General features: G+C 44.0%; 2 protein-coding genes across 2 annotated transcripts; both read left to right on the forward strand.

Annotated features, from left to right (window-relative positions):
• The first annotated feature begins 25,672 nt into the window (after positions 1 to 25,672).
• On the forward strand, positions 25,673 to 27,933 carry LOC139297217 (zinc finger protein RFP-like). The gene is made up of 2 exons (XM_070919785.1): positions 25,673 to 25,750; positions 25,957 to 27,933. The coding sequence occupies exon 2, from the start codon at positions 25,966 to 25,968 to the stop codon at positions 27,589 to 27,591; it is 1,626 nt and encodes a 541-aa protein (XP_070775886.1). The 5' UTR covers positions 25,673 to 25,750; positions 25,957 to 25,965; the 3' UTR covers positions 27,592 to 27,933.
• A 26,836-nt stretch (positions 27,934 to 54,769) lies between these two features.
• On the forward strand, positions 54,770 to 102,322 carry LOC139297224 (protein jagged-2-like). Its single transcript, XM_070919794.1, has 26 exons — positions 54,770 to 54,838; positions 55,842 to 56,165; positions 70,943 to 71,000; positions 77,750 to 78,001; positions 78,854 to 78,914; positions 84,145 to 84,275; positions 85,087 to 85,206; positions 85,337 to 85,450; positions 85,921 to 86,034; positions 87,937 to 88,050; positions 89,078 to 89,124; positions 89,926 to 90,099; positions 90,219 to 90,369; positions 90,500 to 90,664; positions 91,196 to 91,309; positions 91,869 to 91,982; positions 92,432 to 92,545; positions 92,735 to 92,851; positions 93,173 to 93,200; positions 95,498 to 95,583; positions 96,292 to 96,405; positions 96,640 to 96,755; positions 96,859 to 97,122; positions 98,060 to 98,191; positions 101,559 to 101,718; positions 101,811 to 102,322. Exons 1-26 carry the CDS (start codon positions 54,770 to 54,772, stop codon positions 102,320 to 102,322), a joined length of 3,765 nt encoding a protein of 1,254 aa, XP_070775895.1.
• Positions 102,323 to 144,179: the final 41,857 nt, after the last annotated feature.

Raw genomic sequence — 144,179 nt, forward strand, 5'->3', positions numbered from 1 at the left:
TACAGACAAAAGTAGCTGCTCGACACTCAGCACTTTGAAATTCCTCTGTTGTTTTTCGTTTTAATAAACCAGATCTGGAGTCACAGAATTCATCCATTTCAACCAATCTGCACATTGATCTCGATGTAACGAATGTCACAAACAGGTCTGAGTCCGGTTTGATTTCATTCAGAGCTCTCCACAGCGCTTCATTTTCTAGAAGTTTATTATCCAGTCTAGAAAATGTACAATATCCACTCCTTCAAAGCTGTGTCGGAATAAAAAATACTGTTTTATCCTTTGAGAAATACGAGATTTCTGTGCTGGCAACAGTAGGTGTTAGCACGCTAGCAGCATTAACTTCAAAACGAATGACATTTGCATCAGCTTCAGCTGCACTTTATATTTAGTTCTAATTAGCACATGTTAGCATGCTAATAAAAGCAATGCTGTGCATGTACATGTACATTTATATATCTTTATATACAGTCTATGGCCGCACAGAGCTGCCAGCATGGCTGTAGACTCTTGTTTTTAAGGATGAACTAATAAACAAAGTATTAAGCACAATAAACCCTATTAATTAGGCATCTAAACGCTGTGTAAACAAAGTGCCACATCAGAAGAGATAAAACAATCAACACAATCAAGAGAGGACACATTAAAGGAAGAAGTCATAAATCCATGAAACTGTGAGATTAAAAGTGAGCAGGATTAAACACAGTTGATAAAAGTGTGTGAGGAGATTTTACGAGATACGCTGACAGAGTGTGTTGACAGGTTGACTCAGCACATTTAATCTCATCCAACCAGCACCTTTGTTCATTTATATCAAACCAGAGAGCCTCTGATCCCCGAGCTGCCTCTGATGAGAGAGAATAATACAGACATAAAGACTTCCGCTGGGTATTTCCCCACACAGCGAGAAATATTGTTTTTTTTACCCAATTAAGGGAAATTAGATTTGTACTGGGGCTTCTCTACTGGTACATTCAGCTCACATGCACCATGGTTTTACTTCACAACAGAGAGGTTCAGCCAAGAAATCGGACTGCTTTATTAGTTGCAGTTATGATGCGGCTGGTTGCAGAGGCAGGGTGGTCTGGTGGTATCAGAGACTAAGAAAAAAAATGGAGGTCAAGGGTTCAACTACTGTCGCAGTGTTTTTGGGCCAAACACTGAACCTCCAGTTTGCTTCTGTGCTGGTTTAGCAGCAGAACATGAGCCTCCACGTACAGGAAGTAACACATGTAAAACAAGAAGACATTTACTGCTGATGTGCTCTCAAACTTCCAAAGACCAGACTTCCTTTTATTTCAGCCCTGTTAGCGCAGCGTTTGTATTACATCTGCTGTGCCAGTTTGTTGTGTTATCCCGCTATTAATATCAGTTTCTGCACATGTCTTTTGAAATGCAAAACTGTGCATGTCTCATATTGAAAGAGCGCAGTCATAATGACGGTGTGTTTGTGAGAAAACACAAAATATCAGCATCACAAGGTTTTCAGGCGGCAGCGGGCTAATACACAGTAAATTATGAAGAGGGAGGATGTGTTTGCTTGTTGTTTGCTGCATTACAGACGAGGTAATTGAGTGTAAGAGGAAATTGTGTGCGCTGAGCGGTGTGTGTTATCAGAAAGCCATTTAGAGAACAGCTGATGGTGATTTAATTAAGGAGGGAAGGTTATCTGAGGATGTGGTTTGGCATCCAGTCACCACACATTTGACTTTGTCATGCGCAAAAACACATGACAAATTTTATGTTTCTGCCTGTTTATTTATTCTTTCACTTAAGGAACATTCATTGACACTGAGGTCCTCCCGAGGCCACGGTGGGTTGATTGATTGAACTCACTTGCAGCTCTTTTAATCATGATTTGTCTCAGCCGAGTTGTTCAGGTGCCTGACCTCCGCCGTGCTGTACTCATGACCAAAGGGATTTGGGTCATTGAACCTTTTAGCTGTAAACAAAACAGGATTGAATTTTGTAGGCAAAACAAATAAAAGTGTGCAAACACATTATGTTTAGAACAAACTTATTCGGCACAGCTTTACAGGACAATTCCTCCAAAACGTATCGTAACGTATTTTAATGCGCACACCTTCATTTCTGGTAGACTCGTGTCTGACGTCGCTTTCAAGGCGATTACAAAGAAAGAAAAACGTCATATCTACTCATTTGATGCTTGATCAGGATTTGTCTCAACTGATCTTGACGTTTCACAAGTGACTTGTGACTTGACTTGAACCTGTACTAATTGATTTTGACTTGAGAATTAACTTGGACCTGTGTCAAATAACTTATCTTGACTTTTACTTATGACTTGAGTGGGACTGGACTTGGACTATCTACGAAAGACTTGGGAGATCTAGAACTGTCTCAAATATCTTGAATGACTCGTAATTTGACTTGGACTTTGTCTCAAATGACTTGAGACTATACTCGACTTTTTTCAACAGACATAAAACTTGACTTGGACTTGTCACAATTGATTTTGATGAGACTTGACTTGAGACTTGCTATGAAAGACTTCGTATTTGACTTGGACCTGTCTCAAATCACTTGACCTTTGACTTGGAGTTGTCTCAAATCACTTGACCTTGATCCGATCTCTCATGACTTGACTTGAAATTTTCTCAAAAGACTTGAGACTTGACTTGATTGTCTGTGACTGATGACTTGACTTTTAACTTGTCTCGCCTGAGTTTGACTTTTGACTTGGGCTTTTCTCGAATGACTTGATCCTCGACTTGGACTAGTCTCAATTGACTTTGACTTAAGACTTCATATGAACTTTTATATGAAAATGACTTTAGCTTTAATTGTCTTGACTGACTTGTGACTTGACATGGACTTGTCCCGAACACTTGTACTCGTTTTAAATGACTTGTGACTTGGACCTGTCTCGTTTGACCTTGACTGCAGAAGTATTTTGAACTCGTAATTAACTATGTAAATATTATAAACTGTGTGAGCTGACCCAATGATGCCTCAGAGTTAGTGAGCAGGTTGGTGTGTGATGAGGAGCCACAGTGTGACAGTCAGTCCTTGTTTACGTTGTTGTTAAAGGTGTGTGTGAATGAGTGAGTGTGTGTGTGTGTACGTCTACACCTGCGTCAGTGTGTGTGTACGTCTACACCTGCGTCAGTGTGTGTGTGTGTGTGTGTGTGTGTGTTGTCTGACTGAGAGGGCCTCACAGAGCGAGCGAGTCAGTGTCTATTTTCCTCTCTAAGACGTCTTCGCCTTATCTCATGTTGACTCACAGTGTGGCCCGACGCAAGGTGTTTCCACCTGGGTTACACACTCACACACACTCACACACACACACACACTCACACACACACACATACAGTCATCCTCGACACCCTTCAGACATGACACAATCACCTCAGCAGCTGCCTCATATAGAGGGAGGGAGAGGGGAGAATTAGGAAGAGATAAAAGAAGAAAGACGTTTGAGGACACAGTCATCAGAGAGGAGTGAATGGAAAACAGTCTGTCTCTGTCTCTGTGTGTGTGTCCTCGTCCCTGGTTACTCGCATGATAATTACCTGAGCAGCTCTGTGATTACACTCACATCAGAGCAGCGCGCCGCGATGGCAGCAGACGACAAGCGACTGGGAGCTGTAAAAGCTCTAAGTCAGACAGACACACAAACTAAAAGGCTCAGAACAGGACACAGAGGACCGTGTGTCCTCCTCTGCCTCGACAAACATCACGTCAGACAGTGGCAGAGCCCAATGCCTCCGAGAACCGTGAGGGTTATAGGCAAGCAAGATAGCAAGCAAGCTATCTCCCACAGTTACACTCAATACTTTATTGTGACTGATGGCAAACTGTCCCTCAAGCTAACATGATATCCGCCGCCTTCGACTCAACACTGTTAACACAAGGTTTGGAGTTAAAAGCTGCGTTCATTGATTTTTTTTGGCCACTTGGAGGAACAAGCTGCAGACACGCGGTGATCAAGCTGGGTGTCCCGACAAATATCTGTTAAACACTAAAATGTCCCGATTTTCTCCACAACTAAAATAATAATTACAACATAATACATGCGTCCAGCACTTCCACAGACGACACAGTTTATCATGTTCTGTCCCAAAGCACCGCGCGTCTGAATTAAACACTGATTTGTCTGCAAGCGTGTCAATCAATCAATGTGTCGTTGTCAAGGCTGTTGCTAAGCTAACGCTCTCTAACTTGGCCCGTCCTCAAGGCCCCCCCCATCTTTGTGCACCACTGTCCTGGTGTATCTGAGTGATGGCACATTGACAGCTGACAGTGACGGTTACGTTTAGCTTCACTTGGGGGGAATAGGACTGCGTTGCCACACACACACACACACACACACACACACATGTAGAGCGGTTGGAGTTTGCAGTTTAATTGAAGGGGGTGTCCTCAGTGTCCTATTGTGCCGCTGCTCAGTGAAGTTAAACAGAACAATCCACAACAGAGTCAGAGCCCACAGCATCTGTCTCCTGTGTTTATGGTAAACAAAGGTTACAATGAGCACAGCTCATACGCACACACACACACACACACACACACACACACACACACACACACAGAGTCACGCATGCAGAATATCACATACACAGCAGCACATGTAATTAGACTACACACACACACAGGTTGCTCTCCCACCTACAAACAGATGTGCTCAGGATGAGTCACACACATTGAGAGCTAATTCTCTCCTACATTTACCAGAACCGCTGTGTCGTATATTGAAGACACATATTAGATTACGAAGCTGCTGCAGGTGGTGTGTGTGTGTGTGTGTGTGTGTGTGTGTACAATCTGTGCCACAAGTGCAAACCAGTTCAACCTTATCTTCTACACATTTCACTAATAGATATTTTTCTGTGGCGTAATGCCGGAATAACATGTTGTGTGCGAGCTATCAGGCAGAGCGATGAATCATAAAACATTTAGCACAAAGTACGAGTCACTATTGAGTGTTTATTATATAGAGAGAGTAAGGAATGAGTTTCATAATTGCCTCTGGTAAAAAAAAAACCTGCTGTCTTAAACCTTTGTTGGAGGTGTGTTTAGTTTGGCTGCAGCTGTGCACCAACAGGCATCGTGACCTCAGAAGAAAAACACTCGTACGATCGGTGAGGAATCTCCGTCATCACAGGTGCTTCACATCATTAATCACCTGATATTTGAGTTTGAATGAAAGGAAACAGAAACAGACACAAAGTTGACATGCTGTGTCTTGTGTGTGTGTTACTACGTAGTAGAGGAATACATCAAGTACACGGTAAACATTTCTTGTGCGTCTGCCCATCACTGTCGGAGTGACTTTAGCGTCTTTAGAGTCTTTGCTGACGTGAAAATGCCAAACAGATACTGCAGATATCTTTTTCTATGCTAACAAGCATCAAGAGACCACTAGCTTGTTAGCTGCAGGCCTGTGGTGCCCGCTGAGGGGTCCCGTGTATGTGAGAGAAAATGAGATACGATTAACTTTATTGATCTCTGAGGGAAAATTCAGTCATTGCAGCAGCAGACAATAGACAAATGGATTGTACAACTGAGACCAGAAAGGTAATAAGGAGTGAAATATAAAACCTAATAAACCCTGAAAATAATATTCATAATGAGAATGTCTCTGTGATGCTCATATTATGTTTCTCCCCAATGAGCGAAATGGGATTTGTTCTATGATTGCAATCAACAGATTGGCATGCACCTAGTCAGAATATACAGGTTTCACACCCACTGAAAATCACCCGAAAGCCCAAATAAATCAGTAAAACATTTCTTCCCCCACAGACGACTCACTGCTCCTCTCAAGACCAATCACCAAGCGAACTGGGTTTATTCATTCACACATGAATAAGCATTCGTCCACGTAAGATAAAAGAAAAAAGACATCACTCCTCTGTAATCAAGCATAACACATAGCAATATATTCTAATCTGCTGGAGTTAAGTAACAACAACGGAAGCTGAAAGCGGCCATGTTCACTTTCATCAAAGGTTTTCTCAAGATAAGAAATGATGCTTATTTTTTAAGACTTCACTCCGAGTTCACCGTTTATCACATTCTCAAGTCAACGCTTGGCTTCTGGACGCCTGACGCACCCCCATGAATGATGTTATGGGGGTCTGAACATGCTCGGCAGCACCGCTGGGACAGGCGAGTTTCAGAAGTCAATTAACCCAAATATGAATCACATTAAATACTGGCGCCACTCAAATCAGGTTATCGACATTACACCTTATGTTTCTTTCATAAATCTTTATTGACAGTTTGACCCTCTAATGCTGAGCCTGATTCCCTCTGGAATATCTGCAGCACTCTGATTGGCTCAAAGAAACGGGGGCCTATCAGTGACTTGGCAGGCTGTTTCCATTGAGCTCCATTCAGTGTTTCAAATCTCTGCCTACATATGAAGCGTGCACCTCTACAGCTGAGGTCAGAGGTCGGCCAGTCACTCTGCCTTCTCCCGCCTCCTTTTGTCTCCTCCGGGGACCTCTGGTGTTAAAGTGACACATCTGTCGGGGCCCCGGCCGGGCCTCCTCTTTACTGGAGCAGCCGAGCAGAAGGCAGGAGAGGAGGAGGAGGAGGAAGAGGAGGAGGAGGAGGAAGAAAAGAGCTCGTGCCTCCACACAAGACTCCTGACACACACTCCATCTGGCCCGTGCCTCAACAGATGCTCCTGACAGAGACCTCCACACACACACACACACACACACACACACACACACACACACACACACACACACCTCTTGATAGAGGCCTCCTACACACACATATAAGTGGAAACACACAGGTAGACTACACACGTACTGTAAATACACACATCCTAAAACACACACAGGCATTTGCAGGTACACACACGCACACACACGCACACACACGCACACGCACACACACACGCACACACACACACACACACACACACACCCCTGGTGCCCGCATGTTTGTCCTTTTCACACCTCATAAGTCAATCAGTCCCTCCCACTCAGCCAAGAAAAGCAATTAAAGCGATTCACAGTCAGCTCCCCTTCCTCCTCCGCCCCCCCCCCCATCCACACACACCCCGTCACCTCCCTCCCTTCATTTTGTTGCCTCCCCCAGATCCCAGATCGCAGCCATTATTATAAACCAACAAAAGACCGCCATGCAAGGCCAGGGCCTCTTCGCCGTGTCTGCTTGTTGTGGCTACACTCCTTCCCTCCTCATTCCTGCATACTTGAAGTCACACACTCACAGTCGCTGCTGAGATACTGACAATTAGAACAGAATAATACCGATTAATAGGATTAACAGGTTCAGGCAGAAACTTTACAATCTCTTTTAACTCGTCAGATATGAGCAATATTTAACAGCAGTTAACACCAGACATCCAGCCTTTTCAATTATAGTTAAACCATGTAAACAGAAATGCATGAGTACTCCTATGTGCAGGCCCGCAAGCGTGCTGACTGCACATGTGCACGAAAAGCTAAATGGACTCTTGTAGAGAGGTCACCATTTTAATTTATAGTGCCCATATGTGGAACGTATGCATGGTGGTTGTCCATTTCGGAGCACATCAGGGCTTCTACGAATGCATTTTGGAAAGACTGAGAGTGGCTGCAGCTCACCGGTGAGTGCACAAACGACACAAACTGCAGTCGAAACTAACAGCAGCGAGACTACGTCTTTCTAGCGTGTTGCTAGGGTAGTAAAAATGGTGATTGCTCTACTTGCTCTTGAAGAGGCGAATGAGCTTGGGCCCTCTCTGAGATAAAAGGATGTGGGTACATGATGTTGTCCTGGGAGAACAGAGCACTGAGACATTTATCATCTCATCCAGCAGACATTTATCATCTCGTCAAAGACTTTACCCACACGGCAGCCAATTTAAGGCCTATTTCTGCCTGAAATAATGAAGCAGTTCAGCTTGTGAAACTGCAGATGGTGACAGTGATTTAATGTGCAGCACAGCTTACGTTGTGCGACTTGGAGTGCAAACGGGGGCCCCTGAAAAAAATCCAAAATATGGATATTGAGCAGAGGAAATTCACCCACCACATCCAAACCGTTGAAGGTGAAGTCCTGTGTGGTTGACGCCTTAAGAGTTCAGTTTCCTGGGTAGCGTTCAGTTTTGTATTAATGTTGCAGGGATTCATGTCCCGCTGGGGCTGCCCATGCAGAAAATACATGCACTAATAGTCTTGTAAAGAGGCTTAAAGGAGGAACAGCATGTTAGTGAAGAGCTGATGTTATTTAACGTCTGTGTGGGAGAGAAATGTAGGAACAAAGAAAAGTCTGATTTATAGCAAGAGAATATCGCAACTGTGGCCTTTTTCTCCTTCTCGCTGTGGCTCAATTAGCATGCTGCAGCAGGGCGAGAGCGAGGCCGCGACATGCTGAGCATCTAAATGTAGGAAATGGAAGCTTTAGAAGTTTTAATGGAGTGAGTGTGTTTGTGTGTGAGAGGGAGCTTAGTGGGGGGGGGGGGGGGGGGGGGCGATAATGCTGAGTCATATTGTACCGAGTCGTTCTGACCCAGTTCTCACTCACATCCTATTTGCCATCACAATTTATTCATTCGACACAGCGCTGGTCCTTTCTCGGAGATGCAGCTCTTAATAATGCATGTCGACCTAAAGTGGAATTGGGAAAGCGGCGCCCGAAAGGCTGAGAGAGATATTGAAAACACATCCATTTCTGTGTTTTTCTACACTCAACTCGCACTTTTAATAAAATCACAGAACAGTGCGTCAATCTGGGGGGAAATGTTTTATTCTGTAACGAAAAAAAATTGGTTTGAATTGTCACGGATTTGCACTGGAACGACAGCGAGGCCTCACATACAGCCACGCAGCACGAGGTATACTGTCGACAGTAAACTAGAGAAGAGGAACCGACCACGTCGTTACTTAAATCAGAGAGTTTATCCTCTGAACAGCCTATTTCAGACCCAACTTAACAGACTGGACTCAACTCTATTTAGTTTAGTATCTAAAGTGTGTTTAGACGTGTGCCTCATCTGGTTAAAGCGGCCATGACAGTGGTGAACTCATTAACCATTCCTAAGCAGTGCAACCCCTAGTTACTGTTGCTATGTTAGACAGCTTTCACTAAACAATATGACGATATGTTTAGCCAACAGTTATCTTACTACTGCTCCTGGGCAGGCTTTTCACTGTAATTCCGCAAATAAAGAGAACGTCAGAACTCTTTTAGACCCCATCGTGGCGCCGTCATATCTAAAAAGGGGAAGCCAGTGAAGCTGTGAGATAGTGAGGATGCCCTTATTATTTTCAGGGTTTTTTCAGCTTTGAGTTGCAGTTTGGTTAAGTTTAGGCAACAAAACTACCTGGCTAGGTTTAGGAAAAGATCATGGTTTGGATTAAAATAATAATTTAATAAGGTATTTGTCTGGATGAGCATAAACAACAACTTACAACAAATACCTACAATAACAGTTACACAGCTAAAAGCTATTAAAATCATAGAGTTCTACTTAGAACACAAGAACACATATTTTCACAGTTTGGTAACTTTGATCCTTGAACTCTTCATCAGAGGCTGCTCATACTGTTGATGATCCAGGAACCAGATCCTCTTCAGTTTTGTCACTCAGCATAAGACACTCTGGGTAAATGTGTCAGCTAAGTGGCTACGGCGTAAGATGAATGGGGAAGAATTGGGACATTTCGGAGATGACGTTCGCCTCCCACGCCTCCCTTATCTGAACATCACAATGAAGAAAATCAAGCTGACGCATAAAGAGGCAGCTGAAGGAACAAGACAGGCACATCACGTCGCTGCTTTATCCTCGCCGGGTTCACATGCAGGTCTGGAAAGTCTGGAGAGAAATGTGAAACCGTAACTTAAAGGATTTGAAAACTTTTGGCATTTCACAATAGAGTCAACATCACCATCTGCATACTTGATTCTGCAGACTAACCAGGCAACTGATGGAAATGTGTGAACAGTGAAATAGAAAGATGGAAACGGAGGTCGACCTGTGCTGCACAGCAGGCTGGATGTCAGTGGTCGCAGAGGGAGCTCGCAGCTTTCATCTCGCTGAAAGTTTCATGCTTCATTTGTTTTGTTACAATTCACTGAACTGCAGTAAAGTCAAATTCCGACACCAAAAAAGTTGCCTTTCTAAATTTCTGATGTGTCGAGATGCAATAACGCTGAATTTGACTTAAAGAATAACACATTTGTGACCTGGACCCATGCTAGCGTCGAGGCTCTGGGGACGGGCAGCGTCGGTCGGTCAGTCCACCGCTGTGGTCCAGACTGAAATAGCTCAACAACCATTTGATGAATTGCCATTAAACATTCATGTTCCCCCGAGGATGAATCCCGAGTAGCACCATGAGGTGAAATGTGGTCAACACTTTTGTTTTTAAGTGAAATATTTCGACAACTGTTGAATGGATTGTCACGAAATTTGATAGAAATATTCAAGATCTCCAAAGGATAAATCTTAATAACTCTGGTGATCACCAGACGCCTGTAGCGCCACCAGCAGGTTGATATTTGTGGCGTTGAGTCAACTGCATCAACAAATGTGAGATGGATTGTGATTGGTTCAGACATTCCTGTTCTCCTCAGGATGACATGTGATAACTTTGCTGATCCCTGAACTCTTCATCTCGCGCCATCATCAGGTCAAAACTACAACTTCTCCAACATTTTGCTTGATACCTGGAAAACTAGTGACATTCCCATCAGCCTCAGCTGCAGTTTGTGTTTGGTGCTAATTAGCAAACGTTAGCGTTGTCATTGTGAGCATGTTTGCATGCTGACGTATACAGTGTCTACCTGTCTATCTGGAATACCAAAAAACCTAAACTTTTTGACCTGGTGAATATTTCGTAATTAAACTCCTAACATTTTAAATCAGTAGCTGTGCTCAAACCTAAAAACGAAGTACAATATCCTGTAGCTTTGATCCCTGCGCTCGGCTCATTTGTGTCCATCAGCAGCTCTCTTTACCGTCAAAAAGGCCCTGGAGCAACACCCCTCACCTGCCCACTCGGATAACAGCGTCAGCCAAATGCTTAAAATGTAAATGTGGCTCCAAAGTGTTTTTCTACTCCCACCAGTGTATTTTTTATTCATCACCTCCCAGCTGTCTCCTCCAGGCTGGTTGAACGCCTCAGAGGAATTGGCCAAGTACTTCATAGTTTTGGGGCCTTTGGGGACCAAGAGATTTGCTTATTACAGCGGCCTTCGGGAGCTTCGCTCAATAACATATTGTGCAATATTTACTTAGTAATGTAGAAGTCACGCTGACTACCCACACAAGTGCACATTAGACATTTTAAAACTGTGAGGAGGCAGTTTAAAGGAGCAGAAGGATTCAGCTGGGTCAGAAATTCAGTTATTCGTTTATTTTATTTAGAGAGCACTTTTAAATGTCTTAAGGTACCGAGAATATTTTGATGTGAAAGGTGATGATAACGATGGTTTACAACGGAAGAGAAAGTTGCAGAGCTACAAGGACTAACAACAGGTTACAGAAAAAGTAGGAATGATAATAATAGGGTATAAAATAGAAATGAGAAGTATGTAAAAATATAAGATATAAAAATATATACATTTACAATATTAATAATATATAATAATAACAAATATATACAGCAAGAAGTATGTTGCTACGTTTCTCTATATACAACAGCAATATATACTTTTAAAGCAATGTGTGGAAATATAAGAAGATAGAAATAATGAATATGAAGTGTAAGAATTATGTATGGAAATTTGCATCATGTTACGATGATATATAATTGTGTAATAACAATGTATATGTATTGCACTGGTTAATTATCAGTACAATCAAAAACAATCACTATTTTTTCACGTTTATTTTCTGCCCAATTTCTCAGAGAGAAAAAGGGGGAAGAAATTTTAAAAACCAGCTCCTGTTCTGTTGGCCTGCGATCATTCTACAAGATATCAGCCCTAAAATGTCCAAACCAGTAGTGCCAGTTTGGCTTAGTTAGCTGATCTTTAACCTTTTTCTGGGTGGATTGTTTTCTTAATACGGCCAAACTGTACAGACGTCATTTACACCTGCGTTACTGGCATGTTTCATCATCCAGATACGTTTTGCAGGTTCACACCAGGTGTAAATGGGGTCATAGTGACTATCTGGAAATACATAAATACTGTGTAGCCTGATCCCAGCATTGACTCCGAGAGTACATTTAGAGTCGGAGGAAGATCTCTGCAACCAGCTGTACTTGCCTGTATAAATCTGCACAGGTTTGTTGTCAGTGCTGCTTTAAGCTCTGTGTTTTTGTGTTGTGAAGCTCCTTTGCAATCCATGTGCGAGTTGCATCAAAGCAGAACAGAAAGTGGATTTAACCTCTGAGATCAACCAGGGATCACAGCCTTCAGTGGGATTCCCCTGGTCAGAGCAGGTGCTCTTTATGTTTTCTGTTCTTTGCATTTAAAGCCGACTTTTATCTGCTTTGCAGCTTTAATGCCCGATTGAACAGGACCATTCCTGTCTTCATGTTTCTGTGGGGGGGTCGGGGGGGGGCAGACCCTTTGTACCAAACCCTCTGCACAAATACAGTTTGACTGACTGGTTATCAAAAGTAAGCCTTCATGGCAACTGAAGATTCAGACATATTTAGGCATGTTGGGTGGATCTGGGATACTCCTGTGTGTGTGTGTGTGTGTGTGTGTGGGTGGGTGTAAGTGCACTGTTGTGCTTCACACAGTTTGTTGTACATGCCCACACACCCTCCCATGCATGCACGTGTCCACACACACACACACACCAGATGACCTCAGAAAGACAGAGTTCAGGCTGCAGATGTCTGTTTGTGGGGGTGAATATGTGTATGTTTTCTGTGTGGGTGTATTTGTGTATGTGGGTGTGGGTGTGTTACCCCCTGACCCCTGCAAACACACACACTTTCGCCTCCAGTAACCCCAACTAACCTCACACACACTCACACAAAAGGCAACCACCCCACGAGGCTGCGGGGGCTTTGTGTTTCCCTCTGCTTCCTGTTTGGGTCAGTACATCCCAACAGAATTCCTGTCAAAGGTTCAACTCTTTCGTTTTGATTCCAGCGTGATGAGTTCGAGTCTTTTATTTCCAGACCTCATTTGCCAGGTGCTTAATTGAGAATGCCGTCTTTTTTTGTGCCGTTTAATTTTCATTCAGTTCGATTTAGTCAAACTAAAGTCGTCAGAATGAGTTCATCTGTAAATAAAGTGCCAAAATAAAACCCAGCTGAATATACATTTATCATATAATGGCAACAGTTCATCTCTTTGCTGGCTCAGAGTCGGTCAGTTCTCCGGTTGGTTCACTAATTTGCTCCGGACTTAAATATCTCAACAGCTACTGGAGGACTGGCATGTTACAGATGTTCTTCTTCCCCTCAGAATGAATTGTAGTAACTTTGGTGATCCTTTACTTTGGTTTATGACCAAATACCTGCAAAACCTGGTCAAACGTATACCTGCTAAACATCAGCATGTTAGCGTTGTCACTGTAAGCATGCAAAGAGGGTCACATTAGCATTTAGCTGAAAGCATGCTGTCCAGATCCACTGGCATGGCTGTAGAAGCTGTCCACAGATTTAAGAACTCCATCTGGCAACAGAAACGAGGAAACTATTACAACTGTTGAACTATTTAAATGTATTTTCTCAGGTGAACACGCAGAGAGGATCTCTGTTTCTATCTTCACACCCACATCTGCACATCTGCACATCTGCATACAATTTTCTCTCTCTCTCTCACATGTGAAGAGGCGCTCATCTTTCACAGAAGAGTACTCATAAATACTACATCAGAAATACCCGAGTACACGTGTTACCTATAAATATGCAGAGCATCGCTGCGGGGGAATACGCAGGGTCACAGTGCAAGTGATGGTGTGAGATCGCTATGAGTGTGTGTGTGTGTGTGTGTGTTAGTATAGTGATGTACTCTTTTATGAACTGTGAACTTTCAGCTTGTGGGATCGCCACAAGGTAAACAAACTCATTACAAACACAACAACAACAACAACAACACACGGTACTGCAGCTCACAATCATTCACGTTTTATTTTCTTGGAAAGAGTTGCTCATGTTGGTATCAAATAATCTGATGCTTTGTTTTTCAAAATATCCTCAGCGATACATTTCATTAATACTTATTTTTCGATGTGTTTTACATCCCAGATTAACTGTAAACTGGCATTTTATCGTGAAAAGTAACTGAACCACTAATGTATCTAATGAAAGAACCAAAATGACAGAATTGGCCAAAGTCTGTGCAGGTCTACTCGGTTCCCAGGGTCTGAAACCTGACCTGGGACCTACGGCAGGCCCGGGTCCGAATGATTTTCGGTCTAATGGGGTCGGTTAAGGTCCTGTTGTAGTCTGTCAGTCCTAATCAATTGGTGCATCATCATCATTGCAGAAAAAGGTAGTTAATCGGTGGTGTGATGTGCTGATGTTATGGGGTCCGTTTTGGTGAACCACATTCAGGATCGGGTCTAATTATCCTCCCTTCAGTCGCCTGGTTGCATTAATGAGGTTTGGACATTAGAATAATGTTCCCCAGGTCAAGAATAAACCTCTGAGGTTTGAGGTTAGTATATAAATTCAACTCTCACAGCCCAAAACTGAACTGGATACTGACAGGCCTGGAATCGGTCTTCTGAAACCTGGACTCGGTCAAACATGCACCTGCACAGTGTTCATTAGCCTGGCTGCGCGCTGCCTTGCATATTTCTACATACTTTGAACAGCCAGTCTCAACTGCTGTGGGTGATTATGCGGCTTTGTTAGCCGTCGGTCCTCTGGGGGTTAATGACCTAGAATCCGTCATCTTCTAATCCTCGTCGAGATGAAAAGAGACATTGTTTACATACATCTGCCTTCAAAGGGGAAGACGCCCAAATTAGAAGCAGCAAGTCAAACAGTATGCAGATGAGGCAGCTGAAAGGGGTGAATAGACGACTCCCGACTGGAGGCACGCACGCCTTCGCCCCCTGCTCGCCAGTCATGTCCTGTGGGTGAGGATAGAGGGTGGAGGGAGGGAGCAGAGGCAGGTGCTCCCCCCCCCCTGCAGAGCTCCTCCATTGTGGTTCCTCTCAAAAAGGACAGCTGTTGTGTCTCGAACCCCCTCCAGTGTTGGCATGCATGTGTCTGGATCTTTATCAGGGTGTTTCATAAAGTTCACGTTTGGTTTTAACAGGCTGTTAAAGAACTGAGATGTCAGCTGTTTGGTGCTGTTCTGGTATAATTGCTAGTTTTCTCTCTTGTCACGTCCCCTTTTCTGTCTGTTCGCTCCACACTTTCATCTATTTTCACTCATTTAACTGCTCCCTTATTCATTCTCCTGACCTCCATGAATGTTTGGCCTCTCCATTATTATTACATGTAACTTTTTCTGCTCTGCAGGGCTGCACAGGGGCCATACGTAACTCAATGCATGATTTAAACTGCAGCTCTAACTATTGTACTATGCTAAGTGTGGTATTTACCTAATTGTGCATTGTTTTGGTTAGCTGGTACGACATGAACGCGTTAGATAACAGGAAATAATGGAGGGTGTGTATATGTCCAAAGATTTTTGTTTTCCGAGCTGTCAGCAGAGCTGCACTACCACCCGCCAGTACTTGTTTCCAGCCATGGTTAGCTGCTCCTTTTCTGGTTGTTCTAGCAACACTACACTCAAAAATCAAGTGATTTTATGCATGTTGGAAAACATGGTTAGAGATCACATATTGTACGTAGCATTCAAGAGGCTCCTCCGCGACTCCAAACCAAAACGGTTTAAAACTAACCAGTTGACCAACAACGTCAAGGCTGTACGAGGCTGTAAGAGTTGGTGATAGTTCTCTCCCTACATATGCAGCCCTTTCACATTACACAATCATTTGAATATGGAAAAATATTTATTAGTGTAGCTTAAAGAGTCATTGGCCCAATCCGTCTCTTCCTTCCCCAGTCTGCTCCAGCACCCCCAAAACCCTCATTATACCTTTCTGTGTCTACTTTATCCCGTCTCTCCTTCTCTCTTTCCCTTTCTCGTCTCCTTTTTAAAAAGCTTTCGGGGTAACAAGCGTGTCCGGGGTTAAGATGAGCCCCCAGTGGGCCGACAGTCTGCCCTTTTGTCTCCCCCCAGAGCCCAGATGCCTCCGTTCGCCCCTCCGGTTTGTCGGAATGACCACATCGGCATCAGTGGAATGGCACCAGGAATTCTTTTGTGTTCGCCCTGTTTAGCCTCCCCCCTGCTAGCAGCCCCCCCACCCCCCCACCCCGCTAATTTAATCTGCTCAGGGCAGAAAAACACACAGCCTCGGTAAGAACTTCATTGTTTGTCCCAAATCTGAGCAGACAGCTGATGGGGGAATAGTTACATGTCTGTGGGAATCTGTGTGTGTTCTTGAAGTCTTTGCGTGCGACGACACTTTTTGTGATTTGAGCGAAAACTTTTGTATTTTGCATTTTTGTACATGAACAGTTTGGAGTTCGACTGCATGGTTACAAGCCGACCAGAGTATAAAATCACATCCATTCACATGTAACGTACTGGACGGGAGTTCAAATTCTATACTATTTACTGTTAAGGTTTATAAAGAGTGCGTGGTGTGTTCCTGCTGGACAAGTGACCAAATTAAGTCTATTTAAAATGTCAGATTACGTATTAAAAACATGAGTTACAGCTCAGTGGATGTTCTCTCCAGATGCTAACGCCTGCATGCTAACATCCTCACAATGACAATGCTGATGTTAAGCAGCTATAATATTTACCATGTTAGCATGATAACAAAGTGAGGCTGAATGGAATGACATTAGTTTTGCAGGTATTTGGTCATAAATCAGAGAATTGGACATAGAAAGAAGAAGGTTGATGGAGGAAAATCCAGAGAATCACCAAATGTTATTACAGTTCGTCCTGTAGGGAATCATTAATGTGTGTTCCAACATGTCTGGACGGTCCAGCCAAAAGATCACATATCGACCTCATCGTGGCGTAAGATCAGGATTTGTCATTTGAAATTCATTTTGTTCTAATGTAGCTTTTCCAAACTAATATCAGACTAATTAAAGTTACTTAAAAATAAGCTCTTCTAGCTCCTTGACCTCTGATTAAATAGATTTTACAGCCGGACGATAGAACCTGCTGTATGTTCTGTATGTGTTTATGGTTAGAGGCCCAACAATGGGGATTTCGAGGCCTTAGTCTTGGTGCACCAAGGGGGGGATTTATTACATTAAGTTGATTAAGACAGTATTAGATGTCAATTGCCATTACCTTCATGGCTCATTACATCATTATGACTTCATTACATTAACAGCCGTAACAACGCTTTTTACAAGTCAAGTCCCTCTGCGTGAGGGTGTGAGCTAATGTAGTTCACACACAGTTATTACAGTATATTGTGATACAAAAATCCTCTTCATCACTTAACCGCAACATGAAATTCCCTGGCAGAGCGGCGTCATTGTGTTTAGTGTTTAGATGAATTCTGTCATTTTCAGGACTTCAGTACTGGCTTCATCTGTCAAAACACGATCCGCCTTCCAGCCACGCAGCCACACCAGCCGTCATCCACCGCCGTCCCTCGTGATGGTCTCTGACAGCCTCGTGGTTAATGTGTAAGCGAGCTTATAGCGCAACAATAGCTTCAAAAACTGCCTCACGTGCAGCCAGACAACAGCACTCCCCTGCAGACTGAGAAGTGTGTGTATTTTCTTCTTTCTTGATGAATTGATTTTCCCCAGACGTCCGCCTTCGCCACGTGAAGTGATGAATGGGTGATTAATGCGGTGGGGATACGGAGCAAATCAATTTCTGGTGACCCGCCTTGTATCGGTGACCCAGAAGGCAAGGTGTTAGGTGGGGGGGTGAGGGAGAGGGCAGGGACCTACAGGGAGCTGCACCTGCACTGTAGTACGATTTACACTTCTAACATTGATTGAACAGGAGGAGGTGTTGGGTCAGGGTCTACAACATACATAATGAACCATATCAACTATTTTCATTTTCTCTCTCTGGATTGATCCTGAATCCATTACTCATTATCATCCAGTGGTCGCTGCAAAAAAAACAAGCAGCACTGGCCAGTTCTTCAAATGCTGATGATGACCTAGATAGGTTTTACATTGTACTGCCCGCTCCGAGCAGCAAAGGCTGAAGCAGCATGATGTTTTTACATCACTGCCAAACCTCTGAGGGGGGAGGTTGCGGTGTTTGGTTTGCTGCACAACATGTTCTTACTTTGTAACGGAAGACTGAGGTTCCCGTCCGTCATCTAGTCAATGCTGCTTTCTTTTAACCATGAAGGCAATCTTTCTCTAAGCTTCACCAAGCTAAACCTCAGAGGTGGCAGCTCAGAAAAGAAGTCATACGGGTCATTTTTTTGGAACAGTCTGTGCTGCCAAATTACCCGATTTGTTGTTTGAATTTGAGAGCTTATTTATTTATCATTACACAACACAGGCTTGTACGACGAAACGCAAGCTGCAGTCCCTTCATGCTACACACAAAAACAAAACAGAAGTCTGGTGGTACGACAGCGGAGACTTCCGTACCTCCGGCCAGACGGCGGCAGGGTGAGCAGGCTGTGGCTTTGTCTTTTAGGATCCTTTGGGCTCAAGGCAGGAACCTCACCTCGAAGCAGGTGGGAACAATCAGTCAGTGATGACGTCGACTCGCCGACTGGCACGTGTTCTTACGGCCGAGGATGTTATCAGGCCCAGCAGCTTTACTCACGTTTGCTGTGGTTGCTGATACAGTAGCCGGCCCTCTGAAGGTGGAGCAGACTTGATATCAAAGAGATCAAAGCGAGCGTAGAAGGTGTTTAGCTCATCTGGCGACGTGGCCTCCTGCTTCTGTAGCCTGTGATGGTCTGGATCGCTTCCCACATATCTTTGGTGTTGGGGTCTGCCTCCGGGCTCTCCTGATGTCTCGGCTGTGCCTCCTTGATGCCAGCTTTCAGTCTCGCTCTCGCGTTGTCACCTGACTGAAAGGACAAGGCCCTCGCCTCTCGCCGATGCCAGTGTTGAACAAGTCATGTTATTAGCTATTAGATATATTAGCTGGAGAGGATAATTACATGACTTGTCTTGAACCAGTTATTCTAACAGTGAAGTTTTGCTGCTGCAAGAAGAGAATCTCAAGTCCAGTTTCAGTGAAGTTTCAGTTTTAATTTGACTGAGAAAGATTCTGTAACCTTTGAGGCAGTGAAATCATTTCCAAACAGGTGCAGGTGACAACATCAAATATGAACCAAGGACTTCAGTTTGAAAGCTTTCAGACACAAAGACGCAACAGATTTTAGTATTTTACTTGTATAAGTCTGGAAAACAAACATGGCAGACCGAATATTCTCGACAGCTGCAAGCTACATGCTACAAGGTATTTGTGCTCGCATGTGTTTGATTGGCCAAAGCCGCGTATTTGTTTTGTTTGTTTGTCAGAAATTGTACATTTCTAACAAGGAGGCTGTGTTTTTGCAGTCTGGTGTCTATTCTCTGTGTTTCTCTACATTCAGCGTCCCTTTCCTTCCGTTGATCACTGCTTCCTTCCATTGTTGTTGTTGTTGTTGTTGTTAATATGACTTTCCTGTGCAGCCTCATTTCATTTAACTGGTACGTCCAGTTTGAGAAACACAATTTAAACTGGTCTGAAAATGCAGCCGTCCACAAGGCGACACTGAGGCATTTACCTCTTCCTTTCATTAACTACCATCAAGGTGCCCTTGAGCAAGGTGCTTAACCCCCCACTGCTGCAGTGCATCTGCTCTCTGGTCAACAGCACACGACTTTGGCTGGACTGGGCAGATCCCACATGTAGGTGTCTGTGTATAAAAACTCAGAACAGAAATCATTCACAGCTACAGGCTGTAAACGAGCTCATAAACTGTACGAACTGTAAAAAAAACATGCAATAATCAGCTGTTGCTAACAGACGGGGATCCACCAGCCAACCAGGTTGGTCTTTTTTGAATATTAGATTACATATATATATATATTACCTTACCTTCTTTCACACACCTGCATATTTTCACACACACAGATTAATGATACATGAACATAACACAAATACACTTACAATGCACACATTTTGGACACATGCCTAGCCTAGCTTAGCATAATGACTGGAAGCAGGGCCTAAGAACGCCTACTAGCATCCCTAAAGTTCACCAATTAACACAATAGATCTTGTTTGAGCATTTTTGGTTTTAGGGGGAACTTTTGTGCTGCAACTATTCATTTAACGTAGATAAATATACTCATAACCATCAGTCTGTATTCTGTCAGGACCAAAGAAGTTAGTTAAAGCTGATTTTGTTGTTGTTGTTGCTGCTGTTTTTCCAACATATTATCACCTTACAGTTTTACATGTTTGCTCCACTGTGTTCACCGCCTAGTCTATAACTTTTGTCTGTCTACCTTTTGGTGCTGAGCAGCAGGTTTCAGATCAGATCAGACCCTTTCCACAAAGAGCAGCTTCACGCTACGGCTAGAAACAACGCTATATGTTAAAGCGCTCCGTAGAGCTGAGGGGAACTGTAGACAGAGCGACACATGTTTGATTACCTTTTATTTCACATTGCATTCATCAGAAAAAGAAAATCAGCTGTTGCCTGATGGAGCAATTAAACTCTTGATTTGACATAGAGGGAGTTTTGTGTTCCTTTGTTAGCACTGGTCACTGTAGGACTTGGATTCAAACACTTCCTCACTGCGTCCTCTCTTTCCACTCTGCTGCTCCTGTCGACACAAACCAAGAGAAATCTGCGCTGTGGGAGCCGATTAATGGGCTTCAGGTGCTGCTCTCGGTCTCTCTTTGTCTCCCCTTTGCCTCATGACCAGAACTCCGCCCTGCCTGTTCTCCACAAGCGTACAATATGGACACGAGCTGCTTCATCAGAATCACTTTATTTTCCAAGGTCAGTTTAAAACAGTTCACCTCTGAATATTTCTGCAGCTTGAGTCTGCGCTGCCTGAGACAAATGATTGCAGGTTATCTTCTGTGAACCTGCAGTTGAGATTTAAATCACCCGTACGTGCCGCTGTTTGCATTCACCAGCTTTCTTGTACAGGATTTTCTCTAAGGTATAATCATCATCCCATACAACATGACTCTGCCTCTCTTGTTTGACTTCAGAATTATGAAACTTTAAGTTGATCTGGAGTTCAAATAAGTTACCAAAACCAACTGAATTAAAGACAAAAAAAACAAAAAACAATGTGAATATTCTGTTATTTTCCTTTTTTTTTTTACCTCTTTTAAGGCTTTAACAGCTGCCTTAGGATCTAAGTCATGGACCACATGGAGACATTTTATTTAAGAATACAAGTATGTTCTTGGACTAGGACAAAGTTAGCTGGATGACAGTTGGAGCACTTGCTAAAAACCTACATAGGGACATGAACTACAGTGCGAGTCCGCTGAGACTACAGATTCTAGAAACCTGATAAAACATTCAGCAGTTTGAATTAGTTCACTTTCAGATTCTGGGTCAGTTTGGGATGAATTCAACAACTGCATGACTCCGTACTTTGTTCCTGATTCCAGCGTTTAAGGGTTCTTAATTCACTGCATCTCTGACACAGGCTCACAAAGATATTTCAGAAACAAAGTTGATATAGTGATATAGTGTTGTTGAATCATTGAGGAGAGTGCTGTGTGTCAGTGTTGGGGAAGCTTTACAGAGGTAATAATATGTGCTGTACTCTCACTCTGTTGCTCTAATACAAATCAACTTATTTCAAGAATTTTCTAGAAATATATCTTGAAAAAGCAGAACATTCGTTATTCTTTAGAACAGACTTTATGACGTGTTTTAAGTAAAGGAGACGAAACCAGTGAAGGCCGTTAAGGAGAACCATGCCTTTCTCTCTTTCTCCTCTTCCTCCTTCACCTCTACCTCTCTCTCTCGTCTTGGTTTAATATCTCTCTCCAAGCTCCCTCCTCTTCCTCTCTCTCTTCCTCTCTCTCTCTCTCTCCCCCCCACCCGCTGTCCTCCATCATAAATTCAGCAAGATTAATATTTCATCTGCCACTTCACAGCGCTTTCCGGCAGCGTTTGGGAAGAGGAGGAAGCGGGGGGGCACCTCATTAGTCACGTGGTCTGGTGTGCAGAACCAGTCATTGCTCACGTGTTGTATTATGCTAACAGCAGAGAGGACGTTCTGCTCTCTTCTATATTCAGACTAGTCACGGACTGATTGTGGTTTGGTGTTTTCCTTTTCCAATCTGATGAGTTTCCTGCGTAGAAAGCAACAAAGGTCCAAGATGACAAAACGATTCCTCCAGTTAACTTCATTGTGCCAACGCGTGAGGGAACATAGAGGTAATAACAATGCTGAGAAGCACAGATCTGAGCCTTGCTGAACACCCAAGGCCTGGTCCGACCCACATTTATACCCACCAACATTTCAGACCAAAATCAGCGCAGTGGATTCACAAATGGGCCTTTTTGTTTCGTGTGACATGTCACAGGAGGAAACTCACAGCTGTAACTAATAAAACAGGGGCCTGGTTTTGTACGTTTGCCGTATCGAGATAAACAGTTGGTGGCGCTGATTCTCCAGACAGAAGGAAATAAGGTAATTAAAAGAAACTCCGGTCAAATCTCAAATGAGTGAAAAAGATGCGTAAAACATGATGGAAATATGGTCCGTCGGTCCCTACACCAGTCATGACCACAGAAAGGTACAAAACCGTGAACCTCTATCCGACGCCACACGGTAATCCCAACACTGGACAGTGTTACAGTATATATACATTTAGAGAACGGCCACCATTATTCCAGTTTAAATGGAGTAACAGAGAGTGTTCTTGTTTTATGTGTTTCTATTTGTTCTATTTACATCTACTATTCCAAGTAATTACGCAATGCTCTGATGAACAGAACAAGCTAACCCTCTTTGGTCCTGAACAACTAATGGATACTACTACTACACTACTAACTGGATCACCTGACGTTTCCTTTAGCTGATGTTTTTCTCTGCAACCTAAAAGAGCCTAAAAAGCTCCTTAGAGCTGCAGAGTTGTTGACCATTTGATTAAACTAAAAATAAGGATGAGTGGACCTTTAAGGACCACTTGAACCTTCAGCTCAAGTAACAGGCTGCAGGCTGGACTTCCAGTATCTGCGTTTGTTTTGTTATAATGGCAGCGATTACAGAAATGGCCTCGCCTGCTCACATGTGAGGAGCCAGAGAGGAGCGGATTATTCTGAGTAATTGAGTTAACCCGGAACATGAGAGCGAGGTGTTGAGTTGAAGATGGATGATGAGGAGGAGGAGAGTGTGAAAGGCTACGTTAAGGTTTTTTGTATCCCAGAGAGCGAATGAGAGAATCAGTCTCTCCTCTTTGAGACAACAACAACGGAGGAAAGACTCACTTATTTCATCATTATGAAGCCGGGCTGTTTCTGACTGAGTGCCCTCCGATGGGCCGAGAGTCGATTCTACACTGATATTATTTAATGATAATGTCGGCCTGTGATTCAATTTGCAGCCCTGTCCAAATATTAACGCACATCCTGTTTAGTTTCTATGGAAACGCAGATTCCAGGAGGCACAGTAACTGTTATATCACAGTATGTATGTTTTTATTTTGAATGATAGCACAGTGGTCTCATAATTAGCAAGCAGCGATAAACAGCTCACTTCACGGGGGACATTATCTTTTAATGTTTCAGAGGAAGGAAAATAAATAAATAAAAAGAATCTAGTTGTCGTCTTTGTGCCACATTCAGAGGAAATTGGATACATGGAGGTTTTATTAAAATATTATGAATAGACTGTTATATCCTAATTTAGTTTGTTTGCTTTTTGAATTGATGTTTAACCAGTTTTAGTGATTTAAATTGGCAAATAAAGTGAGTTGTTAGTGGACACATTTGCCAATTTAGGGGGTTTTCAAATCCTGCTAAGGGCCCTAAAGAGGCTCGGGTGTGCCCTGCAGTAAAAGCAGAAACAGCAGCAGGAGTAGTAGTTGTAATCGTAGTTGTGTACTTGTGGCAGTAGTACTTGTAGCAGATGTAACAGTATGAAAGCAGATTGTGGCGTCTTGGAGCCTTGGAACCCTGAAGGGACATCATTTCATGATACGGTTTGCCGCTGAAACTTTCAAATTAACAAAAACTGAACTAATATCCACAATCAAAACCTCCCGCTGGTCAAAGCTGAGCCACAAACAGTGCTGGAAGCTTTATTTTTGAACCCGTCTGTCCTCAAATAACTTGATAAACAGTGACAAATTGGCACTGCATGCTGTCAGCAATTCATTATCTATGAACGATGTGGTGTATAATGTGGTCTTTGTGAGGGGACGCAGGGAGGCAGTTGACCTGGACGACCCCACAGTGAAAGAACAGCGATGGTCAGTCAGCGCCACCCAGTGTTGGAACGACACCACTGCAGCCTCTGTCAACATGCTGTGAACTAATGAGTGCTTTTAAACTCTGACTTTAGATCATCTTTTTCCATTAATCTCCACTTAAAATAAGGTTTATTCTCCTTTCTCCAACTCCCTGTCGTCTTCAGCTTTTCTTTCTTTCCTCTCTCCTTACTGTACTTGCTTTCTTTTTCTTCTCTTTATCCCTCGCTCTTCCTCTTTGTTCGTCTTCACCCTTACTCCCTCCTCCTACCTTATCTCTCTCTTTCTTTCCCAACGTGACCTTCCCAGCCTCCTCCTCGTCCTCCTCTTCCTCCTCTCTCAGTGTATATATATATATATATATATATATCAGAAGCACTCAAGCACCTCCTCAGGCTGCAGAAAGACCAATTAATTAAAAACACTAATAACCCTTTCTCTACTGGGAGAGAGAGCATTTTCCTCCTCATACATTATTAATGTGGCTCTGTATCATTTGCAGGTACTGTGTGTGTGTGTGTGTGTGTGTGTGTGTGTGTGTGTGTGTGATTTTCACTCGGTGGTGCTCATTAAGAGCTGACCAGCTGAGAGTGAGTAAGTGGGTGAGACGATTTGGGTGTGTATGGTAGTTCATGTCATTTGCATAGTAAGAGCTGGCCAAAGTGTGTGTGTGTGTGTGTGTGTGTGTGTGGTAGCTCATTTGTAGCTCTTGTTAAGTGGGGGCTGAGTGGACCCCCGGGCCACTCAGATGCAGTGAGTAGGACATTAAGTTAAGAGGTTAATGAAAAGGTTTTCTGATCCTGATCTGTTCCAGTTTTTCTCTTTTGTTTTGATGCGTTGTTTGAAAAAGAAAAATCCCAGTTTTGAGAGCAGGTGATACGAACACTGGTGATCTAACATGATCTAAAAATGTGTCGTGCTCTCAAAACAGTGTTCCTCTGTGTAATAGTTGACAGTTTGCCACCTGGGACACGTGAATAAAGTGCAGCCATCGATAATGTTGTTAATTATACCTGTGCTTTTGTTTTTTTACTATAAGAGGTCAAAATCTCTGCTGTGAAAAAAAACTATTGAACAAAAAGTACAGCATGTCTCAGACTGTTGTTGTCTTTGTGTGAATGTATATTCTGTCAGCTGCTGTAAACTCTCCTTTCAATACAAAGAGGACATAAAAAGAAGTAGAAAGTCTCCAGTAACTACAGGGTGGCCATATATACAACTACGTGTACTTTGCTCCATGTTAAATTCAAACAACAGTCACACACACGTGTGAAACAAGGGGCGGAGCTACAGCGGACTCGTGAAACGAAAGTGAACGTGAGTGAAAGTCAGAGGAGTGCTGCAGCTGAGACACGTCCTGTTGTTTCTCTCTAACCAGCGAGAATTAAACTTCACCGGGTTTTTCTTCACGACACAACAGAGTCTCTGCCGCACACAGGTGAGTACAGCTGGTTACATCTACTGTGTTTAAACAAACAGCATTGTGCTCAGACTGGGTGTGCCGCTTTCACTTTCACTTACGTGCAATGTGGCTATTTAATACAAAATGGCCTCTAGTAATCATACTTTGATATTTTTAAAGAAATGATCAAGACTTATATTGTAATTATAGCTTTGCTTCTTCACTTTCTCTTGTGCTCTCAGTGTGTAGATATGTCTGCTGCCAGCAGTTCGCTCTCTGAGGATCAGTTTCTGTGCTCCATCTGTCTGGATGTGTTCACTGATCCAGTCACCACACCATGTGGACACAACTTCTGCAAAAACTGCGTCAGTGAACACTGGGATATTAGCCTCGCTTGCCAGTGTCCCGTTTGTAAAACAACTTTTGACACAAGACCTGAGCTGCAGGTCAACACGTTTGTCTCTGAGATGGTTGCTCACTTCAGACAGTCAGCTCAACAGGAAGCCAGCGGCTGCAGCTCAGAGCAACAAGTTGCCAAACCAGAAGAAGTTCCCTGTGACGTCTGCACTGGAACCAAACTGAAGGCCCTGAAGTCCTGCCTGGTGTGTCTAGTCTCCTACTGTGAGACTCACCTGGAGCCTCATCTGAGAGCGTCGGGCCTGAAAAGACATCAGCTGATGGAGCCTGTGGAGAACCTGGAAGGCAGGACGTGTACGAAGCACAACAAACTGCTGGAGCTGTTCTGCAAGTCTGACCAAACATTTCTCTGCGTGCTCTGCACTATTTTAGAGCACAAGGCACATGATGTCGTTACTCTGACAGAAGAATATGAAGCAAAAAAGACGGAGCTGGGGAAGACAGAGGTTACACTTCAGCAGATGATCCAGGAGAGACAAGGGAAGATTCAAGAGATCCAACATTCAGTCAATGTCAGCAGGAAAAATGCATACAAAGTGAAAGCAGGTGGTGTTCAAGTCTTCACCAAGCTGAAGGAGGCTATTGAGAGAAAGCAGACCGAAGTCATCGCGATGACTGAAGAGAAGTACAGAGCGACAGAGAAAGAGGCTGAAGGCCTCATCAAAGAGCTGGAACAGGAAATCTCTGAGCTGAAGAAGAGAAGTGCTGAGCTGGAGCAGCTCTCACACTCTGAAGACCACCTCCACCTCCTCCAGAACTTCCCATCCCTGAGCGCTGCTCCACCCACCAAGGACTGGACAGAGGTCAGAGTCTGTCCTCTGGCATACATGGGGAATGTGAGGACAGCTGTTGCTCAGTTGACGGAGATGCTCAACAATGAGATGAAGTTATTAACAAAGACTGAGCTCAGGATGGCCCAGCAGTTTGCAGTGGATGTGACGCTTGATCCCGATACAGCAAATCCCCATCTCATCCTGTCTGAAGACGCGAAACAAGTACATCATAGTCTCATAAAGAAGAACCTCCCAGATAACCCAGAGAGATTTTCAGCTGGTTTATGCGTCTTAGGGAAGCAGATTGATTCCTCAGGAAGATTTTACTTTGAGGTTCAGATTAACAGGGAGTCTGATTGGGTTGTAGGAGTTGCCAGAGAGTCAATCAACAGAAAGGGGTTAATCACTATTAGCTCTACGAACGGTTTCTGGATTGTACGTGCGAGGAAGGAAGCTTACCGTCATATATTTTCTCTCTTTCTGAAGTCCAAGCATAAGAAGGTGGGGGTGTTTGTGGATTATGAGGAGGGTCTGGTCTCTTTTTATGATGTGGATGCTGCAGCTTTTATGTCCTCCTTTATTGGCTGCTCCTTCAATGAGAAACTCCTCCCATTCTTCAGTCTATGTGCTAATCAGGATGGTAAAAACTCCACCCCTCTGATCATCTGTCCTGTTGCCCCCACTTAGTAGAATAACCATTGGATTTTCTAGAATAAGACTCACTTTACAGTGTGTACATGTTTTCTTCAGATTATTCTACAAAATCTAATAAAATATTTTTGCCATCTTTATTATACATTATATAAGTTGCTTCTCACGACTGCAACAGAATAATTTGATAACAAATGATTTATTTGACTGTTTATAATGTAGTTGAATCTATTGTGTATATTGTAGTGGAATACCTCTTTTCAGATGGCAAAACACCACGTTATGTTTTGCATACTTTTTATGTAAGTTGACCTCTATTTTTGTGTAATCTACTACATCTTCTGTGATTTTATGAAAATGGTTAAAATTAAAGTTTAACAGCAGGTGAATGTTTATGCCTCTATGTGTTCTTTTGTCACTTATTTCAAAAAGCCAAAGATAGTGAGATGATTTTTATTTTGTTGGGGACATTTATTTAATGGCAGATGTCTTAGGTTGGAAAAAAACTTATAATTTCAACATTTTAAAGAGTTTCTAGCATACTACTTATGGAGCACACACTTGCATTTTGCCGTTTGACGTCTGTTATACACTCAGGTTCTCATTACCAGTTTGTGTAAACAGTAGAAAATGTTTATGAGTGGGAAAAGTGTGATTATAGCGCCTCGTGGTTGTTCAAACTAATGAGGAAAACTAGTGTTGGTATTGTGTTATACTGAAAGAGATGAGATGATTGAATAATTAAAAAAACTTGGACACACATTTACAGCGTAGATCAGATAGCACCAAGGCAGTCCAAATTTCTACCATTCTGTCATTTTAAAAGTAATATTTCATAATTTTCTTAGTCATTCAACAGGCATTTCTTATATCGCTGTCGTCTCTCTTCTGTGTATAAAAAGTCTCTTCATCACTTTTCCCGAGTTTCCCCAAGTGAGCGAAACAGCGCCCCTCTAGGTTGTAACGGCTGGTAAATGTCCGCCGGTCGGTGCGGTCAAACATGGCGTTGCACCCTGATGTGTACCGAAGAAAACAGAGGTGAAGTTGGCGTCTTTTGATTAAAAAAACATAGCACGTAAATACGGTCCCCGTTAAACTGCTGCGAAACACAGAACGGACAGCCGTCTGAAAAAGAAACCCTGAAATGAAAAGTGAAGCCAGTCGTGCTCCGGCCTCACAGCAAACAATAGAAAAGTTATTTAGTATTTAAATGCAGCAACCAGGAGAGTTAGCTTGTTTCCGGTGCTGCTAATTAAGCTAGCTAAGGTGTTTTCGGTGCGTTAGCTAGCAGGAGAGAGCAGGTCTGTCAGAAACAAACTCACACAACAAGTGCAGAGGGACGTTATAGGACGTGGATGCTTCATCTCCACGAAATAACGTGAGTTAAATATAAAAAATCTTGTGTTTTTTGTGTCTTAGGTCACTGGTTTCGTTCCTGATGGTCCAATGTCTCACCACAGTCATGAGTTTGTCAGAGCATTACTAAACAAACAGTTTATCAAACAGTAACAGTCATTTTCCCCCTCAACATTAGACAAATATAAATTAATTTGTATTAATTGCTAATATGCTGTATTACTGTAAATATCTATAATGAAGTCTAGAATATGTCTTTACAGTGCAGGGAGACAAAATGATGATTGCACACTGCATCATTTACTTTCTGTCTGTCTGTGTTGACCACAAAGTTAGTTTTTATTCCAGACACCACACCTTAAGTTTAACTCATCTAAAATACAATAAGCTGCACTTCTTTAATTATGTTGTGCTAAAAAGCATGTACCATTAAATCACAACTTACACTGTTGTTGCACTAAATATAAGGCAACAGTTTGACAGTATTAAAAATACATTTCTTTTTTCCTTTTAGTCATTAGGAATGATGCTGCAGTGCTGCTCACAGGGGTAACGTTGATAAAATAAAGGAGAAATTGATTAAACTGCACCAGTGGTTCAGTCTAAACCCAGCTGCTGTGTCCTGTAGAAACCACTAGAGGGTATCCTAACTGAGTTTTAAGTTAAACCTGCTTCAGACCTGGTCTAACAGAGGTTTCAGGTCACAGAGTTCAGCATAGGGAGTCTAGTTTTTTTTAACTCCAGAAAAGAGCGTCACTGACTATCTGACAAACTGATAACTGTGTTTGCATCAGTTCAAACAGCTGTGAACTAATGTCCCGACTGTACCTGCGAGGTGGACGTGGTGAGTTTCAGTGAGTGTCAGTAATGTAGGTCTTTGAGGCTTTAAGTTACAGAAAAAATATAACGTAATAGATGTATGTAATGCTTTGGTGGGTTGGTTGCCTGTGTAGAAGGTCTGCTATAGTGTTCCTTCCTTCCTTGTTGTATATTTAAAACATGCATGATACTCTCTACATGTGTCAGCACTTTAAGTGGCCCCTGTATACGAACAGCTTGCCCCAGTCCGGCCCCTGTGATTTAAATGGGGCAGAGTTAGCTCCTGACCTAACCGCTGGCAAAAATGGGCCATGTGCTCCATTTCTTTTAATTCCCCGTTGTGCATATTTCTGTCGGGAAGAGATGTAAACTCATACCTGGGCAATAATTCACAAAGTGACTAATTAGAATAAGATATTTTCCTGATGGAGTGATTACACTTCTTAGGCTGCAGTGCCACTTTTTCCTTTCCTCGCCTCTTCACTTGTCTTATTTCTCTTCAGAGACGGAAAGTGGTCGGTTAATCTTGAATATCCCCCCAAAGACTCTAAACTGTGATTCAAGAGGACGTTGAGGGCCCCTGAAGGAGGCTTGTCTCGTCTCTTCTCCCCTTCTGAGTCAGACTAATCCAATATGACTGCTAATTAGATCATTTGACTGTCTGCCGCCCTGTCTGCGGCCCGCTAATGCATTACCAATACCTGCCTGAACTGTTAGGAAGAAGGAGCGCTTCTGTGACAAGACAGGAAATAGGAGAGATGACGGGGTTCTTTGAAGTGCGTCAGGAGCTGCAGAAGAGGGGGAGGAAGAAGACGTTTCCTGGAATTAGATGTTGCGAGGATCAGAGTCACATGATGGCGGAGAGTTTTGAAGTGAAGCAGAGGGTCTGTAGCAGTTGTACAGCTGTCAGAAAGTGAGCTCTGAAGTGTTCGTGATATCAAGGCCTCGTGCGCATCAGAGGCCGGGAGAAGATTTGACGTTTCATGTCAGGATGAGATTCGTTCTCTTTTTCTTTTCATATTTCACTTTTCTTTAATAATTCAGGAAGCGCTTTTGCAGAGTGTGCATGCTCCCTCTCCTGCAGTGATCTGCTTCAGGTTTCATTGATGTGTGGTTTTAACCTCCTAACACACAGTTTCCCCCCTTTTGTAGCCTTAATATTGGAGAAATCATCTTAGTCCGCTGGTGGTCTGATTGTCTTTTCAGCTTGTCTCAACTGGACATTGAAGCTATGTGATGTTTACGCAGAAACATTCAAATGAAAAACTAGTTTTTATATTGTAGATTTTTGTGCATCATTTTAAACACATTTCCCTCAAATAGACATATTTGGTATCTTAAGAAACTTTGGGATTTCCACTCAAATTTGAAATAAAGTTATGCAGGTTTTGACAATGCTTGGTTGCACAGCTGTTAAAATGTTTACGACGGGTTATTTTTAGTTGTAGCTGTGGAATAAATGTAGTGGAAGTGTAGTCTCTGTGCTGAGGCCGCCAGGAGGTGGCACTGTTGTGTAGGCAAAAGATCTCTGGTCACATGGAGCTGATTAGTGTTTAACTTTATTCAGCCTGTGTGAATGCTTCCATTGCAAACACACACACACACACACACACACACACACACTGCTTGCTTGTTGTCAGGTATCAGGTGTCAAACTATCAACTGCACACACTTGAGGGAGTGTCGCCGCAACACCTGAGAAGCTGAGAAACCCCTTCAGAGCTCAGAGAGGGGAACAGGACCGACGCTGCTGCGCTGACAATAATAAGCTGTACTTGTATAGAGCCTCTTAAAACACAGTCACAATGATAACAATAATAATAATAAAAATAAGAGAAACATTTACTCCAACCTGAATTAGTAACTACATCAGAGAGGAGTTGAATACATTTTTGAGGAGATTATTTTGAAGCAATCTCCTTAGATTTTAGATTTATTTGACATGATTCAGTTTTACATTCATGTGGGCATTAAGAGGTCGCCTGTCAGTCAGTGTTCTGGGATGATTATTGTTTACAAACTGCTGAGGACGCTGCCGGAAATACTTCAGTTTATCAATCATAGCTCCTGTAATAATAAATCAGGCATTTATGTATTTTGTCAACCTCAGTCCTTCCCAGTCTTTCTCTCACATTTCCCCTGAAGTAGCTTTGGAAAAATATAATAGTTTGAAAATTAAAGATAATGTTGTTCAGCCTTACAGTATGGGTTTGAACAAGTTTTGGCTGCACAGCGAGAGTTTGTACCTGATACACCGGTGGGCCAGTGGGTTCAAGAGGTTAGTGAAACTGTGGATTTGTTAAGTGAAATAGTAATTTCCCAGAACCCAAGTTGCTTGTTTTGTCCGACTAATAATCGAAACCCCAAATCTGTTCAGTTTACCATCATAGAGGACCAAGAAAACCAGAAAATATTCACATTTTAGAGGCTGGAACCAGTAAATTTAGGTGTTTTTGCTTAAATAGATGCCAAATAATTTCCTGTCGATGGACTAATTGATGAATCGTCTCAGCTTTGGTTTTAAGGCTCTATTCTATGTGTTCTATTGTCCTTTTTATTGGGAGTATACAATATGTTGTTCAGTCTGATGAAACAGAAATAGATTTTTAAAAACACGGATGATGCACAGACGCAGTCGGGTTACAGTATGAAAACCCCGTTAGCTATTATTATTAGTTATCTAGGTGATTGATTATTAGTTTACTGTACTTTATTTTGTCAGGACCCCTTGTTGGCATGAACTCCAGTGAGTGTACTCTGTGTAATATGATTCACTTCACTACTGTTGACCACCACATGAAAAGCTGAATTTCAGTTACTCTGTGAAAAAGGACAACAGAGTTAATCTCACCCGCTCAGGCCTACCTGCTGTCGCCGGGCGAACGCTACAGCGAACGTACTGATTGGCTATCGGCCTCCGGCTCCATTGTTGTGGCCGCTCTTCTGTTGTCTCATACCTCAACAGCTGTAATGAGAGAGGGGAGGCGGGGAGAGGGGGGAGGTGGGGGAGGCCTTTTTCCCCTCCTGTAGGGAAGCTGTTGAGCTTAATGTTTAATAAGCCACTGGACACAGAAGGAAACCCGATCCTCTCCGGAGAGGGTGGCGTGTGTGTGTGTGTGTTTTTGTGTATTTGTGTGTGCTCCCTCTCCGTGCATTTGTTGTGTGAGTATCCAAGCGTGCTGCATTATTCTCTGGTCAATGTGTGAATCAGATACACTGTGTTGATTGGCCGCTGTTGTAATCGACTCTTTATTCAACTCGAGGCCGGCTAGTGTTTCTCCTCAGAGTCCAGCTTCTGAAAAAACCCAAGACTCCTTTCTTTCTTTTTGTCTCAATTGATCAGCGTTTTTTTTTATTAGCACAATGTGAAAGGTAGCTTGTTTTGATGAACCCACAGGAAACTATCACCACCTCTGCAGCTCCACGGAGCTTTTTTAGCTTGTTGTTTTGGTTTTACTGCACATACAGACTCATTTAATATTTTATTAACATGCAGTCTACGTCCATATATCGTCATCTGGATACGGAAAACATGCAAAAAATAAAAGCTAATGAGAGTTGTGAATGTAGAATGCGGAAGCAGAATCTGGACGTGCTGCATTTAAACATTTAGCCGCATGCAGCGGCTCCGTTTGTCTGATCACAGAACTGATTTCAATCCTTCTTAGGTCGCCCAGGCTGCATGCTAATCAGGTTGATGACTGAACGATGAATGATAATGTTGCTCTGTGTCTGCAGGAGGTGTAAACAGGCAAATGTTTGCTAACAGATTAGCAGTAATATCTTTAAAGGTGACGGTATCTTGAAATATAAACACGAGGGAAGGTTTTGATCAACTAGGGGAGCCTGAAAGGCCAATTTTAGTAAGTAACCATCAAGTCGGTGAGGGTTAGGTGAGGCCCTTTGATGACTGTATCTCCTTAAAATGGAAACAAAGCACGTTACTCTGCTCACCCTGACGACTTTTATCCTGTTGAAAATGAATGTTCTCTTCCAGCAGCTGCCGGTTGACTCATCGTGTTTATTGTTTTCCCCTTCACCGCAGCCCCGCTGCACCTTTGACTTTATATCTCATTGAAACCTCTTTTATTGTTTCATCCGTAAGAGTGGAACGTCCCTCTCACTCCAGTTGAAAGACATTTGCTTCCCTGCTTCCGTTGTAGGATGAAATGTAATTGCCATCCTTCTCAAAGGAATCCTTTGCATCCCTCTTCACCCCTTCTTTATTTCCTCGCAATAAAATAGCTGCTGGCAAGTCTTTATTCTGCTTCGGTACCAAGCTTTGCAGCCTTAGCCTTCTTTAGCTTTAGCATAATGGCTAAATTTAACTCCATACTGCTGTTATTTAAATACAGTACCTAAAATCCCTCCATAATCCTTATAGGTTATATGCAGCATGGTATTGTGCTTCTCTTAATTCATTTGTTTTGTGCCACATGGTCTTTAAATGCTTACACTGAATCATCTGTGTGAGGGTTGGATCAAATGTTGCACTGCATCTTTTTCAGTCCGTTTAGAAGAACGTTTTCATGTTATTTAGACATCCAGGTGTGTAGTTTGGGACAAAATATGATATTATTATGACTTTAACTTTAGTCTTGTGACAACAGGTGGTTGTATTTGGCTGTGACCGCTGTCTCTGTTCAAAGAAGGTCTTTAGTGTCCAGTCATTCCTACACATTCCTGCCAATGGTTTCGCACTAAGGTATGCAGCAATGCGCCAGCAAAAGCAGAGAAGAAGACTCACTCAAGAAGAAGTAAACATGGATGTAAACAATACAGGATTTAAGATGCGTAATAAAAACAGCTTTGCAAACCTCGCATGCGATCTAAACTCGCAGCTCAAACCTCAGAACAGGCAGCGGATCACACACAGTGCTCGCCCTCCACAGCTGTGTGCAGCAGAGCAGCTGGACGCACACTGAGGCTACAGTTGTAGGCACCAGCCAGTTAAGCGTTTATATCAACCACATGGTGTTTCACTTGCGGTAATATTAATACAGCTTTTACTCATCAACGGTCACAGTGAATGGCTATTCTGCTGTGGTCACGTGTCCTCTGTTGGCTGAAGCCGCTGGCCTGCCTCCTGTCCTGGGACTCGGGTAGAGTTACGGGGCAGCTAAAGCCTCTGATCTATTATTCATCTACTCATGTCAGATATTACAGGGCAACAGGGTGACGTGGGGAGGGGGTGGCATGCACTGCTGCACCACAGGGTCAGGAAGTGGACACAAACAGACTGGCAAGTGAGCAGGCTGGCAACCAGACAGACAAACACTCAGCCAGGCGGGGACTGTAGGGCTCTGTCCCTCACCATGCATCTGTCACAGCGTCCCCGAAAACACTGTCGTCCCTCTTCTACAAACGTCCCATCTGTCTCGCTGTTGTTGCTCTCAGTCCAAACTTCAAGAGCGTCTGTAAACGGCACTGTAAGTTCATTACACACCTGATCCCTGAAGCCACCGTTAGACCTCTGCTAGGGGTCTTTCGGGTCATCTCGACTCGGCCTCTGAGTCGGGCCACGTCCAAGTTAGATTCAGTCCCTTTGGGTTGGATAGGATCCCACTGTATTGCCGTACGTCTCAGTATGTCCGTATGTCTGATACCTGAATGGATGTGTTGTAATAGAAAAAAAATCAGAAATGCATTTTGCCAGCCATCATGTCGTGAACAGTTAAACTAAAGCCAGCTCGCAAGTTCATGATATGTATGTTCCTTTTTAAATGTGTGTCTTGTAAGTCACCCAGTAATAGTTGTCGTACTGTATCTCAGGCTGAGCCTTTGCTCCATGTGTTGTGTTCTGTAAACACTGCAGGGCTATTTCTGCTGTCTGTTTGGGCGATTAGGTGACTATCCCCACAGCAGACGGTAGACCATAGACGAGAAGGGCATCATCATTATCACTGTATTGGTGTCGCAGCATCTAGCAGTGGAATCGAGACCTCAGGACTACGGTCCAATGACGGGCCGGGCCGCACAGCAACTGGACGGCCTCCTGTGTTCCCAGTGAGACCTGGAATTAGCAGAGCGCCCGTTGCCGGTGTGACCCATTACTCTGCACGCACAACATGTGTGGAGGAGGGGGACAAAAGACGGTTCTGAACAGGGTGGAAAAAAAAGAAAAAAAAAAAGTTAAGACCTGACCCTGTCCCTGCACACAAAGCCTAGGGGTATGTGAGGGGTATGGGAGCAATAATAGCCCTGCCTAAAAATAAAAGGGGCAAAATGACAGTGGAGGATACCGTTACAAAGAGCTCCAGTGTACAAATAGGAGGGCCAGCGCTTTGAAGAGTTTCTCACAAAAGACGGACCACACATCCCCCCTCCCTCCCTCCCTCCCTCCCTCCACCTCCACCGCCCGCTCTGCTCTCCCTCCGATCAGGTTCCCATTATCGGCGAGGCCACACGGTGGAGAGGGCAGGAGGGGTTTGAAATGCCTGTCAGAAGCCGCTCGTCTGTGTCCGGCCTCCATGGCTTATGTGAGGCACGCCGACACACACACACACACACACACACACACACACACACACACACACAGGCAAACACACACACACACACACACAGGCAAACAAACACACAAACAAAGATATGCAGGCCTGCCTAGTAATACTTTATAACAATATTCATGATCCTGATCCTGATTATAACTGTAACCATTTCCTGAACGATATTAATTCTTTAATTTTCCACATATTCTTGTTCGCGGGGGCAGTGGGTCTATTTTCAATGTTTATTTTCATTACCAATTATTGAATCTATTGTTTTTATTAACCATGCTAGCTCAAGGGATGGCAGTGTCGGTCAGTCGGCCCATGACTTTGGTTCAGACTGAAATAACTCAAAATGTTTTGGTTGGATGTCTCATATTGTTGTGACTTTAGTGATCCCGTGCCTTCTCTTATAGCGCAGGTTAAAATTTGAATTTGTTCAATATATATATATATATATATATATATATATATAGGGATATTAGCCATGTTTCAATGGATATATGACAAGTGGAGGAAAAGTCAGCGGTCAAAGTCAGTAGGCTTCGACTTTCGTCTGTTCAAACTTTCATGCAATCCATCCAGCTGTTAGGGAGATATTTCAAAAAATGTCCTCATTTGGAGGACTGCCCTCAACTTTCCATCCTTGTGGAGACATTTTCGTCCTCGTAAGTGCAATCTGTCTGCTCAGAGGTTCTGCAGAGTTTTACACCTTCCTGACGGTTTCAGACCTTCTTCAAGTGACCCGATAGTCTTCACAGTTAGTTTCAGTATGTGGCTTCGAATCAGATGGGTGGGAATGTACAGCGTTAAAAGCGAGTTGTCACTCACAGGAAGGTAAACTGAACGAACTGAAACAATATTTTCCTGTGATTGAACACTTCACTGCTCATTGTGTTGTGTAATGTGGTTAACCACACCCATTTAGTAATTCAAAAGGCTTAAATAAACCATAAAATGGTTTGACAGAGTGGTGAGCTGCACTGACTGAGTTACAGGTGTGTGTATGTGTGTGTGTCTGTCAGGGTGCCCAAGTGTTGGACCAGCTCCACATGTCCAGGCGTGTCCCCCCGCTCTGTGTCCCACAGTTGGCCTCTGTAATTAGGACCTGAGAGGGTAATGGCCCTGTGCTCGACCGTCCAACACTCCCACCACCACTCCGACATGAGGAGGATATCGTTTCCTCCAGATGCTGATGGAGTCTAGTTGCACAATAAGTGATAGGAAGAACATCAGGATCAACAAGTGGCAGAAATGTAGTGGTAGTGATGGGAAAGATTTGGAAAAGTTAAACCACTTGGATGTCAAGGACGTATTTTCTTCAAGCATCCAACCTGCTGATCTCTTCTTGAGCAAATCCCAACCAGCTGCTGTTGTTGACTAACCCTGACTAACCCTCCCTGTGGACACTTATTACTTTACTCGTGGCTTTAAAAACTAACTTTATTATGACGTGTGGTCACTGCCTTAGATATTTGAGTCTTCTTTTGTATTTGAAAGGATGCAGTAAGGGTGATAGCTCGTCTCCTCCTCCATTTCTTATCTGCTGATCCTCCTCGGTTATCTTGCTGGATGCGTTACTAATCCTCAGGTGACCCGTCTTTTTGGAGTAGCACCTTATGAGGCCCCTCATCTCTAAACGAGTCCTTTTTTTTTTACTGTAGGTCATCACATCCCTGGAGGATTTGGTAGGTGACATCATACAGGGTCACTCGGGGTGTTAATCCGAACAGTTCGTACCGCGGCGCTCCCTTCTTCTCGCCACAGCCTCGTGGCAGGTGCTTATCAGGCCCGCCAGCCGGACCACTCCTTCGGCTCGGAACCGGGCCGGCCGGGGGAGGATAACGTGGCCCGCTCCCATTTTCAACACCGCATTGTTGTGGCTGGCAGCGTGCACCGCCAGATTGAGATCTTGCGGGAGAAAGTGTCATTTCCTTAAGCTAAACCCACCCGAGTGCGGCGCGCTGCCACCTTCCTAAGAAAGCCGGGAACGTACATTTCCAGGCCGTCTGTCACTCAGTGCAACACAAAATGACCATGTATTAACAATACTGCTGCACCCTCTTGAGATCCTGGCCAGCGATAAACACACACCCATGAACACACGTGGTCACACTGCCTTGGCTTCTTGACCTTCAGCTCTCACACATTTTTCTCAAATGCTGACTGCTGTATCTGTGCTGTTGTTTTAAGTAAAAGTTATTTTTACCCTTTATCTTTTTTTTGGGGGGGGGGGGGTTCCTGTTGGAAAAAAGAGTGACAGAAATAGGGAACAGCAAATGAGAATGGGGGGAAAGAAGGAAAACCTAAATGCTTCATGAGAAAAGGTTGAACTAAACAAAAACCACAAGGTAGATCGTAAATGGAAATGTGCACGTCGACAGTGTAAAAGAGGGAATTCTCAGGTTTCCAGCCAAGTGGGGCTGATTGCTGCTGAGTGTCGGCACACTTGGCTCTGTTCTGGACAAATGTGCACCCATTGAGGGCCAAATGTGAGCTGGCTTAGGCCCATATATGGCTACTGGATTTGTTGAGGTTTTGAGGGTGTGGACTTGGGCCAATTTGGGCAGAAAATCAGCTAAAGTTAGCAGCACTCAGGCCAGCTTTGGGCCAGTGTCGGCAACCAAACTCCAACCAGTGCACTTGATGACTGATGTTGTTTGTCTTTTGTCTGGCAACTTGTGCTGGGTTTAGGCTGCTGTGAGTCCCAAAGTTAATACCCAGAAGTGATTATTGAGATTATTGACCCTATATGCAGACATTTGCAGCTTGATTGTTGCTGAAAAAATAGAAAGGTGACATATTTTTGCCCTTTACTTCTCAGTGAGTACAGGTTGAATGAGAGGAGGTCGACGTGCTGCACTGACTTTTGTTTTTTTCTCTCCGTCTTTTACTTCAGGAAAGGAGACGCAAGGTTTTCACCCCACAGTGAAAGTAAGGACTGTCATATTATGCATCGTTGTCATGCAGAATCAAAGATGGCCCCTGATTGGAGAGCGCCTCAGCAGCAAGTCGACACTCTTCGAACTTCCCCGATGCCGTGATCCCACCGGTACTGACGTCACACAAACTACACATCCTTTAAAAGTTAAAACATTATTATTTTTGCATCTAGAAAACGTGTGAGAGGAGAAAAATAAAGTGCCACATCCATGCTCAATCAAATTCAAGGTCCTTTTCTGGGCATGCCTGCTGTCTATACCACAACCTAATGGGGATTCAGAGTCACAAAAGGTTGGTATAGACCTTTATGTAGAGGTCCCCTCCCTCTGTAGAGACATATTAACAGGCTTCTGTGACTAATGGATGTAGTGGGATCTAATTTAAAGGATGGAGGGTATCAAATCCACACGTGCACAAAGACATTAAAGGAAGTCCTTCGGGAGGCCGCAGAGTTTTGATCCCTGCCGCCCCCCCCGTGGGACGCCTAGCCGTTCATTATGTCGGATAAAACCCAGGACAAGAAAGAAGAAAATGCAGTACGCTGTGCTTTTAATGCCCCTGTAATTTATCGAACGATACACAACGTTGGAGTCTAAATCGTCATCGATCGTGTCTCACGTCTCATGTCTGAGACAGGAAGTGTAGTGGGTGTGTGTTGTGTAGATTTCGGCCCTTAAAGAGAGGAATCAGTTAGGACATTAATGGTGCCATTTTGAGCTTGTTTCTGTCCCATTTACAGCAATAGTTCACATTTACTGAACACTTTTGCAATGCAAACAATTTAACAATTTAACTGCCTAATAGAAACATTAACTTTAACTTCACCTTCAGCCCGACCACGTTGGCCAAAAAGATTGTGAGTTTCCGCCATTAAGCTCCCTTATATAGAGGTCATAGAAGCCTCAAAAGCTCAGCAAATGAAGCCAAAACCACCTACATGGCTGCATATAATGAGGAGTAGGTGGGAAAATATGTGTTTTTATGATTTGTGTGACGTGACCTTTTAATTGATCTAACCAGGCTGTAAATAAAAGGAACACAACAAAGAGTAAAATGACAGCCTACAGGTCATCCATCATCTGCAGTTACTGTATCTCATCATAAATCCAAACACGTGCTTTCAGCTGTTTTTAAAAAAAGACTGTAAATCAGAGAGGACCGCAGGCCTCCACATGCTGGCGACTGCACCTTGTAGCTCGTCATCCACAGAGAGCTCTGATCAGGGCGCTTCAGCTGCTGAGACTAAATAGCTTGGCCTATGATTGGCCGAATATGTGTTTACACGTTGGATGTAAAACATACTGAAGTTATAAAGTTATATTCTGTGTGAAGTTTATTACATACAGACGTCATTATTTGCCAGATGACGTGATTTAAATACATTATCAACAATTAATCCTCAGGTGAGTTCAGATCTTAAAATCCTTCACGTATTTGGTACTGGTATAAACGACTGAAATTAAACTGTAATACTTTCCATGAAGGTCCTGGATCAGGGCTACACATTTAGCACCCTACATTAATACTTTGGGTACCATACATCTTACTGCTAATACATGTTTATCTTAACTTAAACTGACTTCTGCATGCAGGATTTGTAATGAACGATTTTCTACTGCGTGTCTGAGTGAAGGAGTTTGCTTTTCCCACCGCTGATGGCATCTGCTGCATTTTGCTGGACTGACATGTGACTGTACCACAGTGTAACAGTTGGCCTGAAGCGATGAACTCCTGCTGTAACTGTAATCACTGTTCTCTTGCATGCATTTGTGTTTCTTTCCATGCTTTGTGAAGCACAGCGTGGTGTTTAGTACAGTGATTTGTGGTGTGGAGCAGTTATGACTTTATGGTTTAATTGCTCCTCTGCAGTGCTGCTGCTGTTGACAGCGACATGCCCAGCCCTTCCCTCTGCACGCTGCAGTAGGATATTTTCACAGGAGGTGGGCACCTGCCTCAGCTTCCTCACTGATTGTTTCCAGGACCGGGGGCCTCTATAGTCCTGACATTTTTTGCACTGAGGTAACGTTTCCTTGCATTATGGTCGCAGAATAGCTCCCCTTGTCCATTGTGCTGCACGTTAAAACTCCTTATGGATTCGTGAACAGTGATAGGGGGGGGGAGCGGAGGGAGGGAAGGGGGGGGAGATTCCGGGGAATTCCAGCGGCATTCCTATCAGATTGCCGTCCTCGCTCTTTTCTTTCAGCATGATCAGTGCTGCGCCGTGGTGTCAAGGCCATGTCTGAGCTCCTTGCATACCTGATGAGCATCTAAATAAAGTGTTTGGAACTCGAGAAGTGAGGAAATAAATGTAAGGATATCTTTATTTTCCTGATTGTTTTTAACATCACACTTTAAACAGCAGAAGGAAAATGTGAAGATCAGAATGATTTTTTGTAAAAAAAAAAGGGAAATTATCTCATCCTAGTGGATCATTTTCTTTAATTGATCTTAAATTGAAGTACACAAAGTTCTACCACAGGCACGGGAGCAGTACTGAAAATGCCTTGGGAAAAGATTCCTTAGAGGTACAAGTATGTTTGGGTTTTCCCATCTCAAACACACACTTAAAATGCAAACATGAAACACTTACTTTGAGAGAACCGTGCAGCTCTGAGAGTACCTGCTGCATCGAGTTTCAGAGCGATTAGACCAAGAATCCTCCGACAAAGTGCCCACAAATAATGCTGCGTCTCCGCTGGAGATCCTATCATCCAAAGAAGACAAGAGACAAAAGAAAAAAGACAAATAAACAAAATCACAGTTTGAAAAGGCTTCTTATCTGTGTTGACAGTAAACAGACAGCAGAGAGTGTGCGGTGACGGAGGGTCAGTCTGAGTGCTGTTGGTGCTGCTTGGTTTGCCTCGAAAAGCCTCAAAGCCAAATCCACCGACCTGTCGCTGCTGTCTGATCATCCAACCATCCACCATTTACCACTTCATCAGTCTCAGGCAGTGCTGGACAAAGTACTCAGAACCCTTAGTTAAGTTTCAAATAAGTTAAGCTGAAGATATTTATAATTTTGTCATTTATATTCTGTTAAATGACATCAGTAAGCAATGCAACTTCTAGACTACCACCTGATTGTTCCCACATCCTTTATGAATAGTAGAGAAAAGCTAAATAAAGAAATAAAAAAGCTGGCAGGAAAAGCGTTCAGGATCAGGTCCAAGTTCAGGAGAAGGTTGGACAGAAGGAAACGTCAAGTGTTTTGAGGAGATGGCTCCTGCTTGGATCAGCTCCAAAGCTTCAGGTCATCAGTTTCCCTTCAGTACCTCTGATGTTTGTCCCTGCAGCCTTAAACTATCTTGGCATTGACTTCTTGTTAGAGTACTTCTGTAGGTAGTCCCACATGTTGACACGCACACGTGACTCAGGAGTGAAATGTTGTGCATACGTGATGTGATATGGGATGTCTTTCTGTACAGTATCTGTGTCTGCGAGTCCCTTCCACATCTGTATTTGTGTGCGTTCTGGTGCTCCAGAGAGCACACAGGAACATTTTCCCACTGCTCCGTGGAGCCGCCGTTCTGTTGTCGCGAACCCGCAGCCGCGCTGGTCATTGTATTTGTGTCCTGTGTATCACTTCCTGCGTCAGATTGTGGATTGTTAGCGAAACAATGGTGTGTTTCGCCTTGAAAGGACACCTCAATCATTTACCACTAGGCTGTAAACGCAGACGTATACAGCGCTGTTGCTCTGAGACAATATGTATTTTTCCCCCTGTGCTGTCACTTGAATGCAGCCTGAGCCGACAGTCGAGGCGACGTAATGCATTATAATTTAGATATGAGCATAGCCCGGATTTTTTTTTTTTACGTCTAAATACAATACAATGAACTGCAACTGACTTTCACAGTGTTCCCCATCAAGCAACAGGGCGCCAAGTTTCTAAACCCCTCCCATCTCTGTTGATTAAAGAAAGCAAAAAGCAAAAAAGAAAAATCTTCTCAAAGATAATGGAGGCGACAATGTATATATGAAGTGGAGAGGGAAGATTTATGTCTTGTTCTGGTGTTACAATACAGCCTGTCTATGAAAGGGGCTTACTTCCTGTGAATTTGGCCACTCACTGTACTTAACCAGAAATATTCGTGTGAGCCAAAGCAAACATGCCCACCTCCACAAATATGCAGTCAAGCACACACTTGTCGCTCCTGGTTGAGGTTGTGGTGATGGTGGTGAGAATGAAGCCTCTCCCGCATCCCGGCTCACCTCCCACCAAGGATGTTGTGCAGAAGAGGAAAAAAAAGAGGAAAGAATTCAAAGCAAAATGTAGGCCAATGCAAATGTTTTTTCAGAGAGAACAACATGTTTAGACCGAATGGCATTCTTCAGGTCAGGAAGTCGGTGTTTATTAGGCTCCGACATGCTGCTGCTTCTGCTGCTGCATGACAGCAGCTCAGAAATGGAAAGTACAGTAACTCTCGAGTACTGTATGGAAGTATTGGAGTTTTTTTACACTGATGTCATGGTTTATTAGTCATGTTGCTACATTCAACATGAGATAAGCTCATAAAATATTGGTATTATCAGGTAAAAGTCTCATTTTAGCTTATTTTAGGGCGGCATGGTGTTGCAGTGGTTACAGGAGGTAAAGCTGGTTAGAGCGGGTTGGGGGTTCGATCCCCAGCTGCCTCCGTCATGTCGAGGTGTCCTTGAGCAAGACACTGAAGTTGCTCCCGATGGAGACCAGCACCTCGCATGGCAGCTCGGTCGCCGTCGGTGTGTGAATGTGTGAGTGAATGAGACTTGGCTGTAAAGCACTTTGGGACCCGTGAAGGTTGAAAAGCGCTATATAAGTGAGATCATTTACCATTTAGCTTCAAGTCAAAATGATTTTTGATGTTTTAGAAAAGTGCAAAGATTGTATTGGTTACTGACCCATTATTTCCAGTTTTCCCAAATCTCTTACCATGAGTCATTTACCTTTGATGCTTGAGTACAATCACTGTTTGAAATTAAATCTGACTTCAAAAATGCCATCTGTAGCACCAACACTGTAATTTAAACCATAAAACTTGGACTTCCAATAAAGAGTCTACGTTTTCTCTTTATGTTCAATCACAACAATGAGCTCTGTTCCTCACAAACGGACCTTATTTACGATAATGACCAATGTCTTTTTGTGGGGACGTTTGTGCATGTGGGGACATAAAATCCAGTCCATGTTTAAATGTATCTGAATTCTTCTGGTATTTTCAGTACCATTTTCAGGCTTTTAAAGTTTAACTGATCAAATCCGTTTGGTCTTAATTTAGTTTAAACTGGTCACAGACAACAACATGAAGTCCTGTTCCTGCAGATGTTGTTCTCTAGAACACAATGCACAAAGAAGTTCTTGCTCACCTGTGAGGTTAGCCACAGCCGTGCTGAAATCTTCATCTTTCCATCAAAGAATGTAATGTGTTCATTCACACTCGCAGCCCGTAGCAGCGCGTAGATAACACGGGGAGAAAGTGGTGGTTTCTTCCACCTCTATCTGCAGACGGCCATCACATGAGCCACACAAAGGCCACTCGCAGATAAAACTCTCAGTTCTCAGACCTGAGTGAGGTATGGATGAGGCGGACCATCCATCGGGAACCACTGGAAGAGTTTTTTATTTTCAAAAGGAGCATTTTAGGAAACAGAATCAGCTGTACTTTAAAACTCCCGCATCAGTCTTCTTATTACACAGCAGCCTTTTAATTCTGCCTCATCAAAACATCAGTGTTGATTTAGCATTTTTCAACGCTTTTTTTTGCTTCTTTATTTTTCTGGAGTTTTTACAGAGAGGCAGTTTTGCATCTAAGACCACTGAACTCAACCGATTGTTTTATTTTATTCTCACCTTTGACCTTTCACCCTAACCTGTGAAGCAGGCATTTCGTTTTCTGCCAGGAATGTTCATCCTACGATGTCCTGCTGTCTCCCGAAGTACAAAACTACTGTAGCTTGAAAGTGGTATCCTGATGTTTCTGGTGATCTGGTGGCTTTAAGAGTTTCCCAACACTTTGGTCCACGACCAGGTGTCTCAAAAACAAATGGATTTCCAGAGGATGAATCCTAATGTCCACAAGAAATAACGACATGTAAACGTGAAAGCACATTTATCCTTCAGAGTTTCCTATTTTCCTACAGTTCATGAAGTGTCGCAGATATATTTTTACAGGAGTAAATATGTTGTCATGAAAACCCTTTCCTATAAAAGGGAATGTTCTGTGTTTTAACAGCAAGGACAGCGAAGTTTTATTTTACAGACTGCCTTTTTGTTGTGGATCTTTCCCTTTTTGCAGTGAACAAGTAGAGTTATTTTTATGCTTTGGACTTTAAGTTTTACTCATTTTGTTGTATTAATCTGTTAATTAGAGGAAACGTTTGCTGAGGCATGTGTGGAGCCGAGCTGCTGTTTTTTAGTTTGCAACATTAGAGCCTATTTTTGCGGCATTTTGGCTACCGTTAGCATTCACATGATCTCTCAGACCTCCAGGTCTTTGTGTTCAGTGCTCTGAGATCCCAGCAGAGAGGCACTCAACGGGTCACGGAGACCAAAGTCCTGACCTCTGTCTGCCCTTTGACCCATCACGACACCTAAACCTGCTTTGAAAACGGACGGGAGACATTTCTTTTGTTCTCAGTTCTTGTTTGTACTTGTCTTTGTCTTCAGTTATGTACTCTAAATGCTTGTGATTAGACAAATGTTCAGCACATTGATATTTTCCATCCTCAGGTGTGCAGGAGAGCTTTCACAGAGTTCACAGAAAGCCCCTTGAGTTCACGCAGGCAGTCATTTGCAGTGATTACCTGTAGCTTCACAAGACCTGCAGCACCTCAGACGGGGGGCCTAATTGACACTGTCTGTGGGGAGGGGGGGGGGGGTTGCTGTTGTTTTGTTCCTTCCTTTTTAGAGCTGAGGGCTCCCCGCCCTGTAGAGCTTAATGAGATGTTTACATGGAGCTGGGTGTGGGAACCGGGGCCCATATGCTGCTGTGTAAGATGACAGGGACCTGCTTTGTGTTTATGGTCTTGTTAAGAGGTTTTAGTGCTGAAATCAGAGCCTTCGGCCTCCACCGACCTGCACAGAGGTGAGAGACACTCGGCATATCATCTGCTGTCAGTCGAAGTGTTAAAGCACAATGGAAGAAAAGGTTTCCCTTCATGAAAATCCAGTGAAAGACAGATTTGGATCTGGCTTCTAGGATGTAGGCCGACATACTTTGTTGTTGTACACTTAGTACTTTTAAGTACAACTTATAATTAGTATCCCCGTCAAGCCTGCATCACATACCACTGCAATCAGAAAAACAGACAAACGGACGGACAGACGGGTGTAAAGGTTTCAGTCCTGCTGCCTGCTGCTGGTGATAAAGGTAGTAAACCCTCGTGGCTCCAGTGTTATCAGACACACACCTTTTGGATTAGAGCTTCTGCACCTGCTGCTGCTGCTGCTGCTGCTCACACACACACACACACACACACACACACACACACACACACACACTGACCTCAGCTCAGAGGAACTGAATCCGCCCGCCAACAAACCCTTGCTCACCTGCCACCTGCCCTGTGTGTGTAGATGGGTGTGGGCTGGTCGGAGCGGTGTGTGAACATGTGCCATAGGATTTTTATGTGTGTGTGTGTGTGTGCGTGCCTTTGAGGTTGACTTGAGGTTAAATATTTGTGGTTTTCAGGAGAATTGATGCTGTTCACTGGAAAAACCACAAAGACTCTCCTCACGTCAGAGATACTTTCTTTAATTTACTTTCAGATTCAAACTACTACAAATTATATATTTATCGATTTTGGCTTCTAACAATTATGAAAACAAGATAATGGAGATAAAAAGATTATTATGCCACTTTCAGTTTCACAATGATGCTCTTGTTTTGTCTTGTTTTTATAAAGCCAGCGGTTTGTGTGTATCATTTACACACAAACAGTTTTTTTGTAAAGTTCAATAAATGCATGATGTTTTTCTTGAGTCAATGAGTGTGAAATAATCGTGATTTCAATATTGATTTTCGTGATTATGATTTTTGCCATAATCGAGCAGTTGGTTAAGTTTATCACATCATATCAACAGACTGCAGGTAACCACAGCAACAGTATATCAGGTTTGTGCCGCGTTATACCAGTTAGCAAAAACAAACCTAATCATGCGTTAAAGTGACTACAAACACCTTATTTTAATACATCGTGACATTTTGTCTCAAAAGCTCAACGCAAAGGAGTGAACTGTGCCTCAACACCGACAGCAGCGTCTCAGTACAAGTGTGTTCCCGTTGTAGTTCATCAGCGGAGCTTGGCTGATAGACGACATTGTTCTCATTGGACACCAACAGGCCAGTCGTGAACGGCGAAATCATGACAGATTCCAGCCGTTCAAGGCTCTTTATCTAAAACTGTCACATCCGTAGACAAATATGTCAAAACGGGAGCTGAAAAGGCTCCTTCATACCCATCAGCCGATTTAAAGTTTTGTCATTAAGATGATTCGTTTGAGTGCTGTCTGATTAGCGCCTGCTAGTTATCCGAGTCATTTTGTTGTCATTATAACACAAGGCACCTCCTAAACAGTAGAAAAACAGGACCTGATTTGCCTTTAACTATAACTTGCCTGTAACGTCTTGAGCTTCCTAATGTGTGAGGCCAGAATCAAACACCAGCCTGAACAGGTCACCGTCCCACGCTCACCTGCATGCCCTAAAGTGGCAATTACTTTCGCCGTGCCCCAATTCCAGACTGCATACTGATCCTGAGCATGTTTTCACACTAGAATAGTGGCAGAATAAACAGATCTTTGAGTGTGCTGTTGATGCACACTATTCTCGTTTATTGCATTATGAGGAATGTTTCGACAGGCAGCATAAGAACTATGTAAACAAGTTAAAGTGGTGAGTAATGCTTCGTGTGGAGTGCCCAACAGTTCACCCATAAGGTAGAGATAGGTGTGTGTGTGTGTGTGTGTGTGTGTGTGTGTGTGTGTGTGTGTGTGTGTGTGTGTGTGTGTGTGTGTGTGTGTGTGTGTGTGTGTGTGTGTGGAGAGTGGGCTTCCAGCCTGTCGGCGAGCTGTCAGCTGATCAAACAGTGTTGCCTCTGAAGGTGTGAGCCTTTTAAAGCGGAGGTGAGAGGGGGTGCAGACTGAGGTCAAATAGGGGCTTCTGCTGTCTTGACCCCGTCTACCTGCAGCAGGTCCCATCGCTCAGGAAGCTGCAGAATACGGACGCTTGCTGACATGGAAGCTTTAACCCTCTTAGGATCATTTCATCACGTTATAACACTTCAGTTGGTATAAAATATGTCGTGCCTGTCGGTATTCAGTATTTATGAACAAAGGGAGGACATTGAAAGTTGGGACGACGGATGAGCGTGTAGCACGTCTTTCTTTTCTGTGGGAGTCCACAGATGAAACAATTAACATTAAAGAAGGAGAGTAGTCTGACGTTTGGAGAAGTTTAAACGACAGATGAAAATGTCAAAATCTGTGTAAAATATGAGTGAAATTATTATTTAAGCTTTTGTCTACTATTTGTCAGTGGGGATAGCTGGCTAGCTTCATCATGAATTCATGAATTTTATCAATAGTAATGATATAACGGTAAAGATGTCACTCATTCACCGTTACGTCACTCAACAGCTCTCGGCTACTGTTTGACCCAGACCTTCACCCCACCCGTGTGATGAGCACCAGTGATCTGTCAGAAAGATAGTCCCCTTCTTTGGGAATTGTGCATCACATGTTAAAATCCCTTCTGGGAACCTGAGCGTGAATCAGTAGCTCTCTCCACTCCCTAAACAACAGCATCATCAGCTTCACATGCCCTTGATCACTGGCACTGAGTGTGTGAAACTCCCCCCCGAGCTGCTGCTGTAAACACAAATGCGTTTTCATCCAAGTTGCCGGGTTATGTAGGCATCGGAAAACGAAGACAATCATCCACTCTGAGAAAATGATCCTCCAGTGTGCCGTGTTGCAGTTGAAAGACCACACAGGCAAGCCGCGACAAGACTGTCTAAAGTTTACTCTTTTGTCAGATAAGAGCTCAACTCAGTTCTGTTTGCATTCTTCAGGACGGGACTTGTAAACGTTTCTATGGCAGCTCTCTCAGCCCTCGGCCTGTTTGTGTGCCGTTGCACTCAACATTGTGTGCAGAAGCTGTGGGCGAAGGTGAAAGCGATTGTGTTTTTGGCCATATTCCCTCCTGAAAACACGTTAGTCTTTGATTTTTCAACAAGACCCTTGAAAACCAGAAGCTCGTGAGTCATAAAGGAAGAGAGGGAGGTCAGAAAGGCAGGAAAGCAAAGACGTAAAGACTCTGAAGGAAGGTGTGTTGTTGAGGCTCATCCCAGCAGAGATGCTGTAATATTGGCAGACGAATTTAAGGAAGTGGAAGAGATTCATAGCAAAACAAAGGCCTTTATTTTATGTCTGGTCTTATATACGTCTGTGGAACTGATGTGCTGCGCTGTGTTACCGTTGAGTTGCATGTTTCTGGTTCAGTCATAATAATAAAAGTTTTAAACAACATACAAAAATCCATTTTGGAAATCTGTGAATCGATTCAGAATCACAACATAAGTTCAAGATATTACAGCATTAGAAAACATTAATAACACCTATTGAATCGATTTAATAAGTGGTTCTAATTGTGAGTTTGAGTTTTGGTGCTTTTATTTGCATGTGAATCTTAGATTGTATCTTAAATTACTCGCTCAGCTTTGGCCTCTCAGCCTGAGTTACGAAATGAATCCCTTCACATGTGGAGGTTGTAAATTCAGAAAAGGCAGACGGAGGTTGAACAGAGTTAAGTGGTGCTATACTCAAGTGAAGGCATCAGATGCATTATGGAGCAATAAAAAGTGAAAGGGAGTCAGAAATGACTGACTCCTGTGCAGGTAGACACACGCCGGGCTGACTCAGGACTTCAAACAATGACAGAGGGATAAGTCTGAATATTTCATGTCCACTCAGATCGTAAAGTACAGTCATCATCGGCACAATTACTTTAATCACCAGGTGTGATTAACGCGCAGGAATTTGTATCAGTGGGATCAGTGCAGAGACAGACCTGAGCTTGTAAAGCAGTGCGGGACGTACACGCAATGGAAGACGTGTAGACAGCATAAATCAATGGACAGGAAATATGTAGTGTGGAATTATATATAGACGGCACGCTCTGGGGTAATGGCTCCAAATTTTCATGTTTCAGATCTAAATGAGACACATTTATAGTCTGAATCCACATGTTTTAATAATGTATAATATGTTAAAAAACGACCTTTCACATCGTTGGAGGAAGGTCTTGTGGAGTGTTATTCGACGTGGTGCAGCGCTCGTAAACAGCAGCGTCATATCTACCCTGCAGGACATATCAGATCAGTGTGTGTAGACTTCAGCAGGCCTCTTGTTTAGTCTTTGTTCCGCATTAGAGGCCCCAGCAATGTGAGACGGGACTTTATCTCCTGCTGAATTTCTTAATCCTTCAAACACTCAGCTGCCGTTCATGAAAACAGGGTTTCCTTTTTGTTGTTGTTGTACTCTTCCATCTGCAGACCCGAAGTCAACATGTACAGTCGGTCTACACATACTGTACTTTACACAGGCTCATAATCCTGCGTCAATGTACATTTCATTTTCACTTCAACTATTTAATTTAGAGTAAACAGGTACCTTCTCAATAAGCCACAGATGCTGGCGTCTCTGGTAAACACTAGCACGCTGCATGGCATGCTAACGGGCTAAACTGAGATGGCGAACATGGTAAACATTACAGCTGCTAAACATCAGCATGTTAGACAATTTGTCTTGTTTAAGCTACGTTCACACTCACAACGGGATCTTTTCTCCTCCATCTTTAGCTTTACTAGCTACACTCAGCTGCTAGCGGTGTCGCTCTGTGGAGGCTAATTTCAGTCGGTTGGCTGGTCAGTCCAACAATTTCTCATCAACAATGTGATGGATTCCTGTGAAATTTTGCACAGACATCCATGATTCCTCGACAATGAATCCTCATGACTTTGGTGATCTTCTGACTTCATCTAGTGCCACCAACACAACAGCATACCTCCGAAAATTATGACTGAATTCCTGTTTGCCTCAGCTGTACTTTGAGAGTAATGCTAATGTTAGCATTTAGCTAGATAGTTACACTAACATGCTAAAGGGTACGCACTAAACATTAGCAAATTAACAAGCTAAGTAGCTGCTAGTGGGGCAATATAAGTTATGAAAACACACACACACAGTAGAAAATGCCAGATTGTACTTTTCAGTGACAGATAGTAGCCGACTTTCTCTCTAGGTTTGGCTGTCAATATGGCTAATTACACAATACAGGTGTGTCAGTGACGTACTGTCTATATTTCAAGGAAAGAAGGAAGGAACACAAATGAAGCGAAATGAAAGAGTTATGGTATTATTGTTATTTTATAAGCTCATCTCATGTTGAATATAAAACATTAGTCTGTCCGTCGGTGGAGTAAACACTTTCATCTGAAATGTTGTGGAAGAAACTCGCTATTTGCTCACATAAAGTACAAGTATCTCACAATTATACTTAAGTACAATACTCAGCAGTTAGACCTGCGTTCATACAAAGCGTGTGCAGGTCGGCCTGTGACCATTGATCCTCTGCTACAAGTTTTATGCAGCTAATTAACCTCATTACTTCCCCAGTTTATCTGTCTGAGCGGTGTTTCCCATGCTTCCTTATCGCCGCTGATAAGAGCCATCGTAAAGAGATGAACACAAGACGTTTGTGTCTGTGTGCAGGCGTGTGAATGAGTCATATGTACACAAGTATGTGCAAATGACAAAATGTGTGTGTGTGTGTGTGTCTGCACCTGCTTCCCTGGGAGGAAACATCTGCTGCAGGGTGTCAGAGGCCACCTGTCTGACTCCGTCCTGCAGGAACACAGCAGCCGCTGACTGACCAGCCTGCAGAACTGATCTACTGTCTGCACGAGCTAAAGCTGCAGCAGGAAGACCTGTATGAAGAGAAACAGCTGTCTTATTAGACCGTCCCGTGGCCCACCATCTGAGACGTGTCAGTTCGCCCCGTTTGCCCAAATGAAAGCCTGGAGTGTCGAATATGGGAGCGACAGGAAATCTTCTCTTCATGCTGGAAGTAACAGATTGACGAGGCTTTCATTCATGCTGGAAGGCTTGAAATTGAAATTGAAATGGTCTGAAACATGGAAAAACTGCCAAATGTATCCTGCAAAACACAACTCACTTGACAGGAAGAAGTCTGATGCTGGACAATTATGCAAAATATTTCCCACTTTGGTCCAAACTGAAATATCTCAACATCTACTTTATGCATTGGCATCAAATTTTGTACACGCGTTCTTGTTGCCCAGAGGATGAATCTTACTGACTTTGGGGATCCTCTCTCAAATTTCACTTTGCCCGATACCTGATTTATGACTTAACACCTGCAAACTAACGATACTCTCATCAGCCTCCGCTGTACTTTTACTTCAATGTTATTTGGCAAATGTTAGCATGCTAACACGCTAACTAAGATGGTGAACATGGTAAACATTAAACCTGCTTAACATCTGCATGTTGGCCTCACAGAGTCGCTAGCATGTTTGTAGACTCTTAGTATTTGAAGTGTTTTTAACATCACCTACACTGTGGTGAGGGGAAGGTAAAGGTCAGTCAGCTGAAACAGTTAAAAGCAATACTCCACCAATATTTCCATGTATAATATATATTATCACATTCTCATCCCTTGTAGGGTTAGAAATTTGTAGTTTGCGCCTTCTTGGAGGACAGCAGTCGTATTCAGCTGTGATTCACAGCAGTTAAATGGAAGCGTCGTGGCCCTGCAGCAGGATCACATCGTCTGTCCTCCTGAAGGCTAAGTGTGCGCCGTAGCCTCACTTTTGTGCTGAAATGTGGCTAAATTGTCGTCATGGTTGGCTGTTGGTTCGAGACGACACACAAATTGACATCTCAGGCATCAGAGTTGTACGCTTTGCCATTCACTACCCTGACTAACACGTCATCATGTGTGGGAACTGAACGCCGGCCTCTTGTGTAAATTATGTTTTGCAGAAACATGTTATATTAACTTGATCCCTTCGCCTGGGCAGGAAAAAAATGACTACGTTATCCCAAAGCAAGGCTCCAGGCGTACAGCGCACCTTACAGGTGTCTTCCAATGTAGTTTCCAAATTTTCCAATTCTAGGGAAGCTGCGATGACTTTGTTTGCATACATTTTCTCTGTTTCTAATAACTCAGACCTTTATCCTTTAATAAAAAGACTGTTATCTGATTTGAATGTGTCTCATCGATTTGTCTTCCAGATTCTGACTGACAGACGGTGGAAAGTTTTTGTGAAACTGGAGACACCTGCACAGATTCACCTCCAGTGTTTTATGCTCTTTACTTTTCATCATGTACAGCGACAGCGGCAGAGGCTCTAAAGGAGGCAGGTACCGTGTTAGTCGTAATATCGCCTTTGTTGTGGCTTAGTGGCGGTTTTTAGGGAAGTAAATGTATCTAAAATCAATGTGCGGATCATTGATTTTAGATAGAAATGGTACCAGACATCATAGAGAACACTTGGTATGAATCGTGGAGTATAACTATTAATTTGGCCAGTGAAGAATAGTGCGCAGTTTTGCTGTTGGGTGAAAACTACAGACAGACAGAATGAATTTGAAACTCAAAGTAACTACTAGAACATATATAGTAGAATAAAAAATAAACGCCTCCTTAAAATAGACACTCAAACAAGTACAAGTACCTCAAACCTTCATTAGAGTACAGCATTTGATGAAGTGCAGTGGCTCCTCTCACCCCTCCCCTGTGTCTGGAGCTGCTGAGCGGTCAGTAGAGGGCGCTAACAGCCATGTTTCCTCTGGCTGCAGGTCGCTGTGGAGCTGCTCAGGTGTCCTTCACTGAACACAACATGGACCAAACTCTGTATGTCTTTGCTGATTATTCATGGCTCAGATTTATGGCCTAAACTGTGTTTTTGTTTCACTGTGTTAATATGAAACTTCTGAATGACAATTCAACATGAAACCTGCAGCAGAAACACATTTTGACTTTGAGTTCTTTTGGGAAAACTCTTATTTCAGTGTAGAGAGACACATATCTACAATAAAATGCCCTTTTACGATGTGGGTATAGTAAAAAAGCTCCTGTGGGAGCAAACTTCAATAATAAATCCATCAGCGACCCTCCCCTTACTCCTTCTCCCGCCCCTCCCCCTGATTGGCTCTCAGTTGACAGACGTTCCACCCAGGCGGCCTGTGACTGGTCCACACAGCTGTCCATCACCGGGGGAGCGCCCGGCTCTGGCTCTGGGAAACAGAGACGCACCGCTGCTCCCCTTCTCTGCTGTTTAGTGCGTCGAGCGGCGGAGGGAAGTGGAGTTCGCGCGTCTTGTTGTGCGTCCGTGGACCAAACAGCAGCAGCAGCAGCAGCAGCAGCGGTGCGCTTCTCCTCCTCCAGAGCCGCAGGCATCCCGGGGAGCAGCCGCGCCGTGCATGCCTCGGACACCAGCAGGAGGAGGATACTGCACTCTTCTTCTTCATCATTATTTTGACTGATTGAGACATACATATTTCTAATTTCCCTGATGGTAACCAACACTGAGCAGCCGGAGACATGTGGAATAATCTGGGGAAACTGCAGCGCTTCTCACTAGTGTGTCTTCTCCTGACGCTGCGGGCTGAGGTGAGAACTTTACCTGACTGCGCTCCAAAGGGAGGCGATGTTTTGAATGGTGGTTTAACTTATCAATCGGCCGGAAGTTTGTTTTTTGGAGAGGGTTAAATTCCAGCTTTAATCGAATTGCACGCTCGACAGTTGACTCATGTGATCTCGGGATTGTAAATGTGCGCTTCTTCCTTCGGGGAGATAAATGAAGTTTGTTTAAAACATCTGTTGTGTCGTGAGCTGTGTGTTTGCGTGGGAATACAGTCATCAGCTGCTGCTTACAGATTTAAACCTCAGATGTAGGACATGGTTTGGTGAACGTTTTGTATTTATCCGTAAAGTTCCATCACCGAAGGATCGGTGCCACCGACGAGTCCGTTAATTGGTGTTTTCCGCGGACCCTTCAGCAGAGTAGTTTGGTGAAATAGCTTCACATGTTCGCAGTGCAGCTTCACCAGCGTGGACATTTTCACAGAAGTCAGATCGCAAACAAATCTTCAACATTTCTAATCTTTATTTTGTTTCTTTTGATCAAAATTGAAAAATCAGATTCCGACTGAAACTCAGACTGCAGGTCTTGTTCAGGGGGACTTCAGCTGCAGCCTGATATGCAGAGTGAGCTAAATTGGAGTACTCGGTCGTGTTATCCAGCCCTGAAGTTCAACTGTGCCAAGCTGTACAGTAGAGTGGGCTGCGGAGGGACTGCACGCTGCAGGGGGAGAAGCAGCAGTCGCTCTTTTCCCGTAAATCCGCTCCTGGTGGGAGATGATTTCACTCTTTAGAGACCTGGTGAATCAGGTGGTATTTTCTGAAACATGGTGTTATTGTCATTTGATACCTGGTCCTTGAAACACCTGAATGACCTGCATTAGACTCTGATAGAGATAATAAACGCTATAGAAGAAGCTGAGATGTGAGTGGACTGAATGTCCTTATAAAGACTGTAAAATGCACATTATTGCAGTGGAACCACCACCCGCTGATCTGCTCAGCCTTGTTCATTCTCTTGTGTTCTCCTCAGGTGTCTCAGTCCACCGGTTACTTCGAGCTGCAGTTGATTTCGGTAGAAAACCCCAAAGGTCAGCTCCTGAACGGCGACTGCTGCGACGCGGAGAGGAGCGCGGCGGAGGGCCACTGCGGCGCGGACGAGTGCGACACCTACTTCAGAGTGTGTTTAAAGGAATTCCAAACAGAGGTCACGACCAATGGACCGTGCACCTACGGCTCGGAAACTACTAAGGTTATCGGTGGGAATACTTTTCAGTTCAAAGGCGGCCAGAAAACCGGACAGAACCGGAACTCCGACGCCGGGAAGATCATCATTCCCTTCCAGTTCGCGTGGCCGGTAAGTGGGTCCTACTTTGTGGAGGTGGAGATTCGTGTGTTACAGAAGTTGTTTCAGAGGAAAGATTGCGTAAAAGCTTCAAAATATTCACCAGGGCAGCAAACCGTCTAATTTCATCACGTGAAAAAACACGACTTCCTGTTAATAATGGCACACTTTGTGTTTGAATAATGTAGAACTATCAAAGGGAGTTTGGATGTTTTGGTGGTGAATCATGACGCAGTCTTAAATCGGTCTTCCCAACTCCTACAAAGTGTGTGTGGAGCATTCTGGCGTCTGAGTCTCTGCGTGCCGCTCATTCTTCCCTCCGCGTGTCTCTACATTGTCACCAAACGTCTCGTGAAGGACCCCGCATTCCTCTCTTGGAGCTTTTGGGAGAATGTGTGCGTGTTTCTGATCAAGCGAAAGTCCTGAGCGCGCATGACGCATGACTTTTACGCGCAGCGGTGGAGGAGTTGTGTCTCGGTTTGATGAGTTACCAAACAAGCTGCTGTTTGTGTGGCTTCAGTTACAGTGTGTGGATGGGAGAGGAGGGGGTGTGGAAAATAAGGATTTCCAAGCCAGTGTTGATTAAGAAGTGGCAGGTAACTTATTATCTAATCTAAACAGAGCAGAGAGCCAATCAAAACCTGCTCCCGCTCCTTATTTGGAGGGCCAGCGTGGGAAACAGGAACAGTGCTGGCAAACAGAGCTTTATGAAGGCTTCTGTGAGGCTGAAGGAGCTGCTGGTACACTCAGAGATGTGTGTCAGGGGGGGGTTTAATGGCGAGAGTGACGTCCTGTGGAGGAAACGTCACAGGTTTGATTCCCACAGCAGCTGAGTGAGCTGTCAAAATAAGAGTCACCGTGAGTCCAACTTAAAAAGCGTAACAGAGATGATGAAAGTTAAAGTTGATTATGTGTCCATAAATATGTTAATAATCATAGAATATTAATTTGTGCTGAAGCATTAGTCCTAAAAAAGTCGTTTATCACTCGATAATCAATTATTCATTTTTCGTCACATTTTCTGTGAGATTAAAAAGGGATTTTCTATAATTATGTTGTTGTTTCCAGAAGAATTGAGTTTATTCTTTATTGGAACCAGTTTGAAATAATCACGTGTCACGTGTTTTAGGAGAATAAGACTCAACTTTACAGATAATGACTTAGAGACATGGACTATTGGAGTGTGAATCCTGATTGTAGCTCGTAATTAAAGGATTTGTTCTTCTTCTCTGCTTCATATTAAGGTAACTTGGGTATTTTAATGGTTGCAGAGATAAAATAAGCAGTTTGAACACATAAGGTAGAATATAATAATCAGTCGCCGCAAAGCTTATTTTTTCATACAACATTGAATCGCTTTTAGAGAAAAGCTTTTGAAATTCAATCATTCAACTCGAACACTCACTTCGGACACACTTGCTGTGAAAAAGCAGAAAGCCCGTCTGAGTGTTGGTGTCGAACACGTACATATCGGGTGCTTTGTGTGCACGGCTGGCTACGTGACCTCTCCATTCATCACTTCCCATGGTCAGCTGTCAGCAGAGGGGAAGATGGAAGTAGTAAGTTGGGGCCCTGCGGGCGGATACGGTTACCTCTAAGTTGTGTGTGACACAGGCGGTGGATATCAGTGTCACCAACTACTCAAACAAGTGAAGATCCCTGGTCAATCTGGGCCGGGGGATGCCTTTACCTCGCCGCCTCTCAGGTTCACGCTCTATCCGTTATTGGGTCATTGTCTCACTCAGCGTGTGTGGGGTCAGTATTTTCCACTATCTGCCCAGGAGGGGGTGGAGGAGTGTGTGTGTGAGTGAGTGAGGGAGGGGGGCACAAAGGAAGGAGGGTGTCAGTGTTCAGCAGCTTCTTCTGATGAGGCTGTCAAGGTCGAAGCAGTCGAAGCTTTTTAAAAATGTCGTCACACTTCTCTCGACATCTCGTAAAGTTTTCACTGGTTGTTGAATGTCTTACTTGAATGAATCTTTTAGTCTTTAAGTGTCTGTAGAATCAAGGTAATGTCTTCAAATGTCTTGGTTTGCCCGACCAACAGTCTCATACCCAAAGATATTCAATGTACAAAGACGTAAAACAGAGAAAAAGCAACAAATTCTCCCGTTTGGGAAGCTGGAACCAGAGAATGCATTTCTGCCGGATGTATGACTTTAATCAGTCGATTCAATTGACTAATTAATCATATTGTGATTGTACCATCGTTCTGTCTACTGTGGATATATATGACATCTACTGCGTGTTGGCTGTTGTGAGGTTTTCCTTCTGCAAATCAAGTGTCTGTGTTGTGTAAAGATCTCTCAGGCAAATTTATACTTTACTTGACGTAATCAGCTGATCCTTTTTTGCACAATCTGCGATCATAAAGACGCTAGTAAGCAGAGTTGTTAAAATGTCCATGTAATGTAATTTTCACTGTTATCTTCTTATGAAAATTGCTTCAACTTTTTGGCTTTCTTCCACTTGTAGGATGGTTTGAAGTGAAGGACTCCCATCTGTGATGGAATACATCTGTAGTTCAATGTTTTCTTTACAAAGCCATTGTGCTCTTTGCATTAATGAGTTTAGGTTGATTATGTTTCCACCTCGTGTTTCCACGGTGATCAAAAGTGTTGTTTGGCAAGTCTCTACTTGAAAAGTCCTCAACATGACATCAACATGAACAAACCTTGTGGGAAAATAAAATTTGAATCATCTCAACGTCAAAGTCCTGTCGATGAAAAACGCTCTTTTTAACGTTTTTTTATTTGAATTAATAATCGTTTGAGGCGATAAGCTTCACTCTCTAAAGATGACAGATGTCTCACTCTGCTCATGCTTTCCGGGCCAAACCTCGTCCTTCTCCTGCCGCAGACTGTAGTTTGGACTCTGGCGTGCTGTTGGCCCGCAGACAGCGCTGACAGTCACTGGCAGAGTGTGTTTGTAGGAGGCCGTGGCCTGTAGCCTCTGGTGCTGCTATAGTGGACTCCTCCGGCCGGCCCCAGTATCTGGGCCACTGGTCCTGACATGAATTAGCTGCTGAAAAAATTAAAAAGAGGGACATTGTTCTGCCCTCCCCTTTGCCGATCATTTCCCCTTCATGTTAACCCCTCTGGCTGTTCGGGTCTTTAGTGACATCTTTTTTCATGAAAGGGACGGGGGGGAGGAGGAGGGGGGATTGACCAATGGAGCGAGGGAAGGAGGGATGATGGGGAAGAGGGAGGAAGCAACCCCCCCTTTTAAAATAAAAAAAAAAAACCTCTACCCTGCTTCCTTGTGAGGTTTCTGTCACGAGTGAGGTGTATTTTTAAGATATTTTTTACAGTAGTGAGTGGAGTAAAACAAGCATTTACTTCTCCTCTTCCTCCTCTGCTGCCCCTCCCTCACCAAAACCTTCCCCCGTCTCTCCATCTCCCGCTCTCCTTATGGGGTATTTTTAGAGCTGCTGTCCTCCCCTCACCCCTCTGTGAGTAAATCAAGGATCAAGGGTGAGTACTCCTTCAGTTTCAAGGCCCGTGTTTTTCCCCCTCAGCCTGGCAGATCTGAGAGGACAGAGGTGCAACAGCTGTTGTTTAGAGACCTCCTCCTCCTAGAATAAATGTTTTAGTGAAATAGCATTAGGAAAACAGGCTATGATTACAGGCAGCGAGCGTAAGATCACCTCACTCGGAGGAGTATCAGTGAGCAATCACAAAGTGCAATGTTGGACGATGGCGAGTCGTCGGCGTCTTCTTCGGTTGTTTTCTCGATGCCGTCACTGCCGGCGGTTGGCTCGTTTGGCTCATTTGCCGAGTGCGTCCTTGGCTGCTCCTCCGTCAGGAGCTCTTCTCAGTTTGGAGATGCTTTCATGGTTGATTAGTTTGGTGAACAGAGGAGAAGGGTGTGAGGCTCTCGTGATTGGAGGTGTAGGGTTGGTGTGACTGAGAGAGATGATGTCGAATGTTTAAAATCTCAAAAGACTAAAATGTGTTTGTTTTTTTTGGCTTATAAGAGAAAAATAAAAGACATGCATTTCTGGCTGTCATCGTTATGAACTGCAAAGTTAAACCCTGATAGTTTAATAAAGTCAACACACTAAATAATCTCCTCCTGCTGTTGGTGCTTCTTTACATGAGCCTGATATCTGCAGACAGCTGGCTAGTTAGCATTAGCCACGTGGCTATACGTCAGGTAGAGACAGACTGAACAAAGTCGACTGCAGGTCTGAGGGCGCAGATCAGTGTGCAGTCTTTCTTTTTTCAGTCTATTCTTTGTAAAGATGTGATCTCCAGTTCGCTTCGATGTGTGCTGATACTGTAACTGTTCATATCACAGCTTGTGGGACTGTCCTGCCTCAGGAGAGCTAATGTAGCCAGCTACCATCTGCTCTGTTGTTGTGTGCGAACAGTTAGCTAGCAGCTCAATGAAAATCTCTCTGTAACGTCCTCGATAATGAATTACTTGTCAGCTTTACTTCACTTTGAGTTCGCCGCCTCTAGTTTGAACAGACTTGCTGTCAGCCTGAAAGGCAGTGAATGAGACTGAAGAGCTGCACATAGTTTTCCTTTTCTTCATGCATACGAGACTTTGGAACATCAAACGTTGTCTCTCATGAAGCGTAACCTGGAACACGTTTGTCTTCAAACTAATTCGGACCACAACGTGTACCCCCGCTCCCTCTGCACCCCGTCCCCGTTCTGTGTCTGAGTCCTCTGTCTTTAATAAGCCTAAAAGCCTGCAGGATGGCCACAGCAGGGCTCTGTTACGTGGTGTGTGCTGGCCAGGCGCTTGAAAGCTCTCTGCTCGGTCAGCTGCGGTCAGGACGGGCCTGCTCATCTTTCCCACGCTGCCGCTGGTTCCATGTCAGCTGACCCGGCCCGGAGGCGTGTAAATATGTGATTAGCGGCTCAGTCTGTTCAGATGATCGATTGTTGATGCTGCTGCTGGATTCACTTCTGTGTGTGACCGATGAGTTTACAGGGGCAGCTTTGTGTACTTGTGTTTATCACGCTGTGGGGACATAAATCTGTTCTCACTGCTAAATTTATGGAGACAGAAAGCAGGTCCCCACAAGGTAAACTACATTTCAGGGTTAAAAATGTTTTTTAGGTTTAGTTTAAGTCGAGTCAGTGTCCTCTTGTGTACACTTACTACTGATGAAGAGTTAAATACGTTTCACCAAACAATCTCTGCTAAAGGTCCTCTTACTAGCTTTTTCCAGATCTTAACTAACAACACGACCTTCACTTACTTCAGGACACTTCAGACTCAATTATCACGCTTATTTCATGACCTCCTAGCTGGTAATGTAGCGTGAAGCGTTAGCACTGTTGCTATGGTTACCTGTAGTTTATTCTACACCGAGCACTGATTTAGAGCGGTGGTTAAACTTGAGCTACGTTGAAGGCGTCCAGATATACAGTTTCAATGGACGCCTGCCAGCCGAACAAGTATTTTCCGTCGCCATGGTATATTAGTGAATTATCGCCAAGCCCACTGTGCATGTGTGTGTGCATGTGTGTGTGTGTGTGTGTGTACAGTATGTACAGAACATGTGTGTTTGTTTGCACATGACTAATAAGCATCCTGTTATCTCGATTCTCGATTTTTGTCATAACAGATCTCAAAACAGTGATGCTGCTGTATGAAACGTGTTTTCACCTTGCAGGGGGAGGGGATATCTGTAGGGTTTTTTATTTGGTGGGGGGGGGGGCGTGGTTGAGATAGCAGCGCAGAGGCTGAACCAGGCGACCTTTCAGCTTGTTTGGTGCATTATTTCTTAAGAATATGGCCACAGTGCGAGTCAGTCCAGTTGCAATACACTGTTGTTTTAACACACTTTCTTCTTTATGATATATGTTGCAGATAACATACTAATACCAGGTGTAAATGTGTGTATAGCCATCATCGTGTGTGTGTGTGTGTGTTTAGGCGAGGCAGAGGTAATGAAATGCATGCATTGTGAGCACTGAGGTGAGCAGTGGTGATTAAAGCATGAGACACACACACACACACACACAGACACACACACAGCTTAATTTCCCACTTGACTCCCAGTAGTTGTTCACAGGGCTAATGGAGCTCAGCTGGACCTCACTGAGAGAGAGAGAGAGAGGTTATGAAAGAATAAAAGAGGAGAGGAGCAGGATGGGAAATAGAAAAAGGGAGGTGGAGGTTGTAGAAGACCAAACCCTCCATTGTTGCTGTATTTGTTAATCTCATGTATCTCATGTTTATCTTGTCCATCTTTGCCTCTCTCTCTCTCTCTCTCTCTCCGAGAAAACAACCCCACAGCTACATATTTTGTGCGTTAGAAATCATTTGGCTCCCGTGTTCCAGCTTTGTTAGCTTGTTTTGTTAGCTTGTTTTGCTAGCTTTGAGGGTGTGATCGCACCTACAGTTTGCTTTCTTTGGTCCGAAACAGAGAAGGGAAAGATCACCGTGTTGTATCTTTGTGTTTGGCTCGTTCAGGCTCACATTGTGAAGCAGCTTACAAACCAAAGTTACACGAAGTCAGAAGTAGAGTTTTTGATTCCCGTCATTCACGATGTTGTAAGCCGTGGCCTGATTTTTACGGTAGTCAAACAACAGCAGATCTTTTAGTCGGAGGGGGATTTTTTTTTTTTTGCAGTGTACTTTCAGCTAAGCATGACAGATTTCTTGGTAATTTTTCTTCTCTGGTGTTGTAGCTGGAAATGAATGACTTCTAAATACGACTATCTTTCTTTTCATGGACTAATAAACCGAGTTAAAGGAGTAAACGCTCCAGAGTTCAAAACTGCTGCAAACACGCTCGGTATGAACGCACCCTGACTCATCATTTGGCTTTCCAGAAGAATGCTGCAGAAATCAAATCTGATGGAAGTCGTCCCTGACAAGTATTAATACGACATTCTTCTTCTTCTGTTCTGTGCTGCAACATGAATGTCGTGCAGCCTGTTGTAACCGTCCTCTCCAGAGGCATTGGGTGAAGGTTCAGCAGGGTTTCTCAACACATCTGGGGCCAAAATCTCTGTCAGGAACCTAAGTTACCCAACGTCCCTCTTCATGGAGAAACCCCTGTAACACTCTCACACACAACGTGTCTACAATGATTCTGGTTTATTACAACTTGGGTCTTTGTTCTGTGGGTTTGCCCATCATTTCTATCAGTTCTGATAATACTGTGCATTGTTTATGTGATCTCATTTATATGAAGCCTACGTGTGCTCGACCTCACGACATCTGTACAGCTCAACCCAAACTGCTCTCACGCCTCCTGACGCTTCTCCTCCCACTGAAGAGTTTAGGTTGAAACAACAATCTGAGCTTTTGTTGCATGCAGCAAACTCGCCTCCTTCCACCTCGTCTCGACAGTTTTATACGCGTTTAAAGTGTTTGCTGTTGGGTGCAGGTGGGCCGCTTATTCGTCACGTCTGTGCTCAGGTGGATCAATGATGGAGGAGCCGGTCGGGGGTTTTCCCACAGCGTGAATATCACTTTCCCGGCGGCGCTGTGGAAACGAGGGCTGCCTTAACCTCTTTGTCATCGCGGGTTTCAGCAGGAACAATGACTTTATACCTCGGCTTTTGTGCCCAGATATTGAGTTATCAAGACAAGTGGAGGGAGGGGGAAACAGAGAGCTCGAAGAGGGAGATGGAAACAGAGAGAAACGGAGATAGAGGAGGGCAGCTGCGCTGGGCAAAATGTCAGGAGTGGATTTGAGAGCGTTTACATAAGGCCTCTCTTGTGCTGCTCTCTGGAGTGCAACATGCTGAATGTGGTATTCACAGCTGCTTCAGGTGTTGGCTTCTCAGCTCTGAATTTAGAGCTGCATCCAGTTGTTAGTAGATTCACAGCATCACGGATCGAACGTGAGTCCCACTCGCTTTGTTCCCTGAACCCAATATGTCGTCTTCCAATCACTCTGCGTGACCTCAAGGGAATTTAGTTAATTTGATATTATATGAGACAGAGAAAAGCTCCATATCTTCACACTGAAGGACATTTGCATAAAGATTAACTGACTAGTCAGGGCCTTGCCTAGCTGTGGAGGACCTGGAGCACCGAAGCAGATCCTCAAGCCTCCGCTTTGTTGTTCTTTTAGAACCGAAGCTGCCTTCATGTCTTCCACCGACTCTCCGTCCTTCATGAGCTCCATCATAACGTGGGCTTGCAGAGGTGTTGTTCTCTCATTTTCTTTTCTCCGTCTTTCTCCATCCTGTCGTTTCCCTGCTGGTGGTGTTGATCTCTTGACTTATAAACGTACATTTGATGAGTAATTTGGGGGATAGGTCTGTTTATCTATTTAAGCTTTGCAGGTATTCCTTAAAGATAAACCTTCTGTCATAATGACGCCGTTCCCCCTTCATTTCCTTTCTCTCTTGTCCATTTTGTGTGACTTCTCAGATGCCTCGACCTGCTGGTTCGTGTCGGTGATGTTTTGGGTCTCTCTGGAAAACGAGATGATGCATCTCGAGGGGTTTTATCCTGAGATAATACATTTCTGGCTTATACAAACAGATTACAAACGATAGCAGGTTGAATGTTATTGTCTCTTTTATGTGTGATGCTGGTGTTTCTGTTGAGGACTGCTCTCCTGTTGCTTTGTCTCTTTGTAGCTGTGTGTCTTCGTTTACTCAGAGCCACCAGCTGCCCACTGACACACGCGTTCATGTCATTTCAATGATGAAATGCAGAGTTTCTCAGTTTTGAAATCAGTCTCAATCAGGTTGTGAAAACCCTCTGAATTTCCTCAGTGAATCACTGTGGACTTTTACGGTCATGGTGGGTCTGAATTTGTCTCTCTCTCTCTCTCTCTGCTCTTTTCTTCCACTTCACTCTGTTTACAGCCTGTTATCGAATCAGGAGCTTCAGCCAAGCATTTGAACTGGTCACAGACACATTCCCAGTGTTACACGCGTGTACGAGGTTGTTGAAAATCTGTCAGACGGTCCACAAACTGTTGTATAAAAGCCTTAAATATCTAGAAGACATTTTTCACAGGGATTATGGGGACCTCGGTGATGTTGGCTTGAGAATTAATGCTGTTATGGTATCACGTCATTTTCTCTACTTCTGTATTTGTTCTTTTTCTCCTCTCTGACAGCCTTCCTTTACTAACTTTCTGTGCCTTGTCACCTTCATATAAAGCACAGTGTCAGAAGCACGTCTCCTCTTGTACTGTGTGTACCTGCAAGGAGACAAAGCATTCATAAAACACTAACGCCTCTGAGCCGGGGACTACGAATTAGGAGGTGAGCGATTGTGGTTGTGATACAAGGTAAAGTAGTGAAGGATGAGACAACCTCCCTGCTCCTGCCTTGTGGTTGCAGTACACAGCATGTTGTACTTTATATGCACAGTGGTTGACAGAGTGTAACAGAGGGAGTGTAGGTTGAGTCAGTGCAGCCAGATTCCCAGCGGCAGCGTCTGATTACAGACGATTTGACGAGGAGGTAATAAAAACTGAGCACAATCTAATCAGATTTTATGTCTCTACGTGCTGTGACTTACTGAGATCGCTGTTTGATAAAGAACAAACAAGAATCGTGGAAGGCCAATATGCAGCGCGAATAACTCCCTTCAGGAGATGATAAACGTGGACACTTCATATTTTGATCACAGAATCTGGAGAGAATATCTTTCTGTATATTTGTAGTATGTCACTGAATCAGAGGGCTAACTAATGGATTTAAGGAGGTATTTACTGCCACCGCTCCCTTTACAGAGCAGGCACGGCATCGACTCACTACAGAAGGAGAATTCACAGAATTCCTCTCCGTCGCTGGAGGAGCCGGCGTAACCTGGAGCGACAGAAATAGCTTTTCACGCGTTTGGTGTGGGAAAAGTGAATTGGGTCAGTTTTCTATTCTGCAGCTCCGTATAAAGACCTGATTAGATTAGCTTTGATTAGATTTGCTGTCTGAACGAGGCCTCCTGGGGGAGGGTTGGTGCGGTGAGGCCTCCTTAGAGAGAAGAGGTGGTGGTGGTGGGTGGAGTGGTGGAGGGGCGGTGGGCTTGTTCTGTTAATAATGTGCTAAATTAACCATCCCAGCTCCGCTCTGCCGGGAGCGACATGTTTTATTCATGTCAATAGACTAACAGGTGTGACGTGACAGGTGTTGCCTCTGTTTTTTTTTTTTTTCTCTGATCACAACTCTGGAAAAGTTGTTAATTGGGTCTCATGCTTTTACTTTTTTTTTTTACCATTAACAATCCCCCGCTGCTGTGAATTTTCAATTAAAGGAACATTCCTCCTGATTTTAGTCCACCTTAAAATGTAAAACTCTCTCACTCTGTGTGTCTCAGTCAAACAGTGAGTTAAATGCCGGAACTTCTTCATATCTGCGGGTGACGCTCATGTTCGCTGCGCAATTCTCCTTCTGCTTATACAAGAAAAACAAAAATGTTGCTCAAAACTAGGCTCAAATATAAGTCAAACGTAGTCTTGAGTTTTTCACCGACACGAAAATCAAGGAAGGAAGTGAAAGTGACTCAGAGATCCTCCTGAAGTGTTGAAGTAGCAGCGTTACTGAAGAGTAAATCTTATTAGCATGTATAAAAAGCAGAAGTCATCGTGTGTGGAGCAGCTCCAGACTGTACAGTATATCCTCAGCAGAGTCGTGTGTTGCTGGCGGCTGTTCCTGCCGCGGTGAGGCTGTAATTTATTCATTGAACAGGTGAAGGTGGCGAGGAGTGGGCTGGTTTCTCCTCGCCTAATGAAAACTCAAATCCCTCTGACTCCTGTAAATTGGTTAGGAGGTGTCAAGTGTCTCCCAACACGCCCCCCCCCCTCCTCCCCTTTCCTCCCCCCACCAACCCCCTCCCCCACCTCACACACTTACAGAGCACACACACACACACACAGTCGACTCATAAGGTCGTCTCACTGCAGACTGCAGGGACGTGACACTTTGATCCTCCAGCTCCTGTCCTACAAGGACACACATACTGCAAACATACACTTCAGTTCAGTCTCTCACACACACACACACACACACACACACTGTGTTCCTCTGAGGCCGTGGGACAGCCCCATCTGTCTGGGAGCTGGTGGCTGTGACATTTAAAATTGATTACAAAGGGAAAGATTGATTATGATAATGCCCACTTATTTCCACTCATTGCAGAGTTGCGGCCGCTCGCCGGGCTCATAAATCACGGCTGTGTCGTCTCGAAGTGATGGAGAGGAGCCTCGGCCTCCTCAGCAGGCCGCTGGTGTCGTCCTCAGGCTGAGCTCACGATGTTGGTGTAAAACTTCTCCACCTGACGGGACCGTGAGCTGTCTGACTGTATACATACTCGTAACATTGCCCTTCATCTTCTCAACCAATCAATCAGTTCCACCGCTTCCTTCAACGCTCCAATGAATATGCACCCTGATCACCTGAGCGGGAACCCTACTGCTGTATGTTTTAGTTTTATAAAATGATTTCAAAACCTATGCAGCTAGTTAATATTACTGTGATGTCTTGTGCTTTATCCCAGTGGTGTAGGCACACATCGTATTCACAAAGGCAGTAACAGCAAAACACTGCAGATCCAACACAGCGTCCGTCTGTGAAGGCAGCACACAACAGCACAGACAAAAGGTGTCTTCTGTATCCAGCTGTTTCACTATTTTATTGCACAAAGTGGCAACTAAACATAAATCCAGACAGCGTTATCTCAGACAGAAATCGCACATGTAACAAATCCCTCGTGCATTCATTACAGCCCGCAGCCGCTGCTGCTCACGAAAAACACAAATCAGCACAATGTAAAGAAAACTGCGTGCTTACACTCTGTTCCATCAAGAAAACGACACCACGTCGACGAGAAAGCACCTTGATTTTCCATTCTTGACTGTGCAGAGAAATACGAATGTGTTTTATTAAACCCTGCGATCCCTCGGCGGCAGAGACGATGCATTTAGGCACGAGGCAGCGTAACTTCATTGATTATTTAAATGTCCAGACACGCTGACGGGATCGATCATGATCTAATGTTAATTAGAAGATTACAAAGAAGACATACAGTAAGCTACTGGTCTGATAAACTACGCCCACCTCTGCAGCTGATCCTAACTGCTGCTATCCTAAAGATGAATCACCTCAGCGTCCCCACCTCGTCTCTCTTGGGTGATGTAACTGCTCAGCTACGGCTGCCTCTCACTTGAGGATGGTGTAATATGTTCTTGCACTCGGAGGTGTAGTGCTGCGGTGGATGCATCCGGGGTCGCAGTCACAGTTTAATGAGTTTCTCTTTGGTAAAAGGAGACCTCAGCCTGCCTGTATATGATCAGCTGCTTTGTCTCCGTCACCTCTGTTCTCTTTTGTTCTTTGTTTCTTTTTGTAGTTTTGACATTCAGCCGACACTCTTTCTTTGAGCTTAATAGTTTATTCTTGACTGAAATCGCATTTGACAAAACTCTTAACTCAAGATCCACTTAGCAGCTTATTCCAAAGCTTGACAACTGATTTTGTTTTCTGGGAATTGTGAATTTGGACAACATAATTCTCTGAAGCAGTAACTCATGTTGGAGAGGCAGTCTACACTCTTTAATGAAATGTTATTAGATACTTTAAATCCACTTTACAGCACAGCTCTCCATGTTGTTAAATGGACTAACGCTTGCTGTAATTGGTCCAATTAACAGAAGAGAAATTGACTTCGGTGCATTTTTGCTTCTGGTTTGTTTATTTCCAAATTACAAGTGAACCACAGCTTCTGAACACGAGTCGCAGCTCAGTCAGCAGCTGAAAACAAGAAACAGAAGCCGGAGCTGAATATGAGCAGCTCCTAATGCAAATCTACATTCTTTGGTTTAAACTTCTCAAACGTGACGCAAGTTAAATACGTCACCTTGGACTCTATTTTCTGACATTTTCTAGATTAAACGGTCGAAAATGAAAACAATCATTAGTTGCCGCCCCAAAGACCAGAAACTTTCCGTTCTTGTAGATGATGTCACTCACATTTGCTGGTACTTTTTCAGGCGTCGGGTCTCTGCAGAGTTGTTAAGTTCTGAATGTCATTGTTCTCACCTGATCGAAGACAAATTTAAAGAAGCAAATGCTGCCTAATTTGAAGCAACAGCTCCAAACCTGCTGGTTGTGAACACACCCTGAAGCAAGTACCAGATACTTGAAACAACAAGGTCTCATATCTGACTCATGATTTGGTCTCTCCTGCATCTTTTCTCTCTCTCCAAACTGTGAACACCCCCCCCCCCCCCCCCAAAAAAGAGTACCATAAAATTACCTTTAAAGTGCCATAAAGCACTTTAGCCCTCTACCTGTTTGTTTCATGTTTCTGTCCTCTCTCTGCCTCTAATCTCTCCCAGCTCCACTTTGTAACCTCCCCTGTAATCTTCCCTGCAGCCCTCAGTCACTCTGAGTCAGACTTGGGTCATGGGAACTCACAGCTGCTCGTCCGGCCCCATGCAGTTGACAGACAGCGAGCTCCATTTCGGTTTGTTTGCTGATGCCCGTGAAAAAAAGGAAAAAAATAGCCCTGCACCTGAAACAATCCCGAGTTTGAGTTTGTTGCTGTGGGATGGCGGAGTCCGTCTCCTCTGGAAAGTAGGGCATAGTGTGCAGGCATGCTGGGCTTTTACACACAATATGCACAGAATACTCTATCAAAGCACTGAATAGTGTATGATCATTGACGTGGACTTTAAGAGTCACTTTAAGCTAATTGTTAGCCAAAATAAAAAGGCCGTGAAACATGATTATATTCCTTTTAGTCATTCAAATGTAATTGTGTCATTCATTTGGTCAGAGGTACAAAGAATGCACTATCGTATTGGGACAGAAATATTTCGAGGGATACCCCCTCACTCACACACTTCCACCAGATTGTGACTGATTAGACCTTTTCCCAACCTGGAAACTCTCAAACCCCCGATTGATCGATCACATCTTGAGACAAACTACTATCTGGTGTTCTAGCACGTAGCTTCACGTCGTTCATCAGATATATGGCCTTTTCTTGTGGGTTCAGTAGGAGGGCAGATCGGGTCTTCCTTGAGAAGTTTGGACACGTCGTGAACGAAGCTAAACATGGCAACACTCGCTTTTTCTGCCATATTCAGTATTTATACATTCAACCAGCAAACGCGTAGTGTTCATTTCTGAGGACGTGTACCACCAAGACTGCACAGTGGCCATTATGTGCAAACACATAGAAAGCCTGAACAGTATTGGTTCCATCATGCTGCCACTTGACTTAAAAGGCGCACAGAGTCTTTAGCAGATCCCCACGGAAAAGGCAGGAAAAATGGATTTCCCCATTGGAAATCAATACATTACCACACAAAGTGCCCTTAAGCAAGTCATCAAATCCCTGCTAGTTACCAGGGGTGCTGACCTCCCTGTGGAGACGAGGAAAAGACAAATGTCCGTCCACTGGGATCAATACAGTGTCACAGAAAAGGTGGCTGATCCAGAAATGACAGCCTGAAACCAGATCATCATACAGACCATTGTCTTGGTTTCCAGGTGGAGGTGCTGTTTTTTGTTTTTTTTTCAGAACAGCGGCTGCACTTGTTAACCAGCCTCGGGCCGCTGGAAGCTAATCAGTGACTGCAGTGTGGGAACGGGAACGTGTTTTCCCACCGTTACTCAGCTTTTATGCTAAATGTTTGTGTGTGTGTGTGTGTTTGAAAGCACTCGTCTGTTTATGAGTGACGGCAGCTCATATCTGAGTTTCTGTGTAAACTCCACATCACGTGCACGTCTGCGTCTTGAAGTGGGCATATCTGAGTTTCTGTGTGTGTGTTTCTTTGTGTGCTGCGTTTCTGTATTAGCATGCACTATGATAACCTCTGCCCCCCCCCCCCCCCCCCCTTCTCTCTGTTTCAGCGAGCGTACACTGTGATTGTGGAGGCGTGGGACAGGGACAACGGCACACACAGCAATGGTAAGGGTCACCCCTCTGTACTGCTTTATTAGAAATAATAAATCCTGGCTCACTCTGTCCTCTCATCCTGCTCTAGAGTTTTTAAGGCACTATTGAATGTGATTATGCTCTGGTCACAGTGTGTGTTTCACAACTCGGCCGTGGCTTTGACTTGTGCGCTGCACCAAGTCCAGATAGTTTGCTGTAATCTCAGGAGTATCCTGCTTATACGTGCTCCTCTCATACTTTGGTTATGTTCTCCGACACCGCTGGGACGAAGAAGGGTTAACTGAAGGATGTAAGGTGTTGGCTCACCTTCCAGACAAGTTTATTCAGGGCCCAGATCGTCCAGTGACTCCAGCTGTCTATCTGAGCTGTCTCCTTTGTTGTTTAATGCCTCTCGTAATAACGCTTCCTCGGCTGTTTCTCGCCTTTACTCAGCCCCCAACTTTCCCTTTGTGGCGATATGTTGAAGTGGGGCGGCTGCGTCTGAACATGTTTGTAAACCTTTCCAAAACCAACACGCATGCTCACTTCACGCTTCACGATTGTCCCGGTTAAAGAAGTTAGAAGCATTTTTCTTTTTTATACAACAATCAAAGTCACTTTTCGTGTGTGCTGCACCATGAATGCCAAAAGTGTGCACCGCTACCCCCCATTTTTACAATTCACCACATGTCGCACGTCTCCAGGCTTTTCTGGCTATGTGGAATAACCCCAAACCTTTCAGTCGATGGTCAGCAGGCATTAGCTTGACGAACACTAAGAAACAACAATGGAAAGAAAGCCAAACGGCTGAACTCATGATGTGAAACCCCACAGACCGTTGACTGAAATGAGAGGAGTGGCAGATGTGTGCCATGTTTTGTGATCGTTCATGTTGACATCTTAGAAGATGAACAACCATCCAAAAACAAGTCAGCTATGAGCTGAGGCTTGGACTTTCCCGTACAGAGATCTGACTTATGATTGACAGGTAGCTTATTTGTGCTCCTCTGCCACCATCTTCTCTAATCTCACCCTCCTCAGGGTCACTCAGACTGTTTTCGGCTCTCTGCTATATAAAGCCTGTGAGGGCATTGCATCGTTAAGCCATTAATTACGGACCATGGCTGTCTCCCCCCCCCCCCCCCCCCCCTTTCCTCTGATGTCCGTCTCCTAATTAGCATCCCGACAGCTGTCCGGCTACCGTACGCCACGTCATTATCCTGAAACACTGCGACAGGCTGGCATGCAGACTGCCGTGCCTCGGCCTGGACGGCAGCTCTGGTGGCGGGACGCTTCAGTCTTTGCTTGCTCGACCACCTGTAGATGTGACGGTGTGAGGCTGTGGGGGGGGGGGGCAGTGACAGGCAGGCAGGCAGGCACGAGGTGCTGACTTCTCACCCGCCGTGTCCCGTCTTGCAGACTTGGACGGAGCATATCCTCATCGCGTGATCACAAGTTTGATCCCGGAATCTGTCAGTGAGTCTGTCAGCAGCCAAGTGTCCTGTCAGTGAAACTTTACCTGCTTTCTTCTTTATACGCTAAAAATATAAATGTCATTTTATAATGAGCAAAATTCCCCCCATGACTGTTGAATGTGATGGTCAGGACGTGAAGCGCTATTATCTGCGTCTCTTACTTTCACTCGCCTGCGTCTCCCTCTGTTTGGGATTTCCTACATTTTCGGGAATTACTTTCGACGAGCGTCAGAGAGCAGGCATGAACCTGTTGTATCCAGCTGTGGGTGTTACGTGCAGGTGGAGCGAGCATTAGTGATACTGTAGCTTAATTAGAGAGAGAGAGAGAGTTGTCATCTGTTACAGGCCAGGTGTGCACAGGAATAAGAATCCAGGGATGTCCCAGTCAAGTTTTGTTTTGCCCAAGAACCCATTTTGAGTCCTCTGATTGTCTGCCAACACAAGTCCTCACTAGACTGTACTGTATTTCCCTACGTAATAGACCTACAGTAAATTAAAGTTAGTCCAAAGTTTGACAGCTAGATAGCTTTGCATTCTGAAAACACAGCCAGTATTCTTTAAAGGGTTTCCCAAAGTATTTAGTCCAGTGTCCACGGGGAGAGCTCAGTCACTGCTGTGGCAGAAAGGTTGGGACAGGATTAGCTTTCAGCTAATGGGCAGAAAGTTCTCTTGAAAACAATGTTGACAGTTAATTAATCATCAGCAGAAAAATTGCCCATCATTCTCTGTTTCCCTCAGTTCTGTTTTTAAAGCCCAAAGACAAAGAAAACATTTGAGAAGCTGGAGGCAGTTTTGCATTTTCTCAACTATTCAATTAATCCGCTAATCTTTCCCGCTCTGCTCAGTTTCTTATTATTGTAACTTAAGTATTTCTGGGGTTTGGACTGTTGGTCGGACAAAATAAGCAATTTGAAGACGTCACCTTGAGCTGTGACTATTAAAGATGGCTCGACGGACCCAGAGCCTCTCGGGACTTCCTAATAAGGAATATAATCTGCCAAACAACAAAACGATGGCATCATGATGATGATTATATAATAATGGGATTACAGAAAGGTGGCTTTGGGTGGATTTTTTGAGAGGACATGAAGTGAGTTTCCTGCCCCGTGTTACAGTCTGGGCTGCTGGAGCTTTGCGTGCTCAGGTCTCGGCAGCAGGTCGGAGAGGCTTCAGGAAAAAGAAGAAGGCTTTGTGAAGCTGTTTATGCTCCAGGAAGCCCCCGCCTGTTTAAAAACAAAACAGAAATGGCAGAAGAAAAGAGGACGGAGCTGTTGTTGACTCTGTGGGCTGGTGGATTGTTGGCTGGTGTGCAGCTTCACTGGAGTGTAGAGATGTACTGATGCTGGGTCAGATACTGAGCTGATAGACCATCTGTACTGGAGAATCCCCCCATCTGAAACCAGGGATTAAAGTCTGGTGCTATTCTGTATTTTTCTCTTTGTCAACAAATCCCATAAAAAGAGACAAATACCAACAATGAATGTATCTACCAAGAAGTATCTGTATGTAAGTGTATCACAGCCTGATGCATCTTCATCCTCTGAGCCATAAAAAACTATTAAAACAGCCTCACTGTTGTTTCCTTCATCACCATGAACACACACACTGTAGTTTATTTTGACTCAGCCCCACACACACCGTCCTGCTGCCCCAAATACTCACTAGAGCACACCACGTGGATTAATCCGCCGCTGAAAATAGTCCCCTACAAATGCACCATTTCCTCCTGTTTGTTTGATAAAAACTACAGCAGCTGTTTGAGGAAATGATTTAGCCCCTTTAAAAAATGAAACGATATGTAATGGTGTACGTTTTTAAAGTAGGAACCAATGGGCTTGGCGGGGGGGGGGGGGGGGGGGATTTATGTCTTGTTACCACAAACTAACAACTTGAGTCTGTACAGTGTTGGAAAAGTAAAGTGGAAGCCATTATGATGAAGATTAACGTGAGAAATTAAAAGTAGGGTAATTTGAAGTGGGAGTTTGTCCCATAAAAAGATTTATTATAAAGTTTTGGCAATCACAGGACAGCAATCGAAAGTTTTAGTGAAAGATTTAGTGGAATTTCTTGTTCCTTATAATTTTCATCACGTCATCTGAAGCGTCTTGATGCCGTCCGGAGCGCCAAGCGAGTTAAAACAAATCCACAGAGGGGAGAGAGCAAATCATTGGTTTATCACAGTTGCCTTAAGAAAAGAGAGGGAGCATGACAAGGTTTGTAAATGGTTGGTGGTGGAACCACCTGGAGGCAGAAGCTTCCCAAAACAAAAGGTCTCCGTGACAACCAGGTTATCTTTGCTGAATCACTGTTAATGTGCGACTGATGTTCTGGCACAGTTTCTCATTCCAGGTGTGCTTTTTAAGATAACTTTTATCCATCTGTACATCCATCCATCCATTATCTGTATCAGGATGAGTGTGGGGTGTCACAAAATGATTAAATGGATAAGAAAGTAAGATTTTAATATAGATTTGATACTTTACCTCCTCGGGCATCTAGAACTTCTTCAAGAAAACTACCCGAGAAGGGAAAAACACTTGAGCTCTCATGCCCACACTGAGGCCATAACCTCTAATGAGGGGTCACAAGCAGCTATTACTCTGTTTCAGTGGGTCGTGAACAAAAAAAGGTTTGGAACCACTCCCCCAGACTGGTTACCAGTGTGTTATGGCTGACACACATATAGACATTATCTGTGTCTCATTCCAACATGAGTACTGTCCAGCTTTGACTCTGAGTTTGTGTGATGCCCATTTATCATCATTTTTGTCAGATGATTATTTGATAGATTCAGATAGAAGTTCCTTAGTCGCAGCTGGATCTTTGTCCAGAGCAGAAGAAGTTCTTGTGCGGCTGCTTGTTCAGGAAACGGTTAACATGTTGGTTTCTTTTTTGTAAAATGAAAAAAGGGGGCTTTGTAAGTAAATGTGTGTATTTCTCAAAGTGAGGCACCGGTTTTAATTTGAGCGTCCAAGTAAAGATTTGTAGATTTTGCAGCTCCAGATCCATTCGGTCCAGATGGTGACTAGAACAAATGCGACTGTGCATCTTTCTGAAAACCATCAGATGTCAGGTGAAGGAAAACATTAGAACTGGCGTTGTGAACACAGCTTGGACTTCAGTTCAAAGACCGACACTGTTACGAGCGGCAAGCTGTAAGGTCAAAGGTCAAAGCAAAAGCGCAACAGTCCCCCCAAACAAAACACTCCAGTTACAAGCGGCTTGTTGCGTGTCACTAAAAACACTACGTTTGTAGAATGAATCTTCTCTTCACACAGACAATCATGTTGCTTTTGACACGATCGGCTGCTCAGATCTGAAGCCCCTCGTTGTTTATATAAGCTGCTTTTATATGGCCCACTCTCTGCTGCTCTCCCTAGTAACAACGGCCTCTCTTAGCCCGTCTCCTCCAGTACAGAGAGAGCTCATGATTGGTCTATATTTTTATATCTAATTGCTGGAGATGAACAGCAGTGAGTGAGTGCCTGGGTGTTTCAGGTGGTGGGTGTGGGACTGAAATCTGTGGCAGTGTGTTAGCTCGCAGAGAGACTCGGTAAATCAGGACAGCGTGAAAATGAATTCTTAGTGGGTTTTCACTCCTTTTTTTTCTACAGTGTCAAACTTCAAAACTTCAAAAACTGCATTGTCACAAAGCTTAAAAAAAAAATGGGTCATTTCTCTTATCGTGACAAGATGATATGTGAGGTAAATGTCGTCTTAGTCATGAAGGTAAATGTTAACGGTAGCATTTACGGTCAAACCTGGTTGTCGAAACGTATCTTATGCCGGCTGCTGCAGCGGTCTCAAGCTCTTCTCGGTGGATTTAAACCATTAACTCTGCTGGTGCTTTGCTCGGCCCACTGAAGACAACAACGCTGTGAGCGGTGAGGATGAGTTCTTCCTTCCAGCTCTGTCTCGTCCAGGTCACACTCGGCTCTGCAAGCCACAACAGCGAAGCCCGCTGGGTCAGGGTTCTTCTGTTCCTTGAGAACAAGCTAAAGGGCCTTTCCTATGTCGCCCTTCCTCGTCTGTTCCCGGTCTCTTATTATTTCCGGCCTGGCTCCGATGGAGTCGGGGCTGGATATCCTGAGAGGGGGAAGCGAGGGAGGAGGCGGGGGGGGGGGGGCAGAAAAGCATTTCACCAAGCAGGAAAACTGAAAAGGCATTTCAGTTATCAAGCCCTCGCAGACCTCGCTCCTACACCCTCTGTTTGTGCTTGCTTAATTTTCCCATTCTTGCCCCCTTCTTTTTTTCGTCTTCCACATTCTCGGTGGAACGGAGCGAAGTCTGACCGGAGGTTACACCTTCCCTCTGATGTGTGTTAACAACAGGCATTCTTCGAAGCCTCATATCGACTGTCTTATCTCACCAAACACCGGGTTGTTGGGTCAAATCCCATAACCGGAATCGGCCCCACTCCTTGGAATGTCATTCAGAATTTTTGTTGTTCAGACTTTATCTAACTGAGCCGAATACTTGACCTGTTGAGTGTTGTTGTGGGTTTTTTCTTCTGTAGTAGTCGATTAGTCAGTTGACTGTTCGCTAAACGCCTCTCCTGAAGGGTGACTGTCCAATCATAGCTTAGCAACCGCAACTAGCGCTGCACAGCAGGTCCGTCGAGCTTTGGATGTCCCCGCATGATGAAGCGGTGTGCATGGGGCTGCAGTGAGAGCGATACTGGGTGTCTAAAGGTGGTGTCTTTTTTTATAGCCAGAACCAAAAAGTAAAAAGACAAGGAAGGGATTGAACAGTGTGTTTGTCTGCTCTCGTTAGCTCTATGTTAGCATATCCGGCTAACTCGCTCAATGCCTCGGTAGTAGCACTATTGTAGGGTTATTTCCAAGGCTTCGTTAGCCAACTACATAATTTTATGGTGTTACAGATTACATTGGAAAGCACCACATTCAGGACTGCCACTATATCAGAATGCTAATGTTAGCAGCTCTGTCCTGCTCTTCGTTGGGTTTGGGTGAGTTTAGACATGAGATGCTGCTTTTGTCTACCTCTGTCTGAACTCAAGGACCCATCGCTTCAACAGTTTAGAGTTGTAATTCCGCCCTTGTTATCACTGTAAACTGCACGTGTGTAGTAATTAACAGGCGTGGGACACAGCGAACAGTCAACGGACGAAACAAGTCATTTGAAGATGTTTCCTGGGATTGATTAATCAAAAAAAGATTAATCCTTGAACATAATCTTTAGTTGCAGCCATTGGATGATGAGGGAAGGACTACCTGAAAATATCACCCGCAGCTTTACAGTAAAGAACTCAACAAGCTTGTGTCGACGTGTTTGCCTTTTGTCCAGATGACGAGCTGCTGATTGAGCGCAGCATCTACAAAGGGACCATCAGCCCCGGAGAGGAGAAGCAGACGGTGTACAAAAGCTTGATCGCCAGCCTCGAGTACACCATCCGCCTTCGCTGCGACGAACACTACTACGGCAGCAAGTGCAACAAAGTGTGCCGCCCCCGCGACGACTACTTCGGCCATTACGTGTGTGACCACCTCGGGAACAGAGGCTGCATGGAGGGCTGGACGGGGCCGGACTGCAAAACAGGTACGGGGGTGGGGGGGGGGCGGCATCAGTCACACTGCAAACACATGCAGCAATTCACAGGCCAAGTTTCACCTTTTACTGACTTTTACTGAAAGATGATACACTTTTGATCTAAGTAAAATGCAAAGCTTTATACAGTTACATTAACCTCCAATTAGTTGGTAAAAAAAAGACACGACTTGTCTTTTAATAGCTCAATTTATTTTTCAGTTCCTCATTTCACTAACAGTACTATGCATTAAGGTATTCAGTTGTATTTTTGACTAATCTGATAAGCTTTTACTGCTTTCTGGTCTGTTTTGGGACACTTGTGACATTGACAGCTCAGAAAATGGTTCTGAAAAAAACAAATGCAAAAGAGCTGCTAATTATGCAACAGATTTGTTCTAATTAAGTAGGAAAGCAATAAATGATTAAACTACAGAGTGCTTGTGCTGCAAATAGTATTTTGTTCGTATATATAAAATGATATCACATGGACGTAGCTCTCTCACTTTTTACCTCCTTGCTGCTCTTTTCGGAAACAGTTTGGGAGTTCACTGAAGTTCATGTCAAGTGTCACTTTGCAAACATTCAAAGAATGTTTGGAAACGCTCGTCACTGCTGGAGACACCTTCAATTTTCCGACGATGACTTTGCCATCCATTGTTACCGCGGCGAATACTCTCTGCCTTTTCACAAACAAGAAAACACAGGAAATGAGATTTTAATGATTTGACCATCTGCAAAACAAGGTGCCCGACAAGAACGTAGAAGTGATGTGATGTTATAGTTTTAAAAACGTTGATGAAATGACAGATTTTAGACAGGAAATGACTCAAACTTGTCACCTTCTCTTTCCTCTCCCAAAAGCCATCTGCAAACAAGGATGCAGCCTCCAGCATGGGAGGTGCAGCGTGCCGGGGGAATGCAAGTGAGTCGCCTCCCCCATTTTTTATTTTTTGTTTGTTTGTTTGTCACATTTTGTTCATGTTACAGTGCGGCTGTCAAGTGATTATGAAATATGCTCTTGTTTGGATGGAAACCCCCCCCCCCCCCCCCCCGTAAGAATTTAATGAGGAAAACAGAGGTGACACAACAGAGTGATGAGGCGGTGAGGGAGGGAGGAGTGGAGAGGGGTGTGGGGGGGGGGGGGGGTTGTTGATAACATACCAAGCAGCCTAACCCCCTACTTCCCCCCATCATCGTTCTGTGAAGTACCCCCCCATCCCTCCACCTCCATCCCTCAGCTCCACTCTGATCCAGAAGCCATTGTTCTGCTTCCTGTTCTAAAGCTGGCCTGCACACACACACACACACACACACACACACACACACACCGATAGAGAGGCCTGTTTTTTGCTATATGTTTCCTCCCTCATCCTCCTCCAGCAGCAGAGAGGCACTGTGCCCCCCCCCCCCTGTCTCCCTCCCCTCCACCCACCTCTATGTCTGCAGCCCACATCTCCTCTCTCTATCCTGGGCCTTGTTATGGCTGGCACTCGCCTGTTGGGAAGTGTGGATTCCACCCAGTGAGCTGCAGACAACAGGCAGGCAGGGACGCGGGGGGGGGGGTGGGGGTGGGGGGTGGGGGGGGGGTTGAAAAACTCATAGTCCGAGAGTGAATACATGGACTCTAAGTTGATAATATTCAACACAATAAGGCAAGCAAGTTGGTTCTGCATCGTCAGCGCTACATGGATCCACGTGGGGAAATCAGAACCTGGTTTAGTCTGGTGACTGACAGCAGTGCGGTCATACCTTCTCTGGTGCCACAAAGATCTCACGAGGAAATAACTGATTATTAGCGTTATTAGTGGAGACTGCAGCCGGACTAAAAGGACGTGTTAGCCGCTCTACAGAAAACTTTGTCAAAATCACAAAGGCTTCAAATTCTAACAGCAAGTGCTACACTAGATAATCATTAATGGACACTATTTCATGACTCCTGTGTGTTTATAATTGGAGTTAGACTGACTGATTGTGAACACCCATCAACACACAAGGAGGACAGTTACACACAGCTGTAACATGGCTGCACTGTAGCGTCTGTTGTAGCAGTTATGTGAACAGGAGAGGAGGCAGCGGAGAGACATTTAGATTTGATTACATGTGGAACTGAACTGTACAGTTAGACACAGTGCAGCACGGGAGCTTTAAAAAGCCAAACTACACACACACACACACACACACACAGTATTTGGAAACAGCGGCAGAGGAGAGGTGAGGGTTTCATACTGAGGCAGGTTTGATTTAGTTAAGATCCCATAAAAAAAAATAAAAAAAATGAAGCTGACATTCTTCATTGGAAATGGCCGGAGGATTGGAAGAGAGAGGAACACCCTGGAATGTGCCTCAACATGTGATTTGGAGATTCATCACAATCAGGGGCTCACACACACACACACACACACACCCACACACCCACACACACACACACTGCTGAGAGGAAGACGATGGATAACATCCGTCCAACAAGAGAGAAGAAAAGCTTTCTTGTTGTTGGTTTAAAGGGGACAGACCACATTAATCAAAACTGACACATTAAAATCATCAGTGTTAATGAACGGCTGTTAGCTCAAACGCTAGTTAGCACTCAGACAATGAAATAACAAGAAAAGAGGACAAAATGCATGTGTATCACAATACGTTTCAGTCCAACTTTGACCCACTGCACTTACCGTAATTATGCATGCATAGTTTTCATTTTCCTTTAAGGACAGTTTAAATGAGAGAAATGTATTTTGTATCTGTAACAGAGAGAAGCAGAATCAGAGTATTTAACTATAGTCATGAAAATCAAATTTCACTCTTAACCTTGGAATTAGTTGTTTGACAAAATGATCTTAATATTGCATAGCTGTCATCAGCAGATGGAGTTGTCATGGAGATAGTCATATACAGGGGTAAGATTGAACACCTGGGCCTAGTCTGTGGTGTTGGATGTGAATCGATAGAAAGCTCCAGAAAAAGCTAGTAAGCGAACTTTAAGTTAAGATTATTTTGTCTAACAACTTGACTTGTTTCCATCCAAATGAAATATAAAAAGTGAAATGATTTACAAAAGTGAAACAAACACAGTCAGACATGAACCAAACAAATGAGGGTGAATCTGATATCAGAGAGTGAAAGAGAGAAATCAGCAGAGAGACTGAAGAGAGACTGAAGGGTTAAAGAGAGAAGCACTGAGTAAAAGAAAAAAAAGCGTCTCAGCCTGGCAGAGGAAAACTAAAAATGTGTGTTTGGTATCTTGTTTCTTACACACAGCGCATTCACAACCTACGCTCCCTCATGTGACACTACGAAACATGTAGCTAGGCAACAGCGGGCTAAGTCCGTCCGCTGGATTTGGGCGCGAGGCTTGCCTGTAAATAATTCAGCGGTCCCACACACACACACACACACACACACAGCCTCCTCTACCTCTGCCCATGCCCACCGTCCCGTCCTCTGGGTGTGGTTTGTCTGAGGGGGCAGCAGCGGGGCGGGGGTTGTGGGCAGGCGGGATATTTTCGGCTCCGGCTGGCCCCTGCGGCCCCTTCCATTGATGGGACGGCAGCAGCCCGGCGACGGGGCTTGTGGGTAATGCCACCCTTTGCCTGTGGCTGCTCGAAACCATTTCCCTGCTCTCCCACACTGCAGCCAGACAGACTGTCCACGCTGCCACCGCTGCTGCACGGCTGACAGTGTGCAGGGCACGGCCGCCGACCGCAGTGCCGGACAACACCACACACTGTAGTAAACAATACACAGCGCTGTCACACACACACACACACACACACACACACGTGCACGTAACTGCGCTTCACTCACCGAGCAAGATCAGATTAAATGTATTGCTGTCCTGCCTGCAGTTAAAGGCGTTTCAGTTTACAAATTGTGCATGAGACAAAAGGTGTGCATGTTTTAACCAGAACTTGGTCCTGCTGCACGTTTATTATGTGAATCTCTGATGATCAGTTTCTGATAAATGAACTCCAGGAGGCAGAAATCTCAGAGGAAGATATCTGAAAACAAAACCTCAGATCATTGAAGATAAGATCTTTGTCATTTGGATGAATTTACCTTTTAAAAAGTTGTTGTTAGATGTTAAAAGATGTCAGCATCGTCACTGTAAGCATGTTAGCATCTCAGAGCCTCTCGCAGGGCTGTCGACGCTGAGTCTTGGTACCAAGGCCAAAAGAAGAGGTTTTGGGATGTGATATTTTCCTTCCAGAGAAACATATTCTTCTATAAAACCCTGAACTGAAGAAGCCAAAGTTAATGTTAAATGTCTATATACAAAGTCTGAATTAAATACAGTTTAAAATCTTGATTAGAATCAGGAACTCATTTAAGTTTACCAATTTATTAAATAGATTACAAATCTGATCAGACACTTAATGCCAACTTTGGGTATCTGGCAGTTATGACACATATTGGTTGATTCCAAAAAAAGGACTGAGGTCCAATACTCCAGCAGTGTGGTGCCGTCAGTCTGTCACTGTCTCTGCTGCCCAGCGTACCACAGCACATTACTGCTCACTACACAGCAGTATATCACTGCTGCTAAGAGAAGTGTTTGGTCGGTATCCATTTTGAAGTGTTTGTGAGCCCAAGTGGAGGGTGGAGGGGTGGGTTGCTCCCTAAAATAGCCCCCGACAGAGAAATGACAGGACAGGTGGGGCAAGGTTAGCACTGGCCTTGGAATAACAGAGTGCTGCCATAAACCAACAGATTAGCTAACCCTTCACTGGCCTCCCCTTCGAGACGACTAACCCTCGTTCCACAAACCCGCCGCTCATTCCAAGTTTGACCTCGACGGAGCTCACGTCACAGGAAGAGGGCAGAGAGAAGACACATGGCACGCCAAGAAACAGCAAAAATGCCTTCTTAGCAAGTCATTTCTGTCTGCAATCAAGTGCTTAATATCTCATTTTCTGAAAAGTGCCAAAACAGTTATTAGATTACAATATTGTTTATAGCCAATTAATCGTTTAACGCAAAAATGCCAAACTTTCTCTGACTGCAGCTTCTCCAATGTGAGGATTTGCTGCTTGGAGTCATTTTATTCCAGTTATTTGACTATTATTGGACAAAACAAGCTGTTTAAGGATGGGACCTTGAAACTCAGCTGCAGCCCTATTTTATACAAAAAGCAGCGGCAGCGTGTTTCAAGTATTTTCATGTCGAAATAGATTTGATCACTTTGTACTTTTTTAAGTTATTAGGACCCAATTAAGGACAGAAATGACCTGATAAGCAAGGGTTGTTTTTTTTTTGTTGCAAAGTTACTCACAGCAGCATGACGATAAAAGATAAATGAATATGAATACTTGCATTTGTTGTAAGCAGCATGATGGGACACTCGCACACACACACACACACAACACAAAACACACTCGCTGCTCAGGAATGTCCCCTGGCGCTGTGCGTCCTAAGATTAGGAGCTGCAGCAAACGTGTCATTCACCGTAATGAAGTTCTGTCCGTCAAATTACCGCTCGATCGACGCTCTCCTGTGTTTTCTGGACTTTTCTGCTCGATGTGAAGAATTCTTCCCTTGAAATAGTTAAAAGCGTTTCCCTTTTTTTTGGCACCTACAGCCTTCTTCATGTTTACCAGGGGACGTTTATCTGGCACATCGCCCGACATCAAGCACTCCTCTGTGTTTTCACACATTGTAAAAGTATTAAATGACTTGTTTGTTATCACTACGTAACTATCACTGTTTTTCGTGGCCAACTCCCCTTGCGTTATTTAGTGCATCTGTGTGCCTGATATTCCCTCAGGCTGGAGCTGTAAATGAGAGCACATTCTCAGTGTGCTTGTGAAATAAGAGGCACTTATTTTACCGAGAAATCTACTCAGCCACTGTTGCACCCGCTGAACTCTGCTCTCTCTCTCTGTGTGTTGCTTTTTGATAATCAGCCACAAGCAACAATACAACAGGAGAAAATATTACTACATTACAAGTCATTGAACGTAAACATGATTTAGTAGAATATACTACTAAGAATGATTAAGTTTAGTTTTGCTGTTTGGGGAACATACTTCTATTTCTAGTTTAGATCACTTCGAGAAGGAGAAGGAGGACAGAATAAAGAAATACATGAAACTAGCAGTATTCCTCCCAGGCGTGCAGCACGTATCACTGTTAACCCCCCCCCTTGCTGTGTGTTGCAGGTGTAACTACGGCTGGCAGGGTCCGCTCTGTGACGAGTGCTTGCCGTATCCCGGCTGCGTTCACGGTACCTGCAGCGAGCCCTGGCAGTGCACCTGTGAGAAGAACTGGGGAGGTCTGCTCTGTGACAAAGGTCAGATACTCATAACGCTGTTCCCATCTCTTATTCTTCTGCACAATGTTTACATGAAGAAGCCAAACATCTGAGAGATCCATCTGTTGGACCTCAGGTGACATTTCACCTCTCATCTCGACAATTACAGAAGTTCATTTTGGTCTATAAATTACTACTTTTGATTTATTTTTTTGTGCTTTTCAGACAGCTGTTGGTTTCACTTCTTTTCTATGCAGTCGAGTTGTAGTGATGTGAAAAATGTGCAAGATGTTATCCCAAAACAAAAACTATGACAAAAATGAATGCCTTGATAATCACAGTGCAATTTTCAAGAGTTTGTCGTTTGAATTTCATGCTGTATGGAAATGAATGGAAACCAATGGTTGCCTAGAAGAAAAGCAGTTAAGAGTTATTTTCCAGTAAACGGGCTGAAACGTGCAGAATCACTGGCGTGGTCCTTTAAAGCTTGACTGCCTTGCGCCACACAAGTCGCATGAGGACACAGTGTGATTGGTCAAGACGCAGGGAACTAAAGTAGAAATTACATTTTCTGTAAATATGTTCTTACATTGTGCTCCTTTTAACCCACAATCCCACAATGAAGCGGAGCCTGTAACAACAGTGTTGTGTTTTAGAAGTCAAACAATACAGAGCTGCAGGATGACGAGGAGGAAAAGCATTTAACTGAGATTTTGATACGTGTTTTGTAGTTTTTGTAAACGGGTGTCTTGTCCCCTGAACGTCACTGTGGCAAGTTGTGTATCATTTGTTTGTGTTTAACGTGGACACACACACAGAGGAGGTCACATCAGTGTTGTTTGCTGTGCAGATCTGAACTACTGTGGGACCAACCGGCCCTGTAAGAACGGAGGGACGTGCATGAACACAGAGCCAGACGAGTACAACTGCGCCTGTCCAGACGGCTACTCCGGCAAGAACTGCGAGATCGGTGAGTCTCTAAATCAAAGGTTCAAAGTCCAGGTTTCTGAGCCACGTCACGTTCAGGGCAAAGTTCTGAGGATAGATCTGATGGAAGATTTATGATTATTCCTACTTTCCCCTTCTTTTTTCCCCTCTAGCGGAGCACGCCTGTGTGTCCAACCCCTGTGCCAGCGGAGGGACGTGCCATGAAGTCCCATCAGGCTTTGAGTGTCACTGTCCAGCAGGCTGGTCCGGGCCAACCTGTGCTAAAGGTGACAATGAGCTCTTCCACAATGAGATCTATCGTGTGCTCTGTTTGGTCGCATACAACTGAAAATGTCTGTTTTTATTCTCTCCAGTCACTGGTTGATCAGGTTTTATGTTTTCTTTTCCAAACAGCCGTTAATGTTATGTGTCAACTCTACATCGACGCCTAGGCTTGAGTTAAACTAGGTCTAGATTAGGGCAAAAGTACCGTATCTCAGGATCATATCTTCCATTGAGGACACCAAGGTTATGTCCTCAGATGTTTTTAGGGGGGGATTTGGGGATTTTACCCACTGTTACTTTACAGTTCAGCACTATAGGTCCTGTCAGGTTGGGGACAGGCTAATTTAGCAGCCCCTTTCAGTGTTTTAGCAGCTTGATGAGTTTCTTCCTATAGGACATCTGAGTCCAGAGCATATAGAAGACTCCAGAGAGAGTGATAATTGCTTCAACATCAGTCCCGTTTATATTCCAGACACAGATGAATGTGCCTCCAGCCCCTGTGCTCAGGGCGGAACCTGCATCGACATGGAGAACAGCTTTGAATGCCTCTGCCCTCCACAGTGGACCGGCAAGACCTGCCAGATAGGTACGTCTCACCAAATGATTGATCAATATGTTGTCGACAATGACAGCGAAGATGCTTTCCATGAAGTTGATTTGGAGCATTTTGCAGGGTAACTTGTAAATGTATGGATCAAGTTTAAATGTGTATATTTTTTTGAAATCCTGATTCAAAACGTTGTTGCATGTTGGATGATATTTTGCTGTGATGAAGCCGGTGTGTGTGTGTGTGTGTGTGTGTGTTGCACCTACAGTGAATGCCTTGCGTTCATTCCAGGAATCCCATTTGCTTACAGAGTTACAGCATATCTGTCTGTTTATTTATCTTGCCGTATCGTTTAACCCGTAGTATTACTGCAGGAGGGCCACTAATTTCCAACAGAGAGTGTGTGTGTGTGTGTGTGTGTGTGTGTGTGTGTGTGTGTGTGTGTGTGTGTGTGTGTGTGTGTGTGTGTTTGTATATACGCCCGCCCAAAAGAGACACTCGCTGGGTATCATCTGCAACTCGAGCCAGGTGACTTGAGTAAAGCTAAAAATAACCTCCCGCCTGGCAACTGCTAGCCTTGGGACCAAATATACTCTGCCGGGGGGTTATCTTTGGCTCCAGACTGGGCGTAACGGGGGAGTATGTACACTACGGTGAGGCGGCGCCCCGGCATAGCGGAGCCCTCACGCCCTTCTCCTTCAGCCAGGAAACACTTTATAACCTGTAAACATGCGCGGGGGGCAACCGAAACGCTGCGGTTTGTGTTACGGATTCCATTATTCTCAGGGCGCTTCCCCTTTCGGGGAGCGGGGTGGTACCTGGTGGAGAGCGAGGTGAGGGGTAGTGATAGTGGGGGAGGTTGGGTTTTTGGGAAGGAGTTGGGGGTGTTTAGTTTCAGCAGGCCAACAGGTGCCGCTTACCTCCTGGGAGTAGTATTAATGCACTGTGTCGGTTTATAGTGAGCGAGGCGGTGCGGCGGGGGCAGCGAAAGCCGCCTCTGAAACTGACCACTTGGAATGCCGCAGGTTGGCCTTCAGGGAATGCAATAGAGAGACATTAACCCTGAGGGAGGGGGGATCGGGGGGGGGGGTAAAGCAGTGGGGCGATGGAAAGCTGTGGAAGAAACGAAACCCTGTCAGACACGAACTTCACCCTGTAAATGTTCTGGCAATTTTACATGTTTGAAAAAGACCCGGGGTCGTTTACCCATAAAAGTCATGAAAGCAATCCGACCACGTGGTACCAAGTGACGGTACTTGAAATTAGGCACTTGAAATATTACATAATAATAACAGCACATTTCTCATGTAGAAGGAAATCAAATAAATAGAAATAACCCATGAAATACTGAATGAGCCAATTTGCATTTGCAGAGATTTTCTGCTGATGTCAGATGAGCCATTTTTAAGAATGTTTCATCATTTAGGATTGTTTTCCTCATTCCTCAATATTGGAGCAAATACAGGATTTAAATGAAAGCCAGAAACATCTTGTCAGTTTTAACTGTGCTCGGGTGCCGTTGAACTGTGTGAAATATGCAGCTGAAATCTACTTCTGAAACTGAATTTTGAGTGAGAAACAGGGGTGAGTACCCCCCCCCCCCAGAACTGATGATGGTCACCAATGAAGCCATGAAACACACAGTCGTTGAGCTGCAAAATATGTTTTAAATTCCTTTACCGATGCTTTCTGCCGAGCGCCACAAGTCAAATATCGCTCTTTCCATAACCGTCGTTATGGCACATTTGTGTAACCGAGACCCATGTTTGAAAACAGTAGAATGAAGCCAGAAACATAACAGATTCAGCGTCTGAAAAGGGGCTGCAGAGTTCCTTGTCGTATGTTGTCCGACATGAAGCTACGCTTGGTGACGGGGCTTCTGGGCGCGTTCTTAGCTCTCCCATTCATTCCCTCTCTGTGTCTCTCGTCTCCATTTTGCAGACGTTAATGAGTGTGCGGGGAAGCCTTGCCTCAATGCTTACTCTTGCAAAAACTTGATTGGTGGATATCACTGTGCCTGCTTTCCTGGATGGGTTGGCCAGAACTGTGACATCAGTTAGTATCAATCCAGAAAATCATTAGCCTTCAGCCTCTTCCCACCTACCTGTAGCACTGTTAGCGCTCAAGTCCTCTTTGCTGGCTGGCTTCTGTAACTCTCTCTGTAATCCTCACTTCTCAGTCATTTATCACTTTCTGAAAGGCTAAAACATGTTTCTGGGGTTGTCTGTCCGTATTCTAAGATAAATTAGGATATAATATTATACATTTCATCACTTTCAGTTTAACCAGGAAGAACTATTCATATTTTGTCAGCACTGAACAGCAACAACACAGCACGCTAATGACCAATTGTTGCTGGCAATGCTAGCAAAATTACCTTTTTTTTTTATCTTCACATACTATCTAGTACAGTAGTAAATATTATAGTTATTATAGTAGTCATTTATGGACAGAATATGGGCAGAAAACATTTGTTTCTGTTTCACTACAGCTCCCATGAGGCTCTGACAGTGTGCTAATGGCAAAGACCCATGGGATATGTAGTTGAATGCTAGCAATATAATCATCACTTTTTCTTGTTCAGTTGTAAGTACTCATATATCTTAGAGTATGAGCAGAAAACAAAAGTAACATGTTTTGGCTTTTCAGAGAGAGAAATGAAAGAAATGAGAAAATCTATCAAGTTAAAGATGCTAGTTGAACAGAGGCTAGCTAGCTAAGAGGTCTGGACTTCAGCTCTCCATTCATTCTCCTTTCTCTCCCCTTGCAGATGGCTGTTTATACCTGCCACACCCTGGCTTAACTCTTCTAAGCTATAAGACTAAAACTGAAAACCTTTTTCCCAACTGTCGTAAATCTTTTAGAGACTTCCTTGGGTCTAGTTTTGACTTCTGCAGTTTGGTTTAATTGCATGTTCTCGCCTCTAAATCTGCATCTCACCTTTAATCTAGGCATGGATCACTTCACTTTGGTCCTATCAACCACTTTTCTGTAGCAGCTGCATGTTCCAGCTCCAATGCATGTTCCACTCCCCGTTTGTCAAACTCAAACCTGATGTTTTCTCTGTTTGTTTTCCTCTCAGATGTGAACAGCTGCCATGGCCAGTGTCTGAACGGAGGGACCTGCAAGGTGAGTTTTTATTGCTTTTAAAAACACTGAGGTGTTTTGTTAAATTCATACTTTTTTTTTTTCAATGTTACATGACACAGTAATGGAGTTGGAACAAGATTATTGCTGATCATCAAAGTACCTGTCAGAACATAAAAGAATATGCTGAAGGGTATTATGGTATTACGGTTTTGAAACATTTGCTACCAACTTGTACTGCCTGCAAGGGCTTTTCTAATGTTAGTGAATAAGTACAAAATAAAACCGACTACAGAAGCATTACAAGGATTTTTACAAAGTGCAAGTAAATGCCTTGATGTCAGTTTTAAAAACCATCATAAATACAAAGCCAGATTAAAACATCGTCCATAGTCGTCCGTTGCTTTTTGACCCATGCATCTCAGAAATTAAAACTATTTTGTTTTAAAATGATTTTTTTTACCGAGCTATATTATCATTTCAACTACGTGTTGCCGTTTGTCAAATTCTTGTGGGGAGTGCTTTGACTGAAATGTATGTATTGAATTCATATCATTTTGTATACTTAAGTATGCTGTCCTTGATGTTGTTACTCAGTGCTGATGTTCTGAAACTCAACATAGTACATAAAAGAGCCTTTGAAAAATACCCCTGCACTGAGCTGGGAGGATGTTTGGGGATTTGCATGGTGCTGTTGGGTGTTTGAACAAAGCCTGTCTTTAATGAGAAAGGACACTTCTCATTTTGTCAGAAAAATAAACGGGAAGCTCTGCCACTTTGATCATCTACATCTAAGTGAAATGTGACAGCACAGTTTTTGATAACTCCTTGTTTTTGTTCCAGGAGGGGGCCAGAGGCTACCACTGTGTTTGCCAGGCGGGATTCGTGGGCCGGCACTGTGAGGTTCAGAGAAACCGCTGTGCCAGCAGTCCATGTAGGAACGGTGGCCGCTGCCACGCCCTGCTGGACGGGTTCATGTGTGAATGCCCGCAGGGCTTCGCTGGTACAACCTGTGAGGTGAGGACTAGATCCTGCTGGTAAAACACACAGTGGGATCAGTTTGGCGCTTACACTTCTGCTATATTTCATTGTCGGTGAGAAGAACACACCTGTACCTCCCTGTTTTCCATCTGTAGGTGCAGAACAATCCGTGCAGCCCGAACCCATGTCACAATAAGGCCCAGTGCCACAGCCTGATGGGAGATTTCTACTGCAGCTGCCCCGACGATTATGAGGGCAAAACCTGCTCAGAGCTCAAGGACCACTGCAAGACCAACCAGTGTCAAGGTAACGCAGCACCTGGAGAATCCTTGTATCTATGATGATATACTTTAATTAACCAGCTGGAAGTAAGAGACTTTCCATTCCAACTCTCTGCCCTGCTGATCGCCTCTTTCTTTCACTTCTTCACTTTAAGTGATTGACAGTTGCACCGTTGCTGTGGCAACCAATGACACCCAAAAGCGGGTGTGGCACATCTCATCCAACGTGTGCGGCCCCCACGGCCGCTGCATCAGCCTGCCTGCCGGGAACTTCAGCTGCTCCTGTGAGCCGGGATTCACTGGCACCTACTGCCACGAGAGTGAGTCATTATCAGCTCAACACACTACAGCCAGACTATATTTATCATCAGTTACCGTCACTGGGAACCACATGATTTTTACGGTTATTCAGACTCCAGTTTCAGTAGTCATCAATGTCTTAGTTTAGTTTACAGCAGAAGTACAAAAAAAACAAAAAGGAAATCTGGAGGAAAACATGAGCGAGGAACGAGGAAAATGCATCCAAATCTCAAAAGCTGATAGGAGCAGGAAAAAAATGTGTGTTCAAAGCTGATGCTCCCACAGCAGGTGAGCAGAGTTATAGTTCATCAGACAGTATAACCATAACGAGAAACTGTGCCGCAACATTAGATTTGTCAAGAAAACGTAGGAGCATAACGACATATGTGTATCCAAGAACAAAACAAGGCAAAAATAAGGCAAAAATTAGGATTTGTTTGAGATTGAGAATTCTTTGGATTTCATGCTTTTTGAAAATGTAGTTTAAGTAAGTCCAAAATATGAAATGACTTACTTACATCTGTAAATATCCCTCCTCTCTCTGCCTGCAGACATTAATGACTGTGCGTCATCCCCCTGTAAGAATGGAGGCACTTGCATCGACGGGATCAACTCCTTCCAGTGTTTCTGCCCAGACGGCTGGGAGGGCAGTTTATGTGATGTTGGTGAGTATGTGTGTCTGAGAGAACTGGGTTTTTTGGGGTCGATGTGAGCAACAGCATAGGGATGCCTGTGAGTCACACATCCTGGGAGAATCCATCAGTGGCCTACAGCAGCAGAGGCATGATCAGCAGTCTGAGAATCTTATGGAAGACAAAACAATGGAGGATTTGTTTGAGATAAAAGCAAGCGGAAAAATGTGGTTACTTAACCAGCTGACTGATTCTGAATCTGTTTTATAACTGTGCCTACAGTTACTTATATTGGTCAGTGTGCACATTTGCAGATGACACTATAACCTATATTTATATTTAGAGAGAGAACTGATCCAATGAACATCAGCCACGTTTTATATTTTATATATTAGCATACCAAACAAACATCAACATTGAAATCTACTGCATATCAAACAACGTTCATATGATCATAATCTTAGTTTATAACAATGTGAGTTATTTTTGTGCTTCCAGGCATTTGAAGAATGAAGCTCTGTGTTATCAAAAGATAAATCAATATAGAATCAACAAATAAAATGACTGCACTGACCCATTGTTTGACTTCCAGATGTGAATGAGTGCAACAGGAACCCGTGTCAGAATGGAGGCCAGTGTGTTGATCTGCTCAACGATTTCTACTGCAACTGCGTGGACAACTGGAAAGGAAAGACCTGCCACTCACGTGAGTTAATGTTGGTGTGTTAGAGACTGTTGAGACATGTGGATGTCTTTGTAAAGCATGATAGAAAAAATATAATTAAATGTGTCTATGTGTGAAGTTTAAATGGGCATTTAAATGGGACCCATGCCTTGTTATAAGATGAATGAAAGTTGCAATAGTTTGCGATAGTTAGAAAGTGATTATTTTAATTGTTATACTGTGTGAACAGAACTTAAGGTAAGTGGCGTCTTTGTCTTGAGTCTCCATGTTCTCCAACATGTCAGGTCTTATATTTTTTAACCACCTCATCCTCTTAACGTGCTCTCTGAGATGCGATGCCCTCACTGGCTGCTGTGTGAGCTTGTTTTATCCTCTGACGGCGTCTCTGAACTGCTCTTTGGAGCTGAAGTAATTGCTACTCCACACTGGCTCAGAGTCAGAAATCTTTTTCCCATGCTGCCTCCTTTCAGGTGAGAGCCAGTGCGACTCCACTACCTGCAGTAACGGAGGGACGTGTTACGACCACGGAGACTCCTTCCTGTGTAGCTGCCCCTCAGGCTGGGGTGGCAGCACCTGCAACACAGGTCAGGCCCTCACTGCACTCTAATTACACTGTTACGGCTCTGTTAATAATAGCGTAATAATACGATGTGATATTACGTCGTTACGACCTGTCAGACAGTGATCACAGTGACCAAAGAGCAGCTCCCCCACTGTGGGCTGGTCAGAATAAAAACATTTCAGAAAGTGAAATCTTAATTCTTATCTTTTAGCCAAGAACAGCACATGTGACTCGGGTCCATGCGAGAACGGAGGGACGTGTGTCGGAGGGGGAGACACCTTCACCTGCATCTGCAAGGACGGCTGGGAGGGACCCACCTGTGCACAGAGTATGTCACTGCTGGAGCTAATGCCACGTTCATGTCCTAAGGGTTAGATGGCAGACTGCAATATTTACAGCTTGACAGCGTTCGTGTCTTTGGACAAGTTGCATGATTGAAGAGCTGTGAACATTAAAAACACTATTTACACTTTAGCACAATATCCATTAAAGCTGGGTTGCCACTTTTTGATCTGTAACGTGCCTGAAGTAGTTTATTAAAAGTAATTCATTCTCACGTTTGGGGGGGAAATGATCCGACCAGGTTTTGGCGGGAATTTAAATTTGAATGTTACTGATTGAAGTTCGGTCTTTCTCATCTCTCTTGCAGATGTCGACGACTGCAATCCACATCCCTGGTAAGACAGATGTCTTCATCATCATTATCATTCTGAAACATTTCAGCAGAGATTTAATGTTGCACCTACGGTGTGTCATGGCCGTGTAGAAAGTCAGTGACTGAAGGCTGTTCGCTTCAAAAATCTCTCAACACTCTCAACATGCATTGGAGGGGCTGTTTATGTTAATGTTAAATTAAATAATGCAGATCTAATTTCTTAGATTCATGGTATTGTAATTGGATTATTTTTAAACCTGTTTGTGGTGTCAAACATATTTTTATTGATGCGCTGATTGTTGAATCTGCAGACAGATTTTCATCTCCATTTTTCTCTACATTTTATTGCCTGTTATCTATCTTATTAGATAAGATTAAACTCGACCTCACTTGATCTCGGGAAGTGATTCAACTGAGGTGGTCTGGACTACCGTCCTAAATTCTGCTGCCTGGGTGCGGCACCTTTGATCCTCACCTTCACTGTTATTAATCTACATACATCAGCTCAGTTGACATTTGCATCTTTCTCTCTGGATAAACTCCAACAACCTGACATGCATTGTTTGACTTGGGAATATGAAACAGGGAAACAGGGTTTCTCAGCGACTCGCACACTTTGTTCTCATCCTTAAAATCAGATTTTATGCTCTGGATTTTCTCATTAAAGATGTGGGTTGTTTGTATGAATTTGTTAGTGAAAAAATGCAAAACATTCTCAGATTTTTGCTTGTGGATGTGAGGATTTGTTGGTTTTCTGTTGGACTAAGGAAATTGAGATGAGGGTGTTTTCTCTATTTCTGGACATTTTATTGACCAAATTAGTACAAAAACACACAAGTGGAGAAAAACCAGGGACTCCTGACAGCTAGTCTGGATCAGAGAAGCTTCCCTGGACAAAAGCCGCCCCCTTCCTCCCCTCTTCTCTGCTCCTCACAATGACTGACAGGTGGATTAGTGGAGGTTTTGGTTTTGGGAGGAGAGGGTGGAGGGAGAGGGGGGTAGGAGAGTGTGAAGAGACGCCCCTCTCACCATTCACCGGCCTCGACCTGGGGGTAGTTTTGAGAAGTGGAGGTGTTGGGGGGGTGGGGGGACTCAGTATGTGGTAAGTGGGGATTTACATATGAAGTTTGGACATTGATCAGGGATCAACTTCAGCCTGCTGAAGCTCAGAGTCTCTGCAGGAAAAACAGGCTGACAGTTAGTCTGAAGCTCAGAGAGAACATGAGACACTTGTGTAGAAGTGCAGACGCGTCTGTAGTGAGTTCTAGTTTAGTGTGAAGATGATCACAAGCACAAACAACTTAAAGGCCTGAAAGTCGTTTACTTTTCTTTCTATTACTTATTCATGCACATGTTAAAAGTACATGATATTAAAGATTAAGATGACGACCTGCAAGGAACTGGTGGTAATACCTGTTTCTTCACTTTCCTAATATTTCCCAAAGAGACATTTGTCGACCTGGAAGACGTTGTAATGTCATGTTGTAATTATTGTAGTGAAATGGAGAAAGTTGGCAGATGATTAGTACCTTCTTTTTCGTCTCCTGATATATTTGAGTTTCTCTTAAAACGTTGTAAAATTAGACCACAGTCATGCAGAAAAAGGAAGTTATATTGGTGAAATAGTGACATTGGCCTTTCTGGTTCCATATGGACTCACTACATGTTAAACCTGCAGCTCAGCGGACAGGATGAGACACACTCAAAGGTTTAATTTCCACTGAATTTCTGCAGATCTTTGGGTTAAAGAATCCACTAAATGGCAGATACCAGTCCACAGTGGCACCTTTTTGAACTGTTTATTGGAGGTGAATCCTATGAAGAGTAGTCCAGCCAGGGACGTCAACACACACTCAGAGAGTTTCACCAAGGCTCCAAAATCCTCTAAACTTCCTTTAGCTATATCAAATATGTTCATGGCACTCCCGAGTGTTGGTTCCTTTGCCTGTGGCCTAACTGTCACTACAATCTCTCAGCAGACAAACAAAAGACAATAGAATCGCAAAATATTTAAACCAGAAATGTGGTGACTCGATCCTCTGAACAGAGGTGATGTTAGCGTAAGCTGTGACGGACTGTACAGAATATTGTGACGCATCGTGTTTTCAAGACTTTGTGAATGTGATATTTTCAATATAGAATATCAAGGAATGTTATAAATGTAATGCTGATACAGCTGACCTGAAGTCCTTTCACACATTCATTGATTCAGCTGCAAAGAGAAGCAGAATGTGGAAGACTTTTGAAGAAACTCTCTCTGGACCTCCGTCACTCTGCAGCAGCAGTGAATTCACTTTCTCTCTTGTTTCATTTCTGCAGCTACAACGGCGGCATCTGCGTCGACGGTGTGAACTGGTTTCGCTGTGAATGCGCCCCGGGATTCGCCGGACCGGACTGCCGCATCAGTGAGTCCCTGGGAACCGGAGGGGGGCGTGTGGAGGGGTCAGGTGGGCGGGGGGTCAGAGGTGAAAGGCCGCGGCGGGGGAGCGTGAGCCGATTGTTTCGGGGCGACAGATTAGGAAGCCTTTTAGGAAGACGGTCTTAACCTCTCCCCTCTGCGCTGAGCCGAGGTCAGCGCTGAGGTTCGTCAGACGGGTCAGTGCGCTCTCCCGCGGCCTTCTGGGAGAAATCTCTTCAGAAAAGCCTTTTCAGAACCAGAGTGTTATCCAATTGAAGCGTTTCAAACCAAACTGCTATAAACCCATTGTGCAAAGAACGATTCTCTGGATTCCATCACTCATTGAAGATATTTGAATATAACATTCAGATCTGTCAGAGCTCAGTTTTCTTCTCAGCTCGAGTTAAGCTTCAGAAAGAGAAAGACTTGAAGGAGAAATCAACAAAGACTTGTTGCCACTGAAAAGGTCCTGCAGCTCTTTTTTTATTACTCAAGATTTTAGATATCTTTCTCTCATCAGTCGTGTCTTTTCTCCATATGATTCATAGATATTTCAAAACCAAAAACAACAAGAGATCATAGTTGTTACCTTGAATTACCTGGTTTCCAGCTCCTGTGAAACCAAAGTCTAAATTGTGACTTTAAGTTCCCATGAGTGAATTCATGTCTCTCTCTACTGCATTTAGAATAACAGCTGTGTGGTTTTCCTTCACAGACATAGACGAGTGTCAGTCGTCTCCTTGTGCTGAAGGTTCAACCTGCATGGATGAAATCAACGGCTACCGCTGTGTTTGTCCTCCAGGACACGCTGGACCTCGCTGTCAAGAGTGTGAGTGCAGTTAGTCTCAGTCACAGCTGTGTTTTATAGATTTGGATTTGCTGCCATGTTTGTTGCACAGTTTCTTTATGTATGATGTCAGGTCAGAGGCACGGGAGCAAAGTGAAGACTTGTTAACGTACTGTGCATCTTATCTAATGGCAGCTGGTCTTGTATTTTCTGTAAATCGGGTAGTATGCAGTTTCAGATATGAGAACCGCGTCCTTTTGTTCTCTTTTATTCCAGTCATCGGACTCGGGAAGTCGTGTCGTCACGCCGGCTTGCAGTTTCCTCACGGCAGCCGCTGGGAGGAGGAGTGCAACGCCTGCCAGTGTGTCAACGGATACGTTCGCTGCTCCAAGGTCAGGCCGGCATGATGTTGTATAATACCTGTGTTTGCACAGCCAGTTTTCTAAGAGACGTACAAGTTGAAACCAGTAAATCAGCGAAGCCGTGTCCTTCCAGGTGAGGTGTGGCCGTCGGCCCTGCCTCCTCCCCAAGGCTCTGCCTCCTCCTGCGGACACGAACCCTCCGTCTTGCCCCGGAGGTCACGAGTGTGTGGAGCATCAGTTCCTCACCTGCTTCTCACCGCCCTGCCACCAGTGGGGAGTGTGTTCGACGCCCGACCCCCCCACACCCCTGCACACCCAGTGTGAGCCCAACAGTGGTTACCTTGACAACAGCTGTGCTCGCATCACGCTCATCTTCAAAAAGGACAAAGTGCCTCAGGTGAGGAACTTTACGTGCTTTGGACAGAGCGTGATGGACATTTTATTCACAAAACAATTCATCGTTAAAGAAGTGGGCTCAACAGTCGAGAACAGGAGTAGTTACTTTCCAATGATTGAACAGCAGTTTTTAATTCTTCCTTCTGCTTGAGTAATAAAAAAAGGAATTGCAGGACAGTATGACATGTGTAGAGTATGAGTGTGTAGAACTGTAAGAAGGTGACTAGAAGCTGTTCTCAGTCTGAAATAAGGCTGAAGAGACAGTTGAAAACCACCAGCGAGCTTCATTTATCCAATCAAGTCACTTTTCATCCTCGCTTTTCATTTGAAATCATTCAAAGCGTCGTGTTTCACTGTATACAGATCTGAGTTTGTCTCATGGTATATGTCCCCACGTCGTCCCACCCTGCCATGCATCATGTAACTTCTCCGTGAAGACACTGACATTGGGAGGCTGCCGTTTTTTCCTCAGTATGTTGTGCCAACCGGTTACTTGGAGCTGCCTCCGCTGGCCGTTTCGTGGAGGGAGAAGACGTTGTGATAAAGTCCGTGAACTTCCAGTTAAAGTGACAGACGTGTTCTGTCCTGAATGAAGCTTGAATCTTCTCTCTCTGACGGTCCAGATGGTGTTTGTGTTGTTTATTACTGTATCATGAAACCTTAACTGGCCCCCCTGCAGCACGTCTGAATAAAGTTTTATGAATGGAAATGAATCTGTTCCCCCGGCAAGATACTGATCTGAGATCTGAGGCCACGGTCCCCCCCGCTGGGCAAGGCCTTCTGATTGGCTGCATCTGAAACAGACTTAGGAGGAATTAGAAGCTGATTGTTCCTCGCCAGCAGCACAGATACTAATCTGTCTTATCTGTGTGTGTGTGTGTGTGTGTGTGTGTGTGTGTGTGTGTGTGTGTGTGTGTGTGTGTGTGTGTGTGTCACAGGGCACCACTGTAGAGAACATCTGCTCCGAGCTGAGGTACCTCCCGGTGACTCAGACGCTGGCCGAGGAGCGAGCGCTGCTCATCCTCTGTGACCTGTCCTACTCCAACAGTGACGCCGTGGAGGTCGCCATGGTGATTATTACACACAAATGCACACACGTACCCGCCCACACACACACACACACACACACACACACGGTGATGTATAGTATCACCAATAATGGGTCTTTGTGGTGGATTTGAGGAGGTAGACGATCCACAATCTGGTACAACAAAAAGATACCAATACATTTGTAATGATGCTGATTAACTGACACGGTTCCCGGGACGGCGTCCTCAATGTAAATTTGGTGTATTCATCAAGGCAGTACGGGAGCGCGTCCTGCTTACGTCCACCATCTGCTGTGTCGAGAGGCTCCAGCAGACAGGAGACCAGAGAGGCTGTAAACAACTTCATTTAGAGATAAAACAGAAAGTTAGCTCAGCTGAAACTTGCATTGTACTCTCTGTACATCAGTGAGTTCGATATATAAATACTCTTGAATACTTCTGAGGTGCACAGTACCAGGAGAGAGCGGAGGAATCCAGACACAGCAGCCCACTGTACAGATGTAGGAGCTGCTGCCTTCTCTCCCTCCGTCTCACTTTCCATCTCTTTTTCTTCTCCCACTTTGTTAACTCACACTTAATTTGTCACTGCAGATCGTTTCCAGAGGAGTCCAGTAAAACCTGGACCTTCTTCTGTTTTCTGTTTCTTTCCTCTTTGTGTTAAAAAAAGAAACAAGGAAAAGAGAGAAGAGGGAGAGGCGTTTGAAGCCTTTAACAACATCTGGATGAGATTTAGCTTTTCTGTTGGAACACCTTGCTGATCTTTGTCTCTGCTCTCCGTCTTCTTCTTCTTCTTCTTTTCCACCACCACCTCCATCGTCTTCTTTCTCTTCTTCCTCTTCTTCCTCTTCTTCCTCTTCCCATCCCCTCTGTCTCTTCCACCTCTCCTGCTTTCATTGGCTTTCTTTCCTGTTTCTGTTTCTTCTTACCCTTTTCTTTGTTGTTGTCTTTTCTTGCCCTTTCCCTCCTCTCTCTCGCTCTTCCCTCCTTCTGTCTCTCTCGGCCACCCAGACTCGAGGGGGTGGGGGTGGGGGTGGGGGGGGCAGTCACTTCGGGGCTCTAAGCTCTTAATGGAGGGGATTAGTTCTTGTTCCTCTGATGTTTGCAGGCCTGTTTTGAGCGACAGATACAGGAAAAGGAGTGGCGAACCTGACATCCACCCAAACCCCACAACAAGGCTTTCATAAAAAAAAAAACCTCCCTCCCACTCGCTGCCGACTCGTGTTGCAGCGAAATGTCAGCGCTCGTTTCCAAGTGTGGGTGAAATCTTTATAATGTCAGCGAGCCTCGCGGAGTGCGGCCGGTTCCCAGACGCCAAGTCGTGTCGATCCTCCAGAGAATCTGGGTGTGTTTGTAAAGTGATCAGCGGGCCGCTCTGCTGCCTGAACCTGAGCGAGAAGCAGGCGGTTCAGCATGTTTCACTGTGTGTCTTCGTCTGGAGAGTCCCTGCTGTATCTCTACATGTTGAGGCTGCGTCAAGTGTGTTAGGAGGAAAAGCAAGAGACCCTCAAGTAGCTTTAGCAAAATATTTGGGAAGGACATTCAGACGTGCTGTTAGTGAAGCCTCGAGAGCCAAGATGTTTTTCATCAGGCAGGTTCGTCACAAAGTCCTCCAAACAAATCCTAATGAAGACTACTAACAAGTATTGTGTTTATCCAACGCCTGATATGTCATTGTTGTCCAAAAACTATTAAAACACATCACTGCCTCACTGTTTCATCACCTTCATCACCATGACCACACACACACACACACACACACACACTGTCCTGCTGCCCCAGATACTCAAATTTATATTAATCCAACAAACAAATACACTATTTCCTCCTGTTTGAGTGACGTTTGATAAAAACTACAGCGGCCAGCTGATTATTCACTGTAACAGGGTGTAAAGACAATGGCCTTCATCAAACATGTTGTAACACCAGTGGCAATACAATCTTTATTAAGAACAACAGTTTATTTATTACTTAATTGGCACATTTTTTCAAATACGAGACTTCAGACGAGACGTCAAATGGACACGATTGTCAGTTTTAAGCCTTGGAAAAAGGATTGGAGGCTGGTTAACCAAGCACCTTGTTTGAAGCAGCACGCCATGTAATCGAAAAGACCCCGATTCAAATCTTAGGTGCAGGTCATTCCCCTCTCACTCTCCTCACCGCCCCCCCCCCCTGTTCCCCATCTGTCTCTCCACTGTCAGCTATCAAAAAATACAGACAGCTCTCAGTAGGTGATCATTTTGGATGCTACAGGCAGTCGGCAGTGCTGCGGTTGGATAGGCGGCCTTGTGTCGCTGTGATGCGGCCTGTCAGTCACGTCGGGGGCGGGGTTAGAGGTGTGTGAATGAGCTGCTGAGTTCCTCAGGAGAAGAAAAGAGGAGTGTTTGTCCCCGGCCGAGCAGGGAGCACAGCTGGCCTGTTCTCTATTGTTTGTCCTAATTGAACTGCACAGCACACAGCTAATCCCCCTCTGCCCCCCCCCCCCCACCACCTCCCTGCTCTCACCCTCAGCACCTTATTAGGCAATTAACTCCACCCTCTGTGGTCTCAGCGGGGGGGTCCGCAGCCTGCCAGATGTTAGGATGAGAATCTCTTTTATTCTGACAGATGAATGTGTTTTCTTCTCTCTCTCCTTTTTGTTGTCCTGCGTAGCCTCAAGCAAGACTCTGATTAATCTGTGCTGTCAGTTTCTTCACTAAACCTGGTCAAACCCACCAAACGCTTTGCATGTTTCACCCAATACCTACAAATGGGCTTTTCTTTACATTATCGCAGACCATTTTTCAGTGTGTACTACAAGGTTTTAGGGAGCATTTGGGTTTCCTGTAATGAAGAAATGTAACTTGCATCTTCAGTGCAATAAAAGCCCAAACTCACGTTGTGAAAATCAGTCTTTTCAGCATCAGAATATACATTTTCATTGCAGGACATGAAAATGTCCCCTAAGACAGCTACATTACCACACAATGATAACGCAACTTTAACCAAAACATAAAGGCAATGAAAAGTTCTCTCTGATGCATTACCTAACTCAACCAGATCCAGACGTCTCTGCTGGTAGATGTTTATACCCCTGCAACAAAGGTGCCCCCCCTGAAAGTAGAATATGAATGTAAAAACTTCAAACTCATTTATGTACCGTAAGTATGAGTATACATATTGAATATAGAAGATTGGATGAGCCTATGAAGTAACTGGCAAAAAACAGCAAAAATCACTTTGAAGTCTTGTCTGGCAGGGTGTGCAGGTCCAGCACAGACCTGTATGACTTACAACTTCCCCAGATCTCAAATGTGAAAACACTCAAAGCTCTTATTCAACATGGGAAATGCAGCGTTAATGCAAAACAAATTGACCCCCCCCCGCCCCCCTCTCTACATCTGTGCAGTCCTTTGAGCAGGACGGCCGGTCGAAGGACAGTGATCGCGGACAGATCCAGAAGGCGGCCAGCACCATCATCGGCGCCCTGTCCAAACGCCACAACAGCACCGTCATGCTGGCCGTGGTGGAGGTCAAAGTGGAGAAGCCGGTGGAGTCGTCGTCTGTTGGTGAGTCACGTGCAGAATGTAGTTCAGTTGCTCCCAGTTGACATTTTGTGGGTTTTGTGCGTCTGACATCTCCCCCTGACCGTCTCCCTCAGGATACCTGGTCCCGGTGCTGTGCGTCGTCTTCAGCGTCCTCTGGATCTTCTGCATCGTCGTTTGCGTTTGGTGGACCCGCAAGAGGAAGAAAGAGCGCGAGAGAGCGGCCCGATCCGAGGACACGACGGTCAACAACCAGCTGGAGCCGCTGCGGAGCCACGCCCTCAAGGACAACCGCGACAAAGACATTCAGTACGAATGCAAGAAACTGATGGGCCCCTCCGACAGGACGTGCGACGGGGCCGAGGGCGAGGAGGAAGGGGAGCAGGAGGGGGAGCAGGAGGAAGACGAGGAGAGGGCGCTGGGCATGGGGGAGAAGTGTCCGCCGCAGAAGTGCTCCATAGCGGGGGCGCAGGACAGGGGGATGGTGGGTAAAGGAGGGGTCATCTGCACGACGCGCAGCGGTCCGGTCAAGGCGCCGCACCGGACAGCGTACAGCCCCAAAGACAACCGGTGTAAAAACCTGAACGCCGCCAAGCTCAGCGAGGACATTAAAGACCACTACGTATGAACACACGAGAGGAGGAGGGACCTTCCTGAGTCACACAGAAAAACGTCACTGACTTTTCAACTCTTAAAAGCACCAAAAGTGAAGATTACAAATGCTTTAATTTTCTATTTTTTGTTTCGTCACACTTTATTTAACGTCTCCGTCTGCAGCGCGGGGGCTTATTTTACCAAAAACCAACAAACAAACAAAGAAAAAAAATACAGAAAAACAAACAAAAACAAAAAAGACATGGAAAATAAACATCGCAGCTTCTGGATTTCTGGACTTCAGTTTAATCGTCACTCTTGTTGGAATCGAGAAGAATTTTCTTTTCACCGCAGCTCATTTTCTTCAGTTTACAGACTGTTGCTGATCAGAACTCACGCCTTCCTGTTTCCCTCTTGTCACCCTGGAGATCCAACCGAACGTCATTGGCTGGCAGCTGTTAACATTGTCTCTACTGTTTGGTGCATTTGGTTCCCGTCTGCCTTAGCCCAAACCTGCGGGCCTTTTCTACACTTCATCTTGATATCATGTCTTTTTATTAAAAAACAAAAACAAAAACAAAAAAAAAAAAGATTTTATATACATTTAAGTCCTTGACAGTTGGCACAGAGAATCCACTGTATGATACCTGGCATGAGCATTTTGTTGTTTACATTCATAAACATCTTTTCCATTTGGTGTTGAGGCTTAAAGGTTCTTCCGTATACCCTTTTAGAATAACTGTCACATGAGGATTTTTCAGTATTTGCTTTGGTAGAAAAGTGCCTTCAGCCCTTGTTGTTTTCTCCTTCTCTCTCCTCCTTTAGAGTTTATGCAGAATTTAAATACATATAAAGGGAAAGATGTCCTAGTAACAACTCTTCATACCACAGTAAAGGTTATTTTCTTTGCAATGTACATGTGTAAATATGGAAAAAATGGCTGTGTATATTTGAATTTAGTAACTTAAGTGATGCTTTGTATCATAGTTATTCTGAAGAGTAAGACTTTTTTTTTGTGGTTTTTGTTTTTTTAATGATGTCATTCCGTTTCTTAGTGTCTGTTGACACTCGGACAGGTTTTATACAGATGTTCGGACTGCGTCCAGGGTCCCGCTGAATCATGAGCATTAGTTTAAAAAGAAAACAGATCATGACTGTTTGTCTTTATGTGTTTTGATCATTTGTTACAGCTGTTTGTTAGGCCTGTCAATCATTGTGAGAGGCTGTTAGGATGCGAGCAGCGTTGACTAAGAGCTCATACAGCTCAGTAGTCAGTGCTGCAACTACAACAACCTCCTTCCCACCTGCAAGATTCACACAACAGCTGTTTATTTTAGGTATTATTTTAAAAAGCCTACAAATCCAAGTCTTATGGGCCACCTTACTAGCAAACCTTTCTAAAACCATTACATTTTTATTTATTTAAGTTTTGAGTTTGAGTATCACAGTGTACAAATGATGTTTTCTACACCCACACATTCAAATCGTGGGTCAACCCTCCAAAAAGCATCCTAAATGTCATCGATTTCAGTGCCGTTCTTACTTTTTGTGTCCAGAATGACTCCATCATTCACTTATTTAATAGTCCCTACATGAAAACACTTGGCTACTCTACAGTGAGTCATATATTGAGATTAATAACCTCAATTTGCAGAAAGTGAGACATCTGTCTTGTCAGAAGAAAAGGATATACACTATATAAATCTATTCTTATTCGGACACACAGCTTTCGACTTGGTGTTTTTAGTCTTTAGCGATTTCACAGCGTCCATTTTGTTTCATGGTGTTTTTATCTGTTCTAAACTTCAAAGGAACTCCAGTTGGTTATCATCAAAAGTTCTGAGGAGCTCTGCTGAACGCTGTCTAATCCATTACTTGCTCTCGATTAGGGACTCCAAATTGCACAAAGTAAAGTAGCCCTGTGCTGCGTCGGAGAGTCGGGTCTTAAACCAGCGCTGATGCATCTTATTTCTATTTTCAACACACGTTTCTGTGTCACAGGGTCCAAACAACTTAAAAGCACTGCTGCCAGTCTCTCTTCGGCCTGCTCGTACTTCAGTTATAAAGTTAGAACTTTACAGTCTGTTGACAGTAGAGATGCTACGCAGGGCAGCCATCCCCCCTAACCCCCCCCCCCTCGGTTAAGTACTTTATTGCAAGACACTGAATCCCCATCATAGACAAATCCAAAGGTGTGTGGTTTGAATGGGAATCGACTGGCAGTGGACGAGTGTGTATCCTGAATTTGTTTCCCCTCTTTAGCCCCGCCTCTCCTCGTGTATCTATTCTGGTCTAATGAAGGGAACAAGTTGTGTTGTTGTTGATGTTGTTGACTGTTGTGGTTGTTGTCCAGTGTTTTTAAAGAGTCTGTTTCTGCACTAAGAACACTGAAGAGAAGAGAAACCGTTGGCATCACCTCCACAAAAAAAAAAGAAAGAAAGAGTCAAATATTGTCACTATTTGTGGATGAACATTATGTTTTCAATATTTTATGTTTTTGTTAATAATGCCGATGCAAATCACAAAAAAAACCCAAATTCATATTCTGTCAGTAAATTTTACATTGTGGTCGTCCCACAGGAGGGGCTGAATGTGCAGAACATTGTAATTATTTTGTACAAAATTTGGTAAAAGTCTTTGGTTTGTTAGTGGAATTTTTTTTTTGTTCTTAGAACAATCTTATTATTTATTAAAGTATTTTATACCAAAGTTTATTCTGTTTTTTTGTCTTTTTTGATATTGTTTATAGATGTTTGAGACAAAGGCTGTACTCATAACTGAACCTCCACTAAGCCCCGCCCCCCTTAGTTACTGTTGCTATGCCCTTCAAGCTCACAGCTTCACATACGCAGTTTACAAAGACGACGGGTATTACCGCTAACTTTTGAATGTTTCCAGCTGAATTGCATGAAAATCACAAGCCTGGAAAAATATTAATTTCATAGCTACATACGTGATGTAACTCAGCACAGCGTTATAATGTAAGAGGCTAAAGGCTGAAGCTAACAGGACAAAAAGCAGCACGTCCTCCAGTCCATGATCCCGTACAGGACAGAAGGAGCATCGAGCCACAGCATTAGAAGAAAATATATTAATGTCAGATTATTTATTTCTAACTTAACACATTTTCATATATTGCTTTATTGCACAGGAAGTATTTTCACGCGTCACTTTTAGAAAAGGATTTGAGGATGAGGAGTTTCAGCCGATGATATGCCAACTGTTAGCCTTAGCAGTGACGCTACAGTGAATGCTTCTGTTTTGGCAACAGGGTTAAAACTATATCAAAGTGTTCCATAACAAAAATCATTTATTGTTTGTTTCAAAACAAGATATCCAGCTTTTGTAAAAAAGAAATTCTAGCACATAAAGGCAAATTACAGTTTTTCATATGTAAATTACATTTTTTTTCTAAGATGGAAATTGATCTATTTGAAAGTTACGTCTCAACACGCTGTACAGTGTCAAGGTAGCCAATCAGCCTTCTCTCTGCTTCCCGCCTCATTTAGCGCCCGGCCAATGAGGTGAGTCCTTGGCGTGCCTCCATCTGCCCCTTTAATGACACTGTGGGAAATGATTAACATTAGCCCGCTCTGCATGAAAGCCTCCCAGCAGCTGCGCTGGATATCCATAATGCTTGGTGGGACGTTATGTGCCGTGCTGTGTGTTCATTAACCCGGCAGTTGTTTCGGGAAGAATGGGAAACGTGTCTGGAATCCTGGAAGTCGCGGCGCTCGGGTCACATGCACGCTCGGCGCACGGCCGCTGACCTAGTTGGAGAGAAGAACAATGAAGGAGAACGAGAGATGATGGTGAAGGAGGAGGAGGAGGAAGGGCCTGTGGTGGCTTTGGGATCGCGTGTCATCCTACAATGCAGCATGGAAGCTGACAGCAGGTTCCTACAGGAGCTGGTTACAGTGAAGCCCATCGGTCCACACGGGGGCCACGCTGCATGTCGGCCGTCACACGATGAAACAGACAAGCTGCAGATCATTTCAGCATTTGAGCCCAAAAGTTCATTCTTGACATTTGAAATAGTGGCATCGTCTGAGGTCTTGTCGTCCATGTTGGGGGGCGTCTATAATTCAATGACACCTGGGCAAACTCCATCTGCTGATGAAGATCGTGTGAAGTCCAGAACAGCTACTAAATGGACCTTGAGATGAGAAAACTTTACTTTTAAAGCCAACATGGACGCGAAGTCCTTTAAGTGTTGAGAATGAAGATGTGACGCATTTTAAAGTTCAGTTAATATGAGGCTTCGGCTGTATTTTGTGTTTGTCGGTAGTTTTTGTATCTCTAACTACGGCGACCGATAACGTACATTTGAGCGTTGCATCAAGATAGACTTGAAAAGTGTGAAGTTAAGTACTGCAAAGAATACTTGTCATGTTTCCTTTGTGTCGCTTTGAAAGTGGAACGTCTCTTTAAACATTTTAACCGTTTGCTGTCGACTACTTTTCGAGTTTGTGACGCAGCACTTAGCTCATTGGCTATCCCGAGGCCACATGGCATCCTGTTAGCCAATGAGAAGCCAAATTCTTAACGAACTGGTGATGCATGAGAGGACTTCAGGAGGTGGACTGATTTATCTTCTTGAGCGTCCCAGGGACGCCGGAGACGAAGTTTTTCCACCTGGTATTCCCATTTGTTGGGATGTTGTCGTTCTGCAGAATGTTGTACTGCTTTGTTGCAGCTGTTTCGTTGAACTGAATATATTTAATAGGCGGTCATGTTATTGCCTGTTGCCATGTTATCCGCGATCCTGTAATCTTTACAGTGGTTTCTGGTCGTGTCTCTCTTGTAATTGTTCTACATGAGTGAATTTCGTGATAAAGATGCATTAAGTCAAAACATCTAAAGCGTCTACATGTGCAGATTTTGTCTCGTGGATCAGTTGAGGAGACGGCGTATCTAGAGAGACAAATGTTTGGCGTCAGGATCTGTCCAGTCAAGTCTAATCCTAAACCCAACATCACGGCTTCACGCTCCATTTGATGCTCGTCCTCTTGGATCATTTATCGGCCGACAACACAAAGCGGTCTCCACGGCGACCCGATGGAGGCTCAGCTTGATGTTTAACTGAAGGTCTCTCGTCTCCCGCGTCCAGACGGACGGCTCACTGTGGCAGATCATCCGCTGAGAAGACGGATGGCTGCCATGCCGCAATCACCGGGCACCTCGTTTCAGGTAATAGACCGGTTCATCGGAGCAGAGACACTCCCAGTAACAAAGCTTAGTTTTAAGGGAAACATTCCAGCTTCTGCATACAAAATCTGAAGATGTCATTATTTATTTCCATATTTCACAGACAAAAATAATAAATGAAGAATTATTTTTTAGCCATTCAACTTAATGTAAGCTAAAACTAATTGTGTCTTAGCCATGTGTTGCGTCCCACCTCTATGGGACGAACAAAAACTCCACCACCGACCCAAAGGACCACAGTGAGACACCTTTAAAACAACCACAGACGGGATTTACTACATAAAGACATACGAATGACCAAAACACTCAATAAAGACAACCCAGCAGTTTGGGTACTTCTTCCAGGTCCAGGCCAGGTGCACCTCGTTGGGCGATCAGGATGTACAACAGAGCAAGAGAGGCGCCTCAACAGACCAGCAGAGGAACAAAGACCAGTGGGGACTTTTCACACTGTAGAGTGCACTCAGAAGCCCCTCCCTGAGTTATCCATGACCTGGCATTGAGGACGCTGTCTGGCTAACTCCAGTTTATCAACCTGACAACAAAACAATGCCTTAGATATGTCACTCTGTGCTCGTGGCTTTAACGCCTTTAGTCCTTCATGTGGGGAGAAAAGAAATACATCAAGTGTCACTTTTTGCTGTCTGGTCAACATGTACTGGGACAGTTTCAGCTGCAGTGAAGATAAAAACCAAAGTATGATCGTAATTACTCTTCAAACATGACGTAGAAACGGCTCCTGTGAGTGTGTGTGAGGTTCAGTATCCGAGCAGAGTCGGCCTCGTCGGGGTATCACAGTAAAATCCGAGGTATTCCCTGACCTGCTGGTCTGGCGCCACTCAGCTTCTAAACACAATGACCCAGATATAATGAAGCCGGGAGGCTCAATGACTTTCCCCCAGCCTCCTCCTGCTTCTCACACACACCCTGTCTCCACACACACACCTGTTTTCATCGGATCCCCAGCAGCGTGCTTTAGTCTCACACCGCTGCTGCTGGACCAGGTCCCTGTGAGTCTCTGTGTCCAACAGCTCAGACCACATCACCCAATAATAAACACACATTAAACAGCGCCGCAAGTGTCAAGTGAATATTTAAGAGTGAAATGTGAATCAGGGAACGAACGCTTTCACTGTTCCTGTCTTTCTGGTGGAGGCGGAGCACACGCAGGTATTCAACACCTGTGGATTTAAACATCTGTCAACAGTAGCCAAGTCAGCTCAACCAAACATTAAAGAAGTTGTTTCCGCTCCCCGTAGCGTTTAAGTTCACTGCTTATTGTTAACCGATACAAACGCATCAACAACGCTCCATCAACCTCAGCAAAACAAACACACATCCTCTGCTGACGACGTCCGGCTACAAATGATGAAAGTTTTGATGGTTTGCGCACCAGATGAAACATTTGCACCTTTAACGTCACTTCAGGATAAGAAGTAAGACGTGTTACCGCGTTCATTCCCTTCGTCCGCCTCACGCTCTCCTTCTCTTTTAGCTCTTCTGACATGTCTCAGCTCCTCCTTGTTCACTCTTTGCTAGCTTTGGTTGCTAGCTACACATAAACAGTGGACAGTGTAGATTAGCCTCTTCAGAGAAGAACTGATTCTGTTCCGTCTCAGGATTTCAGGAGCACAAATGACTTTATTCACTCAAAGTATTGTTATTAACCAGAGTGCACCTGATAGCTGCTGGGCTCACAAACTACTGTCAAACTCATTTTGAGGCACGGTGCCTTAAGGAACTGCTAACCTAGCTAGCATGTTAGGAGGAGGTGAGGGAAACTTGCACACGGTTATGGAGATGGGGAGGGAAGCAGGAATGCTCGGCGGAGCTCCTGGGGACAGCAGGAGAGCCGGATTCCTCCTCGGAGCGACCACGCCTCGGCCTCTCAGCTGGCGGTGAGCCCTCCGACTCCTCCCAGGGTTAGGGCCGAGTCCACATGTTCAAACGGAGATGAAAGGCCCCCGGTAGGAAGGTTGTCGGTGCCAATACCAACCGCCTGCCAAGTAAGCCCTGCTTAGCGGCGCTCTCCCAGATGTTCCCGACACTGAATATTCTGCTCTTCGTCCTCTCCCCGGGGACGAGGAGGGAGCCTCCGCTTGACCCCTTCACATCAAAGTGTGGAGGAGGATTCAAAACAATGAGCACTTCCAGAGAGGGAAGGAGTGAAGTGTGTGTGTGTGTGTGAGTTAGGAGGGTAAGAAGTGGGTTGGGCCCCTCATCAGAATAGCTGACATTAATGCCTATGTCCTGTGGGTATGTATTCAGGCAGCGCAGAATAGGCCAACACATACTTTGAGCCCACGCCTGCACGCTTTGCTTTCATCCATACTGAACTGTACATACATGCAGACGGGAGTTTGATTCCCTGTTCACGGCAACATCTGCTTCACAGTGTGACAGCGAAGTAATTCATGAGTAAAAGTAAGAATCCCGCGACGTAAAAACACTCAGGATTGTCTTTAAAACGCAGACTACAGTCACTTTTCAGAACGTTATATGTAATATTGGACTATTATCCCTGATGCTTTTATGTGTAAGCAGCATTTTCATGTTGCAGCTGGTTGAGATCTTCCTCCCCAGCTCAGCAGATGGATCTACTGCTCATGCAGTAGAGTGAAAAGTATAAAGTATGGAAGTACAAAATTGTACTTAATGAAAGAACAGTAATTGAGTAAATGTACTTAGTTACTTTCTGTTGAATATCATTAATATATCATACATATAAACCAATCATAGCAGCCGCTGAGCTCCCATGTCAACAGATCTATCTCCATGACAACTGAGCAAACTCTACCCGCTGAAGAAGACCATGTGATGCAGCTGAAAGCTCTGAAAAAGCTAGTTAGTGGACCTTCAGTTGGGACTTTAGTAGCCGTCAAACTTTTACTTTCTTGCCTAACTTAGATATTTTATAAACTGTTTTGTTTGTGAAATCTACAAAGTAAATAACTGTCTTACTGCAGCTGTCAAATAACGGTACAATAAAAGGCACAATATTTCCCTCTGACATGTGTTGAAGTAGATGGAAATACCTCCTGGAAGATGAGCGAGTAAGTAATGGAGTTAATTTACTGTATAATCACGTGTCCCAACACAAATCTGCTCTTTGCCTGATTAAAAGGACGATAGAGGAACCATTTTCAGATGAGAAGGATTTGACCTCGATAACACTCAAACTGTATTTCATCACAACGTTGAAGCAGTCGGCTCGCAGCGCGCCTCCAAACGAGCAGAAAGAAAAAGTAATCAATTAAACCTGAGAGGAATAGTTTGAGTCATTTCATCGCCCTTTTGAAAAGGGTTTGATGTGGCACGCCTGGCTTCACGCTCACCACCCAAGGCTACACATTTTATAGACAAGCCTCGACTCAGAGAGGAACGCCGTGACTCCCGACATCATCCGCCTATTCATCTCAGTACCTGGGCTGAGTGTTACTGCTCACACATGATGAAAGCAGAGCAGACGCTCAGAGGAAAGTGCATCTTATTGTGTTGCTGTAAAAAGCATTAAATTGATATTTTTACATAACTGAGCTGCACACTGTTCATTTGTTAAATGACGTGAGTCTGTAAGTTTTATAAAGCAACAAACCTGAAGGCGAAAGGAAAAGTTCCTGCACTCGCACGTACGGGCGGCAAAACGAATTAATAACATATTAATAATATATAATATAAATATTTTAAATCAATTGTATCATTTAAACAGAACCTATGTGACACAGAGATATAAACAAAGGTTAAACATTTTTATATTTGGATGTTTAGAATATATTTTGAGTAAATACTACTATTCAAGAAGAAGTAGTTCAGGTGGAATACAGTTTAAAATATTTTTACACCAAATATTTCATAAAATGTGTAGAATATAAAAATACACAAACTTATTTAAATCAAAGGAAATACACAAAAGTGCTAATAATGACAATAACTAAAATATACAAAATAGTAAAAGTACTATATTTATATTCTTTTAAAGGTATATTTTGAGTGTAGAAATATACAAATGTAGAATACAAACGTACACACATATATTCATTTAAGGATATATTTTGCATGTATATTATTACTCATAATAAAACTATATGAAACAACTTAAGTTACAGTATATTTTCTATATTATAATTTCTATACATTTGTATTCTATAATGATGTATGTACACGCGCATCCAAACATAAGTATGTATTATGTATTTTGAATGAATGCTATTATTTAAATATAACTTTAGTCAAGTTAAAATGAAATAAGAAATGTCGTCTACATATATATTTTATAAATACATACTTTTATTTATGTATATATTTATAGATCTAAATTAAGGCCAGTGCATGAATATAAATGCAATAACTGATAATGATAATACTTCAAACACTTGTTCATGTATACGAGTGTATATGTAGCGCGGAAATATACAAATCACATGGAACTATTTAAAAAATTAAAATGAACTAAAAGTTCAATCATTTCATAGTTAGGATTTTATCATATATGTATGTATGTACTCCCTGTATATGTACACACAAGTATGTGATATATTGTGTACATCTCTCTGACCTTTCACTCCCCTCTCTTTTAGCCTGTACAACACACACACACAGTGACAGACATGACACGGGGCGAGCCGGACTTTACGTCATGCCATTTGCACGCCGTGGGGTCGAGCCCCGGGGCGTTTGGGTTGAGACAGCGTGATGGACGGACCACTGTGTCATCAGTCGGCCGGAGGTGCAACAATAAGGCTTAATGCGTGATTAAGTCCCGAATCAGCTCTCATTACGAGTGAGCACGTCAACCGTGAGCGCAGCGTGGCTCCCTTTCAGAAAACTGAACCCTGCGTCCAACCCCCACCCCCCCCCCAAGCCACCCACCCACCCACCCCCCGACCTCGCACTGCGGCTCCACGAGTTTCTGCTGTTTTAGTCTCTTTGCATCTTTGACAGCGTCTGTCTTCTGATATTTTACTTAAAGCTGCAACACGCGACCTTTCATGAGTCAGCAGATAGTGTGGGTGCCGCCCCCTCGCTCAACTCGATGAACTGTCTGAAACATCGCGCCTGAGGCCGAGGAGGCCGCCGTCCCGCAGTCCTTCACAGATGCCACAGACACAGTGAGGTGGGGTTTTTAAATGTTTTACCACAGCTTGTATTGACAGTCTCAGCGACAGCACTGCCACGTTCATCAGAAACACACTGACTTCTGATCACTTCATTAAATTTGCTAACTGTTAACTTTTCCATAAATGCCTAAATAATCAGGCTCCCAAGGTGTGACTCAGCGCCGCCTCTCTGGCACCTGGTTCAGCAACTGAAGGGAAGTGTAACGTCTTTATAGTCATTTTATTATTAACAGTATGTTTTGTACGAGCTCAACTTGTAAATGTTGTGGCACGTGTCCATATTTGTCCCTCTTCAAATAAACAATGAATAAATAGATAAATCAGGTGGAGGAGAGCTCATCCTCATGAACTAACACCCTGAGACTCTTGAACTCCTTCACCTGGGGTGGCAATTACATGAAGGGGGGCGCTGGAGTGAGAGACCAACGGGCGGATTGGTGAGGTTTACTATAAAGAAAAAAGCAAAATAAGAGACTAAAACAACTACAAAGAGACACAAAGCGACTACAAAGAGACAAAGAGACACAAAGCGACAGCAAAAGACGTCAAATTAACACAAAAAGAGACACAAAACAACTAAAAAAAAGAAACTTCTCTTTTAATGTGGGTCTCTCGCTGTCACTAACACGATGTACCGACTGTCTGCTTGTCTCCTCGTCTGCCTCACCTCATACTCTCACTGCACCACCTTCCTGTGGTGTATCTAACACCGATCCTCCCCCCCCCTCTCCTCTGCACTCTCTCGTCTTGCCTCGCTCGCGCTTTCATCAGACTCCAAACCTTCCATCTCCCTCCACGAAAGCTGCCAGATTTGGTTTGTGCCAGGCAACACCTCTGTAACGTTAAATCTGCCTCCACCTTCCTCTTGTTAAACCTCCGTCCTCGGAGGGGGAAAGCATTGTTTTGGGCTGTACATCTCTGCCCTCTCCTCCCTGGGCACATTTCACTCATTCCTCTTTATTCGACTTGTCTATCAAGCCCCCACCACAGGCGCTAGCATAGTACGATATGATCAAAGGCTGATTGAATGATAAACCAAGCGCTTTGCTTCTTCTTTTTTTCCAGCCCGGGCTAATCATTAGAAACCTCCTACGCTACACCCTCAGGATTCTGGAGGAGCTGAATTGGTATTTTAAATCAAACATGTTGAGATCTGCCTGTTTCAGAGGGCAGAGGGGAAAAAAGAAAGAGTTTGCAGGAGAGAAAGGTTCCCTTATAGCTGCTGTGAGATGAGAACACTGTAACTGTATTTTCAGCGTGCTTCTGCTTGAATTGAAGGATTAATTGTTTGTCTTCGAGTTGAGGACGTTTCAGGACCCTTGGGCTGATGAAGTCCTTTGAACGCTCTGTGCTAAATTTCACAGATTTATTGCCGTCAATCAGAAATTGCTACTTTCCTTCCAAAGTCCTGATCCTGCAGAGACAGAAAGGTTCATCCAACAGCAGGGCGACACTTGAACACCTGAATTTATGCTGCAGAACATGAGATTTACAGATACGGATATTGTATATTCATCCACCAGCAGGACGAAGTTACACAACAGACGTGAGGATCGGCCCGGATTACTGCCAGAGGCCTCGCCTGATCACCAGCACATGTTCGTTTCTGTTTAGGTTTGTTCCCTGATCCTGTTGGACTCCGGCCTTGGAACGTCGTAACATCCAAATCCATATTCATGCACGATGTGACTTTTCTACACACACACATACAAACACTTATGTTTTATTATGGTTATGATAAACAAGAGGTTTCTGATGATTAACATGTGAGACGCCGTCTTTGTCCCTCTGGTGTCCATCTGTGACACACACACACACAGATCTGCCAACGCACAAAGTACATACAGTATACTGTAGTACTACAACATGTACAGCACAGTACAGGGAAATTAAAACTGAGGAAGTTTTGAATTCCAGCACATTTATATTTCTAATATTCTCGCAAATTCACATGTGAAAGTACCTGATGTCCCATGTGGGCCACCATAGTGGCTTGGGAGAGCCCAGCGCCCCCCCTCCCCCTCCATTATTGTGGATAGAATAGATGTTAGCCAGCCAGATGTAATGAAGATGTAGTTAGTTTGTCCTGAAATTAAATGAAACCCAAGAAATTCCATTTGGAGGGATTTTGCATTTCCCCTCCCAAACTTTGTACGTCTCTTTTTATTGTCGTATAGTTGAACAGTGTCCCCCCCCCCCGGCTACACCTTTCTGTTTCAAAAGGAAACACACCAAAAGACAGAAGCAGGCGGCCAACAAAGTGCAAACTCTTCTGGACTCCAAGGCTCCAGGACTGTGCACGCTGGCAGCTCAGAATGACAGTTAGAAGTCAAGGTTTGGAAAATGTGACCTGCGATACTCCACAAATCACGCAGCGCACCTTCCATACTCTGCACACAGCACGCTCACGCTCACTGGCAGCTGCTTTGGGATGATTTAAAAGGTGGCACAAGATCTTAAACTGATTTTTCTGTTGCTATTTTAGAGACAAGTTTGTATTTCACGCTTTAAGGCACAAAATCACCCTGAACTGACGCCAGTTAGTTAATTCAGGTGAGTCGTGTGAATCCCCAGAATATGTATATGTCATGTGGTCCATCTTTATATGCAGGTAGTGCTGCGAATACACGCTCACGGATCACGACTTGTGATGAAATCTTTGATGAATCGTACTCGACGGTATGAACGGTGGTGTCATCAGTGATCGGTTTGACAAACCCAGGAACGTTCTGTGATTTGCTCGACTTTAATATGAACACGTCATCGTCAAACCTCCACCGCAGGAAAAGTTCACGCGTCAGGTTTGTTTCATCAGGAATCGCGTACAGCCGATGACTCGCTGGACTTTTGGTACCAGCGGTGAGTCGTTACCATCGAGGTGGGGTTTGATTATTTATGGTTTTGAACTCGGGGGGGTTGACTAACATGACGGCCGCACTTCTACAGTAGGTTCGCCAAGCTATTGTATAATCTATAAGTCTGAACACAGCAGCTGTCAAAGTAGAGAAGAAGTCGTGTATAAACATGGATCTAACCTGACAGGGGAACACGACCGGCTGATAAATCTCCTCTCAGGGCCTCGGCTTTGATGTCCGACAACAAGAGCGGACCCGTGTTTTTCCACCCTGCAAGTGAAACCGAAGACCTGAGCGGATTTTGGGGAGGTGGTCGAGGGCTCGTTTCTGCTGACCTCGACTTAGAAAAAGCCTTTGAACTGAACGCCTCTTAGCAGGCTCGTTGTCCTCCGCTCCGCTGCCGGTCCTGGACGGATGGATGAAGGGTGGGACGGATGGCTTCTCTTGAAAAGAGAGGGTGGCTGCTCTTCAGAGGCAGCTGAGCTGAGACGACAGCAGCGACGCTAAGTGGCTCCTGTGAAGAGTCCTACAGACGTCCAGACGGAGGTTAATGGGCCACTTCACCCCTGAGTTTCCAGGTCAGATCTCAAGATAGACATCAGCTCGGTGACTCAGACTCAGCTCAGGAGGGAGGGGGGAGACGCTGCCTTTCTCAGGAAAGACAGGAATGTTAAACCTTCCAATGTAAGCGGCACGTACTGTAATAGTGTATCATGGCAAGTTTTTGTTTCCCCAACCAGCAACCTCCACTCAAACAGGCTGTTTGGACTTCATTCATACAACAACAGCAATATTCATGTTGACTATGCCGACTGGCCCCTCTATCTACATACCGTAAAGGGTCACGCCTGGCAACACATCAGCTTGATTTAGACCCTAAATCAGAAACGTTAGACTCTAAAAACCATCATTCATGACATCATCACATCGAGGGGTAGCTCAAAAGCTTTTTTTCTCTTCTCTTAATGGTGCGACTTCATCACGTTTGAAAAGTTGGCAACGGATCGAAGCAGACTGCTTCAACAGCATCACTAACTAACACGATAATACTTCTCGTGTTCCGCTGCACCCCGTAAAACCTGATCAGAACAGATAGATTTCTTGTCCTTGCCCCCTTTAGATGCATAACCAGGTTTCTAAAGGGGGTCACATGGGCATGAAGACTTCAGAGAGGGAAAGTATCACCGTGGCAACAGTGGGGAGGGATGAAAGAAAACTCATTAACTTGTCGCGGCGTCTTCATAACCAAAAAGCTAAACACAAGGTCCAACTAAAACCTGCACAGTGATGTGCAACGAGGTCCCCTGCCGGACCGTAATCTGGGACATTGTGATTATATGTTCATGGTCTTGAAGCCTGAAGTAAAGACTTCTGTCAGTCTAAATAAGTCAGTATTAAACAGTATTTAAGTGAATCACAACTTCAAATTTCAGGTTCAAGTTGATCAAACTTCCAGTGATAATATAAAACTCCTAAATCTAATAATTATTACCTTTTTATCAGGATTTTTCTGTTAATGAGTGAGATGTTTTTCCCAATCAAAAGAAAATGTCAGTCATCTTTCAATATAAAGTCTTTTATTCAGGGGGAGCACTGACATTCAGGTCTTTCTGTGTATTTACATGTGTGTTTCCACACGGCTCACTGCTGCTAATACACATAAATAACTGCGATGCGTCTTCTAACTGCAAAGGAATTTTAACGGCTCCTGTAAACGGATCCATGTGACATAAATCATCATATCTTACTGCTTCAACATGGAAACGAGGAACCTGAACATCCCAGTTTTCACAGCGCAGAGGAGTTTAAGTCTGTGTTACAGAACACGGGCAAAAACAGCACATCAGTGCATGTAAATCAGTGCATATTTCTGTACTTCCTGTGTGATCCCCTCCCCCCCTGCAGCCATCCTACACCTCAGCCTGGCCAGTGCAGGCAGGTCGGCGTGTTGGCCCACGCTTCAAAGCTTCAGCTTTGCTTTTAACCAAAGTCTGACAGAGAGAGAGAGAGTTTGAGTCCCAGATGCTTCTTGTGGAAGTCCATCCGAGTGCCAGGAGACGCATCTGAATAACTGGCATGCCGGAAAACAGACAGACAGACCGACATAGAGACATGCAGTCCACAGGTCCCCGGTGTCTCAACACTCTTCTCACCTCAGCCAAACACAGCCCTTATTTTAACACCGCGATCGACATGTCGAGCTCGTAACACGAGAAGGAAACACTCACTGCAGAGGTATGCAGATGGGAAATATGGCCTCAACATTAAAACTTTTTTTTTTACTGATTGTTTCCAAACCCAAATGTATTATTCGATTTCATAAAAATAAAAAGAAAATCCTGACAAAATTGAATGAAAACATACGCCAGGACCGGGGAAATACACATTTCTGATTGGCTGGCACGGTTTGTTTGTTAGAATCAGCACCTCAAACTGAGTTTCAGTCGACCGTTGAATCACCGTCCTGAAAGCAGAGCTCGAGGTACAAAGTCACCCGGCCATTTCAGTGCGCCCGATTTTGAAAAGTGAAACTAAATAATTGATGATCATCCTGGAGTTCAATGATGGTTCAGAAACAGTAGAGCTGTAGTGACAGCTGCTCTGTCACTGCTGGACATCCTTGCTGACTCGACACAATCAGTGAAATTGCGCTTCTTCTCTTCATTGACGGGTCTGAAGAGCGCGAATATGCAAACAGCTGATTAAGGGCGTGTCTACGTGTTTTAATGGTGAACTGTGAGTGTGGAAACCCCTCGACAGACGGACATCTTTTCACAAAACTCCTTACTGGGATAAGTTAAACTCATTGGTATAACCGTTAAGAATGTATAACCAAAGCCCCTATATAACCCTAGAAACCCCCCCCCCCCCCCCCCGCCAACGCAACCCTTTGTACTTTTTAAATGCTGGCACATTTGTGGTGTGGACGCCCACTCGTGCATTATTTTAAAATACTGTAGTGGAGCACGTTTACTTGTATAACACCCCTTGTTGTTTACGGTGCTTTAACATGAGTAAATGCACTTTAATGTGCTTTAAATGCAGGTTTGATGCATTGCGATGTCCTATTTTAAATTGGGTCCCCAGAAATCAGAACGAGCAGCTGAGCTACACCTCTGCGCTGACCCAGAAACCCGTTATCGCGTCACTATTGAGGACGTGTTTCTCTACGATTTGTTTTCCTGATTCATTTAAGCTGAACAAAAAGCATCGCAGCTTAAAACCCATTGTACTTGTACAGTAAACTGTGTTAAGAAAACCAGCTTGGGTTTCAAGGCCAATATAAACAGCTGCCTCCATTTCTTGGTCCAAAGGATTGTCATCAATATTCCGGGTGATTAGCGCCTTAATAATGCTGCCTACCCTACTTTCAGTGGCATCTCTGGCAACCGAGAAAACCTGTTGAGCACCATCTGATACCAGCACATTGTTCTGCTGCGGCTCCGGTTTCCAGACCGTCACCTTCCAGATCCAGCTGGACACGAGCACACACACACCTGCTTCTGATTCACACACACATGCTGTATCGGTGATGAGCACTGGCAGGTCGCTTTGCTCATCCTCCCAGAGAAACGTCCACAACAGAGGGCGGCTGGATCCACTCATGAGGAAAAAAGTCAAGGCTTTTATTTCAAAGCTCGATCCTTTTTTCAGGAGTTCGTCCGTCAATACTTCAAAGATGCAGATGACCGAATCCTCAAAAAATGTTAGTATTTGGTTGGCAAATGGTAACTCTCATGACTTTCATGCTTCAAAAGCAATGTGATTCTCATGTTGGCTGTTTGGGAGGTTGCGGTGCACATTTTGGATCGAAGCTTCCCTCCATACAAAACATTTTTAAAACATGAAACATCGTCTTGGGGAAACTCTCCCTTCAGTTACCACATTTTCAGTGCGTCACGGAGCCGGAAGCTTTTAACAGAAATGAAAGGAGCAAATGTGATAGGCCACTGTTGTCACTTTGCGTGGACACACCTACACATCATGCATGATATTCGTTTCTTCCTAATCCTAAAGTGTGTCCCAGGGGCGCCACACACCTCTGGCCTTTGGGCCCTGCACCCTAATTAATGACGATAGCACCCTGTAAGTCCAGTGGCCCCTAGAGGATGTAAAAGTCATTACATCCTACAACACGAAGGTGTTTGAAGTTATTCTTAAATATTTTGGGTCCAATATTTACTCTCCTATTAACCCAGTTTGGCTCACAAACTCTTGATAAAAACATATCTGGCTCTTTAGCTGCTGAATTCTGTTCATTCTGCTAGCTGCTAACTTCGTCTGTCTGCTCTTTGGTGCTGAGCAGGTGGTGTTCAGTCGGTTTATCGGAGCTTTTTCACTGAAAACAGCTGCCTGCTGCGTCACGAGATGACGTTGACGAGAGCGCTGAGACTGTACAGTAAAGTTATGAGCCGTAAAACCAAAACAATGAGCTGAAAAGATGCTAACAAGGTGAATTACTGTGTGTTCGTCACAACGAGCGACACCTTTCACCTCACGCACACGTTATCTGACCCATCGTGAAGCTAGCAGGAAGAAAGATCATGGAATCATTCAAATGAAAAGACTTTATCCTCTGGGGGAGCGAGAACATGCTTTCAGAACATTTCAAGGTCCATCTGCCCAAGATGAAGTGTTTATCCTGATGGCGGCAGTAGAGGAAAGATTCACAGATTTCAAGCTAATCGTTCTGGATGAAGCTGCTGGACTGACGGATGGACCAGCTGACACAGCGTCCTTCGGCCCTGCTGCCAGTTCAAGACATATTCTTTGTCACTTCTCAGCCTGACTCTGAAAACGTGCCTTTGTCCCGTGAATACAGTCCGTTTACCATCGTAGTACATTTAGATTTTAGCTCGGATGGTTTGGTTGTAAGCACAAACTTGGACAGCTCTGATCTCAGCGACACACAGACTTGAACTCACAGTCTTTTATTGTTCCATGTGTGAATCCCGTCAAACAGGAAATAGCTACCAGATCCATGTGGTGAGGAGTGAAAACATTACAAGCCGCGATGGCTGCATACCTCCTCTGATCCCGAGTGCCGTAGCAGCTGGAGGCCAAGCGGTTAGCATCAAGTGTCATCATCTGTCTTTTTCTTTTTACGTCATTTCACGTGTTGAACTTGGACCTCAGAGCTTTCTGAGCTGGGCGCCTCAGTGACGACTGATTCCATCAGATTTGTTTGTACATGAACTGAACGTTTATGTTTCAGTTGACAGGATGGTATAGAAGATGGACGATGGATGGATGGAAAAAGAACTAAACCAGGACCACGGTCACACATCCAGCATACAATACTGATTTACAGCGTACAGTCTTATACTTGTACTTAGAAGTGGACATGAGTAAATGGACTTTCCATCACTGCTTTTAGCCGTTTGTATGTGTGAGAATTTCAGTGCAGACACTCCAGTCAAAGAAGAGACGGTAAGTGTCTGATTATTCATGCTGTTAAGACAGTGGCTGGGCTTCAGGTATGCAGCAGCTGTTCTTTTTTTGCCTGTGATCATGACAGTTTGGCTGTGATGTTACCGTATTGAACGTCTGACCTGACTCACTCACGTCGGCTAGACACGAGTCATCTGATCGTCGCGCTCGTCTCCTGAAAGGTGAACATTTCATATCAGAGACGCTCACGAAACACATACTGTCTCATTTCTAATTCGTCGCATGATGTTTGTGTTAGAAGATTGTGTCACATTTATATATATTTCACTTCATCGTTAACATAACATTACTTTATCATCACATGGTGCGTTCAAGGACGACCCCACGCTGGGGGTTTAAAAGTCGGCTTTCAAAAAGCACGCTATTTATGAGCAGAATCAAACCCAGAGGACAAGCAATGAACAAAAGCACATTTATCATAAAAAGGATCATCTGAATTTGGTTGTTTCTTGCAGGAATAAGGCTGCAGTCGAATGATCTAGTTATGTAATCATGGACACAAAGTGTAAATCAGCTCTGCTGCAGCCTCTGACGTTACCTTGGTGTTGTGACCTTTGCACACCAAACAATGACCCGAAGACGCTGCATCACCACTGATCCCATCTCGCGTCACACTTCCCGGAGAGCAGGCGAGTGGGTTCTGTTTGGATCGGTCACCTGGACACGGAGCATCTTCGTGATGTGGTTTTCACTCATAAATCATTTGCATCCCCGTCTGCCGCGTGTCTTTGTCGTACGTAGTAAATGCAGTTGTCAGGTTTATATTGAATGCTGCTCTTAAAGTCTCGTATTCACTGCTGATGTTATTGTCTTTTATTTTATTCTATTCATTGATATGTTTATTATAACTTTTAATTATGCATTTTACAGACGAACAAAGTTCTGTTCATTTATTTCTGTCTGACAGTTTTACCTTTTCAGGCCTGTTAATTAGTGAAATGAAACTGTCTGAGATCAGAGGAGAAAACCGCTCTTTGGTGAAACGTCTCACAACTCGTAGGCACTGATTCATATTAAGGAGCCTGAAAGCCAGAAAGTTTGGGAACCACTGCACTAGATATTATCATGTATTGTGAAGTTATAATTTATGATGGGAAATATGTTCCCTTTGTGGGTAATCTAGTCATTGCTCTAACAAGTCCTCATTTATTCTGCTAATTACTCGTCAGTCTTGTCTTAACAAATCTGCATCATGATGCATCCAACTTAAGTTTAAGTACAGTCTGGCGACCTACTGTGTGGGAACCAGCTTTTTTTCTTTCTTCAATGGGAAGACAACAATAATTTGATGTTTACGGTGGAGAATCTGGTGAAACCATGACAAACTTTCTCAAGGAATTCACCGAAATCACATAATCACCTTTCTTGATTGTGCAGGAGACAAAGCCTTCATGTTTCACGTCATGTTTTAATCTTCAGACAAGAGAACAAGAGTTTGGTGTCTCCAAAATGGCTCTTTACATCTACCAATTATTCTTTCTTCACAAATAGCCTCAGACCGGAACATCAACAACTCAAATACGCAGAGATGATCCATGCGTGGGAGACGTATTTTTGTATTTTATCAAGGATTGTCTTTCTTGATCTAATGATTATCCTTTTACAGGCTGGTGGACTGCCAACACAAACCCGAGAGTTCAATGGAAGTCAACACAGATTCATCAGCGGCAGGAAAACATCCTGTTGTAAGAGACAGAAACCTTTGTTGACATGTTTGTCAGCAGGAGACGGCGCTGAGTGGCGACCTTTTTCTGGTGTGAGCGACGTCTTTAACAATTTACACCAGTTACACCATCACTGGTCATAAGGGGTGTGAATGAACTCCAGACCAACACAACCAACATATTGGGTTCAATAATAAATAAAAGTCAAGTAGAACTACCCCCCTAACAAACACATTCATGAGCCGTCAATTTCACTGAAATCTCAATTTAGTCACCAAGCTTTTAAACATTTTAAATCGTATGAGTTAATGGAACGGGAAATACTGTGAGTAGTCGAATCCTTTCGAGCTGAAGCAGAACGAGGTATGTAATGAAATGAGTGATTAGAAGGAGAGTTAGAAAATAAATTACAAATAAAACAGTAACTAAATCTTGGCTGCCATTGCCGTGCTGTAGGACACCGTTACCTGTACGCCTTGAAGTGAATGAGACCAGAATTATTTGTATTGCTTCTTAATAATTAGCAGCTTCTGAGTTGTCATTCTCCATGTGAACTCAATTTGTTCCTGTTCTATTTTTATAAATCAAATGAAAGCATACAATGTGAAATAATACATATTGTTTAATGCAGATTAAGTATTGATCCAGGAAAACTAGAAATTCATCATCTGGGTTGATGATGATGATGATCTCAGCTGCTTCTTTTAGTGTTTTTAACTGGCTGAGAGACTCTAACTTATGGAACGGGAGAGTTAATCCAAGTACATGATATTAACTGATAATTAAGATACTTCTGGGTGCACGTGGCAGACTGAAGCCAAACCAAACGCATCTTCGTTGTGTTTCCAAACAAATAAACGGACTCTTAAGTGCGAGTTTAAGAGAACGTCGGAGAGAAAATACAGTTGTCAGTGGGCCATAAAGAAGTTTGGAAATTCACCAGTCACTTATTTGCTCTCAGCAACACAGACCAGAATGTCAACAACTGAAGCATGCGTGGGAGATGCAGCATATTTTGATATTTCTATGGAGTCTGTATTAATCCGGGGATTATCCTCATGAAAACCTGCCAACACAAACCTATGGAGTCCTGCACTGACTCAAAAACCACTTGTTGTCTCGGTCGCTGATCCTCCATGAAAGAGAAGGACAACTCAGTGTGACAGAGACTTACAAGTGATTAATACTCTGAGGTGTGCTTCTTTGTGCCTCTTTTGAACATCACTGTCAGCGAGCTAAACCCTCTTCCCTGCCTAAACACGCCGCCTTCCCAGTGCCTACCTGTGCTTGTCTGGGCAAACAGCAGGCGAGCACGTTGAGACCGAGAGTGTTACAGTGATGGGTGAAATACTTTGGCACAGAGTAAACCTCTTTTTCACATAGCCGCGGGGGCCCATGCACTGTTCGAGTGACTCAACAAGAGAACCTGCATGAGTGGGCGACTTGGCTTTTTCCTCCTGTCTTTGATAGAAAGGCGAGGCTACCGGCGGCACGCCCCTATCTGAAGGTTTCACTGGCAACTTCCTGTAAAGATCCTGCAAGAATTGAGACGCCACAGAGGAGAAGAAAAGAAACAGCGCAGTAAATGCTTTGACCTTTCATTTGCCTTGACAGAAATGTATGCTTTATAAAAGGTCACATAATCCCGTAATTCATTCTTCAGATGTTATCTTTGTAAAAGGATGAACGAACGGCGTCAAAGAATTCTACCAATGTCTGAGTCAAAGTGAAACCAGCGGCTCACAAGATCATCTGATGGTGAAGATAACTGAGAAAAAGGGTTAGCAAGTCATGCTGAGATCTGCACAAAGGCGTAAAAGAGTGAGATCCCCCATTGACCAATCCTGAACACTGCAAAGTGTCTGATGCTGCATGTTGGACAGTTTCATGGTCAGCAACGTCTACACAGTTACACCAACGTTACTGCCTGCAAGTGGGCTATATAGTAAATGTTAGCCACTGCTAAGTTACTTGTGTCTGTTAATGTCGGTGTACGTAGTTTCGTTTCCACTCAGTGGCTCACATCCACATAGAATCCAGCTGAGATTTAATCCACTTTCGTTAACACACACGTGTGTCCTCGTTAGTCCAACCACATCTTGGTTCTCCTGAGCCACATGCAATTGAGGGTCGGCCGTACTGCAGTCCAGAGGGTTGTAGTAAGTAGACTCACATGGACTACAAGCAAGATCTGCTGGATCCGCCTTCAGGTAGCTAATCAATCCGCCCAACAAGCCTGACGTGTAAATGGTGTTTTTTTTTACATATTACATAGATCTTTTCAGTCTGTAACGTAGCAGAAGTGCAGCCAAAGCGTTGATGACCAAGACGTTTAAGCTCAGACTGGTGCGCTGAGGGAAAGAGGCAGTGCCCAGGAGTTTACTATGTCTTTTAAAAACCAGTGGTGCAATCTCAGCTCCTGTCAGATATCAGTTTGAGAAAAAGGTTTATGTCTTTACCCCTGAAGTTAAAGAACATTCAGTGCCATGCTTCACAGAGACACTTTAGAGTGTGCAAAGATGTGCAGACTTTCAGACTATTGAAATGCCAATAAATCAAATTAATTGTGCTACCCTGGTGTAATTACTGTAAACAAATAAAGCCGTGGTTGAGATGGCGAGTAGCCGTCATCTCATACCTGTGGTATCGGTGGTGCCACAGTGTTTCTCAAAATTAAGAACACATTCCTTATAAACTGTTCGATTGTGCTTCGTCATCATTTTTTTCCTCTTTGGTTTTACTGAAGAAAAGAAGAAGAAGACATCGTGGAACTGATTTGACCGTCGGCCATTTTTTTTTTTTTTTGGTTGTAGATCCAAAACAGACAAAACAGCGCCCTCTGTCTGCTTCTTTGTCACTTAGCGATCGACTAGATTTCCCACAAGATCCGGTCGAGTGCCAAAGAGTTCAAACTGTGGTACGGAGGCCAGAAAGGGTTTTGTTATTTTAATTATACTTTCACAGTAAATTTGATGGTGATGTATTGCAGTTAAAAAGCTAAACGTCACACTTTCAGCACCACCATTGTTTCCGTCTCCTTGTCATTCAGTCCAGAGCAGAAGTTCCCAGAGGAAGAGGACTTTTCTTTCCGGGGATGAAGTAAGTCTGTCGTGCGGTTCGGAGGAAAAGTTCCCACCTTTGTGATGTCGGGACTCACAGGCCTCGCTCTGCCTCGGCTGCTCTGTAATGGCCTCTTTCGCTCTTGTTCTCACATGTTCTCTTTGGTTTGGCTCAGAAAATGAATGGGCACTTCCTTCGACGCAAAGTGGAGAGCAGTGTGTCTGCTTTTTCCGGTGGTTTGGTCGGTAATCATCACCTCTCAGTTTCGGAAGATTTGCTAAGCGTCATGTTTGAAAACCACTTACTGCATCATTTGTTGAAACTCTCTGTCAGTTTTAAATCTAGTAAAGATGGAGAGCCGGCGCAGAGCCAGAAGTGTGTGTGTGTGTGTGTGTGTGTGTGTGTCATGTCAGGAAGCCTGTGTGTGCTCTATATATGAACAGTATGTTTCAGCAACTCTGAGTGTGTGTGTGTTAACAAGTGTTGGTGTAGAGGTTATTCTTATGTCATCCAGATTATTACACAGTCGCTCTGCTTGACTTCAGTGTGTGTGTTCTCGTGTGCAGAACTCCTATCGTTGTGGGGACCTATTTAAATTATAGACCTCGTGAGTGAGGACGTTTTGAAACGAAGGGACATATTTTTTTTTTTTTAAACGTGGGGGCTTTTTGGTAAGTTAGGACATGTTGGAAAGTGAGCTTATTTTTGGAAAGTTGGGACATTTTGTGAGAACGCAAAAGTAGATTTCTGAAAAGTAGATTTTGGAAAGTAAGAGATAACTCACTTTTAAAAACAGCTTATTGTTCATTTATTTCTTTGCTGTTCTGATTTTGTTTTATCTGATATAAAACTCTTATTTAAAGTGTTTTATCATTATTATTATATTTTGGAAAGTGGAGACGCTCTTCAAAGGGCTGTTTGAGGGTGACTCTACCATTAGCCTCATACAGAAGTACACACAGTAATCTCAAGGTGAAACTCATATAAATATGATAACTGTGTGTGTTTAGTGGCCTGCACGCAGTTACTCCACTGAACGTTAAACTGTATGATTCTTTGAAATGAGACAGATCTTGTCGACTAATTGAAACTTATTTAGAATTGAAATTTGAAGTGTGTGGCCCCCCGCCACTCTTAAGATAGCAAATTAGAGTGCAGATGACACAGAAATGACTACTAAGGCGTTAATTTATCGCCACGCTATGTTCAGGATCAGCGAGGGAATGTCTTGTGACGCAGGTTGCTCGGCGGCGGCGGCAGACTCCGTCACGTACAGGTCGGAGGGGGAGCTTTGGTGTGGTTTTCAAATTCCAATAAACAGTTAGATTTGATTCCAAAACAAAGTAATTAGTATTTGATCAACATCAGTGCAATGCCCTGCAGATAAACTGTGGGGCAGTAAAAACTCAAGAAAACCGCTCCAGACTGTCTGAAGACACACACACACACACACACACACACACACACTTCATGTATACACAGGTGTACATGTACACGTGAACCCTGACGCATGTATTAACCCCACCAGTCTGCACCAAACTGCATCAGTGCCTCGCACGCAGACATGTATACACACACACACACACACACACCTCACTGTTATTAGAGCGCCCACTCGCTGTCACACACACACACACACACACCCTTTCCTCCCTCTCATTATCAGCGCTCTCTGGCACCAAACTCCAGGTGAGAGAAGACCAAAGCAAAGCACCCTCATTACTATCTGAGGCTAATACAATAACTACCACATATGTCCCCTTTGTCTCTCTAAGTCTCTGTCCCCACCTCAGCAGAGTCTAACCCCACGCTGACTCCACCCTGCAACTTATCGTCATTATGCAGCTGTTGTAGTATTTTTGGTGATTTGTAGCTTTGATTCCTATTTCTTTCTTTATAACAGGGTGTTGCAGGACACGAGTCGGCTGACCATCAGACCACCAAATCAGCCAAATGAAATTATTTGGAGTACAGTCTCCAAATCCACCCAGCAGTCACACCATATTGCCTCCGCCCTGCCAGGGAAATGATTTAAGTGGCGCACTTAAAGTATATAATGTTTGTATGTAATGTTTAAGGCTCATGTGCTTGAGTTTCAGTTTAGGGACTGAGCTTCCCATTTCCTTCCCCAACAAGGAAATTACACCTGACGTAATATTCAGTGTTTAGGTTGCACGTGTGCATTGAAGGAGAGTCGAGGGAAATGAAGTGGAAGAGACCGAAAGAGTTCAGACTTAAAACATTTAAATTCATTCACTCAGTCGATAGACTGTCAATCAAATAGGCTCCTCACAATGAACATTCTCACATGTACCTGATAATAATTAATAAAACGTCGTATTTCTGAATAGATGGAGTCATTATTAATGTTGTCGACGAAGCAGTCTTACCACAAGGTCCACTTAGTAGCTGTTCTGGAGCTTTGGATCAGATCACGCAGTCTCTTCTGGACCATGTTGGCCTAAAAGCTGAGGACTTAAGTTAATTCTCGAATTAATGTTCAGTCTCAGCTTTCATTCACGTCCTAACACACTCACAGGTTAACTTCTGTCCCCCTCGCTTTCTGTTCTCATCGTATTTTTCCATAAAAGCTCTCCTCCCTCTTTGAAAACACACATTCAAGATGAACGAGTATCTTCCGCTGAACTAAAAAGCATCTTATTATTCCACCTGAGATACAACAGTTGTTCCCGCGTGTCTTAGCTGTATGATGATGATCGGAGGTGATTTGTGTTTAATGCTAAAATAATAATTATTTATCATTTATCGTGGTTAACTTCATCAAGTTTCAGCGTTTTCAAAGGACTGTAGAACATTTCTGGCTGAAGCTAATGGAACTGGTTTAAATAGTAAGTGAGATGAAGACCTTTATGAGATGTCACACAGTTACAGATTCTTCAAAAGTAATAAAGTGCAGCTACCAGGACACATCCAACAACGCACCACTGCAACTTGTTGCTGCTCGTCACTTTCAAAGCTGTGAAATTAGAGGCTTCGTGTGTTTGGATCTGTGGTTTTAATGACGCAAAAAACCTTCCGGTGCAACTTTGGTTTTAAATGCTTTTAATTCACAGGTTCCTGTAACATCACAAAACAACTGAATCGTAAACTACAAGTATGTTTTCAGCATGTTTGTGAATATGTACATGTTACAATGAGACACATTGGGGGAGTGAAAAAGGTTCATTTTATGGTGATTTAATTTGCTGATATGAGAATATAATGACATTTTTGCTTGATCAGCAGATCAGTTTATGTGAAAATGTCAGAGTTTGATTTGTGGCCTGACTGTCGTCAGCAAGCTGAAGTCAAAGGGCTGTTTACATGGTTTAATTTAAGGTGTGTCTTAATAATTATTATTATTATCACCAATATTGCCCCAGAGCTCTCCATTAAGTTTCCATTAGCGAACGCAAAACATTTTAATTTCTTTTTTCCAGCGAGAAGCAGAGGACCAAACCACCGATTTAAGAGATTAACCCCGAGAGTTATTATGTTCAGGCACATAGTCAAACTACTAACTTTGGGTCCTGAGCATGTGTCTGAAGGAGTGCATGCAAGAGCTGATGTAGAGGAAAGGCGAGCTAAATCAGTCGACTTTGACTCCAGACCAACTGGAAACGAGTGCATCCAGACAGGTAACTTCAACAAGCTGCATGTGGAGCATCAGTTCCACCTGAGCTGCGTGTTAACCTTTGTATCAGGAGGTCATAATGTCAGGATGTTCTGGCCTTGCAGAGGATTTTTAGTTATCCCGATATGGTTTTGTAAATGTGCCCTTAACATTTCTTCACGGCATGGACTCTGAGGTCCAAACATTTAAAGAAGACAGAATCTAGAGATGCTGAGACTTTCTTTTGGCACTTTCCCTGCCACTTGCAGTTTCCTTGGCACTCTGTCATTTTCTCATTTCATGTGCACCACTTGGCTTAAACTGTCACCCAAACTTTTGTGTTAGACAAGAGGAATATTTGATCTCGGTGGTGAGAGATGAAAAGTCCTGGGGGGTCACCAAAGATATGACAGCCATCAGTGTCTGAGCCAAAAAAGTGATTTCTTCTGGTAAGTTTCCAAGATGGCTGGTTATCGTTAAAGCCCACCTTTGAGTCCTAGACTCTCGCTAACCGTCTTAGCGAGTGATACCATGCTGACACCATGTTAATTATTTAGTTTAGTAGTTTTACAGCTGGGAAGTACTGCATCTGTACAAAAGTCTCTGAGCTGCACCAACTCCACACTGTATCTCTGTGAGACTTTAACACCGAAGGTCACGCCGGCCTGACAGAGCTTTAATGTTCTGTGTGTGTGAAGTCAAAGCGTGAGAACACGGAGATTATCATGTACTGATCTGCTGCTTTGTAGATTTCTTTGCGTAGCTGCTTTCTGTATTCTGACACATGCGATCGGCCCGGCGGGGGTCCAACTGTGTAAACGCCAACAGTGATATACTGTTGTGTGTGTGTATGTGAGAACGTGGAGCCTGTCATTTCACAAAACCACATGACTGGCGCTAAAAAGAGGAGGAGGAGGGGGATGTGTGTGCGGGGAGGGGGGGGTTAAGACCACATTTGGATATGTTAAGAAGTCCTTGAAGGGTGGTTATAATTGTCAGATATACCAGTCTGACTCATTGTTTACAGCTTGCGACAAAGGCCTGTGTGTACCGTAGCCTTCCATTCATCAAGCTACCATTACTGATTAGGCCCGCGCTGAGTTATGGTGGGAACCAGTAACATTTCCTCCCTCATGTAGACCCGGGTTCCTGCTGATAACAAACAACCGCACAAAGCCCCCGCGTGTGTACGTGCACCACCGGCTGTGTTGTGTTGCACTGCAGGGAGAACGGTGCATTTGAAGGCCCCGTTGCATTCATATCGGTGGCGGGGTATTAATAGATTTATGAGACGTGGAGGACCCTTATATAAACCAGGAAATACACATCAGAAGGAGGTTCCTCCCAATGCCACTTATTCTATTTTCTATTCAGTCGCGGTCCGTGTCGACACGTGGGCCGAGTTTGAGAGCGCGCTCGTTAGCTCCAGTTGTGGGTTTGATGCAAACACTATTGTTAAACTGTTGTATTTCATGCTGTGATGACAAAACATAAAGGAAATCACCCTTTATGTTTTCATATTATATTGTTTCTCACGGGTCCCACGCTTTTCAAGAAATCAATCAACGACCAAAGACTCACAGTTTATATTTTTGGAGGGCTCATTGTTAGTCTGTGTATCTGTGCTGGAGGCTTCAAATGTGTGTTTATAGAACCCCTGCATTCATTCCTGTTTTATCTAAGTGGTTTTGCGGCTTATTATATTATATAGTTGTGTTTATATTACATTTCTTTTTATTGCTGCACTCTATCAAAGCTAATTTCTTTTGGTTGCTGCATTGACTTGCTTTCCTCCGCAGGGACCAATAAAGCTGCATCTCCTGCCTCCTCTACAGCCACTCCTACAGGCCATTTCTGTAAGTGAGAATAAGTTCTTTCTCGATCTGCCAAGTGAAATAACCCTTTAAACTGTGTAATGCATTAATGATGACAAACGGATCTGTGTGTGTGTGAGCTTCTCTCTCTCTTCTGTTCTCCCCCGCTGTGTTTGCTTTGGTCTCCAAGCACCGGGATCATGTTTGACGGCGGCTTAGAACGAAACAAAAAATATCTCTGCAGTCAAGGTGCTTTGGAGAGGTTGAGCCCTGTTTGTTCACCTGTGTTGTGTTGTGCCTTTTGGCTACAACAATCGCTGCTGTGTCTACCTGGAACGTCAGAAAAGATCTTCTGTAAGCCAGACTAATTACCATGAAAGACCTCCGCTGGAGGAGCCGATCACATGAGCGGGATGCACGTTTAGCTTTTGGCAAAATCCATCAACGACAAACCTGTTTCAGTGAGAGTTTGATCACTCGTACACACTGTTAGAACAGTTTGTTCATTTCTTTTCCTCTATGCTCTTCTCACTGGTTTGAGGTGGGCGGGGCACTGCTGAGGACAAGGTGATGTCACATACTTCTGTGCACCAATCAGGATTTAGCAACACCTAAATCAGACTCTTTCTGATCAAATCACAGTGTAGAGAACAGAAAAATGGTTTTCAGATGGTGGTGGAAACTGACTTATTTCATTTCCCAAGAGGTTAAATTCTGTTATTTATTCAGTATCTATACATTGACCCGTGTAATGATCCTTCCTGTCATTCAGCCACTCTGCTGTCACAGTGATACTTTCCCTGTCTGTCGTCATTCACATGCGTCCATGCAAAAACCGGATTATAAACCAGCTTACATGTAAACATGGGCAGAAAATCAGCTTTCAGCAGGAGAAGTCTAGCTGGAGAAATCAGGTTTCTCTAATCCCCTTTTTCTGTGGGAATCGCAGTGAACAACAAACTCCGCAGCCAGCAGAGCTACTGAGACGGAGACCTAGACCTTTCTAAACGTCCCGCATGTAGAAAACATTCGAATTCGTCTTTCTAAACTGCAGCTGCGTGAGAGAAAAGAAGTGGTTGTGGCCGGTAGATGCCAACAACAGGACCAGGACAGGCCTGATTAGCGAGACACAGAGGAGCGCTGGCTCTGCATTCCCAGCTGCCTCTGTCCCGAACACACTGTCAACAGCACATCAACAAACCCCCGAACCCCGCCCTCCTAAAATCACCCTCCAGAGAGGCGACACACATCCACTGTCCTCCAGACCTGGGCAGTGGTTAGCAGCATGGTAGTGGGGGGCGACATGTTCCTGCTCTGATGGAACTAACAACAGTATTATTAGCATTAGCTGGATGCTTCCTGTCTGTTTCAATCAGATCTTTGATGTTTTGAAGCCCGTGTGAGTCTGTCATGAGGACACGGGATCCCTGATGATACTAATATCAGGCAATTCAAACTCTTAGTAGTTGAAAGCTGCCGGCTAATTGTCTTAATGTGATGTAATTAAACCTCTTGAATGCACAGTTTCTCTCTTCCTTCAGTCAGGATGAAACGAGGCAGAAGGTTTGATGCATTTTTGGCAGGAATTTAAAAGTTGCTTTGCCAAGTCGGGATGTAAAACTGTCACCAAGTACAATACTGGGAGTTTCACAAGCTCATCTCCGTGTGGTGCAGGGGTGGGGGTGTTTATTGCTTACAGGTGTTTTCCGTTGCATTTGTCATTTGTTTGAGAGTGGGATATCGGTGCAAAGTTAGTCCATTAAGACACCATGAAGGCAGGTGGTTTTGGGAAGGCTGCTGTGTAACAAAGCAGTGTTTTAAATGTCAAATCTTCTGAAAAGAAGAACTTCAGCAGAAGCAAACACGGTCTGAAAGCAGTGATGTCAGGGAAAGATTCTTGACTGGCAGGTTTGATTAGGGGCTAGAAATGATTTTAAAACTGATTTAAAATGTATTTTAGAAAGCAAAGAACGTCTTAATTCCAGCCCTTTTCACCAACCCTCACACATGTTTACAGTCAACATAGTCGTCAACATTCACTCATCCATTCTGCAAACCTGACAACTTTATTGTCCATTACACTGACAACATATGGACCTCTGTCTCTGGCACGACAACATGGCGGTTAATAATAGATTTGAAAGCGGGGACTGACAGATTTACAGTACGCGACATAAATAACATTAGATCCTTACAACCCACCGGACCCCATATGAACGGACAGGCGTCCTCCCCCCCCAGTGTTGTTCCTCACCCTTCAACCACACACTCTGCCCTCTGCTTACACATACATGTTCAGGGGCTGGGTGTGCAGAACCAAATAGAAAATGTTGTTTACTTTTTGTAACACTGGATTGCAGGCTTCACCAAGTGAGATGAATGACTTTGAAATTGTATCAGAAGAGTCAGTGTTGAGCATGTTACCTCAGGGATGTCCCAGACTCCAAAAACATAAACCCTCATCATTCATGCTCTGTGTGTTTCTGTTGATCAGGATTCTGTCATCCGGAGAATCACTCTGCCTTATTCTTTGGAAGTCAGTTGTATCGGATGATGTTTGTCATGCTTTCCTTGCACCCGTCGCTCTGCAAACCGGATCATCTCCATTTCCTGCCCTTTTTCGAAGTCTGTGAGGTTTACTTTGGTTTGCCATCTGAGGTGATGTGGGATTCATCACACAGGATAAAATAAACAGTGGAGAACAAAATGGATGTAGTGTCAAAAATGTCAAGACTCACTGCAAAACAACAAACCACCTCTGCAGCATGACCCACTTTTAGCTGAATACACGACTTGGAAAAGAAGAACTTTATTTGTTCCTCGTAGAAAGAAAACGTAAAAGCTTTGAAACGCTTTTATTGTTATTGATGATTATTCTCATTATCAATTAATCAAATTGAACACACACCGAAAAATGACTCAATGATTAATCGACTATCAAAATAGAGATTCATTTTCTGTGATTGTGTTGGTTGCCGGTTGCCGGTTGCCTCTTCATAGCTTCTCCAGGTGTGGTCTGTGGCGGCGAGTGTCTGACACTCAGTGAGGTGGGCGCACCTTTAACCGTCAACAAAGTTTGTCGCAGCAGTTGTGGTAGACGGACTAATCAGACGAGGAGTTCGTGCCAGGCAGAGTCAGGAGCCTTGAAGGAGTGTAATCTAATCTGCGGCGGGGTGGAAGGGATGTTCTGCCAGTCAGCCACTCTCTTATTAGGACATGTGGGACCATCTGTTTGTGTATGTTTGCTCCTTCGCCTCACTGAGCGCACGAAGGGAGCGATTCGATGCTTGCTTGGCTGCAGCCGAACGCAACCTGGCGCACAAACACATGGAGGTACACACACACACACACACGCAACACCTGAACACAACCACGTACACAAGTGGAAACACAGCCTCGAAAGCAGATCATCACCTAAACACACTCGCAGTGTGTTTGGCAGCGTCATAGAAACCATGTCTGTTTCTCCGGGTCGCGGCTCATCGCCCCCCCACCCCACCCCTTGCCTTCCTGCTGGTTGTGAGGCCTCCGGGCTGCTGTTGATGATAGCGGGTCGTCACTCAGGGGGGGGCGGTTTGGCCTCGCAACACTCGGCTGGCCTTTCTGCTGAGTAGCTGATTAGCTGCTACGGTGAGCGCGTTAGCACTTGCTGACCCGACTTCACATGTCAGCTATTCATCCTGATTGTTCAGACGCTGTATCACAAGCAGAAACTTCACATCTCAGTGAATTACGTTTTCTTCCTTTCCTTCCTGTAAATGTTTTCTTATTTGTGCCTGTGTGTGTGTGTGTGTGTGTTTAATTACAGAAAGTTTTCAAGGACCTAAGGTTCATAAAACTAAAAATAACCATACAAATCTTTGTTACTTTGTGACAGCAGAGATATGGAAACGACAATGAAGCGGGAGTCACAGGAATACAACGAACCGTACAAAGTTAATTCAGTAAAGTTCAAAAGACAGTCGCAAGATGTGCTTGAAAGCTCCACAGAAAGCTAACAGACGGACCTTGAGGAAAGAGTTTTTCCTGACAGACGTCATCAGTACATCATGACGCAGGGATGTCATCTGTAGTTAAAGTATTAATCAGTGTTGTCGTGGGCAAATCAGGATAAATATCACGTCACACCAGTGTTGTAGGTCCCTGTTGTTCCTCCTGCTGCTTAACTGAAAAATGGTTAATGTTTAAATTTGCTGGAAAAATACAAATAGGAGCATTTGCACACGCATCCAAACCCAAGAGGGCAGCTGCTGAGCCAACATAGAGCAAATCACACGTGAACTGATGAAGATCACCTTGGTGCAGTAAATGAGTGGACAGTGAAGCGCTGCAGTGCGCGAGCTGTTTATTTGACTGGTTGCTCAGGGGAGTTTTTTGTTTTCACTAATGATCCTAATCAGCTGTGAGACTCTTTGACCAATTCATTTGAATGGAAAAGTAGAAAATGTAAAGCTAGAAAAAGATTATTTCACTGCATCTGCCAGGGATCATCTTTTGTGAGTAGTAGACAAACTTCGTCAGTACTTTTAGTGAAGATCAGCAACATTTTTTCTGTAAAAATTGCTGCAATCTGTTCAAATGTTACTGCTTATTTGGAGCCTAAAGCACAATACTGGTGCCATCCCATGTTTTGGTCAATACTTTACATTACAGCCACAGTTGTATTCCACCGGCTGGCTGACTTTGAATTTAACAAGCAGCCATTGATTTCCATCAAAATCACCTTTCAAAGACCTGAAGCGTGCCTGCGATAGGTGATCCGTGACGGTGAACATTTTGTTGCCTGTATGTGTTGTTGTCGTGTGGTGCTGCAGCTGTGAGCTGGAACCGTTTTCAAATGTCTCCTTGGCGATGCGTTCAAAGACCCACCATAACCAAAACCAGTGCATCGAGAATGTATTAAATGTATTAAAGCCTTGTGGTTCAGAGTATAGAAATGTGTTTTTATGGTGTTGTTTAAACCTGCACACACATAATCACATCAACGCAAGGCACGCACATAAAAACATAAAAGACGCACATGTATGCATTCACACATACATGCACGTACACAGCCGTGCATGCAAACATTTGTACACACACTTGCTCCAGACTACGCTACCCCCCCCGACACACACACTAACACACTGTACACATTTTCCAGAGAGCTCCCCTCTGACGCCGGCCGAAAATAGCTCCATCTCGTCGGTGTGTGAAGTGTCCGGGCTCTCGCAGCTGATTGTGTGGCCCAGAGAGAAACAGTGTGAGGCTGTGGGATGTGACAAGAGCGCCGCCGTGGGTGGAAACTTCTCTTAAAGGAAAATTCCACCCACTAATCCTCTCAGATATCATCAAGTGTTGAAGCTCGCTCCCTTGGAGCTCTCTCTCAGCTGTGGGCCGTACGTGGGTAAAGTTCAGTCCGTGTTGACGTTTTAGTCCAACCAAGCATCGAAGAAGTATTCTTGTTTGCGTATTTGCAAAAAACTTAAGGAACTGACACCAACATCAAGTGTTCACTGTTGATATTGTAGTTCATTTAAACATTTTCTGACTCCGTTACAGCTGCTGAAAACGTGTGACAACAAGTTGAATGTGATCGGGCAGGAGAGCACACCAAAAGAAAAACAATGAACCCAGAAAGGTAAAGAGCATCCACATTCAGTGCTTTTTAACCAGTGAAATGATTTAGGGTGGAATTTCCCTTTAAGAGAGAACACCTACACACACTGTTAAATGTACAAACACACACACACACATGCAGAAACATACATGCACACAAATGATTAAAACACAAGTTTGTACATGCACCTAGTTCTTTTTTCCAGTTGTGTGTTTGCATACAAGCATATGTTGTGCATGTCAGGGAGTGTGTGTGTGTGTGTGTGTGTGTGTGTGTGTGTGTGTGTGTGTGTGATGATGTATGTGATTGGGAGAGTGTGTTTTTATTTTCAGCATGTGAACAACGGCTGCATGCATCTATTATGAAACGCTGTGGGGGTGTAAAGTGTCTTTACACACCACAGAGCAGCACCATCACTCAGTTTAACAGCTACCGTTAGCGGCGGTGTGATTAGCATTGTTGCTAAAGCGTGAGAACGCCCCGCCGGTGTGTGTGTGTGTATGTGTGTTGTCCTCCCAGCCTTTCATCTTCCCGTTCTCACGCCTGTCAGGACTTCCTGCTCACGCCCAGCTGGCCCCGCCCTCTGCGTGGCTGACAGCCCGCCGGCTCGCTGTCACTGCAGCGTACACGACCTTCCCTTTAATCGAACCGCCCCCTTTAATTGTCTTTAAGAGGCCGTTTTACATCGTGCGCTGTGAAGCGTGTTTTGTGTCCTCTGTGTGGTGTCTATTGTCGTGAGAGGCGGTGCATGTGTTTGTGTACAGTGTGGTGAGCAAGACGGAGGAGAGTTTGACATCTGTGGCTAACCAAGACACTGTCCTGTAAGTAAACGTAGCTATAATTAACTACAAACACGTCTCTAAGTGCAGACGTTGATTCACAGCACAATGTGCACGTTACGGTGTCTGATATTTTGATTTATGATGCATCATTACATCACCCTGCATCCAGAAATGACTTTGATTGGATCACTAAAGCAGACACAAAGTAAAATACATACGTACATATACATATACAGAGAAAATAATACACACCTTGCTTTATTTAATTATTGTTCATGAAATCAATAATCTTTTCAAGATGGTCGTAACAGCAGCATGCGTGACAAGTTGGTGCCTTGTAAAATCATAACAAGGTCTGAAGCATGTGAGTTTGGAGATAAATCAAAACACCACGTTTTCTTATTTTATCATCAAACTTCAAACAGGAAACATTTAACACAAAGACGGAGCCGTTAGTGCAAAGACTGAAATAAAATGATGCACTATAGTCATGCAGTGGCTCTCTGAGGCTGAACTGCTTTTAGCTAAAAGATAACATGCACGTGACGACGTCGCCATTCAAACTTAGCGCGTCAGCTAACATTAGCTAAAGCACTAAACACAAGGTGCAGCTGAGGCTGATGGGAAGGTCATTGGATCACCGAGTCATCCTCTGGGGACCACGAGTGTCTGTTCCAAGTCTTAACAGCAACAACAACAATAGTTGTCGACACAACCAACCGTTTAAATGAAGGCGAGATGAGAACGGTCAGCAGTGATGAACAGCAGAACATTTGATGTAAGGGGACTAAAACGTGCCAGAACTTCAGGACGGTCCTTTATAAGTGAATATCTTTCAGTATTCTAACCATACGGCACCGTAGGGTTTTCTGCAGAAAGTGTCTTTAGACATTTTTTTTGTCTTGTTTTTATTGCAACACTAACAGTATCCCATAATCCTTTGACTGCTGCTCTCATCATTTTTATCACCTCTTTCTCTCCTCTCTTTCCTGTGAGAAACTGACTTCGTGACTCATTGTTCTGAAGGTGAGAAAATGAGTGAGAGATGACTGTGAGTTGGCAGACAGGCCTGCAGCCGCCACGTGATTCTCACTGTGGAACGTCTTCACGCAGGCCGGCTCTGCTTTATGGCCCCTCTGTGTGACCCCGGTGTAGTTTGGAGAGGCCGAGGCTATCATTAGCAGGACCTTTGGCCCTCCCCTCCACTTTGCAGCGAGGTGGCCAGCTGGTCCCTCACTCCCTCATTAGCTCCAGTCCATCTCGTCTCCACTTTACCTGCTGGTCATGTTACTACCCTCCTCTTATCGCAAACACCACGTAAGCTGCTCTCTTTAACCTTGCCCCCCCATCCCTCCCCCGCCTCCCCCAATCTTAATCTGTCTAATGTGTGTGTAAATAACGCTTGCGTGGTCCAGATAGCTTTTGTTTTACCATCAAACAAGCCCCGACCATGGGAACCTGCTCATTAATTACCATGTGATTCATGGTTACGGCTCTGTGTCTCGTCTCGCCACTAGTCTGTCATTAAGACTTTCCCAGACTTCCCATCCCGGCCTCTCCCAGCTAACAGCTCACCCACACCAGCAGTCAGCCCTGCTAAATCATCACCACCACTTACACACAATATCAGCACCTTCCCTTCCACCAGGAAGTGCACACTTGTTTCCAGGCATATTACAATCACAGCGGTTCTTCTAAGACAAAATGGGGACATTAGGTCATTACGGCTGTGAAATAATCCGAGTGTAAGTGCACAGGTGGAACATAGAGATGAAATAACATGGTTGAAGTTCAAAATATATAATCGAACACACACGCACAGATGCAAAAGTTAAACTGGCCAAAACGTTTCAGCTGGTATGAAGAAATAAGCTGATCATTTAAAATGCAGTGAGAATCCTATTAACAAAATTGTGAGATACAGGTTTACAGTCAGCTCTCTCTACTTCAGACTGTGATTAAATGAGACTCCTGCAGTGTGTTTGCCACACTACAGTATGTATGTGCATGTATGCTGTGTCAACATGTTTGAATTAGCTTGTTGTTGATTAGTTTGGGGTTCACGAGTGTAATGTCACCCTTTTTCTGTCGTACTGGAGGCGGAGGCTTCCACTGGGAGGAGCAGAGGGGCCGCTGTCAGTCTGCTGTCAGTTGCTACGTTCAGTTTGAGGTTTAGTAACAGCTACAAACTGGACGGGGATAAAGCCAAGAGGCCGGCAGGAGTAATCTTACTGACCCCCCCCCCCCCCCCCCAACCACCACCGCTCACTCTGCTCACAGTGTTTCTGCATGTGTCTACAGTGGGAGTGTTTATGGAAGCTCACTAATGACAAAACCAGTTGGGGGGAAAAAGAAGTGAAGTACTCAAGACGACAAGTGCAATGTGTGTTGCTTTAACCACAACTGCCAAAATTTCACCGGTCCCAGCTTCTCAGATGTGAATGTTTGTTTGTATTTTAGTGTTTTATGAGTGTAGTAACTTGAATATTTTGGGATTTGGACTGTTGATCGGACAAATAAGCGTCAGTAAGTACGGATTGTTTTGATATTTTATGAGCCAAATGATTATCAAAAATGAAAACAATGGGTAGTTTACATTTTATACTACTTTTATACTTGTACTCCATTGTTGTATTTTTACTCTATTACATTTATTTGACGGCTATAGTTACTAGTTACTTTTCAGGTTAAGATTTTAGACTCAAAACAAGACGCACTTTGCTCCCTCGTCCACCTGTTTATTGCCATAATGTTTTTTTGACGTTTATTTTTACATTGTGGTATTACTACTTTTATATAAGGTGGGAATATTTCTTCCATCGCTGGACAAAACTATTAAGTGAGCACAAAACTAATTTAAAAGGACACAGCTTTTGTAAGTTTGATGGATGTTTTGAGGATGCAAGAGGAGTCACATTACCAGAGCTGCACACGGTCACAACAGACGGACTGAGAAAACACCTCGTACTGCGTTTATGAATATGACTCGCATGTTAGCTTTTTGCTCATTCAGTAGTTTTGACGTTAATAAACCTCCATAGATTTCTTGTCTGTGTGTGTTTATATACTGTAAGACTGTGAGTGCTTGGTGTTTTTTTGTGTGGGTGTTGCTCCAGCTGCCCCAGACTGTAACTTACTCTACCCACAGTCTGTGCCCACACACACACACACACACACACACACACACACACACACACACACACACACACCCTACTTGACCCCCTCAGCCTAAACAGTTGCTCGCGTCACTTCACTGGAGGCGAGAGCAGCCAGACTCTGACTGTAAACGCTCTCCTCGATGCTCAAATGATATTAGCAGATAAATCCTGGCATCAGGTGTCTCGACGTCTGACTTTGCACACTTTGTGAGGTCCTGCTGTCCTTGTGTCGTGTGTGTGTGTGTGTGTGTGTGTGTGTGTGTGTGTGTGTGTGTGTGTGTCAGCACGGACGCTGAATCTCTGCAGGTCTCCACCCTGTTGGTGTTTTAATGTTCACATCCTGCAAGAAAATCATCTTCAGTGCATTTCCTGGACCTTGGTCAGCTCATTGGTCTTCTCCTGAACCCACAAAGTCCAGGGGAGTGTCTAGAGGTAGAGAGGTTGCACTAACTATGGGACAGTGGTGAGGTTTTCTGTATATGGCAGGGGGGTGGGGCTAGGAATCTGGGCCTTGTGCACAAGAGGTGACTGTGTGCCCCCCCCCCCTAAAATGTACTTGATCACACGCACATTTGACATTTATTTGTCAATAATCAGGCTCATTAACGATTGAAATGGACATTTAGAAAGGAGGGATTTTGTGTGTGTATCCAAAGCCTGAAATATTATATATTAAAAACATCAGTGTCACATGGGGTGACATGTTCCTTCATCACCATGGACACACACACACTGTAGTTTATTTCACTGCCACACACACCGTCCTGCTGCCCCAAATACTCACTAGAGCACTAAATGTGGATTAATCCGCCGCTGAAAATAGTCCCCAACAAATGTCCTCCTGTTTGAGTAACATTTGTTTAAAACTACAGCGTTTTGTTTTTAACTTACTGAGCCTTTCTTTAACGAATGAAACTACATATTTTAACCCCTTTTTAAAGGTTCACATCTTCAGAAGGAACAGTGCCACAGACAGGGCAGTTTACATATTGTTGGTTTTGGTCATGTCATGGGATTAGTTCAGCCTTATCCTTCACGATAAACAACAAATAAACAATATCAGAAAAACAGGACAGAGTTGGGAAACAGTGAAACTTGTATTGATGAGTTTCGGATTCAATGCAGTCTCAACAAAAAAGTGACTCACGTGCACGTACACACTCACAGGAAGTATAACACTCACACTGTTGTACACAAACAAGAACATGACACACAGGGGACAACACACACACACACACACACACACCTGTACACACACACACGCAGAAATACACAGATGCAAGAATGCGCAGCCACACATGAACAGCCATGTTGTGAATTTATGCTCACGCACACACTCGGAGTGTGAAGTTCTGCTTCCAGCAGGTTCCTCTGATCCTTTATGTGGTTCCTCTATTTTTAGCCACCTCATTAAACTGGTGCTAATGATTCTTAGCCGTGTAAATGGTCTGATAAGCTAATTATTGGAGGAGAAAAACCTATTTCTATCCCACCCACATAAAGGCCTCTCTGCTCTGTTAAAGCCGTGTGATTAATAGCAGAGGTTTGGCGTGCGCTGTGTGTTTTTATTATTACTGGAGAGAAATTCCCTGCATCCAGCGAAAGTGGAAACATTTACATAGTGAGCATCCGAGACAGGGTTAAGCTGATCTGATGGCTTTTATTTGTTCTTCATAACTAAGTGTTGAGAGGTTTTTAATCAATCGCTGTCATCGTTTGATTGTGACCGGGGATTAGTTTGAAATGTTCACGCTTGACTGACGTTAACTTTTCTTCAAATGCTCTATTACAATACAATTTTGACTTTCACTTCTTATTTCAAAAAACAAACCAAGGAAGAGCGAAAAGACGAAGAGAAAGTCAGAAAGAAATAAGGAACAAAACAGGAGAAAAAGATGAAAGTATGCTGCTGGGATCAGGACCGAGATGAAAACTGAAACAACGCTAAGAGTCTACAATCATGCTAGCAGCTCTGTGAGGCTAGGCACAACGGTGCTTTGAGCTAATGCAAACATTAGCATGCTAACGTGTTCATGGTGATGCTGAGGCAGGTATCGTGTTTACCATGTTCATCTTCTGCTGAGGCTGATGGGAATGTCATGTTTTGCAGGTATTTGATATATTGGACAAAATATTTGACCTGATGATGGTGCTCGATGAAAAGTGAAGTTATTATAATTCATTTTGAGGGGAACGTGAATGTCTGTAGCAGATTATGAGCCAATCCATCAAGTAGATGTTGAGATATCTCGCTGGGTATCTGCTGGTGGCGCTACAGGAAAAGTCAGGGGATCACCAAAGTCATCAGGTTTCATCCTCTGGGGACCGCGAACGTTTGTACCTAATTTCATCACAATCCATCAGATAGTTGTTGAGGTGTTTTAGTCCAAAGTGGTGGACAGACAGGCCGACATTGGCATCTCTAGAGCCACGCAGCTAGTGTGGGTGAAAGTGCAACAACTGGGGGAAAAAAACAATTTTACATGTAGCTGTTAAATGAATAAAAGATCAGATCCGTGACACATGAAGAGGAGCATCATAGTAGCAGCAGGTCTGAGATCAGTGGGCCGTGCTGCAGTCACCACCGTGCAGGAAGTAGCCGCAGGACAAGCCCGGGCATGTGAGCTGACCCTGCTGCAGATCTAAGGATCCAGAGGAATGCGAGTTGTATGCGTGTGCTGAGGGGTGGGGTGACGGTGGAGGTGGTCGGTGCAGAGGTTCATCTATGTTACTGTCGGAGGGTCGTCATGTGGGGCGGGGTTCAGTTACAGCGCCTTAAATCATGTTAGCATGTTTGGTGTTTACACGGATGCTTCTGTGACATCAAGTCTTCATTTTTCATCAGTCCTCACACACACACACACACACACACACACACACACACACACACACACACACACACACACACACACACACACACACTGATGTGTTACAGCGCAACACATAGAGGAGTAACTGTAGACACTGTAGGAAGGTCAGGACGTCTCTCTGAGAGCAGAGGTTGGAGAAGCATTTTAAAAGACCTTTAAAAAGTTCATTTAAATCTAAAAACTATTTGCAGTCACTCTGGTGTGGAAAGTGCTAATAAAGAAGAAGATTAGAGCTCAGCCTCACTGTCAGATGTAAATCTCATAATGAGGGAAATAAATAATATGGAAAGGTGAGGAATAAACAGCGAAGGAAGGGAACAAGAAGGGAGGAACAGGGCAGATGCTCGCAGATGGTGTTAAGATGGAGGACAACAAGACACAACGGGTAAGACAGAAAGAAGAACACAGTACAGTCCAGTTTGAGATGCAGGTGTCGACCACGAATAGCTGCAGTGTGAACACGGACATCATGACAAACTGTCAACTTTCAAGCATTTTCTTAAGTGGTTTAATGGTTTAATACCTGGAGTTTGTCCAACCCTACAAACAAGTTGAAATTAAAACAATAGTCCGGTGCCCACATGCACAGTGAAACTGTAATCACTCCTCCTGGTCACGCTGGTGTTTCGTTACTCCGCTGCAGCTCAACAGGGAAACACAAAGAGGGAATGTTATACTAAAAAGCCTGTTTCCTCTGAAT

The sequence above is a fragment of the Enoplosus armatus genome, chromosome 15, assembly GCF_043641665.1.
Source record: "Enoplosus armatus isolate fEnoArm2 chromosome 15, fEnoArm2.hap1, whole genome shotgun sequence".
Taxonomy (NCBI): Eukaryota; Metazoa; Chordata; class Actinopteri; order Centrarchiformes; family Enoplosidae; genus Enoplosus; species Enoplosus armatus.

What these genes read in the sequence shown, in the direction of transcription:
- LOC139297217 (XM_070919785.1), top strand. Translation starts at nt 25,966, where the DNA reads ATGTCTGCTGCCAGCAGTTCGCTCTCTGAGGATCAGTTTCTGTGCTCC.
- LOC139297224 (XM_070919794.1), top strand. Translation starts at nt 54,770, where the DNA reads ATGTGGAATAATCTGGGGAAACTGCAGCGCTTCTCACTAGTGTGTCTT. An exon ending in AGGAAAGACCTGCCACTCAC is followed by an intron (nt 91,983 to 92,431) that starts GTGAGTTAATGT and finishes GCCTCCTTTCAG; the next exon opens with GTGAGAGCCAGTGCGACTCC. An exon ending in GGTGGAGTCGTCGTCTGTTG is followed by an intron (nt 101,719 to 101,810) that starts GTGAGTCACGTG and finishes CGTCTCCCTCAG; the next exon opens with GATACCTGGTCCCGGTGCTG.